Source organism: Pongo abelii, chromosome 16 (genome assembly GCF_028885655.2).
Source record: "Pongo abelii isolate AG06213 chromosome 16, NHGRI_mPonAbe1-v2.0_pri, whole genome shotgun sequence".
Lineage (NCBI taxonomy): Eukaryota > Metazoa > Chordata > Mammalia > Primates > Hominidae > Pongo > Pongo abelii.
The window spans coordinates 13805990-13925107 of NC_072001.2; the positions used below are offsets into that span (position 1 = coordinate 13805990).

Genomic DNA, 119118 nt, shown 5'->3' on the forward strand with positions numbered 1-119118 from the left:
CTCCCAAAGTGCTAGAATTACAGGCGTGAGCCACTGCGCCCGGCCTATTATTATTTTTTTTTGAGATAGAGTCTCACTCTGTCGCCCAGGCTGGAGTGCAGTGGCAGGATCTTGGCTCACTGCAACCTCCACCTCCTGGGTTCAAGCGATTCTTCTGCCTCAGCCTCCCAAGTAGCTGTTTGTTGATAGTAAGCATCCTAATGAGTGTGAAATGGAAAAACACAAGAACAAATCCTTTTGATTTGTTCTTTCCTTTTTATTGCTGAGTAATATTCCATTATATGAACAGTATTTGTTTATCCATTCTCCTATTTGTGCACTTTGGGTTGTTTCTAGTTTTTTGCGATTATAAATAAGCCGGTAAGAATATTCATTATACAGCCAGGTGCTGTGGCTCATGCCTGTAATCCTAGCACTTTGGGAGGCCGAGGTGGGCGGATCACCTGAGGTCGGGAGTTTGAGACCAGCCTGATCAACACGGAGAAACCCCATCTCTACTAAAAATACAAAATTAGCTGGGAGTGGTGGCGCATGCCTGTAATCCCAGCTACTCGGGAGGCTGAGGCAGGAGAATCGCTTTAACTCGGGAGGTGGAGGTTGTGGTGAGCAGAGATCACACCATTGTACTCCAGCCTGGGCAACAAGGGTGAAACTCCGTCTCAAAAAAAAACAAAAAAGAAAAAACAAAAAAAAGACTATTCATTATACAAGTTTTTGTGCAGAGATTAATTTGTATTTCTATTAGGTAAATACTTAGAAGTAGAATTACCGTCATAGGAGATATATATGTTGAATAAATATATGTTGAATTTTATAAAAGACTTCCAATGTGGTTTCTTTCTGAAGTGTGAGTTAAAGTCTTTTGCCCTATTTTTCCTGCATTGTCATTTTATTGTTGTCCGGGTTCTTTACATATTCTGGACACAAGCTGTCTGTCTGTTATATGTATTGCAGTATTGTCTTGCAATATTGTCTCTGTCTTTTCACTCTTTTAACATTCTTTTGATGAGAAGTTTTAAATTTCGATCAAATCAATTTATCTTTTTTTTCTAAAGGTACTAACCCTACATTTTTGAGAAATTTTGCCTACCTCTACTCTACAGTTATAAAATTATTTTCTTATGTTTTCTTCTAGAAGCTTTGTATCTTTAGCTTTCAAATTTAGGTCTATGATCCATACAAAGCCAGTTACTTTTTGTACATGGTGTTGGGGAGGAAGTTGAGTTTCAGTTTTTGCACATCGTTATGCAGTTATTCTAGCACCATTTTTAAAAAAAGTTTCTTTTATTTTATTATTTTTTTTAATACGGAGTCTCTCTCTGTTGCCAGGTTGGAGTGCAGTGGCGTGATCTCAGCTCACTGCAACCTCTGTCTCCTGGATTCAAGCAATTCTCCTGCCTCAGCCTCCTGGATAGCTGGGGTTACAGGCGCTCGCCACCACACCCAGCTAATTTTGGTATTTTCAGTAGAGACAGGGTTTCGCCATGTTGGCCAGGCTGGTCTCGAACTCCTGACCTCAGATGATCCGCCCGTCTTGGCCTCCCAAAGTGCTGGGATTACAGGTGTGAGCCACTGTGCCCAGCCAAAAAAGAGTTTTCTTTCTCTATGGAAGTCCTTTAGCATCTTAACTGAAAACCAACTGACCAAATAATGTGTACTTATTTTTCACTATTCTGTTCCATTGCTGTATAGTAGTCTCATTTCTATAGATAATTCTTCATTGGCTGTTTGCCCTTAGGCCCATTTCCAGAGGCTTTAAATGGTTATTTATTTTATTTTATTTTATTTCATTCTATTTTTTTGAGACAGGGTCATGCTCTTTCGCCCAGCCTGGAGTGCAGTGGCACGATGTTGGCTCACTACAACCTCCAACTCCCAGGTTCAAGCGATTCTCCTGCCTCAACCTCAGTGGTAGCTGGGACCACAGGCACCAGCTACTATGCCCAGCTAATTTTTGTATTTCGTAGAGAGGGGGTTTTGTCCTGTTGGCCAGGCTGGTCTCGAACCCCTGAGCTCAAGCAATCCATTGCCTCGGCCTCCCCAAGTGCTGGGATTACAGGCATGAGCCAACGCACCCGGCCTAATGGTTGTTTTTAAATAAGCACTGTACTATACTCGCCTATTTTCAGACCATGATTGACCACGAGTAACTGGAACTCAGAGGAGGGGGGACTACTAGTACAGTATAATGAGATATTTTGAGAGAGAGAGACGAACTACATCACTTTTATTATAGTATACCACTACAATTGTTCTATTTTTATTATTGTTAATCTCTTACTGTGTCTAATTTATGTATTTATTTATTTTTAGATGGAGTCTCACTCTGTGAGTCTCACTCTATCGCCCAGGCTGGAGTGCAGTGGCACAATCTCAGCTCACTGCAACCTCTGCCTCCAGAGCTCAAGCAATCCGCCCACCTTGGCCTCCCAAAATGCTGGGATTACAGACCTGTGTGTAATCTATAAATTAAACTTTATCATAGGCCTGCATATATAGAAAAATATATAGTCTATACAGTGTAGGGTTTGCTACTATCTGTCCTTTCAGACATCCACCAGGGGTCTTGAAGCTTATCCCCGGAAGATAAGGTAGGTACTACTGTAAATAATTTTGATCCTTTGAAAGCTAATGAGACTTGTTTTACTTCCTAACATATGGTATATTTTGTGAATGTTACGTGTGTATTTGAAAACTTTAATTCCTGTCAGTAACAGCTTGAAGTCTTCAGTACAAAGCGTCTGAACATCTTTCATTCCATGCAATGCATTCTGTATTCTGTTTTGTGGAGGTGCCATTTAGGTCTAATAGGTTAATTACTTAAAAAAATTTTTGTATCTTTACTTCTTTTTGTGTCTGCCTGTCCTATCAATTACTAATAGAGACAAGTTCAAATCTCTATGAGTGTGTATTCGCCTATTTCTTCTTTTGATTCTATCCATCTTTGTTTAAATATTTCAAAACTTATTTGATGTATATATGCACTAAAAGTTGTTATTTTTTCTTCCTTTTCTTTTGAGACGGAGTTTCACTCTTGTTGTCCAAGCCAGAGTGCAATGGCGTGACCTTGGCTCACTGCAGCCTCCGCCTCCTGGGTTCAAGTGATTCTCCTGTCTCCCAAGTAGCTGGGATTACTGCAACCTCTGCCTCCCAGGTTGAAGCTATTCTCCTGCCTCAGCCTCCTGAGTAGCTGGGATTACAGGCATGCGCCACCAGACCTGGCTAATTTTTTGTATTTTTGGTAGAAACAGGGTATGTTAGCCAGGCTGGTCTTGAACTCCCGACCTCAGATGACCCGCCCGCCTCAGCCTCCCAAAGTGTTGGGATTACAGGCGTGAGCCACCGTGCCCAGCCTATTTTTTCATACTTAATTGACCCATTTATTTTTATCAGATGTCCTTTTTATCACTGATAGTGCCCCTTGAGTTGAATTCTTCGATATTAATATAATCGCTCCACCTTTCTGATTAGTGTGTCCTTTTGCATCTTTTTAATTTCAGCCTCTTTGTGTCCTTATATTTAAATTATGTCCTTTTTTTTTTTTTTTTTTTTTTGAGACCAGGTTTCACTCTTGTTGCTTAGGCTGGAGTTCAATGGTGCAATCTCAGCTCACTGCAACCTCCGCCTCCCGGGTGCAAGCGATTCTCCTGCCTCAGTCTCCTGAGTAGCTGGGATTATAGGCATGCGCCACCATACCCAGCTAATTTTGTATTTTTAGTAAAGACGGGGTTTTGCCATGTTGGTCAGGCTCATCTCGAACTCCTGACCTCAGTTGATCCACCCGCCTTGGCCTCCGAAAGTGCTGGGATTACACGCATGAGTCACTGTGCCCGGCCAAAATTATGTCTTCTTAAAACAATATATTTGGGTCTCGTTTTTAATCCAATGTGACGATTTCTGTGTTTTAATCCATTTACAGTTAGTAAACGGATTACATGTTTAGTCCATTTACATTCAATGTGATTACTAATGTGGTTGAAGTCTAACTGCTTGCTCTTTGTCTCTTATGTGCTTTTAGCTCCTTCCTTCCTGCTTTCTTTTGGATCAAGTATATTTTTGTATTCTATTTTATCTCTTTTCTTGGATTTTTAGCTGTATTATTTTTTATTAATTGCTCTAGGGATTACAATATTTTATTATTTTAAGACGGAGTCTTGCTTTGTCGCCCAGGCCGGAGTACAGTGACATGATCTTGGCTCACTGCAACCTCCACTTCCTGGGTTCAAGCGATTCTCCTGCCTCAGGCTCCCGAGTAGCTGGGATTACAGGCACACACCACCATGCCCGGCTAATTTTTGTATTTTTAGTAGAGACAGGGTCTTCATCATGTTGGCCAGGGTGGTCTCGAACTCCTGACCTCAGGTGATCCGCCCGCCTCGGCCTCCCAAAGTGCTGCGATTACAGGCGTGAGCCACTGCGTCCGGCCGGGATTACAATATTTTAAATTATCAGAGTATAACTTGAATTTGGCTTCTATCATGTCATCTACAATGTAAAAACCTTTGGAATCTAATTTTGAGACTCCACCCTAGGCACAGAAAAGGAGTAATCTGCTGATTTGAAAGTGTGTGGACTGGGAACCAGAATGTTATCCAAAGCCCCTGTTTTGCAGGAATGTGAGAAAGTGATCTCCGAACATTGAGTCAACTGGTAGACTGTCTCAATCCGCTGGTCAGGATCCATTTGCTGCTTTTTGCCTTACCGCAGAGCACAGGCGGGGGTAACCAAACCTTCATAATCTAGAGACCAGACTAGAATATCTGATGCCCATCCTTCCGGTTCTCCCTAAGAACCAGGGGTCGCGGGTGAAGGAGGAGTGAGGTTGCTGGGGCTGAGCGGGGCGTTTAGGGCAGTTTTCCTAAACACGCCTGTGACCAGCTGACTCCACTCAGCGTTTCCGTGTGAGGTATGTTTCTTCACGGGCCTTTCAAGATTGTTTTCTGGCACGAGCTCAAATCAGGTTTTCCTCCGTCGGCCGTTCTCGCAGGTCTGCACACGGATTTGCCCCCTGGTTCCCGCAGGCGATGGGGCCGCAGGGGCCGGCCGGGGGGGTTTTCAGCGGGCTCTGCGCGCCGACCTGCCGCTGGGACCCGCGCCTGGAACCCTCCCGACGAGCGCAGGTGAGCGCCTCCTGCCAGGTGGGGCGGCGCCACACGGGCGCCCTGGGTGTCCCCCTGAGCTCCTTCCGCAGCTCAGGCCACCCCCCGCCCTGACCCGGTGGAGCCCCGGGACAGGGTGCGGACCCCGTTCCTTCGCGCTCCGAGCCAGACGGACCCGTGGGAGGACCCCACGCCCGCTCCGCCCCGACCCCGCCGTCCCGCGCAGGCTGAGGTGACCCAGAACGGCAGGTGACCAGGGGCTCTCCGCCTGGAAGGACACCTTCGGCGGCCGGCGTGGGGAAAGGGGCCGGCCGGCCGGGGACGCCCCGCCGGGAGGAGGGAGCGGCCGGGGCCGCGGCTGGGAGGGAGGAGCGCCGGGAGGAAGAGGCCGAGCCGGGAGAGCCCCCGCCCCGGGAGGAAGGGGAGGAGGCCGGGTGTTTCCTGGCGCATTCCCGGCCAGCCCGAGTGACTCACTCGGCCAAGGAAACTCCCAGGGCCCGCCCAGGACCCCCAAGCCGCCGCGGACGCAGGTGAGGAACCCCGCTCGCCCGCGCCTGCCCTGCGGCCTCCGCGGGGTCCGGGTCCCCCTCGGAACCTGGGCCGGCCAGGGCGGCGGCGGGGCCGGGACGGAGCCCCCCCCCCCCCCCCCCCCCCCCCGGCGGCGCGGCCTCCGGGATCGTCCTGGTCCCGGCGTCCCCCAGGTCCCGGCCCCGAGCTCCCGCGCCTCCCAGGCTCCAGGTCCCCGTATTCCCTGCACTGGCTTCCCGGGCCCTGCGCCCCCGGCCTTTCGGCCTCGGCCCCGAGCTCCCCGCCCCCGCGTTCCCCGCCTAGCGCCCCGGGATCCCGGATTCCGCGCCCCAGGATCCCGGATTCCGCGCCCCGGCACGTGGCACAGCTCCAGTGGGGAAGGAATACCTTAGTGTTTAACGTTTTTGTTGGAAAGTAAGGAGCAGGCAGATTGTTAATGTTGCACTAAGGTCGCGCAGCAAGATATGAACCCGTTTTTGTTTCGTGCCCCTGTGAGGACCGGAGGGAGCCTGGTCCGCGGAGCCATTCCGCGCATTCTTGGAGAGAGGAGTTTTGGGCTTTGTTAAGGAGGCGCGATTGTTACGGGGGCACCACTGTTTCGCACAAGCATCTGAATTGTGTATTTTAAGGCTGAAATGCGTGAGCTTAATTTGCAGCACATTGTGGGTGTGACAAGAAGGGTGCAAGAATAATTGGGAAACGGGGTTGATGGAGTGTATTTTAAGCTGAGAGGGGCGTCTGGACGGTGTCAGCTCCGCTGTTAAGTCCAGTCAGGGAGCGGCTGCTGATTGAGCCCAGCGCCGCGTGGTCGCCGCTGGGGACTGAGGCTCGGGAGCGTTTGTTTTCTGGCGGCGGAGGGCACCGTGGCCGCGCCGGGAGCGGCGGTGTTTCTTGGAGTCGTCCGCCGGACTCCGGAATGAGGCGTGGTCGGAGCCGCGGTGATGCCCGGTGCAGTGCGCACATTGCTATGCTTGACAGCTTGGTGGCTGCGACAGAGTCCCGGCCAGGCCGGGACCCTCGGGGGCCCCACGCATGCTGCCCTTTCCCTGCGGGTGGCCAGCGGCTTTCCAAGTGATGTCTAGATCTACAGGCACGGAGCCTGGAAGAACGAGTCACGTTGTGAGTGGGCGCGGGCCGTAGCAGGTGTGCACTCGTAGGGACAGTAGGGAGATAGTGCTGGTGCCCTCACTGCGACCGAGGCGCCCTGGAGTCGTGGCGGAGGACGTTTCCTGCGTTAAGACAGGTGTCAGTGCTGCGCTCAAGGAAAATGTATCCCCTAAGTTTGTGTGTGTGTTTTAAGTTTATTTTAAACTTTACGTATAGTAAGATTCACTTTTTGGTGTTCAGTTCAGTGAGCTTTAACAGGTGCGTGGACTGTAGTGACTTCCACTGCAGTCAGGATACTCAGGAAGGCAGCCTCTCTCCTCCCCGCTCTTGCAGCCACCTGTCTGTTCCTCAGTCCTCCTGCTTTGCCCATTCCAGAATGTCACATGTGGGCTTGGAGTCTGGCTTGTTTCGCTTAGCATAAGGCGTTGGAGATTCAGCTATGCTCTGGTTTGTCCCTGAAGAGTAAAGATACAAGGGTCTGAAAAGTGTGGCTCTCAGATACAGCCTGAGAGAGAGACTAAAATGATAAAGTGATGAGGAAAATTACAAAACTATAGTTCATTAAAAACATTAAACAGTATGGAACCGTGTATACTAAAAGTGAAATTCCCTCGGTACTTCTAAGTAGTATAATAGTCTTTTCTGTGCACAAGCAATTTTTTAAATAACATAGTGAGATCATATTGCATATATTATCATCATACATTTTTCACTTAATGATGTTTGGTTACTTAAAGATCTTAGTAATCTTTAGATGTTGATACATATAGTATATACACACAGATTTCCCTCAATCTTTTAAATAACCGTATAGTATTCTTTTTTTTTTTTTTTTTTTTGAGACGGAGTCTTGCTCCGTGGCCCAGACTGGAGTGCAGTGGTGCAAACTCGGCTCACAACAACCTCTGCCTCCTGGGTTCGGGTGGTTCTCCCACCTCAGCCTCCTGAGTAGCTGGGATTACAGGCACGCACCACCACACCCGGCTAATTTTTGTCTTTTTAGTAGAGACAGGGTTTTGCCATGTTGCCCAGGCTGGTCTTGAACTCCTGACCTCAAGTGATCTGCCCGCCTCAGCCTCCCAAAGTGCTGGTATTACAGGCATGAGCCACTGTGCCCGGCCAAATGACTATAGTATTCTGTAGTGTGGATGTTTCATAATTTTATCAGCCTCCTGTTGATTGACATTATAGTTATTTACTGTTTTTCACCACTACAGTCAATGCTTGTGTCTGTATCTTTGTGCACATACTCAAGTTTATAATGCTAAAGGTGACTTTGGGTTTAAATAATAGCTAACATCTCCTCCCTCTCTCCTTTCTTTTCTTTTCTTTTATGTTATTTTATGTTATTTTATTTTATTTTATTTTTTGTGAGACAGAGTTTTGCTCTTGTTGCCCAGGCTGGAGTGCAATGGTGTGATCTCGGCTCACTGCAACTTCCACCTCCTGGATTCAAGCAATTCTCCTGCCCCAGCCTCCCGAGTAGCTGGGATTACAGGCACCTGCCACCACACCCAGCTAATTTTTGTATTTTTAGTACATGTTGGTTTTGCCATGTTGGCCAGGCTGGTCGAAAACTCCTGACCTCAGGTGATCCACCCACCTCGGCCTCCCAACGTGCTGGGATTACAGGTGTGAGCCACCGCGCCCGGCCAAAACATATTTTATAGTGTGAGGTTTTAACTAACATGTCCAAGCTACTCTCATTGTTTTTCCTATTAAAATTTAGCCAGCCCTTAGAGGCCGTAGATAAAGCATGGATTAATTACATTGACATAATTTAAAAACCTTATTTTAGCCAGTGCAATAATATCAGACAAAGAAATAAAAGGCATACAAATTGGAAAGGAAAAATTGTCCCTTTTTGCTGACAACATGATTATCTACATAGAAAATCCAGGAAATCTATGAAAAAGCTACTAGAACTAATTAATGAGGTTAGCAAGGTCACAAGATACAAAGTCAACACACAGAAGGTGACCTTATTTTTCTTTTTTTTTTTTTTGAGACAGAGTTTCATTCTTGTTGCCCAGTCTAGAGTGCAATGGTGCGATCTCGATCTCGGCTCACCGCAACCTCTGCCTCCTGGGTTCAAGCGATTCTCCTGCCTCAGCCTCCCGAGTAGCTGGGATTATAGGCATGTGCCACCATGTCCGGCTAATTTTGTATTTTTAGTAGGGACGGTTTCTCCATGTTGGTCAGACTGGTCTGGAACTCCCAACCTCAGGTGATCCGCCCACCTCAGCCTCCCAAAGTGCTAGGATTATAGGCATGAACCACTGTGCCCGGCCTGGCGACCTTATTTCTACATACAGCAGTGCCCCTTATCCATGGGGAGATAAATGCAAACTCAACACTATACAAGCTGACCTTATTTCTGTTTACAACAGTCCTCGTTATCCATGGACAATATGTTCCAATGGATGCCTGAAACCTCAGATAAGACAGAACCCTTTGTGTACTGTGGTTTTTTTCCCTATACATCTATGCCTATGATAAAGCTTAATTTACAAATTAGGCACAGTAAGAGATTACCAACAATAACTGTTCATAATATAGAATAATTATATACTGAATAAAAGTTATATAAATGTGTTCTCTCTTTCAAAATATCTTTGTATGCACTCACCTATTTTTGGAGGGCAGTTGACTGCAGGCAGCTGTAACTGGGGAAACAGAAATTGCAGATAATGAAACTATAGGTGAGTGGGGACTACTGTACTAGCAATGTACAATTAGAAAGTTAAATTTATAATTGTATAAATAATATACCTACTTTGTAAAATTCACCTACTTTTAAGTATACAGTTGGCTGGCCTGTGAATGAGGGGGTTAGAGATGCCAACCCCCTGTGCAGTTGAAAATCCGAGTGTAACTTTTTTTGAGACGGAGTTTCGCTCTTATTGCCCAAGATGGAGTGCAATGGCACGATCTTGGCACACTGCAACCTCTGCCTCCTGGGTTTAAGCTATTCTCCTGCCTCGGCCTCCCAAGTAGCTGGGATTACAGGCATGCGCCACCACTCCCGGCTAATTTTGTATTTTTAGTAGAGAGGGGGTTTCACTGTGTTGGTCAGGCTGATCTCGACCTCCTGACCTCAGGTGATCCGCCCGCCTCTGCCTCCCAGAGTGCTGGGATTACAGGCGTTGGCCACCAAGCCCGGCCTGTAACTGTTTTCTTTTTGTTGGTTTTGTTTTTTTTTGAGATGGAGTCTCGCTCTGTCTCGGCTCACTGTAAGCTCTGCCTCCCAGGTTCAAGCGATTCTCTTGCTTTGGCCTCCTGAGTAGCTGGGATTACAGGCACCCGCCACCATGCCTGGCTAATTTTATGTTTTTAGTAGAGACAGGATTTCACCATGTTGTCCAGGCTGGACAAGTATAACTTTTGACTTCTCAAAAGTTAAAACTACGTGACTTCCCAAAAGTTAAAACTACGAATAGCCTGCTATTGACCAGAAACTTTACTGATAACATAAACAGTTGATTAACAGAGATTTTGTAAGTTATATGTATTACATACTGTGTTCTCATAATAAAGTAAGCTAGAGAAAAGCAAATGTTGTTAAGAAAATCATGAGGAAGAGAAAATAAACTGACTACTCATCACGTGGAAGTGGATCATCAGAAAGGTCTCCATCCTCAAAGAGCTCACAGTGAGCAGGCCAAGGAAGAGGAAGTGGATGGGTTGGTTTTGCTGTCTTGGGGGTGGCAGAGGCAGAAGTGGAGGAGGTGGAAGGAGGGGCTAGAGAGGCAGGCATACACCGTGTAACTTTTACTGGAAAAAGTCTGCAAATAAGTGGACCCGCATAGTTCAAACACGTGTTGTTTCAGGGACAACTGTACAGTAATTTTTAGAAGATTTCTGGAGCTGTGTAACCATCACCATAATCCAGTTTTTGTTTGTTTTGAGACAGGGTCTCACTCTGTCACCCAGGCTGGAGTGCAGTGGTGTGATCTCAGCTTACTGCAACCTCTGCCTCCTGGGTTCAAGTGATTCTCATGCCTCAGCTTCCCAAGTACCTGGGATTACAGGAGGTGCCATCAAGCCTGACTAATTTTTTTGCATTTTTAGTAGAGAAGGGGTTTCACCGTGTTGGCCAGGCTGGTCTCGAACTCCTGGCCTCAAGTGATTCATCTGCCTCGGCCTCCCAGTACTGGGATTACAGGCGTGAGCCATCGTGTCCGGCCTGTTTTTGTTTTTTTAATTTTAATTATTTTTTAAATGGAGATGGGGTATCACTGTGTTGCCCAGGCTGGTCTTGAACTCCTGGGCTGGAGCAATCCTTTCCTCCTGAAAGTGCTAGGATTACAGATGTGAGCCACCAGGCCCGGCCTTGCTCATCTGTTGATGGACAGTTAGGTTGATTCCATGTCTTGGCTGTTGTGAAAGGTGCTGCAATAAACATGGGGTACAGAGGTCTCTTGGACATATGGATTTCATTTCTTTTAGATATATACCCAATAGTGGTGTTGCTGGGTCATATGGTAGTTCTATTTTTAATATTTTGAGGAACCCCCGGCACTGTTTTCTACAATGGCTATACTGATTTATATCTCCACCAACAGTGTACAAGGGTTTCCTTTTCTCCACACCCTGGACAACACTTGTTATCTTTTGCCTTTTTGACAAGAGCCAGTCTGACAGGTGTGAGGTGATAGCTCATTGTGGTTTTGATTTGGATTCCCTGATGATTAGCGATGTTGAGCATTTTTTCATATACCTGTTGGCCACTTGTACACCTTCTTTTGAGAAATATCCATTCAGATCTTTTACTATTGAGTTGTTTGAATTCTTTGTATATTTTCATTATTAATCCCTTATTAGTTATGTGGTTTGCAGATATTTTCTTGCATTCTGTAGATTGTCACTTTGTTGATTGATTCCTTTGCTGTGCAGAACCTTTTTAGTTTGATGTAATCCCATTTGTCTATTTTTTCTTTTGTGGCCTTTGCTTTTGAGACTTTATTGCCTCAAAATAAGCCAGGCACAGAAAGACAAGTACTGCGCGATCTCACTCATATGTGGAATCTGAAAACGCTGATGCCACAGAAGGACAGAGCAGAATGGTGGTTACCAGAGGCTGGGGTGGCTGGCGGAAGGGGAGAGAGGAAGATGTTGGTCAAAGGATACACATTTACAGTTAGATACAAGAGGGAAAGTCCAGAATAGGCAAATACACAGAGACAGAAAGTAGACAGGTGATTGCCTGGGGCCAGAAAGCAGGGGAGAGAGGATCAGTGCAGAACAGATAGAAAAAGTGAGAATAACTGCTAATGGTTAGGGAGTTTCTTCTCCCCACCTTTTTTTTTTTTGGACAAGGTCTCGTTCTGTCACGCAGGCTGGAATGCGGTGGGGCAATCATGGCTTACTGCATCCTTGACCTTTTGGGCTTAAGCGATTCTCCCACCTCAGCCTCTCCAGTACCTGGCACTACAGGTGTGCACCATCATGCCTGGCTAAATTTTGGTTGTTTGTTGTTTTGTTTTTTTTTTGAGATGGAGTCTCACTCTGTCGCCCAGGTTAGAGAGCAGTGGCGCGATCTTGGCTCACCGCAACCTCTGCCTCCCAGGTTCGAACGATTCTCCTGTCTCAGCCTCTTGAGTAGCTGGGATTACAGGTGTGCACCACCATGCCCGGCTAATTTTTGTATTTTTAGTAGAGGCAGGGTTTCACCATGTTGGCCAGACTAGTCTCAAACTCCTTACCTCAAGTGATCCTCCTGCCTCAGCCTCCCAAAGTGTTGGGATTACAGGCGTGAGCCACCGCCTAATTTTTGTGTTTTTTTATAGAAATGAGGTTTCACCTTGTTGCCCAGACTGGTCTCAAACTCCTGAGCTCAGGTGATCCCCCTGCCTGGGCTTCTCAGGGATTATAGGCTGAGCCACCACACCTGGCCACATTTAACTCTTTAATTCATTTCGGGTTGATTTTTGTCTTATGTTGAGAAGCCAGGTCTGATATTATTCTTCTGTATGTGTGTATCTAGTTTTCTCAACACCGTTTATTGAAGAACCTATCCTTTTCTCATTGTGTGTTCTTGGCACCTTTGTTAAAAATCAGTGGGCTGTAAATGCATGCGTTTATTTCCAGGCTCTATTCTGTTCCATTGGTTTATGTGTCTGTGTTTATGCCAATAGTGTGCTGTTTGGGTTACTATATCTCTGTAGTTTTTTTTTTTTGTTTTTTGTTTTTGAGACGGAGTCTCACTCTGTCACCCAGGCTGGAGTGCAATGGCGCAATCTTGGATCACTGCAACCTCCGCCTCCTGGGTTCAAGCGATTCTCCTGCCTCAGCCTCTTGAGTAGCTGGGGATTACAGGTGTGCGCCACCACACCCAGCTAATTTTTGTGTTTTTAGCAGAGACGGTGTTTCACCATGTTGGCCAGGCTGGTCTCGAACTCCTGCCCTCAGGTGATCCGCCCACCTCAGCCTCCCAAAGTGCTGGGATTACAGGCGGGAGCCACCATGCCCAGCCTCTGTAGTATATTCTGAAGTCAGGTAGTGTGATGCCTCCAGCCTTGTTCTTTTGCTCAGGATAGCGTTTGCTATTCCAAGTCTTTTGTGGTTCCACACGAATTTTAGGATTTCTTTTTCTGTTTGTATGAAGAATATGGTAGGTATTTTGATAAGAGATTGCATTGAATCTGTAGATTGCATTGAATCTGTAGATTGCTTTGAATCTGTAGATTGCATTGAACTTGTAGATTGCATTGAATCTGTAGATTGCTTTGGGTACTATCTATTGTTTATTTATTTTTTGAGATGAGTTACCCAGGCTGTTACCCAGGCTGGAGTTCAGTGGTGCAGTCATGGCTCACTGCAGCTTTGATATCCTGGGCTCAAGTGATCCTCCCACTTCAGCCTCCTGAGTGTCTGGGACTACAGGTGTGAGCCACCGTGTGCAGCTACTTTTTATTTTATTTATTTTCTTTTTCTTTTTACTTTTTTTTTTTTGAGACAGAGTTTTGGTCTTTTTGCTCAGGCTAGAGTGCAGTGGCGCAATCTTGGCTCACCGCAACCTCTGCCTCCCTGTTCAAGCGGTTCTCCTGCCTCAGCCTCCTGAGTAGCTGGGATTACAGGCGCCCACTACCACGCCCGGCTAATTTTGTATTTTTAGCAGAGATAGGGTTTCTGCATGGTGGTCAGGCTGGTCTGGAACTCCTGACCTCAAGAGATCTGCCTGCCTTGGCCTCCCAAAGTGCTGGGATTACAGGCGTGAGCCATCACGCCCAGCCTTATTTTATTTTTTAGTAGAGATGAGGTCTAGCTGTGTTGCCCAGGCTAGTCTTGAACTCTTGAGCTCAAGTGATCCTCCCACCTCATCCTCACAAAGTGTTGGGATTACACATGTGAGCAACAGCACCTGGTCTATTAATTCTGTTGTTGCCAGTGTTTTGGTGTCATATCCAAGAAATCATTGCCAAATCTGATGTCATGAAGCATTTCTCCTGTTTTCTTCTAAGAGTTTTATAGTTTTAGATCCGATGTTTAGGCTGTTGATCTGTTTTGAATTAACTTTTCTTTTTTTTTGTCTGTTTGGTTTTTTTTTGAGACAGAGTCTTGCTCTGTCGCCTAGGCTGGAGTGCGGTGGCGCAATCTTGGCTCACTGCAAGCTCCGCCTCCTGGGTTCAAGCCATTCTCCTGCCTCAGCATCTCTAGGAGCTGGGATTACAGGCCCCCGCCACCACACCCAGCTAATTTTTTGTATTTTTAGTACAGACGGGATTTCACCATGTTAGCCAGGATGGTCTCAATCTCTTGACCTCGTGATCTGCCTGACTCGGCCTCCCAAAATGCTGGGATTACAGGAGTGAGCCACCACACCCGGCCAAATTAACTTTTCTGTATATTATATAAGGTAATGGTCCAACATAATTCATGTATGTGTGGATATTCAGTTTTCCTAACACAATTTGTTGAAAAGACTATTCTTTTTCCATTGAATGATCTTGACATCATTGTTGAAAATCATTTGACCACATATGTGAAGGTTTATGTCTGGGTTCTTTATTCTGTTTAATTGGCCAGTATGCCTTTCTTTATGCCAGTGCCACACTGTTTCAATTACTGTAGCTTTATGGTAAGTTTTGAAATAAAAAGGAGTGAAGTCTCCAACTTTGTTCATCTTTTTCAAGATTGCTTTGGCTATTTTGGGTTCTCGGAGATTCCTATGAATTTTAAAATGGGTTATTTTTGCAAAAACAAAGTGCTGTTGGAATTTTTAAAGGGACTGCATTGAGTCTTTAGAAGGCTTTGGATTGTATTGTCATCTTAACTATATTATGTCTTCCAATCCATTAACAAAGGTGTCTTTCTGTTTGTTTGTATTTAATTTCAGCAGTGTTTTATATTTTTTAGTGTGTAAGTCTTTCACCTCCTTGGTTATATTTTTTTAAATTGAAACTTGTATTTAGCCATTTTGAGATTAATATCTTGAATAAGTAAAATTCATTAACACTACATTTATTCTTCATCTTTTGGATGCTGTTGTACATGGAATTAATTTCCTTTTAGGATTGTTCATTGCTAAAATATGGAAATGCAACTGATTTTGACATGTTGCTTTTGTATCCTGCAACTTCCCTGAATTCGTTTATTAGCTCTAATTAATAATTATTATGGAATCTTTGGGATTTACTACATATAAGATCATGTCATCCAGAGTTTCATGTGTTATGAGGCACAGAGGGACTGACCTTTTTATCATAATGTTTGTAGTAATTTTTGTCCGCAGGTCCGTTTTGTCTAATACTTGTCTAATGTTAGTATTGCCACTTCTCTCTCTTTTGGTTACTCTTTGCATAGTATGTCCTTTTGCATTCTTTTAGTTTCAGCGTACTTGTATTTTTATATTTAAAATGTGTTTCTAGTGGATAGCATATAGTTGGTTCATGTTTTCTGTTTACTCTGTAAATCTCTGCCTTTTGATTTGAGTATCTTGTTCATTTACATTTAATGCAAATATGTATGTAGTGGGATTTACATCTGTCATTGTGTTATTTGTTCTCTTTATGTCTTATATCCAGAGAGCTGATGGCCACAGCAGCTCCGGCCTGATTTCTAATAGGAGGGTTATCTAATAGAAGGATTTCAGAGTATTCCAGGGACAAGATTTGCATTTGTATGAATTTTTTTGTGTTAAAAGCCTCCTAGAATATGGTCTCAAGAAATTAGCAATGTGTTTTTCACCATTGTGTTGGTTTAAGCCTGATGTGCATCTGTGCTATTCAGCACAAGCTCACTGGGCATTTGTTTTCCTGGTCGCTCCCCCTCCAACTTTCTTACGACTGTATTTCCTTCACTCACAGCCCATGCCGTGGGCTGTGGCTTGGCCTTCCATGGGGGCAGAGGTGATGTCTGTTGAACTGTGGCTCCCAGCTTTTTTAGATGGGAATAAGACAGATGTACAGTGATAGCCGCTGTGACCTTGTCATGCCCTGTTCTTTGCTTTCCCCTTCACATTCAGAGATTTTGCATCACAGGGGAGGGGGAAAAAACCCCAGAACACTCTGAAAGCAGTGGGTTTCATCTTGAAACCTGATTCTATAGCCAAAATTTGATGCTCAGAGCCTGTGTGGTCACTCTTTGCAGTCATGTTTTCCTGGCCAGGACAGTGGGGATGAGTGTTGATTTGTCCTTGAAGATACTCACAGAAGGAGGTGTGCTTGCTCTGAAGAACCACATAGCCCCACAGCTGAAGTGGTGAAGTTCTGCATTACATTTGAATCTCTGTCCAAAGCTCAACTTCTTAAGCTGTTCCTAGAAGGAACAGTCTCCATGAAACCAGTGAGCCTTAACACCACCTGGACTCATGGCTCACTGGGGCCAGCTGCCCCCAGAGATCATTGAATAACTGTGTGTGTTAAATTGAGCAGACTTGTGCATATGTACAAAAACTTCACAGACTCTCGAGAGGTAGCCTTGTTCCTGTCAAGGAGACCACAGGGATAAGGTTTTCATATGCACAAGTTGTGTTTTCTTGTTTGTCGTGATGACAGGGTGTGGAGGTGGTAGAGGTGATGTATTAGTCAGGGTTCTCCAGAGAAACAGAAGCAGCAGGATACGTGTGGATGTGCATCTAGAGAGATTTACTTTAAGGACCTGACTCACAATGGTAGAGGCTGGCAAGTCCAACGTTTGCAAGGCAGGCCAATAGGCTAAAGACCCGGGGAAGAGTTGATGTTGAAGGCAGCCTGGAGGCAAGATTCCCTCTTTCTTAGGAGAGGTCAGTCTTTTTTCTTTCAAGGCCTTCAACTGGTTGGATGAGGCCCACCCAAATTATGGAGGGTAATTTGTTTCATTCAGAGTCTACTGGTATAGATGTTAATCTCACCTAAAAAGTACTTTCATAGCAACATTTAGATTGGAGTTGGACCAAAAACTGGGTACCATGGCCTGGCCAAGTTGACACACAAAAGCAACCATCACAGGGATTGATTTTTATTTTGTATTTAAGTAATTTGCGGTTTATTTATTTATTTATTTATTTATTTTTTGAGATGGAGTCTCACTCTGTCGCCCAAGCTGGAGTGCAGTGGCGCTATCTTGGCTCACTGCAACCTCCACCTCCCTGGTTCAAGCGATTCTCCTGCCTCAGCCTCTTGAGTAGCTGGGATTACAGGCATGTGCCACCACGCCTGGCTAATTTTTGTGTTTTTAGTAGAGACGGGGTTTCACCATATTGGTCAGGCTGTTCTCAAACTCCTGACCTCAAGTGATCTGCCTATGTCAGCCTCCCAGAGTGCTGAGTTCTTTTCTTTTTGAGATGGGGTCTCACTATGTAGCCCAGGCTGGTCGTGAACTCCTGGGCTCAAGTGATCCTCCCACCTCAACCTCCCAAAGTGCTGGGATTACAGGAGCCACCATGCCCGGCCTTCTTATATTTCAGTCACACATTTCAGGCCGACCTCACTGGTCACGTGGAATTGACTGTGACCTGTGACGGGCACCTGAGAAGCCTCTGGAGCTCTTGGTTGCCCTGATTCTATCCCAGGCCCAGATGGAGGGCAGACGTGCTATGTTGTAGCTGCAGGCTGTGGCCCTGGAAGTGTGTGTGAAGACGCAGGCCGGCACATGTCTTCCCACACACTGTGCGCAGGAAAGGTTCAGGTGCCCTGAGTTCTTCCTCTTCACATATGTCGGCCGCACGCCTGCAGACTTAGCCAAGACTGCATGGTGGAAAGTACGATAGGAACTCTGTGATTTCATTTAGTGAGATCTGGGAGCGTGCTCTGAAGTCACCTGTCCTGAGCCCCTCAGCCAGCAGGGCTTAGTCGGGCCCTGTCCAGGCCATTGTCACTTTTCAGGAAGACTCTCCAAGATTTATAAACAGGTGGTGGGTGACCTGTGCATTGTAGTCCATAGCCTGTTGCTGCCAGCAGCTCCTGGGAAGGGGCGATAGGAGAGCACTGCCTCCTTGTCCCATGTCCCAACCGAATGGTAGAGCCAGTGCTTCAGGTATCCAGGTACCTCAGCTTGCTTGGAAAAGTTTAAATAAATTATGCATACTTATTAAGTATTCTCTTTTCATTTTTATCAGCTTTTTTTATTGGCTCCCCTGCAGAAAAAAAAAAAAGGCAGAGGTGATTTTGGGAACCGCGGCGTCCCCTCGGCGTCTCTGAACATGCGCCGCTGTCTGTCTGTGTGTTCATAAACGTAAAGCTGTCTATTCTGGCTGCTGCTGTCTCATAAAGTGTGTGCACCAGATGCTAGCGAGTCTTACATGGATGCTGTCGAGATGTGGGAGGCAGCGTTGCTGTGTCTGCTGCTCATCGTGGGGTCTTTCCACATGCTGCCAAGTGGGTTCCCTTTCTCCACAAACTCGGAGCGAGGGTCTCGGTGGGCTGTCATGGGTGCAGACTCTTAGTTGAGAAATCTTCAGGATGGCATTGCCTTTCTGCAGCCTGTTGTTGGCCACAACTCAGGTCCTTCTTTATCCCCGGCAGGAACAAACCCCTCCTAAGCCTTTGTGTATTTATCTGCTAAGGCTGCCAAAACACAGTACCAGCGACTGGGTGGCCTCACCACAGACATAGTATTTGCTCACAGTTCTGGAGGCTGGACATCCAAGATCACAGTGTGGGCAGGTTGGTTCCCTCTGTGGCCTGTCTCCTTGGCTTGCAGATGGCCGTCCTCTCCCTGCTTCCTTGCGTGGTCTTCTCTCTGTGTGCATCCGTGTCCTAATCTCCTTGTCTTTTTTTTTTTTTTGAAACGGAGTTTTGCTTTTGTTGCCCAGGCTGGAGTGCAGTGGCACAATCTGGGCTCACTGCAACCTCCGCCTCCCGGGTTCAAGTGATTCTCCTGCCTCAGCCTCCCGAGTAGCTGGGATTACAGGCCCACATCACCACGCCCTGCTAATTTTGTATTTTTTTTTTAGTAGAGACGGGGTTTCTCCATGTTGGTCAGGCTGGTCTCGAACTCCTGACCTCAGGTGATCCACCTGCCTCGGCCTCCCAAAGTGTTGGGATTACAGGCGTGATCCACTGCACCCAACCTAATCTCCTTGTCTTATAAGGACCCAGCCCTATTGGATGAGGGCCCACCCTGATGGATTCATTTTAACTTAATTATCTCTGTAAAGAATGGAGGCATTCTGAGGTCCTGGGGGTTAAGGCTTCAACACATGAATTTTGAGGGGACACAGTTCAGCCCATAACAGTTTGTTTCGTTGAAACGTGGGCTCTTCATTATCGCCTTTGATCCGCTGGGCCAAGCCCTTGTTGATGGGGCACCTCTGAACTCTCAGAGCCATGGGCTCCTGCTGCTCTGGGGACACCAGGGCAGAGGGAAGAGGCTGGGGCCTGGTGTGTCCACTACTAGGGAAGCCTAATTCCTTATCCCTGTTAGATAAAAATACAGGTGGTCTAGTATTTGCTTCTCTCATTCCAAGGAATCACAGTCATGCATCACTTACCAACAAGGATATGTTCTGAGAAATGCATCGTTAGGCACTTCTGTCGTTGTGTGGGCATCATAAAGGGCATTTACACACACCCAGATGGTACTGCCTGCTGCACAGCAGGCTGCACGGTAGAGCCTGTTGCTCCCAGGCCACATGCCTGTGCAATGTGTTACTGCGGTGAACTCTGTGGTTAAGAGTATTTGTGTATCCAAGCTTACGTAAACATAGAAATGGTACAGTGACACCATCTCAGCCCACCACAACCTCCGCCTTCCAGGTTCAAGCGAATCTCCTGCCTCAGCCTCCCAAGTAGCTGGGATTACAGGCGTATGCCACCACACCTGGCTAATTTTTGTATTTTTAGTAGAGATGAGGTCTCGCCATGCTGGCCGGGTTGGTCTGGAACTCCTGACCTCAGGTGATGTGCCTGCCTTGGCCTCTCAAAGTGTTGGGATTACAGGCGTGAGCCACCGCACCCAGCCAGTAATTTAGGGTATTTTTAAGTAATTTTAAGTTTAGAGTATTTTTAAGTAAAATCTAGCCCTTTTTGCGTTACCTATATGTTGATATGTTTATTAATATATGTGTATATACACACACACACACAATGGAATACTATTCAGCCTTTAAAAAGAAGGAAATTCTGTCATTTGTGACAAGGATAAACCTGGAAGACATTACGCTTAGTAAAATAAGCCAGGCCCAGAAAGACAGATACTGCATGACCTGATTTCTGTGTGGAATCGAGAAAATTTGAGCTCATAGAAGCAGAGAGTGGAATGGGGGTCGCTGCAGATAACCCATCCGGGCAGGCAGACGGGGCTGGGCTTGGAATCCGTCTCCTGGGCTCTGTGAATTTGGACAAATCACTTTCTCTGGACCTCAATTTCGCCATCTCTAAAGAAGGGGTTGAATGAGCTCAGACACTCCAAGGCTTCACGAAGTGCAGGCGGCTGAGATGTGCTGGTGTTAAAGGTGATTGAGGACAGGGTGGGGTCCCTTTTTCCTGGAGGGAACATGGAGCCCTGTGTCTCCGGTGCTCATGGCATCTTTGCCGGCTGCACTTGGTTCCCGACTCCCCGCGGAGCTGCCAGGCAGGGGAAACTGCCCTCCTGGCTTGGGGCATCGTGGCCGAGGTCAGCCAAAGGCCGAGACCTGCCTTCTTGCTGGGGCTGGAGGCTGCTTCCTGCCTTCCAGGCTGTGGAGTCTGCTGGCTGGGCTGCCGGGTGTGGGTGTGTGTGTGGGTGTGTGGGTGTGTGTGTGTGTGTTGAGGAGGCTGGTGTGTGTGTGTGTGTGTGTGTGTGTGATGAGGAGGCTGTGGAGTCTGCTGGCAGGGCTGCCGGGGGTGTGTGTGTGTGTGAGTGTGTGTGAGTGATGAGGTTGCGGAGTCTGCTGGTGGGGCCGCCAGTTGTGTGTGTGTGTGGGGGGTGGGGGATGAGGAGGAGTGGACTCACTCTGCATGGGGGTGGGGTAGGGTTCACATATTTTAAGCTCATCACCTGGCTGGGAAAGTAGCTGTTCTTGCTCCAGAAAGGAAAAAAAAAAAAAAAAGTATGTGAAGTGATAGATATGCATAATAGCTCGATTTAACCATTCCACAAGGTATGCATATATGTAAACCTCTCATTGTATGTGGTAAATATATACAATTTTTATTTGTCAACAATACCTTAATTTATATAAAAACATTCCAATCCATAGTTTCTGTCTCATAATAAATTAGTTTGGCCCATCCACAAAAAACAAAACCCAGCTCTTTTGCAATGATCTGGAGCATTCTCATTATAACACTGATGTTTACTCCCGGGGCTGACTGGGCCTGGAAGGTCCTTTCTACAAGCCGTCCTTACAAAGGCATGGTGTCCAGGCACCTCTCACAACTGGGGGTTAGAAGCTTTCTGCCCAGGAGTGCGTGACTCTGGGCAAAACCTTCCTCTGGGCAGACGCGGGCATGTTGCGGCTGTGCTCTGGCTGGTGAGATGGGTTCAGCCTGCGATATGTGCCAGCGTCTAGCCTGCCCGGGGCCATAGGAGTGAGGGGCGACCAAAACACACTTCCGCTCGAAGAGTCGGGGCAAGTCTGTTTGAGATGTTTCCCATTCCTTTCCCTTATGTTCACAAAAAGTTTTCAGGGGGATATTTCATTTTTTCTTATGTTATGTTATGTTATGTTATGTTATGTTATGTTATGTTATTTTTGAGACAGAGTTTTGCTCTTGTTGCCCAGGCTGGAGTACAATGGCACGATCTTGGCTCACTGCAACCTCCACCTCCTGGATTCAAGCGATTCTCCTGCCTCAGCCTCTTGAGTAGCTGGGACTACAGGCATCTCCCACCATGCCCGGCTAATTTTGTGTTTTTAGTAGGGACGGGGTTGCTCCATATTGGTCAGGCTGGTCTCAAATGCCCGACCTCAGGTGATCGCCCGCCTCTGCCTCCCAAAGTGCTGAGATTACAGGCGTGAGCCACCGCGTCCGGCCTTTCTTACTCATTTTAAATAACTTCAAACTTACAAAACATTGCAAAAATAAAAATAAGACAAAGAACACAATTCAAACACTTCTCTCTCCACTTGAGGCCCTTTACCTCTAGACACATCAGTGACTGTTTCCTAAGAATGAGGATGTTCTCTTGTGTGCCACAGGATACTTGTCCACTGCTGGCCCTGTTTAGAAAACACTTGCCGAGCCTTGTGCTGGAGCATGTGTTGCCCAGTTATTCATGTGTAAGAATGTTCCTCACAGGTCATGACAGCCAAGTGTCTGCAAACGGCATTGGTTCTGAGCAGCAGGAGACAGGACATGTAGCCTGGTTTGTTGGTTAGGTGTTATAGCACGCACACGTCAACATGGTGCTTCAGGAGCACCGCCTGGCAGTGTGCATGCGTCTCGTAATAGCAGTGGGCCCAGTATGAATAGGTCAGGTGACGATATATAGATGATATCCTTTTTGTAACAACTCAACTAAAAGGTGCTTTTTAAGAATATAGATGAGCTATGGCCGGGTGCAGTGGCTCACGTCTGTAATCTCAGCACTTTGGGAAGCCGAGGCAGGTGGATCACCTGAGGTTGAGAGTTCGAGACCAGCTTGACCAACATGGAGAAACCCCGTCTGTACTAAAAAAAAAATAACAAAATTTAGCCGGGCATGGTGGCGCACGCCTGTAATCCCAGCTACTCGGGAGGCTTAGGCATGAGAATAGCTTGAACTAGGGAGGCGGAGGTGGCGGTGAGCTGAGATTGCACCAGTGTACTCCAGCATGGGCAACAAGAGCAAAACTCTGTCTCAAAAAAAAAAAAAAAAAAGAATATAGATGAGATACAGTTTATGCAGAAGAAAGCAGGGGATCGATGCCTGGGGGTGTAGACCAAGGGCTCACTGTGGATCACAAGCAGAACTCTGCCTTTTGGTGTGGGCAGTGGGTTCGCACGTCTTTGATGTCATTAAACATTACTAATTATGGTGAGAGCAAGTCAGAGTCCAAGAATTATTATGTATCTGAGTCCCAGTTTTAAAAATCCTACTACCAGTCAGTTTGCTGAAATTTTTATTGATCTCAAGATTACTTTTAAATTAATTCTCTGAGATTACCTATAGTAGTGCTGCCTTGACACTGTTTCTCACCTGACCAGCTGTTTGGCTTCCCATAGTGGCCGCAGCAATTTGCAGAAACTGGGGCTATGATTAGAAACTGCTTCTTTCCCTGGGCCTGGGCTGGCAGAGTTCTTCCTCCTTGGTAAATTTAGAAGTGAAACAGGAAATTCCAAAGGGAAAGGCTAATATGATAAAAAGTTAGAACTTAGTTTCGAAGAAAATAGTAAGTGAAATGAAAAAGAAAGTAGCTTGACCTGGAAAAAGTTTTGTAGCAATTCTCACAAAGCTTTAATATCTTTAACGTTGTTAGTATAGTAAGTCCATCTGTCAGTTGCTGGAGAAAATACCAAGATTCCAAGGATTTTAAAAAAACAAACAGGCAAACAACCCAAGCTGGCAAGTTACAAATGAAGAAAGACAGGCAGGGGGAAGTGGCTCGTGCCTGTAATTTCAGCATCTTTGGGAGGCCGAGGCTGGAGGATCACTTGAGCTCAGGAGTTCAAGACCAGCCTGTGCAACAAGGCAAGACTCTGTCTCTACAAAAATTCAAAAAAATTAGCCAGACATGGTGGTGCACACCTGTAGTCCCAGCTACTTGGGGGGCTGAAGTGGGAGGATCACTTGAGCCTGAGAAGTCGAGGCTGCAGTAAGCCGTGATCACATCACTGCACTTTGGCCTGGTTGACAGTGAGACCCTGTCTCAAAAAAGAAGAAAAACAAGCTGGTTAATGCATAAAAATATGTTTCATCTCAGTGATAATAAAAGAAATGAAAATTAAGGCCAGGCGCAGTGGCTCATGCCTGCAATCTCAGCACTTTGGAAGGCCAAAGCCGGCGGATCACTTGAGGTCAGGAGTTCGAGACCAGCCTGGCCAACATGGTGAAACCCCGTCTCTACGAAAAATACAAACATTAGCCCGGCATGGTGGCGAGCGCCTGTAATCCCAGCTTCTCGGGAGGCTGAGGCAGGAGAATCACTTGAACACAGGAGGCGGAGGTTGCAGCGAGTCAAGATCATGCCACTTGCACTCCAGCCTGGGTGACAGTGAGACTCCATCTTAAAAATAAATAAAATATAAATAAATAAAAGAAATACAAATTAAAAGAACATTCAGATTAAATTATAAAAACAGAAGTGACCTCTGGATTCTGTTGGGAAGTGCCATGCTGCTGTCTGGCTCCACCTTGTTCGTGGGCCCCTGTAGGAGGGCACCTGGCCCAAAGCCACCTGCAGCTTTAGAGACATTGTGTGACCTAAGAAACTTCCTGGGATGTGCTGCTAGGAAAGTCATCTGCAAACACACTCCAGGCTTTTCTGCCCAGATGTGGTACTGTCAGGCTTGTCTCATGCCTAAGCAGGAGGAGGGCGGGCCGCCCCGAAGCAGGCTGTGGTTCATGCATGGGCCGGTGGTGTTTCCTTCACATGTTCTGGATGTGCAGGTGTTGCTGTAATGATGGAAGAGATTTGTATGACCTCAGTGAAAGAGCTGCTCTCTGCTTTTGTTCCTTTGATGGACAGCTAAATGGCCTGGATGCCTTTCCCACAGTTTTCGTGAAGACCCGGAGGGAGCTGGCTTTAAGATCAGGATTCTGATTTACCTGAGAAGCTCCCCCTTAGGTCCCTGTCGGTTCACAGTCACTGGGGATGTTCTGTGGCACCGCCTGCTTATGGAGCTCCTGCCTCTGCAGGACGTCTCCAGCAAGGTGCCTGGGACATCCCAGAACACGAGCCCGCTGAAATGGGGCACCCAAAGGCACGGACCACCCTGCTGCGTGGGACCTGTGAGGTGTCTTGGTGCCTGTGGAGGAAGCTGGTGAGGTTGATGCTGGTGTTTCCAGCCCAAGTGTCTTGACAGCGGGACCCTTGATAGAGATTGGGGAGTGAGGTGTAGTGTAGGTGGTAGCTAAGGTCATGGGCTTGACCTCAGGCTGGAGGCAGTAGGGGATCCCGGGAGACACTCTGCCCACAGGCCGGGCGCAGTGGGGGAACCTGGGAGACACTCGGCCCACAGGCCAGGCGCAGTGGGGGAGCCTGCAGCTCCTTGTGGGTGCACTTGGTGCAGGAGAAGGGCTGAGCTGCTACTGGGCTATGCCAGACCCTGGCAGGGCCAGGCCACAGCCAGGCCAGCCAGGTGGGGATTCGGGGGTTCAGGTCCTTACTGGGGGAGGGAGAGACAGGGAAAGAAGAACAGGCACATCAGGAGGTGTGGATGCTGGGTGAAGATGATCTGGTGGCTGCCGTGTAGCCTTTGGTCATCAACCTGCACCCTCCTGGGCCCTGAGAGGAGAACCTGAGAGGCTGGTGGGGAGGGGGAACACGGGGCTCGATCGCCCGTGGCGCCTGTTCCTCAGCCATGCGCCGCAGGACCCAGCAGATACACGGTCTGTCGGACACAGTGATAAGGTGGGTGGCAGCCAGTTCCCTTTCCTTCAAGACGCAGGAATCAGAGCAGGCTGAGAACCCCCAGCCAGAATGGCGAGCAGTGGAATTGCTTTGTCAAGTGCCCGAGGTCATGCCTGGTGCCCAGCTGAGCCCATGGCCTCCTGAGCAGGCGGGACTGCCCGGCCATGCAGGCCACGCTACTGAGGCACGTGAGGCAAGCCACGGGGCTGCGGCAGCCTCCCTGCCCCTCTGGGCTCAGTGTCAGCATCTGTGAATGGGGACCCCCACTCTTCTCCTGAGCGTGGGAGCACCCCCTCTGTGGTGTGACTGTCCTCCCGGAGGCCACCATGGGTGGGTCTGCTCTAACAGAAAGAGTAGGTCGAGCGGGAAACGCTGTCTTCTTCCCTTTGTGCCTTTTAAACATGCACTAGATCCGGGTGAAAGATGAAGGAATGGCCGTCGTCGAGGAGCATTCCTTAATTGTTTATGCTGTGTGTTGCCCAGGTGCACACAGGTGGGAGAGAAACAGCCCCTCCCACCAGCCAGATCCCTACCCAACCCAGGCATCTGCCAGGTGGGCTGGTGGGGCTTCCCCGAGCTCGTCTGTGTGCCTGGCAGCCCAGCCCTGGGCTGAGGTGCGTGTTCTCATTGTCCTGAGAGCCCCACCTGGGGCAGTGGGAATGGTGGACGGCACAGCAGGTCCTCCATGGCCCAGGGGTGTGGGAGACGGAGGGAGGCCCTTGGGTGTTCTGTGAGCGATTGAGACTTTATTCTGTGGAATACTGGATCCCATCTCTGCCTTTTATTAATTATTTTAGCATCCAAATAGTTTTTTTCATACACATTTGACAGATAAAGACAGAACTGCTCTCCCTTGCTCTCCTGGGGCACTCTGGGGTTTCATGGCGCGTGGTTTGAAAACCACAGCTGTAGGCAGAGAGAACCAGTGAAAGCGTGAGCAGGAGAGTGACAGGAAGAGAAGCAGAGGTGAGTGCAGGTTTGGCGGCGCCTGGGGGATCAGAGCGAAGCTTGGGGGAGGGCGATGTCAGGAGGTTGTGAGACCACTCGGTCTTAGGAGACCCCTCCCAGAGGCAGCCTGACCTTGGCCGAAGGGGCTGCAGCCCCAGGGTGGGGGGTGGAGGCCGTGTGGCGTGGGGACGTGCTCTTTCTCAGGGTTCCTTGGCACACTCTTGTTTTAGACGTCAGCACCTCATTGTGATTTTCAAACTTGATTCCTGTTTCTCTGTTGATGAGGCCGGTCTTTTGAGCTGGTTTTGAGTGGCCGCTTTTGAGGATGGAATTTGAAGTTATGTGCATTAAAAAAAGCAGATTACCTCACACCTGTAATCCCAGCACTTGGAGAGGCTGAGGCAGGCAGATCACCTGAGGTCAGGAGTTCGAGACCAGCCTGACCAACATGGTGAAACCCCGTCTCTATTAGAAATTCAAAAATTAGCCAGGCGTGGTGGCGTGTGCCTGTAATCCCAGCTACTTGAGAGGCTGAGGCAGGAAAATTGCTTGAACCTGGGAGGCAGAGGTTGCAGTGAGCCGAGATTACGCCAGCCCGGGTGACAAGAACGAGACTCCATCTCAAAAAAAAAAAAAAAAAAGCAAATTACTTCAGTAATAAAGCTAGGCTAGAAGATGTTATATTGGTTTTTAACTATGCACTTTTTGCCTTGCTGGTCATGACAGCCTGTTTCTATGCTGCAGCCGTGCGGTCAGGCCGTTTAACCTGGGGAAAACCAGCTGCAGCCATGCTGGCACGGTCCCCTGCTTCCAAATACAGAAGAGCACATTCTTTCTACACCTGGGAGAGAAAGGGACAAAGCATGCTTTTCTTCTTCAGATGATTTATTTTATGCCTATTTTACATGAACAGATTGCACAAAAATACTGGAAGTTTCTACTTTTCTGGAAAGTGCCATCATTTTGCATATAGAAGAGGAAGAAAATCAGCTCATGCCTTGTGCACATTTGCAGAAACATTTCATAGTTTGTCTTTGTTTGATTATGCTGTTTAGTTGGACAAGTGGAATGCTTACAAGTTGTAACATTTTTTTTTTTTTTTTTGAGATGGAGTCTTGCTCTGTTGTCCAGGCTGGAGTGCAGTGGCACGATCTCGGCTCACTGCAAGCTGCGCCTCCTGGGTTCATGCCATTCTCCTGCCTCAGCCTCCCTAGTAGCTGGGACTACAGGCGCCTGCCACCATGCCCGGCTAATTTTTTGTATTTTTAGTAGAGACGGGGTTTCACCGTGTTAGCCAGGATGGTCTCGATCTCCTGACCTCGTGATCCTCCTGCCTCGGCCTCCCAAAGTGCTGGGATTACAGGCGTGAGGCACCGTGCCTGGCCAATTTTTTGTATTTTTAGTAGAGATGAGGTTTCACTGTGTTAGCCAGGATTGTCTAGATCTCCTGACCTCGTGATCCACCTGCCTCGGCCTCCCAGAGTGCTGGGATTACAGGCGTGAGCCACCGTGCCCGGCCACAAGTTGTAAAATTTTTACATGACTGGTTTGGAAATGCTGGAAAGACCCTCTTTCTAGCAAAGCATCCCTCCACCTCTCTCAGCGCAGGCCGCAGTGGCGGGAGTTAGTGTCGGCGTGCCGCCTGCCACAGCACTGCTGCCTGCATGGCACCGACGCCTTCGCTTCTGTATTTTCTGGATTGTGGCTTCTCCACGTTTTGCAACCTTGGTGTTGAGCTGTCTTGGCAGTTTCTATTTTAACACCTAGAGAGATGACTGTTCGGTCCCTGTGAAAAGCTCCCTCTTGACCTAGGGTGGAAAGAGAAGTAAATACGTCTCAAAAGTTTATCCTCTAATGTGGTAAAATACAAGGTCCCTCCGTGGCCAGGGGCTGGCTGGAGTGGGCAGTGCACGTTGTCCCTGTGTGTGCAGCCACCATTCTGCTGTGCGTTCGCTGGCATCTTGGGAGCCTGGGCCCGGCCACAGTGGCCGCATGCACAGTGCTGTCTCGGGGCGGCAGTGGGGCCGTGGGGCCATCTGGGTGGTGTGGCCACCCGTTCCCCCTTTACCAGCCCCCACCCTTCCTGGCCACCTGCCCCGAGCCTCCCCTGAGATGCCCGTCTCCAGAGCCCTTGACTTGTTTGACTCCTTTGTTTTGTCTGGTGTCCAAGGCCGGTTTCCCACGGGGCCTGTGTTCTCCCAGGGATGCTAGCTTATTGGAAGACACACACTCTCACACACATACACACTCACACATACAAACTTTTTTTTTCCTTTTCCCTTTTAATCTCTTGGCACCACCTCTGCTTCCAGGTTAAAGTTAGTCTTGGCTGCTTTAATTTCCATTTGTTTTTGCAGCCTAATAGTGTCTTTTTTCATTTTCAAGACTGTTGAATTATGCCAGGACTCAGGGTTATGACCTACTGACTGAGCTGCCTGCTGAGCACGAGAGACATCTCTTTCTTCCCAGCCACCTGCCCTCATGCTGCTCAGACACAGGGAAAAGGACCAGATCACATTTATTTATTTTTTTTGAGACAGAGTCTCACTCTGTCGCCCAGGCTGGGGGCAGTGGTGCAATCTCAGCTCACTACAACCTCCGCCTCCTGGGTTCAAGTGATTCTCGTGCCTCAGTTTCCCAAGTAGCTGGGATTACAGGCACCTACCACCATGCCCAGCTGATTTTTGTATTTTTAGTAGAGACAATGTTTCGCCATGTTAGCCAGGCTGGTCTCAAACTCCTGACCTCAAGCCTTGGTCTCCCACAGTGCTGGGGTTAGAGATGTGGGCCACTGTGCCCAGCCCCAAATCACATTTAAAAAACATTCTGTGATTCACTGTTCTTTGTTTTGAAGCATGTGATGGCTGTGGGGTTTTACAAAAATCACCCTCCCATCTTCTGGGATGTCTGCTGTGTGCAGAAGTGAGGCCCAGGGCCTCTCTGGGAACTGGGCTCCCCAAGGGCAGCATGGGGAGGCACTGGCTGATGCCCTGAGCCCGTGAGCTTGCAGGGGGAGTGTGGCGAGGGCTGGCCACATCTGGATGGGTTAAGGACCAGGAGCCTGGGCGGATCTGCCCGTTTTCTAGTTGGTGGAAGCACTGGTGCATGCCTCCTTTGCCTTTGCCCCTTGGCCTGCTGTCCCCAACTTTCTCCAGCATCTTCAGGGCTTTGCTGGGGCCAGCAGGGCAGGAGAGGGGTTGGGTCCTTGACCCTGCTCCCCTGCCTCCCCAGCCCCTGCTGCCTGCCCACACCAGGGCAACTCTGTCTGTGGCTCCAGCTCCGTGCTGCCTCTGTCCTGCCCCTCAGGCCTGAATCGGTCTCCAGCACCTCACTCGCACTTGGAAAGTGGCCATCTGTACCTCTGTGCCTCTGGCCTTGACCCCCTGGGTGGGCACCCGGCACTGGGTCAGGGCAGTTCTCAGCCTTACTCTGCGGCTGTGGGCCCCGGGGCAGCTGGCGACGCCATCCAGCCTCCCTCCACTCATTTGCCATTGTGTCAGGGTGGCCTCCACCTTAAGGCAGCTGTGAGGACCACTTCTTGAGACTGCATCTGTGTGGATCTGAGGCTGAGGGGCAGCCAGTGACATGTGGAAGGAAGGAGGTGGACCCATGGAGCCCCCAGCATGCCCTGTGGGCACTGCCCTTCAAGTGGGTGGCACTGGGAACCTTTGCCTGCTGCCCACCGTGGGTCACTTGAAGCCCATCTGGGGTTCCATGATCGAGCAGGTGAGTGAGGTGTGCAGCATGATGTGAGCTCAGACGCGCAGCCCGTCTGCCACCGCCCGGTGGATGTTGCTCACTCTGCAAACTGCCCTGCAGCTGCCTAGAGCAGAGGTGCATCCTGACCCACGAGACACTCAGAGATTGACCCGGACGAGACACTCAGAGATTGACCCGGGACTCTGAGGACATCACTGGAAGAGCAGCCAAGTATGATGAGTATGTCCTCCTTTGAAATCTTTATTTTTAAAAACTCTTAAATTTACAAAATAAACGAACTGATGGCTTGTTAAAACAGCAGTTCCCCTACCATATTTAAATTCATTTTTATATCTTGACGAACTATAGGATTTGGAATCAAACTTGAGGGTTGAGAACTGCTGCTGATAGAAAATCAGTCAAGGAAGGAAAAAACATCTCTTTATGTTGTTCAATGACATAAACTGAGGGTGGGCATGTTCATTTTGGGTCGGTTCGCCGCCTGGGGAGGCAACTGGAACTGTGGCACGGTAGCGCCTTGTGACCGAGCTTGTGCAGGTCTGGCTGGCCTGTTTTGCTCCCAGCAGTGTGCCCTTTCTGCATGGAGCACGTATTAGTTTCGTGATCGGCAAAATACCAGCTCATGTGGGTTCCTACCCGGCAGACAGCGCAGGGAATCTGCGTCCCGCCTGGGTGACTCTGTCCTACCTGTTCTTGGCTCTGTGTTCATTTGCCAGGGCTACCATTAACAAAACACCACAGATCAGGCAGGAATTTCTTTCTCTCAGTTCTGGAGCTGGGAGTCTGAGATCAGGGGGCCAGCAGGGTTGGCCTCTCTTGTGAATGGCCACCTTCTCTCTGTGTTCTCTTGTGGTCTTCCCTCTGTGCATGGTCACGCATTGCCCTGCTCTGATCAGGCCCCAAGCAGTGGACATCAATGTACCTGTCCACGCGAGCTGAATTAGCAGAGACAGAAATGCGATCCTATTGTTTTGTTTTGTTTTTGTTTTTGTTTTTTTGAGACAGTCTTTGCTCTGTCACCCAGGCTGGAGTGCAGTGGTGCAATCTCGGCTCACTGTAAGCTCCGCCTCCCGGATTCACACCATTCTCCTGCCTCAGCCTCCCGAGTATCTGGGACTACAGGCGCCCGCCACCGCGCCTGGCTAATTTTTTTGTATTTTTAGTAGAGATGGGGTTTCACTGTGTTAGCCAGGATGGTCTCGATCTCCTGACTTCGTGATCCACCCGCCTCGGCCTCCCAAAGTGCTGGGATTACAGGCGTGAGCCACCGCACCCGGCCCTGATCCTATTGTTAAACTCTAAAGTGCTGGCTGGTAGCACCGGCAGAACAGTTTGTATGCCGTTCCAAATACGTGACTTTAATTACGCTGTTGGATATTTGCACTGTGGCAGCCACTTATAAAGGCTGGTCAGATACAACTGAGGCTCCATTCCAGGGGCAGTGGACACTGGCTTTGCAGTGACCCGGCCAGACCTGGTGCTCCTGCCTGGGAATGGGGGCTTCTTAGACACAGAAGGAGACTAGAGGCTGTGCTGGATGCCGGTGCTGGGGGAAAATCCCCGTGGGACGTGGCATTCATGGGAGGACAAAAGGAGGGCCAAAAAAATCCCAGGGTGCAGGCGGCTGGAGTCAGGCATTGCCTTTGTTCTCTAGCAGTGGGATGCAGGGTCCGCTGGCGGCAGTTAGAGACGGAGCAAAGTAAATGGACTTGAAAGAGCTTTGGGAGGTGGAACTGTGAGGAGTCAGAGAACAAGATGGGATGAGACATGAGCTCTGATGTGTCTGTGTGGAGTGGACACCGCCAGGGCCCCCACACTGGCTCTGCAGGCGGCACCCAGGCCAGACCCTGCACCCACGCTGCCAGGGCTGAGACCTTGGAGACTTGGATTTAGAGCTGATTACTCCAAGTCCGCCTAACAGGGTGAGGCAGAGGCTGTGCAGATTCGCATCTATGGAAGATGCACGGACGGAGAGCCCTTGGAAGCGGGCCGGGCCCAGGCCGTGTGCATGCGGTGACAGCTGCTTGGCATCACACACCAAGGCAGATGTGGGAGGGCTGCCTATGATCATGAAAAACCTGAAATATGAAAATGTGAAGAATAGGAGAGAACAGCAGTTTGCCACAGCAGGGCCCCGGCCAGCACTCCGCACGGTGCACTGATGACTTGAGAAATTTTACGGAAGCTGGGAGAAAGAAAGAGCTTACAAAGCAGTTTGTATGATAGTATCTTGTTTTTGTAAGGGACAGTGGGATGATTGATGATAGGTTTTCTTTTTCCTTTTCCATGTTTTCTGATTAATCAGCATCAAACATTGCTATTTTTTTTCAAAATAAATAAGTTATATTATATCATATTTATTTGGGAATGGGCATTGCAATGGGAATACACATGCCATAGTAAACGTGCATATTCAGGGAGGTAAAGGAAGATAAAGATTTTTAAAGGATAAAAGAGGGGGATTACATAATTGTTTTGAATCAATTATCCTTGGCTACAAGGATCAATAACACTAGTGGCACCAGTCCCAAGTTGGACAGGCAGTTGCTGGCAGATGTCCTCACAAAAGTATTTTTTTGTGTAAGTTTGCGATGGCCTTTGTAAAAGATTGTGGTTTTTGCAGATTCTTTTCTAATAGTTCTCGTTATCAGGCATTTGTGCATGAGAACCTTCCCCAGCTTCATTTGTGAGAATTTTTAACACAAGTGATTCAATTTTGATTCTTTTTTTTTTTTTGAGACAGAGTCTCACTCTGTAACCCAGGCTGGAGTGCAGTGGTGTGATCTCGGCTCACCACAACCGCCGCCTCCCAGGCTCAAGCAGTTCTCCCGCCTCAGCCCCCCGAGTAGCTGGGACCACAGGCAGGCACCATCACGTCCACCTAATCTTTTGTATTTTTAGTAGAGACAGGGTTCCACCATGCTAGCCAGGATGGTCTCGATCTCCTGACCTCGTGAGCTGCCCGCCTCGGCCTCCCAAAGCGCTGGGATTACAGGTGTGAGCCACCACGCCCGGCCTCAATTTTGATTCTTTTTTTTTTAAAATTAATTATTTATTGATGATTCTTGGGTGTTTCTCGGAGAGGGGGATGTGGCAGGGTCATAGGATAATAGTGGAGAGAAGGTCAGGAGATAAACACATGAACAAAGGTCTCTGGTTTTCCTAGGCAGAGGACCCTGCGGCCTTCTGCAGTGTTTGTGTCCCTGGGTACTTGAGATTAGGGAGTGGTGATGACTCTTAAAGAGCATGCTGCCTTCAAGCATCTGTTTAACAAAGCACATCTTGCACCGCCCTTAATCCATTTAACCCTGAGTTGACACAGCACATGTTTCAGAGAGCACGGGGCTGGGGGAAAGGCCATAGATCAACAGCATCCCAAGGCAGAAGAATTTCTCCTAGTCAGAACAAAATGGAGTCTCCTATGCCCACCTCTTTCTACACAGACACAGCAACAATCTGATCTCTCCTTCCTTTCCCCACACTTCCCCCCCTTCTCTTCAACAAAACCGCCATCGTCCTCATGGCCCGCTCCCGATGGTCGCTGTCTCTTCGGAGCTGTTGCGTACACCTCCCAGACAGGGTGGCCGGGCAAAGGCGCTCCTCACCCCCCAGACGGGGCGGCCGGGCAGAGGCGCTCCTCACCCCCCAGACGGGGCGGCCGGGCAGAGGCGCTCCTCACCTCCCAGACGGGGCGGCCGGGCAGAGGCGCTCCTCACCCCCCAGACGGGGCGGCCGGGCAGAGGCGCTCCTCACCTCCAAGACGGGGCGGCCGGGCAGAGGCGCTCCTCACCTCCCAGACGGGGCGGCCGGGCAGAGGCGCTCCTCACCTCCCAGACGGGGCGGCCGGGCAGAGGCGCTCCTCACCTCCCAGACAGGGCGGCCACCTCCCAGACGGGGCGGCCGGGCAGAGGCGCTCCTCACTTCCTGGACGGGGTGGCGGGGCAGAGGCGCTCCTCACTTCCCAGAGAGGGTGGCCGGGCAGAAGCGCTCCTCACCTCCCAGACGGGGCGGCCGGGCAGAGGCGCTCCTCACTTCCTCCCAGACGGGGTGGTGGCTGGGCAGAGGCGCTCCTCACCTCCCAGACGGGGTGGTGGCCGGGCAGAGGCGCTCCTCACCTCTCAGACGGGGTGGTGGCCGGGCAGAGGCGCTCCTCACCTCCCAGACGGGGCGGCCGGGCAGAGGCACTCCTCACCTCCTCCCAGACGGGGCGGCCGGGCAGAGGCGCTCCTCACCTCCTCCCAGACGGGGCGGCCGGGCAGAGGCGCTCCTCACTTCCTAGATGGGGTGGCGGCGGGGCAGAGGCTGTAATCTTAGCACTTTAGGAGGCCAAGGCAGGCGGCTGGGAGGTGGAGGTTGCAGCCAGCCGAGATCACGCCACTGCACTCCAGCCTGAGCAACATTGAGCATTGAGTGAGCGAGACTCCGTCTGCAATCCCAGCACCTCGGGAGGCCAAGGCGGGCAGATCACTCGAGGCCAGGAGCTGGAGACCAGCCCGGTCAACACGGCGAAACCCCGTCTCCACCAAAAACACAAAAACCAGTCAGGCGTGGCGGTGCGCGCCTGCAATCCCAGGCACTCGGCAGGCCGAGGCAGGAGAATCACAGGAGCCCGAGGCAGGGAGGTTGCAGCGAGCCGAGATCACGGCAGTACAGTCCAGCTTTGGCAACAGACGGAGACCGAAAAAAGAAGGAGAGGGAGACCGAAGAAAGGGGAGAGGGAGAGAGGGAGAGAGGGAGAGGGAGCCTATTTTTGATTGTAGTAAAATATGCGTAACATAAACTTTAGCCCATGTTCACCTTTTTTTTTTTTTTTTTTTTTTTTTTGAGATGGAGTCTCACCTCACTCTGTCACCGGGGTTGGAGTGTAGCGGCGTGATCTCAGCTCACTGCAACCTCCGCCTCCTGGGTTCAAGTAATTCTCCTGCCTCAGCCTCCTGACTAGCTGGGATTATAGGCGCCTGTCACTATGCCCAGCTAATTTTTTTGTATTTTTAGTAGAGATGGCGTTTCACCATGTTGGCCAGGCTGGTCTCGAACTCCTGACCTCGTGATTCACCCGCCTCGGCCTCCCGAAGTGCCAGGATTATAGGCTGGAGCCACCGCGTCCTTCCGCATCTTCACCATTTTAAGTGTACAGCTCAGTGGCGTTAAGTACATTTCGCCTTATTCTGCAACCACCACCACTGTCCAGCTAGAGCGTTTCATCTTTCCAAGCCGAAACTCTGTATCCACTAAACACCAACTCCCCAGCCCCGCAGGCAGCCCCGTCACCACTGTTCTCCTTTCTGTCTCTGAGTTTGACTGCTTTAGGTAATTCATATGAGTGGAATCATGCGGCGTTTTTTCCTTTGTGACTGGCTTATTTCACTTAGCCTAAGGTCCTTAAGGTTCAACCATGTTGTAACTTGTCAGAATTTCCTTTCTTTTAAGGCTAACATTCCATTGACCGCATAAATACTGTTATTTTTATACAAAGAAAGAAGTCTGCAAGCACTGGCTTGGAAGGAGCTGCGCATCTGGTGTTTTTCCGTGGGTTCGACATCAGTGGTCCCTGCTGTGGATCACAGCTGACGCACGAGCAGTTCTCCCCTGAGCCTGTCTGGGGCGCTCCTCCCCACCTTCCTCCACCATGGGGTCATCTTGGCCTCTCCTGGGCAGAGGCCGGGGAGGAAGGCGAATGCCTGTGGGTGCTGCGTGGGGTCAGGGGCTGTTGCCATGTGGGCTCTGTGGCCTCCCAGGGTGCTCGGTCCGACCTGTCTTCTCGTTGACCCGCGTGGGGCCCGGGCATGACTGGACACGCCCCCAGGCCTCTCCTGGCACTATCTGGGTTCAGGTCGCAGAAAGGGCAGACTGCGGGACTCTGGACTGGAGCCGCAGGACACGGGCAGCCCCTATGGGGCCGAGGCATGTCCTCAGGCAGCCTGGCCCCTCCGAGCGGCATCACCCTGAGGTGCCTGCGTGGACACTGAGGGCAGGCCCCCCACGCTGGCTCTGCAGGCGGCGCTGGGGCTGGACCCTGCACCTACCCGGCCGGGGCTGCCCTGCACTGCTCCTTTCTGAGGTGTGTGGAACAGGAAGCTGTGATGTAGAGGGAAGTGGACGAGAGTTTCTGCTACACGTAGATTTCTAGTGAGGAACATGCAGCAGTGACCCGCTGCGGTCAGGGGCGTTCCCTTACGTGTTGGGGAGGTCCAGGTGGCTGGCGGTGCGGCCGGTGCCTCTGTTCTCCCTGATTTCCAGTCAGTTCCTGAGAAAATGGGTGGCGTCTCCAGCCGCCATTGGGGATTGGCCTGCAATGGTTTCCATGTATCTGTGGAACCGGCCCAGCACCCCGCGTGGATGCCTGAGCCTGGAGACTGTACTGAACCCTGCGTAGTCTATGTTTTTCCGTACTTGCATACCAGTGACAAACTTTAATTGGTAAATTAGGCACGGTAAGAGATTACGATAATAATAGAACGGTTGTAACAATATACTGTCATAAAAGTTATGTGAACGTGGTCTCCTCTCTCTCTCTCTCGCCCTTTGGTGCCCGCCGTGAGATGGCGGTGAGGTGGGCGGCGGAGGCATTGCAATGCAGCCTTAGGCTGCTGCTGACCTGGACCATCAGCCTGGCCATACCGCTGCAGTCCCATGCTGGCCACCCAGCTGGCTACTGCGTGGCTCACAGGCGGGTCGCACATACAGCGTGGACACACTGGACAAGGGGATGGTTTGTGTCCTGGGTGGGCGGAGCAGGACGGCCTGAGAGTTTATCACCCTACTCAGAACAGCGCACAGTTTAAAACTTATGGAGTGTTTGTGAATGGAGTTTTCCGTTTAATATTTTTGGAGTGCAGTTGACCTCTGGTCATTGAAATCGCGGAAAGGGAAACAGATTCAGGGGTGGCTATGGCATTTCTCCTTCCAGCTCTGTCAGTTTTTGCCTGGTGTAACGTGAAGGAAGCTTTTTGGCCGGGTGCATTCACATTGAGGGTTGTTCTGGCTCCTTGGAGAGCTGACCCCTTCCTTCTCTCTCTCTGATGAGTTCCTTGCTTGGAGGCTGGCTGGATCTAGAGCTGACCCCTTCCTTCTCTCTGATGAGTTCCTTGCTCGGAGGCTGGCTGGGTCTGGTGCTGACATAGCCACCCCAGCTTCCTTTTGGCCAGCGCTTGCCTGGTTCACCTTTTTCCCCTTTTGCTTTCGACTTACCTACCTGTATCAGTATATTTGAAGTCAGTTCTTGTAGATGGCATATGGTTGGGTTAGGATTTTATTTATCTATTCTGACAACCTCTTCTAATTGGTGTTTTTAGATTATTATGATAGTGTAATTATCAATGTGTTTCGATTCAGGTCAACCGTTTTATTATCTGACTTCTGTTAGATCACTATCTTTATCATTGCTCTATTTCCTTTTAGGTTTTTTTAAAACATATTGTAGTATTCTGTTTTAATTTATTCTAAATTATATGTTATCTATTTTGCTTTGGATAGCTTTTTTAAAAAGTATTTTAATTTTTCTTTTTTTAAAAGAGACAGGATTTCACTGTGTTGCCCAGGCAGGCCTTGAACTCCTGGACTCAAGCGATCCTCCCTTCTCAGCCTCCCAAGTAGCTGGGACTGCAGCGCCTGGCTGTACAGCTTTCTTCGGTGGTTGCTCTAAGGATTTCGAAGTCCATGCTTATTAACATTTCACATTCTGCTGAGGATCTGAAAAGTCTGCTTTTTACTACTTCTAGTGGGACATAGCAATCTTACCCCATCCAGGTTTCCCCTCTCCCTTTTATATTACAGTTGTCTTGTTTATATGATTTATACAATTATATATCTAGAAATATTTTATAATTTACATGTTATGTATTTGTGTAATTTACATTTATGTATACTGAAAGGCCCATCAGACAGTACTTTGATTTTTGCTTTTAACCGCCAAGCACTTTGGAAGAGCTGTGGGGTCGTTGTGTGTCCTGCGCCCTCGCCACTCACCCTGCCTACTGCCTCTGCTTCATGGTTCGTGGCCCACGCCTCCTGCCACTTCCCTTCCTGTCAGCCTGAACCGCTGGCCAGCATGCTCTTTATTTTCCTCCTCTGCCCACGTCCTGGCTTCACCTTCCTTCCTGGAAGACATATTCCCCTTGAGGGAGGTTCCCAAGTTGGCACCTCCCCGCTTTAGGCTTAGGCACATTGTGCCCGCCCTCCGGCCTGCCTGGTCCCCGCTTTAGGCTTAGGCACGTTGTGCCCGCCCTCTGGCCTGCCTGGTCCCTGGGGGGAATCCACGACCCTCCCACTGTTACTCTGTGCTCTGCTAGGCATCGTTTCTCCCGCTGTTTTCAAGATCCGTTTTCCTTTATCTTTAGTGTTCAGCAGTTTGACCGTGATGTGTCTGGGTGTGGATTTCTTGTTTGTCTTGTTTGGGATCCATAGAGCTTCTTGAATCTGTAGACAAAAGACTTTCTCCAAATTTAGGGTGTTTTCTGTCATTTTTTTTCAGCTGTTTTTCATCACTGCTTCGTTTCCCCTTTTCCTTTTGCACTCTCATGACACAGATGTTAGACCTCTCTTGTCCCGAAGATCCCCAAAATTTTTTCAATCTTTTTTCTCGCTGGTATTCAGATTAGAAAACTTACATTGCTCTATTTTCAAGTTCACTGACTCTTTCCTGAGTTTTTTTTTTTTTTTTTTTTTTTTTTTTTTTTTAACATTTCAGTAGTGTGTCTTTTAGTTTTGAAATTTCCATTTGGTTCTTCTTTACATCTTGTTTTGTTTGCCTTTTGCTGATTTCCATTTTTTCATTCAGTTTGGGAGTGTTACGATCGTTAGAGCATTTCATAGCACAGTAGTTGCTTTAAAGTCGGGTGGATAATTGCAACACCTGTGTTATTTTGGCATCTGTTGACTGTCTTTTCCTGTAGGAGCTCATACATTCCTCGTTCTTTGTGTGCTGAGTAATCTGGGCTGTAAGTGGATGGTTGGATGTTACGATATGAGATCTGGGTCTTGTTAAAATCCTAGGAGGATGTTGACATTTTTATTTTAGAAAGCAAACACCCTGAGGAGACTTGGGCTGTGGTTCTGACTTGCCTTCAGTGGGTGGCAGCTCCATGTCAATTCTGGCTTCACAGCCCCCTGCACTGCCACTTGGACCTGCCCCCTGTGTGCCGCTGGTGTCTGGCTGTGGTCTCAGGGTTTGGGGTGTGAAGAGGATCAGATCCACACCCCTGCAACTTGAGGATGGGCTTGAAGCTCGTGAGCAATTTTGTCGGCTGGCTCTTCTGAGCTGCTTCCTCTCCACACTGCCACTGGGGCTTCCTGGGTCCCTGGAGCTTCCCTTCTCCAGTGCACTGGGTCCGGCTACCCGTTCCACTGTGCACCTCCATGCCTGCGCCAGTGCTGGAGGAGGGATTTGGGGCTCCTTCTGTTCATTGTCTCCTCCAGGCCACCTACTGCTCTTTCCTTCATAGAATGTGGCTCAGCTGCCCCTGGTCCCATCCTAGGGCAGAGCTGCTCCTGAGTACCCTTGAGACTGGAGCACATTCAGCAGAAGGCAGATTGCCCCCTCTCCCTGGAGCTGGCACTGAAGGTGTGTTTAGACGATGTCTGCCTTCATTTCTGCACCTCTGCTCCAGCTGCGGTGTGGCACTTTCTGTCCCCTGCGGCAGCCCCATACTCCTTGCAATCTCAGCCTGTCTGTGCAGCTAGACAGCTGGTGTTGGGTGGCAGGGCGCTCATCTTTTCCATGTCAGGCCCTAGCGTGTTTGGAGGCACCACCTGGGAGGTGGCTGCATTTAGGGAGGCTCTGCTGGGCGGATGTGACGTTGGAGAGGCGCTGCCCCTTCAGCACTTTGAGGGGATTGTCAGACCCTCCAGAGAGTCCTCAGCACCAGCAACTCAGGACGGCGGCCCCCATGGTGGGAAGGATGGCGGGAACCATGTCCCCCACACTGTGACCCTCCTGGAGGCCAGGAGAGTCTGCTGTCAGTGAGTGTGGAAGGATAAGCTGCACAGGGCCTCCCAGCCTGCTGGCCCGCGTGCCCTGAGAGAGACGCGCGACTCCCAAGGACTGATCATGCCCGCATCAGCCATGTCCAGTGCCCTCGGGAGAGCGGGAAGGGGTTAGAGGCCTGGGTACCCAACCTCGAAGCTTGTCGGGTGTCCCCTCCTTCTCCTCACAAAACAGGGGTCCTTATGTGTTGTTCCAGCCCAGGATGGCGGCCCAGGTGACGCTGGAGGATGCGCTGTCCAACGTGGACCTCCTGGAGGAGCTGCCTCTGCCTGACCAGCAGCCCTGCATCGAGCCCCCGCCATCCTCGCTGCTCTACCAGGTGGGTGCCCAGCAGCTGCGGGGCGTACAGCCTGTGCTCCGACCCCACATGATGTTTTTCTCTTCCTTTCCTTCAGCCAAATTTCAACACTAACTTTGAAGACAGAAATGCATTTGTTACTGGCATCGCAAGATACATTGAACAAGCCACCGTCCACTCTAGCATGGTAATGTTGCGGTGTGTCTTTGTTTCTCTCTGCAGAGAAGGGCGTGTTTGAAGGGCAGATGTATACTTTTTGGTATTATCCCAATAGACTATGCAGTGAGGAAAAAGAGAAGAAAATGAATGAAATGCCTTGTATTTTTAAGACAGTCTTTGCTTTTCTTAGTATAAAAACAATACATGCTGTTTCTGAAAATTCAGTGTCTCTGGCCCAGAGAAAACCTTTGTCAGCGTTTCGAGGGTGTGCCTGCCCTATTAATGCTCATTCCCTCTCCATATCTGCACCCACACACACCAGGTATATGCCCATATGAGATTTAGATTTATAAATGAATTGCATTGTTATTATAGTTCTGCTTTTTTTTTGAGACAGAGTCTTGCTCTGCCACCCAGGCTGGAGTGCAGTGGCACGATCTTGGTTCACTGCAACCTCCACCTCCCAGGTTCAAGCAGTTCTTGTGCCTCAGCCTCCCGAGTAGCTGGGACTACTGGCGCCCACCACTACGCCCAGCTAATTTTTGTATTTTTAGTAGAGACAGGGTTTCACCATGTTGGCCGGGCTGGTGTCGAACTCCTGACCTCAGGTGATCTGCCCACCTCAGCCTCCCAAAGTGCTGGGATTACAGGCAGGAGCCACCACGCCTAGCTAGTTCTGCATTTTAATGATCTCATGAACATGTTTTCTTTTTTTTTTGAGATAGTCTCACTCAGGTTGCCCAGGCTAGAGTGCAGTGGTGTGATTAGGGCTCACTGCAGCCTCAACCTCCTGGGCTCAAGCAGTCCTCCCACCTCTGCCTCCTGAGTAGCTGGGACTACAGGCACACACCACCATGCCCATCTACTTTTTTGGATTTTTTGTAGAGGCGAGGTCTCACCATGTTGCCCAGGTTGGTCTCGAATTCCTGGACTCAAGGAATCCGCCCGCCCAGCCTCCCAAAGTACTGAGATTACAGCCTGAGCCACTGCACCTGGACAAGAATATTTTCATGCCATGAAAATATGCTAGAGAAAGCAATCCTTAATGGCTACGTAAACCATTTTGTAAATGTCCACAATTCAACTATTTTTGTGCATTTACTTCATTTCCTCTTTTATGTCATATAATAAAAAAATGCTGTAGGCCGGGCACAGTGGCCCACGCCTGTAATCCCAGCATTTTGGGAGGCCAAAGTGGGCAGATCACCTAAGGTCAGGAGTTCGAGACCAGCCTGGCCAACATGGTGAAACCCTGTCTCTACTAAAAAAAAAAAAAAAATACAAAAATTAACCAGGCATGGTGGTGCACATCTGTAATCCCAGCTACTCGGGAGGCTGAGGCAAGAGAATCACTTGAACCCGGGAGGCAGAGGTTGCAGTGAGCTGAGACCGGGCCACTGCACTCCAGCCTGGGGGACAGAGCAAGACTCGTCTCAAAAAAAAAAAAAAAAAAAAAAATACTGTGATGAACATCTCACTAAATAAAGGCTAGATTTAAGAGCATCTATTTGATTTTTACCAAAGGAAACGATGTTAAAGAGTGGAAAGCAAAAGCAGTTTTACAGCAGTGATGACAGTCCTCTTCCCATGGACTCTCTACCTAGATTTTAAGTGCCGTGGGCGTGCTCCTAACTTTTCCTCCTGCACACCTGGGGCTGGCAGCCCTGCCTCTAGTCCCTCTCTGGGACTGGGAGGCCCTGTGAGCTGGTGAGGACGCCATGGGGATCCTGTGTGTGCTCACACTGGGCAGGGCGTCTGCCCTGAGCCCTTCCTCTGTGTTCCCAACTGCAGGTCTCATGGCCAGCAGGTTGTTGAGGGCTGGGTGGAGCCAAGGTGTAACGCCTGTGGCACCCCTCAGAGATGCCTGCTTGTCACTGACACCCCTCTCGCCTGCAGAAGCCATGGGGTGTTTTGGGTGGTCATTGTGGCCCCTAGCGCCGCACCTCAGCGTCACTAGCTTCTGGCAGCTGTCTCTTGGCACACAGGCCACGGTGCTTAGGATAGTTCGTGGCGTTTTGTCTGGATTTTAGCAACTGGCATTTGCTTTTCATGCTAGTTCCCCTGCCTGCCTTTGATTTGCCCTGTGTTCCATTGCAGAACGAGATGCTGGAGGAGGGCCAAGAATATGCTGTCATGCTGTACACCTGGAGGAGCTGCTCCCGGGCCATCCCACAGGTGCCACGCTCGCCTGGCTCTTCCCCTCCAGCCACACCCTGCCAGGCCCCTGCCACACCACACCCCTGCCCCTGCCATGCCTGGCCCACTCTCCTCCCAGTTCTCACCCCACAGCAGGGTGGGATCACTAGCTCTAGAAGCCCAGCGGCTGCTTCTGGCTGGATCAAAGCCTCTTATGTCATCCTTGTTTCTTTATTCCCAGGTGAAATGTAACGAGCAGCCTAACAGAGTGGAAATCTATGAGAAAACCGTGGAGGTTCTGGAGCCTGAGGTCACAAAACTGATGAATTTCATGTACTTCCAGGTAAAATGGCAAATAATCTGGGGGGTGTGACACCGAGGGGTGGGTTGCTGACCCCTTCCTACCCATCGCTGTCACTGTGAACACCCTGAACAGAGTGCCTGCAAATTAAAGCAACCAGTTTCTGAGACAAAAGGGACCAAGCCTTTGACAGTCTAAAGTTCGTCATGCCCTTTCGGAATCAATGCTCCTTTTGTGGTTCACTTCTCTTCTCTGAGAGCGATTTTGTGTTTCCTTCATGGAGCCTGCTTTCTGTCAGTTTCAAGTACAATGCTTTGACTTTCTGCCAGTTTGTACTTTTTTTTTTTTTTTTTTGAGATAGAGTCTTGCTCTTTCGCCCTGGCTGGAGTGCAGTGGAGTGATATCGGCTCACTGCAACCTCCGCCTCCCAGGTTCAAGCAATTCTCCTGCCTCAGCCTCCTGAGTAGCTGGGATTACAGGTGCCTGCCACCACGCCCAGCTAATTTTTGTATTTTTAGTGGAGACGGGGTTTCACCATGTTGGCCAGGCTGCTTTTGAACTCCTGACCTCAGGTGATCTGCCCATCTTGGCCTCCCAAAATGCTGGGATTACAGGTGTGAGCCACTACGCCTGGCCAGTTTGTACTTTTGATTCGTCTGCTCTTTCAGGTATTTTCTTGCCGTTAGCCTCACCCTTGACTGTCCATTCCTGGTGGTCCTCGCCCCGGCCTTGGTTAGGCAAGAAGTAGCCACATGGAAGGGGCCTGCTGCTTTTTAAAGAAGTATTTTGGAAACATCCAGATTTTTTATGATGGTGTCCTTCAGCAAAGGGAGGAGATGGAACTAACTAGGAGATGAATTTTTGTTTTACCTTGAAAGTTACCAAGAGGAAAAAAATCTCTCCCACTTTTCACTTCTGAAAGTTAGAGCATCTGAATTTTACAGGCGTTTTATTGGAGCATTTTGCTCAGTAATTTTGCTGGAATAATCAGCAAGATTTTGTTACTTCAGTGATGTAGTTGGTAAAGTGCAAGTCAAGTAATGATGGTGCAGAGCAGGCCGTGGGAGCTGCTTTCAGGAAGGGGTCTAGTTGCCCACATTGTAAACACTTGGGCCTGGAGCCTCACTGGGCAGATCGTTTCTCATCGAGGAGCAGTGACTGCAGGTGCTTGAAGCAGGGACATGGGCTTGGCTCCTCACTGACCTGCAGCTTTCTGCCCTCCTGCTTCCTCTGCACAGAGAAACGCCATTGAGCGTTTCTGCGGGGAGGTGAGGCGCCTGTGCCACGCCGAGAGGAGGAAGGACTTCGTGTCAGAAGCCTACCTGATCACACTGGGCAAGTTCATCAACATGTTCGCTGTGCTGGATGAGCTGAAGAACATGAAGTGCAGTGTGAAGAACGACCACTCAGCGTACAAGAGGTGAGCGCTGGCCTCGCGCACCGCGGGCCCTCCCAAGAGCACCCAGCTCAGTGGCCTGCTTTGTGCACAGCAGGTGTGCGTCTTTGTGTGCTGAAGTCGTCACTTCTGATAGGCAGCAGCTATGTCTCAGTGTCAGGGCTGTGTGAGCACCTGCTCCAAGGGATAAGGTGAGGGGAGCCAGCAGATAAGTTCATATCGTGGCTTTGCACAGCTAGAGTAGGCTCTTCTTGCCCTGGCTGTCCTCAAATGTCACGGAGGACCTTCGAGCCCCTGGGAAGACAGACATGCACAAGATGTAGTCCTAGCTCACAGAACACAGGCATCTGGCTCAGGGAGCATCTTGGCAAGGGGGCAGGTGGCCTCTGCAGCCCACCTTGGGCGTTGGGGCTGCAGTCCTCAGTGCCGGTCACTCGCCAGCAGGGGTCCCCGGCACATGAGCACCATCCCAGCAACATGCAGACGTGGCCTATGCACAGTCACAGGGTGTCTCGGGGTCACACGGTGCTTCCAGGTCCTCTCCCTGGTTTTCTTTCTGGATGTAGAGAGCTTCTGGAGAAGCTAGCCTCTGGAGAGGCTGGCAAGACGAGCGGAAGAGGCAGGCATGGCCCAGTGTGCGCTTCTGGAGCAGTGTGGGGCAGTGGGTGGCCGACGGGCATTCGGTGACACTCGGCGCGCTGCCGACCGGCATTCAGTGACACTCGGCGCGCTGTCTGCTAATGCTCTTGCTCTGCTTCGTCTGTGCTCAGTGCTTTTGAAGACATGTTTTGCTGGAATGAGATGCTAATTTCAATTTCCTCTGCTAACTAAGGCATCTTAGCTCTAAAATTAAATTCGAAGAGACCTTACTTTGCATCTGAATATGCTCTAGTTATGTTGCATTTTAAATCATACAACTGTTGCTATGTCTTTATTTAAAAAACCCACTTGGGACAAAATGAGGCAGCAGTAGGAGTCAAGCTAGGTCAGGCAGAATTTTAAGCCTCATTCATGTGAAATAATGCAGTGTTCCATTGATCACCTAAAAATCAGCTCTGCACAGAAGTCTAGATCTTCAGAACTAGAGAAAGGTCTCTGGAGTTGACCTGTGAGCCCCTGTTGGGGCGGAAGTCTGAAGGGTCCCTGTTTGATAACAGCATCTATGGGATTCTAGCATCGAGACTCACTGGTTGGAGTGGGCTCCTGGTCCCAGCCGCCCAACCCAGTCGCTGTGTGATTTTAAGCAGCCTTCTCAGCTGCCGTTTTGGCTTTGTCAGGGAAATGGGGGAGGTGGTTTTCAATATTTAAAAGTATTTAAAAGTTGTGTGTGTGTGTGTGTGTTTTTTTTTTTTTCCGTTTAGCATTAGCACCTTTATTCTAAAGCCTAGTCTGTAAAACAGTTTACAGATGGGGCTGCTGTGTGCAAAGCTGGGGGAAGGAGGGTTTCCCCTCCAGCAGCCCCCTTCCCCAGTGTCTTCACCACCTCCAGGTTCCCCTGAGCACCAAAGAGTGGGCCTGGGGCAGCTCCGTAGCTCTTACTGCTGCCTCTTCCTCTGACCTCTGTCTGGGACCCCTGTTGGTTCACCTTTCCAGACCATCATCCCCACCCCTCCCAAGACCCCCACCACACACACATGCACCTAGCTCTTTTGGCACCTGCTGGTAGTTACTAGTATAACCTTTTCTAAGTGTCAATGCCAAGATAACTCATATGGTTATGGTTAGGCTTGAAGAAAATAGAAAACAGTATCCTTGACCCTTTCCTTAGTCTCCCCACCCATCACCTCAGCAACTACTCAAATCAATAAAGCAAACATGGCCAGGTGCGATGGCTCACACCTGTAATCCCAGCACCTTGAGAGGCTGAGGCAGAAGGATCACTTGAGCCCAGGAATTTGAGACCAGCCTGGGTAACATAGCAAGACCCCATCTCTAAAAAAACAAGAGCAAAAAAAACTAGCCGGGTGTGGTGGCATGCACCTGTGGTCCCAGCTACTCGGGACACTGAGGTTGGAGAATCACATGAGCCCAGGAGGTAGAGGCTGCAGTGAGCTGTGATTGTACCACTGCACTCCAGCCTGGGTGACAGACTGAGACCCTGTATCTATTTTAAAAAAAAGGAAACACGGTTTTTTCTTTTTGAGACAGAGTCTCACTGGTCCAGTCTGGAGTGTGGTGGCACGATCTTGGCTCACTGCAACCTCTGCGTCTCCTGGATTCAAGCAGTTCTCCTGCCTCAGCCTCCCGAGTAGTTGGGATTACAGGTGTGAGCCACCACACCGGGCTAATTTTTGTATTTTTAGTAGAGATGGGGTTTCACCATGTTGGCCAGGGTGGTGTTGAACTCCTGACCTCAAGTGATTTGCCTGCCTCCTTCTCCCAAAATGCTGGGATTACTGGCATGAGCCACCATGCCCCGCCCTGGAAACGTTTAAAAAGGCAAGGAATGTTACTCTATCAGTTAATATTAGGTTTAACTGTATGCAATTGTTTAAAGCCCAGGGAAATAACAGTGGCTTTAAAAAGATTGCAGTCTATTTCTCTGTCTCCTGAAAAGTCCTGAATTGGGTGATCTGCAGCTGATCGAGGCTCTGCGGGACCCAAGGCTCCTGTGGTCCTGTGGTTCCGCTTCAGGTGTTGCCTCCTGGTCCTAGATGGTTGCTTAAGCTCCAGCTGTCATTTCTCCATTCCAGTCAGCAGGCAGAAAGGGGGAAAGATGGGCTCCATGCTTCCTTATGAGTAAACTTTGAGTGCTTGTCAGTATCTTGCATTATATCTCATGGCCTAGTCCTTGGTCACATGGCCACAGCTGGCTGCAGGGTGGGCGAGGCACACGGAATGTGTGGGGCTCCCTGGAATGTGTGTTCCACAGAAATGCAGGGCTCGTTCCTAAGGAGGAAGGGGAGAAAGTGAATGTTGGTGTAGGTTATCAGCCTTTGCCTTGGTAACTTTTAAAACTAAACCCCCAAGGTTCTGGGTTGCACAGACCTATCCTTATGTGGGCGGTATTGTATTGTTGGGCCTTACTGTACGGGTGTAGCTACAAATTGGTGGCAGGCTAGGGCTCTGTCTCAGGACCTTTGGCACCAGTGGTCCCTGAGGTGGCCTGGGGAGGTGTGGTCCAGAGGGTTCCCAGCAGAGAACCTCAGCAGTGCGGGCCAGCTTCATGGCAGGGCTTGTGGGAGTCACGGAGATGGCGGTGGCCCTTCTCAGACTCGGGGTCCAGGAGCCCTGTGCCCCCTAGATGAGGTGGGTGTCCACCAGTGTAGGGCAGAGGCCAGTGTGCAGGGACCCTGCAGGAAGCCCGTCAGCTGTGACCAGCAGGGTGGAGAGCTGTCCCGGGCTGTGCAAGACACGTCTAAGTTGGCAGAAGACTGACCTGGAGTTCAGGGCCAGAGACACCTGAAAAGGCTGAAATCATAGCTGGCTTCTGAGATTGACCCACATTTCTGCAGATGACTGTAGGGGAAAGGGATCCCACTCAAACCAGCCTTTTTTTTTTTTTTTTTTCAATGTGGCACGTTGGTGCATTTTGGGATGAACTCTTTTTGTTTTCAAAGGGCCGCTCAGTTTTTACGTAAAATGGCAGATCCACAGTCCATCCAGGAGTCACAGAATCTGTCCATGTTCCTGGCCAATCATAACAAGATCACACAGGTAAGGCTGGTGTTTGCACACTCAGGTTGATGGGCCAAGCAGCCAGCCGGGCACCGGACCCATGCATGAATCTCTTGCTCTGTGTTTCAGTCTCTGCAGCAGCAGCTCGAAGTGATTTCTGGCTACGAAGAGCTTCTGGCAGACATCGTGAATCTGTGTGTGGATTACTACGAGAACAGGATGTATTTGACGCCCAGTGAGAAACACATGCTTCTCAAAGTACGTGTGTGGGGACACCAGCCCGTGGCACTGCCGAGGGACAGCCTTACTCTCATCAATAGGCTGTGCTTTATCTAGAATCCTTTTGACAGCTGTGTCTTACTTGCACGCTGTCATGTGTGTGAACAGCGTCCTGCCCTTGCACACAGCCTGCACAACAGGCTCTCAACACACCCCACGAGTGTGTCACACACACAACCTGGGAGAAGATGCTGGCCAGGAGGTCCGGGTCAAGGATTCTCAGCTTTTTTTTTTTTTTTAAAGCTGCTTTTCGTTTTATTCTCGAGGCAGGGTGTTGCTCTTGCCCAGGCTGGAGTGCGGTGGCACGATCACAGCTCACTATAGCCTCAACCTCCTGGGCTCAAGTGATCCTTCCACCTCAGCCTCCTAAGTAGCTGGCACTACAGGTGCACGCCACCACGCCTGGCTAATTTTTAAAATTTTTGTAGAGAGAGAATCTTGCCATGTTGTACAGGCTGTTCTCAAACTCCTGGGCTCAAGGGACCCTCCTGCCTCAGCCTCCCAAAGCTCTGTGAATACAAGCTTGAGCCACTGTACCCAGCCTCTTTTTTGTTTTTGAGACAGGGTCTTGCTCTTTCACCCAGGCTGGAGTGCAGTGGTGCGGACACAGCTCACTGTAGCCTTGACCTCCTTGGCTCAAGTGATTTTTCTGCCTTAGGCTCCTAAGTAACTGGGACCACAGGCACTTGCACCAATGCCCAGCTAAGTTTTTGAATTTTTGTGGATATGAGATCTCACTTTGTTGCCCTGGCTGGCCTTGAACTCCTGGGCTCAAGCAATCTTCTTGCCTTGTCCCCCACAAAATGCTGGGATTACAGGCATAAGCCACCACGCCCAGCCTTTAAGCTGCTTTGTGACAGAAGTTATCCAAGATTCTACTTGTCAAGCATGTGATTCCTAGGACTTTGATACCTTGTGTCACATAATTAAAGTAGCCTTTTGTTGGTTCACCATATTCTTTATTATTCTGTTCAAATTAGGAAGGTTTCCATCTGCGTTTCTCACGGGAAAGATGGGCGGCAGCTCCGCTGTTCCCTTTGCTCTGTTCTCCACCTCTGCACGGTGGCCTTGGGGGACCCTTTGCTGGGTGTCCCGCCAGCCCAGCCCCCAGACTCCTCCTGAGCAGGGGAGCACTGTCCACGGAGTGCTTTGTGACAGCAGAAACGTTGTGTCTGCACCAGCTGGTGTGGGAGCCCTGGCCAATGAGCCCCTGTGGAGCACTGGAGCATGCAGGTGGCTAGTCCACGTTGAGAATTTTTAGTTTGTGACTGGGCACGGTGGTTCATGCCTGTAATCCCAGCACTTTGGGAGTTGAGGTGGGTGGATCACTTGAGGTCAGGAGTTTTACACCAGCCTGACCAACATGGTGAAACCCCATCTCTACTAAAAATACAAAAAAAATTAGCCAGGCGTGGTGGGCATGGGCGCCCGTAATCCCAGCTACTCGGGAGGCTGAGGCAGGAGAATCGCTTGAACCTGGGAGGCAGAGGTTGCAGTGAGCTGAGATGGCACCACAGCACTCCAGGCTGGGTGACAGAGCAAGACTCCCATTTCAAAAAAAAATTTTTTAGTTTGCATACACCGAAACTTAACTGGTTACATGTGGCTGCATATTGGACATTACTTTTAATGGCAAAAAAAACCACAATTACTTTTGCACCAACCTAGTAGCTCTAGAATAGCCCTACCGCTTGGGTTAGGCTAGGGTAGAGGATTTGTTTTTTCCGCTTTTAGCAACTGACCTGGAAGCCCAGCCCCGCTTTGTATCCCAGCTTCACTGAGGATAAAATGATGCATTTCACCAGACAAGCAGTCTAAAGATAGATCTTTGTGATCTATTTCAAATTGTGCCTTCAAAGTCGTCAGCTGCAACAGCGTAGGTCCTTATGGATAGTGAAATTCGCAGTTCTGAGCTTTGTTGCATCATTCATTTTGTGGCTTTTCAGGTCATGGGATTTGGTCTGTACCTGATGGATGGGAGTGTCAGTAACATCTATAAGTTAGATGCCAAGAAAAGAATAAACTTATCCAAAATTGACAAGTACTTCAAGGTGAGTTACATGTTTTTAGATCAATGTTTTTATTGATTTGTGTGCACTTTGAATTTTGGGGAAGTGAGCCCCTGTGTGACCGTGATCTATATCAGGAAACGCTGGGGCTGGGTGGAGTCTGGGGCACGCACGTTCTCCCGTCTGCAGAGGTGACCGCGCTTTCTCTTTCCTTTTGCCCTGTGCTGGTTTTGCCTGGGCGGAGCTTTATACAGATGTAATTGTGCTATTTGTACTCTTCTGCGTCCAGCTGCTGTCACCAGCCTCTTGTTTGTGAGGTGCATCCTGGAGGAAGCCCGTAGCTACACTTTGTAGCTTTCGGTTGTGGTGTAGTTTTCTATCTGATGACTACACCGTAACTTATCCGTTCCGATGCTGGCGGGCTCTCGGATGTTCCCAAGTTTTGGCACGTCCAAACAGTGCAGCTCTGGTCGACTGTCCTCTGTTGGGTGCATACCCAGGAGAGGGACTGGGGGTCGCAGGGCGGATCTGTTTTCAGTGTTAGTAGTTACCTGCAGCCTGATGACGTTCCAGCACAGCTGTCCTGATCTGTGTTCCCATCAGCAGTGAGAGAACGCGCCGCTGGTGCCACATCAGTACTTAGCACTGTCTTTTTTGGGGTGGGGGGACATCCTGAGGATGTGTACAGCATTGAGATTTTATTGGCTAGTGTTTCGTTCATGTTTCCCTAATGGCTTTCCATGTTATTAGCATGTTCCCTGTATGATGTGCCACTTCAAGTCTTTTGCTCTTTTTTCCCTATTGATTTATAGTTCTTTATGTATTCTGGATACATGTCCTTTGTTGGACACAAGTGAGTTTTTTTGTTTGTTTTGTTTTGTTTTTGAGAGAGGCTCTCGCTCTGTCATCCAGGCTGGAGTGTAGCAGGCCTTGATGATTCCTCCCACCCCAGCCTCTCAAGTAGCTGGGACTACAGGTGCTTGCCATCACGCTTGGCTAGTTTTTAAACTTTTAGTAGCAATGAGATCTCCCTATGTTGCCCAGGCTGGTCTCGAACTCCTGGCCTCAAGCAGTCCTCTAGCCCTGGCCTCTCAAAGTGCCAAGATTACAGGCCTGAGCCACTGCACCTGGCCTTACGTTTTAATATACATGTATTCTCCCCTAAGAGGCTTACTCTTTCACTTTTTCCCAGCTTTATCAAGGTGTAATTGACAAGTAAAAATTGTATGTTTATGGTATACGGTGTGATGTTTTGATACACATACACATTGTGAAAGGATGAATTCAAGCTAATTTAACATGTCCATTACCTAACACACCATTTTTTTTATTTTGTGATGAGAACACTTAAGATCTACTCTTTCAGCATATTTTAAGCATTCAATGCATTGTTATTAACCATAGCTACTGTGCCATAGATGAGGTCTTCAGAACTTACCTGTGCTGCGGAATTGAAACTTTGTATGCTTTGACCAGTATATTCCCTTCCTCCTCCTTTCTCCAGTAGCCTTTTCACATTCTCGATGGTGTCATTTGCTGAACAGAAGTTCGTTATTTTAGTATAGTCTCATATATGAATCTTTTCATTAGTGTCCACCTAAATAAATCTTTGCAGCCATCCAGCTCATGAAACATTTCTGCTGTGTTAGCTTCTAGAAGCATTCTGTCTCCTTTTTCACCTAGATCTAATCCCCCTGGAAATGACTTCTGTGCGTGGTAGGTGGTAAGGGGTTTCGCGTCCTTGAATCTTTCCCAGTATGGCTCCCCAGTTGGGCCTGCCCATTTATTGCAAAGCCCATTGTTCTGCAGTGCTGCTCAGGTCATGAATCTGTCTGTGGCTCTGTCCACGTTCTCTGTCCTGTCCACAAGCCTGCATCCCTGCTCCAGGGCCACACTGCCTTAATTGTTAGAGCTTTCTAACAGGACTCCTAATCTGGAAGGGTGTGTCTTCCAGTTTTGTCTTTCAGGATAGTCTCAGACATCATCCCTTCACCTTTGGAAATCATGTTAGAATTGATTTCCTGATTTACACACACTATCCCCCAAAACCATTGTTTTTTCTTCTGGAATATTGACTGGGATTGATTATAGATCCATTTTGAGAGAATGGACATTTAAAAAATTTGAAGCCTTCCTAGGCACAAACATGATCTATTTCTCCATTTATCAAGAACTTTTTGTAGAATTTTTGGGGTACTACTTTTGTTTAGAGGTCTTGCACATTTTTTGTTAGATTTACTCATGCATATTTTTTTGGATGCTGTTGCAAAGTATTTCTCTTTAAGTTTTTGTATTCTGATTGTTGCTAGTATATAGAAATGCAGTTGGCTGGGCACAGTGGCTTATGCCTGTAATCCCAGCACTTTGGGAGGCCGAGGCGGGTGGATCATGAGGTCAGGAGATCAAGACCATCCTGGCTAACACGGTGAAACCCCGTCTCTACTAAAAATACAAAAAAATTAGCTGGGCATGGTGGCACTTGCCTATAGTCCCAGCTCCTCGGGAGGCTGAGGCAGGAGAATCTCTTGAACCCTGGAGGTGGAAGTTGCAGTGACCCGAGATCACACCACTGCATTGCAGCCTGGTGACAGAGTGAGACTCTGTCTCAAAAAAAAAAAAAAAAAAAAAAAAGGCTGAGCGCAGTGGCTCACGCCTGTAATCCCAGCACTTTGGGAGGCCGAGGTGGGTGGATCACGAGGTCAGGAGATCAAGACCATCCTGGCTAATACAGTGAAATCCCATCTCTACTAAAAATACAAAAAATTAGCCGGGTGTGGTGGCAGGCGCCTGTACTCCCAGCTACTCGGGAGGCTGAGGCAGGAGAATGACATGAACCTGGGAGGCGGAGCTTGCAGTGAGCCAAGATCACGCCACTGCACTCCAGCCTGGGCGACAGAGAGAGACTCTGTCTCAAAAAAAAAGAAAGAAATGCAGTTGATTTTTTTTTTTTTTATGACTGTGGATCTAGCAACATGGTAGGTTAATTTTAACATTTGAATAGTTTTTATAGATGTTGGTTTTTAAATTGTATTTTGTTTCTGTCAAAGCGAATGTAGAAGTTACTTAGTTTTTTTTGTAGTGAATCATTTGCAGAGGTAGCATTCAAACCAAAGTAATTATTAGCATTAGTCAGTTTCCTTGTGCTTATGTATTTGGTGACTAAATATACATAATGACTCTATTTTTTTGTTCTTTGAATACAGCAGCTCCAGGTGGTTCCGCTATTTGGGGACATGCAAATAGAACTGGCAAGATACATCAAGACCAGCGCCCACTACGAGGAAAATAAATCTCGGTAGGAGGAGAGGAAAGCTGCCTGGTTTGAGCTTTCGGCAGTGTCCTCATTGTGTGGTGTTCAAACATCCTGCTTATTTGTCTAGAGATAACACTGTTAACATTCTCAGCCTGGAACTAAATGTCCAGTATTGTAGCCTTTGCCTCATGTGGCTATTTACATTTAAGTTTATTGAAAAATACAATTGAAATTTTAATTTCCTTATGACAGCCATGTTTGAAATGTTCGATAGTTAGTGGCTACTGTGTTGGACAGCGCAGATAAAGAACACTTTCATCATCCTAGGGATGCCTATTGGACAGTGCTGGGTGATAGTCTTTATGTTTAAAAAGGTTGTCTTAAAAAAAAGAAGAGGGTGGGGCGTGGTGGCTCACGCCTGTAATCCCAGCACTTTGGGAGGCCAAGGTGGATGGATCAGTTGAACTCAGGAGTTTGAGACTAGCCTGGGCAACACAGTGAGACCTTGACTTTATGAAAAAATACAAAAATTAGCCGGGCATGGTGGCACACGCCTGAAGTCCCAGCTACTGAGGTGGGCGGATCTCTTGAGTAGTTTAGGAGGTGGAGGTTGCAGTGAACCGAGATTGTACCACTGCAGTCCAGCCTGGGCAAGAGAGCAAGACCCTGCCTCAAAGAAAAAAAAAAAGAGACTGACGGTGTGTCAGATGTGACATCTGCAGACCATGTGGCCCTAAATTCTAAACTGTGTACTATCTTAGTCTGTGAAGAACTATAAAGATCCTCAGCACAGTTCCAGATGCTGGCAGGCACTCCTCCCCACTGCAGACTCTACAGAGCCATCTGAGCCCCAGGGGAGGCTTTCATTGACTTTTGCCAAGCACTGTGCCCGTAGCCAACCTGCGGTCACCATTCAGCCATGATTTTGACAAACGAAGTTGCACCTCAGTCTCAGGGGTCAAGAAACCTTTTCAGTAAAAGACAGACAACAAATATTTTAGGCTTTACAGGCCACAGGTAGTCTCCATCGGATATGCTTCTGTGTTGTTTTTTTAAACAACCCTTTAAAAACGTAAAAGCCGTTTATGTGGCTCTGGCGCCAAACAGGCGTCCTGAGCTGCCCCAGTGCCGTAGCCTGCCGGCGCCTCCACAGGTAACGCGGGTGCTTTCTCTCTGCACAGATGGACGTGCACATCCTCCGGCAGCAGCCCTCAGTACAACATCTGCGAGCAGATGATCCAGATCCGCGAGGACCACATGCGCTTCATTTCGGAGCTGGCGCGCTACAGCAACAGCGAGGTGCGCCCCGCGACCTGGAGCCGCACAGGCACCCGAGGGTCGCCTGTGTGTGTTTGCACCAAAATCTTAGTTTTAATTGCTTTGAAAAACAGTTTACTACCAGATACAATCATATGTCACATAATGACAGGGACAGGTTCTGACAATTGTGTCATTAGGCAGTTTCATCATTGTGGGAACGTCATCGTGTCCTCATGCTAGCCTGGATGGTACAGCCTGCGGCACAGCTAGGCTGCAGAGTACAGCTGATGGCTCCTAGGCCACACACCTATGGAGCACGTTGCTGTGCTGAAGACTGGATAGTTGTAACACAATGGTATGTATTTGTGTATCTAAACATATCTAAACATAGAAAAGGTCCAGTGAAAAGACAGTATTATAATCTTATGGGACCACCATTCTATATGCTTGTCATTGACCAAATGTGGTGCATGACTGTACTTCAGAAGCACCCATTATAATTGACAAGGCAGTGAAATTAGTGTTCTCTCTGTTCAGCTGTACAAAAAGCTTTTTTTTTTTTTCCCCAGAAAAACATTATAGGGATCCCAAGAGAAAGGACAGAGACGAGATAATTAATTGATTAAGTGGCATTTCCTAGTCTAGTGCTGTGATTCCAAGCAACTCGAAAGATGGTTGGAGAAGGGAGGACACTGGGAAAAGAAAGAGTGATTCTGACCTGGGGCCCCTGTAAGCCTAGAAAGGAAGAAGTCCTGAGGCCAGAGGTGAGCAGGAGCCTCTGGGTGACTGTCAGGAGACATCCCAGGGGCATTGGGTCCATGTATCCAGGAGGTGGGCCTAGAGTTGGGTGCAGAGAACAGGTGCTTTCTCTTCAGTTCCTTCCAGCTTTGCAGCTGGGTTTGCCATGTCAGCATTTTGGTCACTCCCATTCTCCTCACTCACCCAGGTTGACTCTGAGCCAGCACTGCTGGCATGTCTGTGCTGCAAATTGCTGGCAGGGACTGCGGGTTTTAGGGCATATACGCAGGCTGCTTTGCTGGACTGGTTAGTCCGTCAAGGGTCTCAGGAGGACCATTAACCTTAGCGGGGACAACTCTGTGGATGTTGGCCCCACCCACTGCAGGACGATGAGCACCCCGTCCCCCACCCTCCATGGTTACCAGTCATCATGTAACCAAACTAACTGACAACCCAGTAGTCCAGGTATCTTGGGGCACCTGCTGCTTCTAACACAGACCCCTGGCAAGTGTTTGGGCATGTCAGACAAGGAGGCTGTCCCGGGTGAGTCAGTGAGTGAGTGGCGAGCCAGTGGGAGGCCTAGGACATTACTGTGCACTGCTATGGCCTTTATGAACACTGTGTGCTTAGGCTGTGCTAAATTTTTTAAAAGGCTTTTTCTTTCTTTAATAATGAATTAGCCTTAGCTTACTGTAACTTTTTACTTTATAAACTTTTTACTTTTAAAAAGAGCTTTTTGGCTTTTGTAATTAACACTTTGTTTAAAACACAAACACATTGTATACCTGTACAAAAATATTTTCTTTCTTTATATCCTTATTCTATAAATTATTTTTCTACTAAAAAGTTTTTGTTTTTTTCCTTTTGAGCTTTTTCGTTAAAAATGAAGACCCAAACACACACATTAGCCTAGGCCTACACAGGGTCAGGATCATCAAAACATCACTAGGCAGTAGGAATTTTTCCACTGCATTAAGATTTTATGGGACCACCATCATGTATGTGGTCTTGTTGACTGGAGCATCCTTAGGTGGCATCTGACTGTAATTGGTTCTCTGGCATCGTCTAAGGTAACAAATCAGTTTTTTTCTGAGTACAGTTTTTTTTTTTTTTTTTTTTTTTGGGTGAGACGGAGTCTTGCTGTGTTGCCCAGGCTGGAGTGCATTGGCGCAATCTCGGCTCACTGCAAGCTCTGCCTCCCGGGTTCACACCATTCTCCTGCCTCAGCCTCCCGAGTAGCTGGGGCTACAGGCGCCCACCACCACGCCCGACTAATTTTTTTTTGTATTTTTTTAGTAGAGATGGGGTTTCACTGTTTTAGCCAGGATGGTCTCAATCTCCTGACCGGTGATCCACCCGTTTCGGCCTCCGAAAATGCTGGGATTACAGGCATGAGCCACCGCACCCGGCCTCTGAGTACAATTTTAAAGTGATTCCACTTTAGGTTTGTTGATTTTCTTTTTTCTGAAAGCTGAACATCCTGGTGAATGACGCCAGCATAATTTGATTTATGTCATTATGTCATAATCTAGTCTTTTTTTTTTTTTTTTTGAGGCGGAGTCTTGCTCTGTTGCCCAGGCTGGAGTGCAGTGGTGCGATATCGGCTCACTGCAAGCTCTGCCTCCCGGGTTCATGCCATTCTCCTGCCTCAGCCTCCTGAGTAGCTGGGACTACAGGCGCCCGCCACCATGCCCAGCTAATTTTTTTGTATTTTTAGTAGAGACGGGGTTTCACCGTGTTAGCCAGGATGGTCTCGATCTCCTGACCTCGTGATCTGCCCGTCTCGGCCTCCCAAAGTGCTGGGATTACAGGCGTGAGCCACCGTGCCTGGCCTTTTTTTTTTTTTTTTTTTTTTTTCCTGAGACAGAGTCTCTGTCTGTCACCCAGGCTGGAGTGCAATGGTGTGATCTTAGCTCATTGCAACTTCCACCTCCTGGATTCAAGCGATTCTCCTGCCTCAGCCTCCCAAGTAGCTGGGACTACAGGCGCACGACACCATGCTTAACTAATTTTTGTATTTTTAGTAGAGACGGGGTTTCACCATGTTGGCCAGGATGATCTCCATCTCTTGACCTTGTGATTTGCCCGCCTCAACCTCCCAGAGTTCTGGGATTACAGGCATGAGCCATCGCGCCCAGCCATAATCTAGTCTTAAAAGAGCAATGCCAGCACTACTAATTACAGTGACTAGAAATTGTTTTACGATTTGTTTTGCAGGTGATTTTGCCCTTGAACTTGTCACTCAGAGTATTTTTTTTTGAGATGGAGTTTTGCTCTTGTTGCCCAGGCTGGATGGCATGCGATGGCGGGATCTCGGCTCACTGCAATCTCTGCCTCCTGGGTTCTAGCAATTCTCCTGCCTCAGTCTCCTGAGTAGCTGAGATTACAGGCATGCACCACCACGCCCAGCTACTTTTTTATATTTTTGGTAGAGATGGGGTTTCACTATGTTGGCCAGTCTGATCTCGAACTCCTGACCTCAGGCAATCCACCTGCCCGGGCCTCCCAAAGTACTGGGATTACAGGCATGAGCCATCGCACCGGGCCCCTCACTCAGGATTTTAAGTCACACCATGGTGTTTAGAGCTGCTCAGGGTCCTCTCAGTGGTCATGCTGTGAACTCCATGCAGGTTCCCGCCATTGTTTCATTTTGCTTTTGACTTTTAGGGATTGCATTTCCGATCTCATTTAATTCTGTGTCCTAATTATATAAAATATTTGTGTGGTTCTAATATCACATCTATAAAAAGGTATATTAAAACAAGCCTGCCTTCTCCATGGTGTCCCTTCCTCCCCATAGGTCACGTGTTTAAATTTAGGGAGTGATTATTTGATAGAAGCAAACCCACGTGACTTGTGTGTTGCCCTTCCCCAGCCTAGTGGAAGTGCGCCAAGCCCACGCGTGTTACAGCCCCGCGCCCGGCCTGCGGTCCCCCAGGCGGTGGCGGTGGCAGCGGCCTGTCCCTTGCTCTGTGCTCAGCAGCACGCCCTTGGCCGCCATTTTCCCGGGAGAAGGGTCCAGCACCCACAGCATTTATTTTCTATTTATTTATTTATTATTATTTTTTGAGACGGAGTCTCGCTCTGTCGCCCAGGCTGGAGTGCAGTGGCGCCATCTCGGCTCACTGCAAGCTCCGCCTCCCGGGCTCAAGCCATTCTCCTGCCTCAGCCTCCGAAGTAGCTGGGACTACAGGCGCCCGCCATCACGCCCGGCTAATTTTTTTTTTGTATTTCTCAGTAGAGACGGGGTTTCACCGTTTTAGGATGGTCTGGATCTCCTGACCTCGTAATCCGCCCGCCTTGGCCTCCTGCATTTCTTATTTTGACGCGTGCGACTTCGGGGTGGATTCTCAGGGTGGATCCCGGGGTGGGGGCGCTGGTTTCTCAAGGGCCTGTGCCCGCCTTGTGCAGGTGGTCACGGGCTCGGGCCGCCAGGAGGCCCAGAAGACGGACGCGGAGTACCGCAAGCTCTTCGACCTGGCGCTGCAGGGCCTGCAGCTGCTGTCGCAGTGGAGCGCGCACGTGATGGAAGTGGTAGGCCCCGTCCCCGACCCCAGCCCCCTCCATAGCTGCCTCGGGCACTTTATTCACATTGACTTTTGGTCTTTGGGCTTTTTATCTTTGGCCCTAGAAAGACGAGAACATCTATCAGTAGAAATGTTTCCAAGGTGATTTTAAGTACATTTCATTTATGTGTGTAATAAATGAAGGGCCTCGTTTAAAAAAAAAAAAAACTTGATAGAATTAAATTTGTACCATTGTGATTTTCTTTAAGTCTCTCTTTTTATGAGATGGTCTCATCCTGTCGCTTAGGCTGGAGTGCGGTGGTGCAAACATAAGTCCCTACAGCCTTGACCCCCCCACCCCAAGCGTTCCTTCTACCTCAGCCTCCCAAGTAGCTGGGACCACAGGTGTGCACCACGGCGCCCGGCTACTTTTTTTTTTTTTTTTTTTTTTTTCTGAGACAGAGTTTCGCTCTTGTTGCCCAGGCTGGAGTGCAATGGCGTGATCTCGGCTCCCTGCAACCTCTGCCTCCCGGGTTCAAGCGATTCTCCTGTCTCAGCCTCCTGAGTAACTGGGATTGCAGGCGCCCACCACCCCTTCTGGCTAATTTTTTTGTATTTTTAGTAGAGACGGTATTTCACCATGTTGGCCACACTGGTCTTGAACTCCTGACCTCAGGTGAACTACCCGCCTCAGTCTCCTAAAGTGCTAGGATTACAGGCTTGAGCCACCACGCCTGGCCTAGTTTTTTGTTTTTTGTTTTTTTTTTTTATGCAGACAGAGTCTCACCGTGTGGGCCAGGCTGATCTCATCTCAAACTCTTGGCCTCAAGCCATCTGCCTGCCTGAGCCTTCCAAAGTGCTGGGATTACAGGCGTGAGCCACTGTACCTGGCCAAGTCTCATTTTTTCATTTAAATTTTATTTTGCTTTAAATATTTACTTGTATTGATGCATAATAGGGTTACATAGTTTCAGGATACATGTGATAATTTAATACAGTCATGCAGTTTGCAAAGATCTAATTGGTGTGCTTGGGATGTCCATCGCCATAAATATTTGTCCTTACGCCAGAAAAATTCGAGTTCTTCCCTATCTATTCTGAAATGTACCATAAATAATTTTAATTAATAGTCACCCTAACTGATCTAACACTAGGTCTTATTTCTAATATCAAACTGTACATTTGTACCCATTAATGTCGCTTCATGCCCCGCATTTTTAAGATAACAGTTTCTCTTTGGAGCTCCAGCCATCAATGTCTCAATATCTTTTGTTGAACATTAGTAAATTATTTCTGGTGCCATATAAAGATTTGGATACCTGTAAGTAATGAAAGAGTTTCCCTTTTGTGATTTATTTTGATCACATAAAAATTATCAAATTGGAAGAGTACATGGTCATTTGAAAGGCAAAATCTTTATTTACTTATTTATTATTTTACTTTTTGTAGAGATGAGGCCCCACTATATTGCTCAGGCTGATCTTGAACTCCTGGGCTCAAGTGATCCTCCTACCTCGGCCTCCCAAGTGCTGGGGTCATAGGCATGAGCCACCGTGCCTGGCCCAGAATCCTTTTTAAAATGATATGAAATGCCTAGAGTCTTAGATACTCAGCACTCACTATCCAGGCCATTTTGCCGGGTAGGTTTTTTAAACGAGAGGTTACAGGGCCAGGTCCATCTGTGGAGATGGATGGTATGTGCGCCCTCATGTGTGACTTTCAGAATGCAGCAAAGGTTTGAAGGCTGGCCTGGCTTTGGCCACCATCGTGTGAGTCAGACCAGAAGCCAGGCTTTTTGCATGCAATATGGAACACCTCTGCTCTTTCGGCCACCACAGTATTCCTGGAAGCTTGTGCACCCCACCGACAAGTACTCCAACAAGGACTGCCCCGACAGTGCCGAAGAGTATGAGCGCGCCACGCGCTACAACTACACCAGCGAGGAGAAGTTTGCCCTAGTGGAGGTGAGGATGCTTGGCCGCTCGCTCTTCCTCATGTTGCTCTGGCCTCACACTGTCTTCTCTGTCAAAAACAAAAACATGAACAAAACTGCCTGTTTACTCATTGCTTCTGTGTGGGCACCCCTTTCCATCTGGCAGAGTAGTCAGAGTAGAACGCGTTAGAGAAACAGTGGTTGTCGGTCCTGGGTCTGCACTGAAGCTCCCTGTGTGCGAATCTGGACTCCTGGATCTGCCTCTGGATGGAGAGCAGTGTCGGGTGCAGGGACGGGAGGTGAAAGAGATGTGGCCCCTGCTGAGAGAGAAGAGCTGTCTTGCTCTCCTGTGAGGCAGGCGCTGCACTCCCCTCGTGAGCCTTTCCATGGGCAGCTCTTCATTCCAGCATCAACCGGTATCTTTTCTTTCATTAGCTGTGCTTTTCCTGTGCTGTTTGAGAAATCTTTGCATACTCTCAGGTCATGAAGGTATTCTGCATTGCTTTCTGGATACTTCACTCTGCTTTCACACTGAGATGCGAAATGCACCTGAAGTTCATTTTTGAAACAATTCCGTCCAGCCCTCATGCTGCCACCTTTGTAGCCGGTCACGTGACAACGCATGTGTGGCTGTTTCTGCTCTGCTCTAACCCAGTGTCAGTTGCTGTCTGTATCCCAGCACCACTCTGTAGCTTTGTAGTCATCTACCGTGTCCGGCAAAGCTCGTCTTTCTGTCTTCTAGACTTCCTTGGCTATTCTTCCCCACTGTAGTTTCATATTCATTTTAGAAACAGCTTTTCGCATCCCACAGTGAGGATTTTAATCAGGATATGAACAATCCTATGGATCATGACGGGAGAATTGACAGACGTCTCATACAATTGGCCCTCAGTGTTCTTGGGTTCCACCTCTGTGAACCAACCTTGGGTCAAAAATATTCAGAAAGAAAAAATAACACTACAACAGCTTTAAAAAGTAATAAAAATGTTAAAAAGTACAGTATAATAACTACATAGCATTACATTGTGTTAGGGATTTAGGTAATCTAGAGATGATTTAAAGCATACTAGAGGATGTGCATAGGTTACGTGTAAATACTACACTATTTTATTGAGTTGTTTTTGGGGGATTTTTTTTTTTTTTTTGAGACAGGGTTTTGCTCTGTCTCCCAGACTGGAGTGGAGTGGCATGATCTTAGCTCACTGTTTTGGCCTCAGCCTCCTGGAATCAAGCAATCCTCCCACCTCAGCCTTTCCATTAGCTGAAACTATAGGTGCATGCCACCACACCTGGCTAATTTTTATATTTTTGGTAGAGACGGGGTGTCACCAAGTTGCCCAGGCTCGTCTCAAACTCCTGAGCTCAGGCAATCCACCTGCCTCAGCCTCCCAAAGTGCTGGGATTGCAGGTGTGAGCCACTGCACCCAGCCAAAATTTTCTAATTTTTTGACATAAGATTTTTCATAGTAAATTCTCATCTTATTTTGGTAGAAGCTTTTCTTTTTTCACGTAACCATACAGTTCACCCATTTGAAGTGTAAAATTCAGTGCTTTCAGCACATTCACAGAGTTGTACAATCACAGTCAAATTTAGAACAAAAAGAAATGCCAGCCCATTATCAGTCACCCTTCATTCTTCCCTCCCTCAACCCTATGCAGCTACCACCCTGCTTTCTGACCCTATAGATTTGCCTATTCTGGGCATTTCATATGAGTAGATCATACCATATGTGGCCCTTTGTGACTGGCTTTCACAAAACATAATTTTCACTTAGCATAATTTTCCTTTTTTTTTTATCTTAAGATGGAGCCTTGCTCTGTCACCCAGGCTAGAGGACAGTGGCGCGATCTCAGCTTACTGCAACTTCTTCCTCCCGGGTTCAAGCGATTCTTGTGCCTCAGTCTCCAGAGTAGCTGGGATTACAGGCACCCACCACCACGCCTGGCTAATTTTTGTATTTATAGTAGAGACAAGGTTTCACCCTGTTGGCCAGGCTGGTCTCAAACTCCTGACCTCAGGTGATCTGCCTGCCTTGGCCTCCCAAAGTGCCGGGATTACAGGCGTGAGCTACCGTGCCAGGCCACTTAGCATAATTTTCAAGGTTCACACAGGTATCACTGTTTTGTTCTGTTTATTGCTGAATAATATTGCATTACATGGATATATTACATTGTATTTATCCATCCATCAGATGAGACATTTGGGTTATTTCTACCTTTTCACTATTATGAATAAAGTTGTTGAGAACTTCTTTTTCTTGTTTTTTTTTTTTTTGAGACAAGGTCTCACTCTGTCACCCAGCTGGAGTGCATGGAGTGCAGTGGCAGGATTATGGCTTATTGCAGCCTCAGTCTCCTGGGCTCAGACAATCCTCCCTCCCTAGCCTCCCAAGTAGCTGGGACCACAGGCACATACCACCATGCCCGACTAATTTTTAAATTTTTTGTAGAGATGGGGTCTTACTATGTTGCCTAGTCTGGTCTTGAACTCCTGAGCTCAAGTGATCCTCCTGCTTTGACTTCCCAAAGCACTGGGATTAGAGGTGAGCACCATGCCCAGCCTCTGTGACCTTTCATGTGCGGGTTTTTGTGAAGATGCTGGTTTTCATTTCTTTTGATTGTATAGCTAGAAATGCAATTACTGGATCATAACGGCACATTTAGCTTTTGAGGAACTACCAGATAGTGGCAGCACCATTTCTCCTTCTTACCAGCAGTAAGTGAGGGCTCCAGTTTCCCCACATCCACACCAAACTTGTTATTGTATGTCTTTTTGATTCTAGCCATCCTAGTGGGTGTGAGGTGGTATCTCATTTCATTGCGCTTTTGATTTGCGTTTTTCTAACAACTAAGCATGTTAAACGTCTTCTTATGTGCTTGTTGGCCATTAGTGTGCATTATTTGGAGAAATGTCACTTCAGATCCTTTGCCCATTTTTAATTAGGTTATCGCTTTTATTATTGAGTTGTAAGAGTTCCTTATACATTCTAAATATCAGTTCCTTACAGCCATAGGATTTTCAGTATCTTCTCCCATTCTATGATTGTCCTTTTAGCTTCTTAATGGAGTCTTTTGAGACACAAAGGGTTTTAATTTTGATTATGTTTGATTTATCTGTTTTTCTTTCGTTGCTTATGCTTTTGGCGTCATATCTAAGAAATCATTGTGTAACCTAGGTCATGATGATTTACTCCTGTGTTTCCTTCTAAAAGCCTTTTTTTTTTTTTTTGAGACAGAGTCTTGCTCTGTCACCCAGGCTGGAGTGCAGTGGCATGATCTCGGCTCACTGCAACTTCTGCCTCCCAGGTTCAAACAATTCTCCTGCTTCAGCCTCCCAAGTAGCTGGGATTACAGGCATGCGCCACCATACCCAGCTAACTTTTGCATTTTTAGTAGAGACAGGGTTTCACCGTGTTGGTCAGGCTGGTCCTGAACCCCTCACCTCAGGTGATCTGCCCGCCTTTGCCTCCCAAAGTGGTAGGATTACAGGCATGAGCCGCCACGCCTAGCCTCTTCTAAAAGTTTTATAGTTTTAGCTCCTAACTTAAACCTAATTTAAATATATGATCCATTCTGAGTGGATTTTTATACAGTGTGTGACAAGGTTGTGTCAGGGGCCCTCCAGACCACCCTCCATCCCCCTGACTGGCTGGGAGGACTCACAGGGCTTGGTAGTTGTTGCACTGAAGGTTATGACTCCTTGCAGCCGAAAGACAGAGTCAGATCAGCAAAGGGAAAAGGCACAAGAGTGGAGTCCAGAGAAGACAGGTGTAAACTTCCAGCTGTGCCTGCTAGTGGAATTGCACGGGACATGCTTATTTCTCCCAGCGATGATGTGTGACAGCACACGCAAAGTGTGGCTCACCAGGGCAGATCCCCAGAGCCTTGGGGTCCTGGATTTTTACTGGGGGCCAGTCACGTGGCTGACCTTGGCTACTCAGACTCTAGGTCCTCAAAACACATACAAGAGGTCACTATTAATCATCTTGTTAGCAGAGATTGGTCAGACTGGTACAGCAGTAGGCCCTGGGCCCCAGGCACACAAAAACATACTCTCTAGGCAGGACACTCCCAAGGTTCAGAGCTGGTTCCTGGGATGACCTCAGCCAGTCCTGAAGATGGGCCTTTCTTGGGGATGTGTGGAGTTTCATTCTCCCCAGCCTGCTGAGTTAACCCTTTCCTGCACAAGGGTCCACCTTGATTCTCTCGCATGTGCATATACAGTTGTCAGTACTGTTTGTTGAAAAGATGATCTTTCCCCATCAAATTGTTTTGGTACCCTGTTGAAAATCAATTGTTAAGTTAACTTCTGGACTCTTAATCCTATCCCATTGACCTCTGTCTATCCTATGACAGTATTTTTTCATAATCTCTTAATCTGTCTATAAACTGCTAATGTCCCCTTTTTCATTCTTAATGCTGGTAATTCGTGCTTCTGTCTTTTTTTTTTTTTTTTTTTTGAGACAGAGTCTCGCTGTGTTGCCCAGGCTAGAGTGCAGTGGCACAATCTCAGCTTACTGCAACCTTCACCTCCCGGGTTCAAGTTACTTCTGGCTAATTTTTGTATTTTTAGTAGATACAGGGTTTCACCAATGTTGGCCTGGTTGGTCTTGAACTCCTGACCTCAAGTGATCCACCCTCCTTGACTTCCCAAACTTGTATTACAGGCGTGAGCTACCGTGCCTGGCCTGCTTCTCTTTTTTTTCTTTGTTATTCTTGCTGAGCATTTGTCAGTTTTATTATTTATTTACTGAACAGCTTTGTCTTTGTTGATCACCCTTGATTATACACTTGTTTTCTGTTTCATTAATTGTTGCATGCATTTATTTATTTATTTATTTATTTATTTTTGAGACAGAGTCTCGCTGTGTCACCCAAGCTGGAGTGTAGTGACGCCATCTCAGCTCACTGCAACCTCCACCTCCCAGTTTCAAGCAGTTCTCCTGCCTCAGCCTCCCAAGTAGCTGGGACTACAGGTGTGCACCACCACACCAGGCTAATTTTTGTATTTTTAGTAGAGACGGGGTTTCACCATATTGGTCAGGCTAGTCTCGAACTCCTGACCTCGTGATCCGCCCGCCTCGGCCTCCCAAAATGCTGGGATTACAGGCATGAGCCACTGCGCCCGGGTGCTTTTAGTTATTTTTCTTCTATTTTGGGGGGGTTTATTTTGCTGTTTTCTATAAATTAGTGATGAATGTTTGATAAGTATTATGATTTTTATCCTTTTTAGTTTTCTAATGCATGCATCTAAAGCTCTCAGTTTGCTGTTAACTTGCCTTTTCCTTCTTCCTGTAAGTGTGAATATGTAGGATTGTTATGTTCACTTAAATGGGTTTTTCCTCATTTGGTTTTTTTAAATAGAACTTTTCTTTTTTGTTGATTGGAAAAACAATATAAAATCATCAAACAATTTTCCAAAGTAAGCGTGCTGAAAACACAAGCATGGCATTAGGAAGGCACAGTGCCTGCGGCACCATCACAGAGACGGCGCTGAGCAGCTGAGTGCGTTTTCTTCCAGACTGTTTCCTTTCTAAAATTTTCATTATTTTAATTGCATATAGACCATGAGTCTTACATGAAAACAGTCTATTTGGAAATTCTTTACATTATAGAAGGATGAATTAAAAGCAGACTGTCAACTTTTCCACCTGAAAATTTCATGAAAAAGAAAAGCACCAAAATCATATAAGCCGTGTTTCAAGTACTTGTCAGACACATCTACATTTACCCATGAATCAGGCTGTTTATAAAGCCATAATGAGGAACTCAAAAGGTGTGAATAAAACCAGAAAGTGATAGAGGGAGACTGTGTGAAGTCTTGGGGAAACACATTTGTGTTCTTGCTAAGCAAACTTCAAACCAACAGATTTAATAAGAGTAGCAAGATGCTTAGCCAAGCATGGTGGTGCATGCTTGTAGAACTAGTTACCCAGGAGGCAAAGGCAGGAGGATCGATTGAGCCTGGGAGTTCAAGGCTGCAGTGAGCTATGATCATGCCACTGCACTCCAGTCTGGGCAACAGAGTGAGACCCTGTATCAAAAAAAAAAAAAAAAAGAGCTGCCTTAATTTTGAATCTGTCAAATACTTAATTTCAAAAGGTTTTTTTTTTGTTTTTTGTTTTTTTATTACTGTGGACTGAAGACCATTTTCAGATGTTGAAGTAGGGTTTTTGTTTTGTTTTGAGACAGGGTCTCGCTCTGTCACCCAGGCTGGAGAGCAGTGGCATAGTCATGGCTCACTGCAGCCTTGAACTCCTAGGCTCAAGTGATCCTCCTGGCTTAGCCTCCTGAGTAGCTGGGACTATAGGCTCATGCCACCACACCTGGCTAATTTTTAAATTTTTTGTAGAGATGGGGTCTGGCCATTTTGTTCAGGCTGAACTTGGACTCTGGTCTCAAGTGATTCTCCCGCCTCAGCCTCCCAAAGTGCCAGGATTATAGGTGTGAACCACCGTGCCTGGCCAAAGAAGGGTTGTTAAGATTTTCCCAAATGTATTAGTCTTAGCTACAGCATTCTAGTTAAAAAATAAAAAGAAGTGAATTATGTTTCACTGGTGCTATTAAATGTTCCGCTTTGGTGTCTTATATGTCAGACGTCCACACGGCAGGGTGGACTTGGGGTAAGTGTGTCTTGCTCTGCCTCACTTGCTGCTTTCGGAGAGGTTTCTAGGTCTCACATAGCTATCGTGAAGTTGGCTGTAGAAATATTTATAAACTGCAAAAGCAGTAAGAAAGCTCAGGCAATTGTAAAGGTCATGCTTGGTTTGTGCCCTTCAATTGTTTATTCAGAAAGTAATAAAGCACACTGTCATGACAAAATTACTGGCTGGAAACAGGGAAATAATGAGCCCTGGCACCATTTTTCTGTCCCAGGAATTCCTTTGGAAGCTCTTTGTCATGTAATTATGTTCCATCAGAGTCTTCCAGGCTTTTTCTGTGAATGGTAATTTAGTGCGCCTTTGTTGTGAACAATATGGGATTTGGACTACAACCTCTTGTAACTTCTTTTTCTAGTAATATCATGCCTGCTTTCCTGAGTCTTTTTCTTCTTTCCCATTTGAATTCCATCACAGGAGGGTGTGCTGGGGTGGATGCGTGTGTGTTTCAAGTTAGATGCATCCCTGTCCTCCAGGTGCTCATGGTCTGATGGGGAGTCAGATGCGGGCACAGTTCCATTGACTGCGGCTTTGGAGAAGACGTTTTGGGGCAGGGCAGCTGCAGGGCACGAACGCGGGAGGGTGTAAGAGAGGTGCCGTGGGCGAGGAGGAGCAGCCCCCGGCATGTGCGAGGCAGAGGAGGCTTGGTGCCGCCCCTAAGAAGGGCCGTCCCTGTTGCCGTGTCCCCCGCAGGTGATCGCCATGATCAAAGGCCTGCAGGTGCTGATGGGCAGGATGGAGAGCGTGTTCAACCACGCCATTCGGCACACCGTCTATGCCGCACTGCAGGACTTCTCCCAGGTGACCCTCAGGGAGCCGCTGCGGCAGGCCATCAAGAAGAAGAAGAACGTCATCCAGAGGTCAGCCTTCCCCATGCCCTGTGCCCGCTGTGCCCACATGTTCTCGGATGAACTTGGATTCAAACAACAGGAGCATTAAATTCTCAAAAATGATTTCAATATATTTATCTTCAACCTTCAGATGCCCTCTTGGTGAATTACCTCTAAAAGTAATGCATGGGTCCAATTATTAATCCAAACAATGGACAGTAAGTCAGCTGCCGAGTGTCTAGGGAGTCTGAGGACCCCGGGACAAGGTGCATTTATCCCAGGCTTGCAGTGCCTGTGGTTCATGCATGGTGCCCATGGGGGCCTCTGCATGGTGGAGCCCTGTTGGTGATGAGGCTGTGTTCCAAACCCGTCGAGAGACATGTCCAGGCTCTGGTCATGTGGGTGACTTCACGTCCCTGTTGGTTATTGGGGACAGCCAGCTTCAGGCAGGTGGGGCCCAGCTCTGCTCCGGGCGGAGGCTGTGTTCTGCCGTCTCCCTGCCCACAGCATGACTCAGAGCCACCTCACTGCTGCCCTGGGCTAACAGATGCGAACTGGAGCTCAGGGCAGTCTTCTGGGAGTAGTAACACTCTCCAGAAGGCAGGCTCCTTTTAAACTTTCCTGTTGAGCTGGTCCATTACCACATCCCTCCACGGCCCCCAGAGGAATTTGTATTTTCATGGGGGCTGTTCTGAGAGCCCGGTAGCTGGGCGAGGAGATGGTGTGATTGTGAGGCTGGAGGTCTCGGCCTCTGGGCCTTGCTGGTCACTTGGTGGGGTGTTCAGTGTCCTGCAGGCTATCAGGAAGACCGTGTGTGACTGGGAGACGGGGCACGAGCCCTTCAATGACCCAGCCTTGCGGGGCGAGAAGGACCCCAAGAGCGGCTTCGACATAAAAGTGCCACGCCGCGCCGTGGGACCCTCCAGCACTCAGGTTCTCGTCCCTTGAGCCCCGCCTGCACCCTCTCCCTGGGGGGGACCCACCCTGAGCTGCGAGCGGGTGGGGCTGGTGAGGCCCGGGTTAAATGAAGTCCCCGCTGCCTGCTCAGGCAGAGAAAGCGGTGCCTGTGGTTTCTGCTGCTCCTCTGTTTCCCGCCCAAGTGAGTTGGGAGCGTGAGCGAGTCGTGCCTTGATTGTCAGATGTGTCATGTGCACTAAGAAGGAGTCTGACTCCATTTCAACTCCCATCCCAAAAATGTGGGCACAAGTCCACGTGTCCTGTATTCATTCTGTGTTTCTTGATGGGTGTTTGAATGTCTGTATAATTTTTACCTTGGGTTTGCAAATGACCGTAGATGGGGTGTGGGAAACTGTGAGGTGCTGCTTGCGTGTGTCATGGTCCTAAGCTGCCCACTGTCCTCTCTCCTGGTGTGTTCAGGCCTCCCTGAGGTGCTTCTCACGACTTTCACACCCGGTTTAATCCACACCTCTGCGTCTGTCCTCCGTCCTGGGGCTGGTCTTCTCCCTCATCTCTGCTGGAGGCTTTTAATCTCTTCTGCCACTGTTCTGGAAAGTCACCAGCAATGCATGCTGCTGGCTCTGCAGGAGGGTCAGGGGGACGGCCCTCGGCCTGTGTGTGGTGCCGGCCACCCTCCCCGCCTCCCTCTGCGTGCGTCCCGTGTCCCTGCCTGGGGTGTGTGTGTTGAGTGACTAACGTCTCTCTCCTGCCTCTCCCTCCTGTCTGTCCATGTCTAGCTCTACCTGGTGCGCACCATGGCCGAGTCCTTGGGCTCTGCCGAGCTGCTCAGGCAGCTCAAGTCTCTGGGCATGGAGAGGCTCTTGCATGCGGTTAACACGTTTCTGAGGCAGTCGTGCACCTACCTACCCCTTTTAACCTTTGGTGGTAAGACATCATTTGTTTCTCTTGATGTTTATGGCACGGAGGCGAACTGCTCCGCTACAAGTTGTTCTTTCCCTGAAGCAGCAGCAACATGGCCGCATAGACAGGCACCTGGACCCCTCGGGGAGCTGGTGCGGGGCCCTCCTGGCCAGGGCGTAGCGGAGCAGTCCTTCTCTCATGGGCTTTTTGAGTTTGGCATAACTAATGTACCATGTATATTTTCTCCCCGACAAATGTTTCCTTGGATAATCCAGCTTTACATGGTGAGAACCATGCTAGAGTCCCTCATTGCAGACAAAAGTGGTTCCAAGAAAACCTTGAGAAGTAGCCTTGAGGGGCCCACCATATTGGACATAGAAAAATTTCATCGAGAGTCATTCTTCTACACTCACTTGATAAATTTCAGTGGTAAGAGATACTGCTGAGCAGCATCTGGCCTGGCATGTGCTAACACCACTAACACCGTCTAGAATGCTTCCGCCTGCCTGACCACCCCTGCCCCGTCCCTTGGTGCACCCAGACGGTGACTCGTCCTGCCCTCTGTGGCGGTGGCTGTACGTCCCTGGCCTGAGCTCGCTCCACAGGGCGTGGCCCCTACAAGGGTATAAGCTGAGGAGCTCGGGCCGGCCCTGCGACATGAACAGAAAATCTTTTCAACCCATGCGGGGTCGGAAACAGGCGAATGTAATCTGGTGCCTGAGTTGAGACATAGGCATTGTTAAATACCAGAAATGGCCCCTGCAGACCATGACGTGGGGGGAAGATAGCGGGTGCCCTGTGCCAGGCAAGCCTATCCTGGGTGACGCCCGGCCACCTTGACCTGCCACCGGTGGGTGCGCTCTCTGCCCTCCGTGTGTCTGCCCCGTGTTCTCATCGAGTCGTCCGTGTCCACCTCTTGCTCAGAACAGGATCCCTGCTGTCTTGGCTGGGGTGCTGCAGGTATTGGAGGAAATAGTACCACTTTTGCTGTTAACTCCATGGAAGGATGGAGTTCGAGTGTGGGCTCTTTTAATCTGTCTCATTTTTGCGTTAGCCAGACCTCCCTGAGTGTGCCTCTAATGCTGCGGCCTGGACATTGGTTTTTATTCTAAGTGAAAGTAAAGAAGTCTTGTTTTTTTGTTTTGTTTTTTTGTTGAGTTGAAGTCTTGCTCTGTCACCCAGGCTAGAGTACAGTGGGGTGATCTCAGCTCATTGCAAGCTCCGCTTCCCCGGTTCAAGAGATTCTCCTCCCTCAGCCTCCCTAGTAGCTGGGATTACAGGCGCTCACCACTGCACCTGGCTAATTTTTGTATTTTTAGTAGAGATGGGGTTTTACCATGTTGGCCAGGCTGGTCTCAAACTCCTGACCTTGTGATCCACCCTCCTTGGCCTCCCAAAGTGCTAGGCGTGAGCCACTGCGCCCAGCCAGAAGTCCTGTTTTTATGTCTCCTTTTGAAAAGAACATTTTTAGGTAAAACACAGTGGCTCATACCTGTTAATCCTAACATTTTGGGAAGCCAAGGCAGGAGAATCACTTGAAGCCGGGAGTTTGGGACCAGCCTGGGCAACATGGCGAGACCCCCATCTCTATAAAAAATACAAAATCAGTTGGTGGCACGTGCCTGTGTTCTCAGCTACTTGAGAGGCTGAGGCAGGAGGATAGCTTGAGCCCAGCAGTTGAAGGATGCAGTGAGCTATGATCGTGCCACTGCCCTCCAGCCTGGGTGACAGAGTGAGAGAGACTCTGTCTCAAAAAAAAAAAAGACACTTTCCCCTTGGATCCCACTGAAGGGCTCACAGGGTTGATGAGGTGACTTTACCTGCAGCCATGCCTAGCTGGTCCTGTCCCTAGCGCAAGGCCCCGGTGACCCCTCCCCACTCATGTCCATGCTGCATGGCTTGGGGCTGAGCGAGGAGGAGCAGGCACCCGGCACACGGCCCTTGTGTCATCTCTGCTAAAGGGTGTTTTTGCTTGCGGGAGGTAACGTGGTGTTGTTTGAACCCTCCCAGAAACGCTGCAGCAGTGCTGCGACCTGTCGCAGCTGTGGTTCCGAGAGTTCTTCCTGGAGCTGACCATGGGCAGGAGGATCCAGTTCCCCATTGAGATGTCCATGCCCTGGATCCTGACGGACCACATCCTGGAGACGAAGGAGGCGTCCATGATGGAGTGCGTGTCCTGTGGGCCTGTCTCCAGCCTTTGCGTGTGGTGACCAGGGGTCCTCAGAGGAGGTGGCGGAGAGGCCGGGACTGTTTTTAGTATTGTATTTGAAATCATGTTTCTGGGCCTGGGCAAAATAGCAAGACCCCAGTCTCTACAAAAATGAGAAAACAGCCTGGTGTGGTGGCTGATGCAGGAGGATTGCTTTACCACAGAAGTTTGTGGCTGCATCGAGCTATGGATTGCACCACTGCATGCCAGCCTGGCCACGTAGCAAGACCCTGTCTCCAAAAAAAAAAAAAAAAAAAGAAATCATGTTTCCTGGGGTAAAGCTTTAAAGGTTGATACAAGTAACTAACCAGTTTCTTGGTGTCAGACTGGAATTGAGAGCTCAGGCACTAGAACCAGTCACGTTCCTACTTTGCATGGGTGCTGGCTGGGGCCCGGGGACTCAGCCTGGACCAGGGAGATGGATGAACCTGGACCTTCCCCAGGCCTTCCTAGTGCAGGCCCTGTGAGGTGGCCATGCCCGGGAGCTGCCTTGCAGGAGCCCTGTGGCCTGGCCTTTTGTGTGACGCAGCCTCTGACCCAGATGAAGTGGGGAAAGGAAGTATTGATTGAACAGCTTTGTTTTGGGGATCAGGACTGTGGAGCTAGATGGAAGGGTCAGTCTTTCAAAATACGAAGTTCGTGGAAGGGAAAGTGTTTGGAAAAGGGTGTGTCTCATGGTGAGCGACTGGGGAGCCGCCCAACCGGTCTGTCTTCTGAGCACCATGAGTGGGAAGCCCCTGAGTTCCTTGTGTGTCAGTCCTCACACATCCCTCGTGGTGCCCAGGAGATGGTAAGGACAGTCATCTTCCACTCTCTGTGGCTGTGGCATGGCCGTGCCATCTGTGTGGGCAGAGCCTCCGATGGCTGGTTCCACAGCATTAGGGTGGCATGAGGAGCTGGAACCACCTTGGAGGCCTCCTTCAGGCATGGGCCTCCTTGCCCCTGTCCATGGCCTTTGTCCAGACATGAGGCAGTGGGAGACGGGCCTTCAACCATGGGCCCATGCTGGACATGCTCCTGCTCAGCTGTGGGATCCAGGACCTTCCCCTTTGTTCTTTTTTTTTTTTTTTTTCATGTTTAATGCTGTCTATGTACTTCCATTGGTGTAATTTTTTCTTTTTTTTCTTTTTTTTTTTTTTGAGACAGAGCCTTGCTCTGTTACCCAGGCTGGAGTGCAGTGGCACAATCTCAGCTCACTGCAGCCTCCGCCTCCCGGGTTCAAGCAATTCTCCGGCCTCAGCATCCCAAGTAGCTGGGACTACAGGCACCCACCACCACGCCCGGCTAATTTTTGTATTTTTAGTAGAGATGAATTTCATCATGTTAGCCAGGCTGGTCTCGAACTCCTGACTTCAAGTGATCCGCCCGACTCGGCCTCCCAAAGTGCTGAGATTACAGGCATGAGTCACCGCACCCAGCCCACCTTTGTTCTTTTCCAGTCAGTTCATTCTTTTTTTTTTTTTTTCCCAACAGAGACAAGGTCTTGCTCTGTTGCCCAGGCTGGAGTGCAGTGGTGCAAACACAGCTCACTGCAGCTTCAACCTCCCAGGCTCAGGTGATCCTCCTGCCTCAGCCTTCTGAGTAGCTGGGACTACAGGCATGCGCCACCACACCTGGCTAATTGTTTTGTGTTTCATGGAGATGGGGTCTTGCTATGTTGTCCAACCTGGTCTCAAACTCCTGGCCTCGTGTTATCTTCCTGCCTCATCCACCTAAAGTGCTGGAGTTCATTCTCTATCATTTTTTTTGGACAGGATCTCACTCTGTCACACAGGCTAGAGTGTAGTGGCACGATCTCGGCTCACTGCAGCCTCGACCTCTCAGGCTCAAGTGATCCTTCTACCTCAGCCTCCCAAGTAGCTGGGACTACAAGCGTGCACCACTACGCCCAGATAGTTTTTTGTAGTTTTGTTAGAGACAGTGTCTTGCCGTATTGCCCAGGCTGGTCTTGAACTCCTGACCTCAAGTGATCTGCCCACCTCAGCCTCACAAAGTGCTGGGATTACAGGCGTGAGCCACCAAGCCTGGCCCTTGGAGTTCATTCTTGAAATAAGAAAATAACCCAATTTTCTTGTTGTTAAAAAAAAAAATCCTATGTACTTGTAGTGAAATATTTTAAAGCCTGCTAAGTGAGAAGATGCAGGCAGGTGGAGGCCCTTGTCTGTGTGTGGCCTTGAGTGAGCGTCTGCTGTCCCCAAGCGTCCTCGCAGCCTGGTGGGTGTGGCGGCCACCTCAGGCGCAGCCACCACGGGCTTTCTCAGGAGGACTGTGTGGTGTTTGAAGTGAAAATGGTTTTTCCTTACGTGAGAGGTGAAAAATGGAGTTGAGTTTCTGAGGTGGGGGGAGGCCGTCAGAGCTGCGAGTGCATGGTGGAGGCTGCTGGTGACACTGCTGCTGTCCTCTGCAGGTACGTGCTCTACTCCCTGGACCTGTACAATGACAGCGCCCACTACGCGCTCACCAGGTTCAACAAGCAGTTCCTCTACGACGAAATCGAGGCCGAGGTGAGGCCCCTGCAGCTCCATTTCTGTTCATTTCCTTCAATTAAATCTCCTTTCTCATTTTGTTTTCTTCCAAGTATTAAACTTTCTTTAAAATATAAGACAGTATAAACCACGAAGCAAGCATGTGGGAGCGAGCCCTTCCTCTGTGGATATGCTCCCGTGATGAGTGCAGGATGCGCTTTTTCACTTGACCATGTGTCACTGCGGTGTCTGCGTCCTCATCTATTTCTGGTTATGAACATGATCTTTGATGTTCAACTGATGCAACTCCTGTTTTATTTCTCTATTTTTTTGGTTTTGGATTTTATAAATAGCACTCTGCTGCACTCCCTGGCATGTTTTTTATTTGCATCGCGTGACTTCTATAGGACAAATTCCCACAGGTGGAATTCTCAGGTTAGTGTATGCACATTTAAGGAGATGAACCTTATTCTACACATCTCTCCTCTGCCTTCTCACAAAGACCACCTGAAAATGGTGCTTCAGGGAGATGTCACAGGTCCCTGGCCCTGCAGGATGGGAGGAGGGCAGAGACGCCCTTCTTGGCCCTGTCTGCCGGGCACATGGGTCCTGGGTCCCGCTTGCCACCAATTACAGGTATTCTCCTCACAGTTCCAGGAGATAGTGCGAGTCCCATCTGCAAGTAAGGGTCTTTTGAGGGTGCCTCCTGACCAATCTCACACCCAGAACAGCCACTTTGCTCCGTGGTGCCTCCTGGAGTGCACAGTAGGCGGAGCTGCCCCAGGGCGGGAACCTACCTGCAATGCACAGTAGCTCCTCGTGGTCACTGCACACAGTGAAGAGAGCCTTGTTGATTCTCTTGCATTTCAGAGAATAGGAATATTTTTCTCCCTCAGTAAGATTGGTTCTAGCCTAGTTTTCTGTGGCAGTGTGGTAGTCACTCCTGGCCACACTGCAGTTTATTTAGTGTGCTGTTGTTGGACAGTAAGATTATTGCTAGTTTCTTTAGTTTATTTTTCTTTTTTGAGGTGGAGTCTTGCTCTATTGCCAAGGCTGGAGTGCAGTGGTGTGATCTTGGTCACTGTAACCTCCACTTCCCGAGTTCAAGCGATTCTCGTGCTTAGCCTCCCAAGTAGCCGGGACCACAGGCACATGCTACCACACCAGGCTAATTTTTTGTATTTTTAGTAGAGATGGGGTTTCACCATGTTGGCCAGGCTGGTCTTGAACTCCTGACCTCAAGTGATTTGCCCACCTCGGCCTTGCAAAGTGCTGGGATTACAGGCGTGAGCCATTACGCCTGGCCTAGTTTTTTTTCCTAATAAGAGCCTCAGTCCGGGTGCGGTGGCTTATGCCTGCAATCATGGCACTTTGGGAAGCCTAGGCAGGCAGATCACCTGAGGTCACGAGTTCAAGACCAGCCTGACCAACGTGGTAAAACCTCGTCTCTACTAAAAATACAAAAATTAGCCTGGCATGGTGGCGGGCACCTATAATCCCAGCTACTCAGGAGGCTGAGGCAGGAGAATCACTTGAAGCTGGGAGGCAGAGGTTGCAGTGAGCCAAGATCGCACCACTGCACTCCAGCCTGGGCAACAGAGCAAGACTCCGTCTCAAAAAAATAAAAGGGCCTCAGTTAGTTGCCTTAACGAAACATTTTGTTTTTCACCTTGTTATTTGATCTTGCTTTAGGGAATCAAACTGTAACGTGTGCTTTCTTTTTCTTCAGGTGAATCTATGTTTTGACCAATTTGTTTACAAGCTAGCAGACCAGATATTTGCCTATTATAAGGTTATGGCAGGAAGGTGAGTATCTGGTGTGTGATTTTGATACAAAATGTTTCATAATTTGATCTGACATTCCCATTACAATTTATGGTGCATGAAAAACTTTCTGTCTTCCTTCTACACTAGTTTGCTTCTTGATAAACGGTTACGATCAGAATGCAAGAATCAGGGAGCCACGATCCACCTCCCACCGTCTAACCGCTACGAAACGCTGCTGAAGCAGAGGCACGTGCAGGTGAGCTGGGGCCGGGCTGTGGTGGGGACGTAGAGCGTGCATTGAAAAGACTGGGTTTTCGCCTGGGTGCGGTGGCTCACACCTGTAATCCCAACACTGGGAGGCCAAGGTGGGCGGATCACCTGAGTTTAGGAGTTCGAAACCAGCCTGGCCAACATAGCAAAACCCCATCTCTACTAAAAATACAAAAATTAGCTGGGTGTGGTGGTGGGTTCCTGTAGTCCCAGCTGCTCTGGGATGCTGAGGCAAGAGAATCTCCTGAACCTGGGAGGTGGAGGTTGCAGCGAGCTGAGATTGCACCACTGCACTCCAGCCTGGGTGACAGAGTGAGTGAGACTCCGTCTCAAAACAAAGAAAAAAAAAAAGATTGAGATTTCTTATAGCTAGCTAGGTTTTACTAGCTAGCTAGGTTTAGATATCAGCATGCCTTGTGACTGTGAACGTCCTTATAAATTATTAGGCATTGAAAGACACACCGTTTCTATTGGGTAACCTCACACACAGGGAACACCTGCAGCATTCTGTATCTGCCCTGAGGCTCCTGGGGGCAGGCATAGCCCGGAGGGGTTAACCCTTCTCCAGGAGCCCAAAAGCCAGAGCTTAAAAAGAATGAAGGTGAGAAGCACTCACCAGCTCAGAGCATCAGAGAAAACTTTCTCCTGGCCAGCAGGAAGAATTTAAAGATATACAGTGCTTATTTTTTACAGCTTTTAAAAAAATGATACACATTGCATGCCTGTATCAGAACATCTCATGTGCTCCATAAATATGTACACTTACTGCGTACCCACAAACATTAAAGAAAGAAGTTAAAAATTAAAAGTGATGTTACATTACACACACAAAACTAGTAAAATATGGAAAACTGTAAAAAAAATTGCATTTAATTCTACTCTCTGTACACCAATAATCACCATGCACATTTTTTGGACATTTTTCACCAGGACTTTGTCATATTTTTATGTTGTTAGAACAACACTGAAGTATGGATATGTTCCTAGTATGCTGAAATAGAGATGGAGTAATTTTCTCTTATTTATCATCGTACGCCTGTAAAAAGACACACACAGACTGCCATGTATGCGGGGAGATGGGTCTTGAACATGGTTGTAAAGGGTGTCGTTATTGACAGACCAGCTTCTCCAGGGTCTCTGGTGAGGCATTTGTTGTTTTCGAGCTGCTCATGTCCACTCTTTCCCTGCCATCCTTCCCTGTGTACGCCAGCTCCTCGGCAGGTCAATAGACCTCAATCGTCTGATCACCCAGCGCGTCTCAGCAGCCATGTATAAGTCCCTGGAACTGGCGATTGGACGATTTGAAAGTGAAGATTTGACTTCCATAGTTGTAAGTAATTTCACTTTGCCTTGTTGATAAATTGGACTAAGGGTAGGTCCAGTTCTTATATAGATGGTAAAAGAGATGCACTCACTGGGCATGGCCTATACCAAGCCTCTTGTATAGATAATAAAAGAGATGCACTCATCGGGCATGGCCTATACCAAGCCTACACTCAGTGTTCACAATGCTAAATTGACTTAACGAACACATAACCCCAATCTTGAGAAAATCGCCAACTATGGCAAAAGGTAGCACACCACTTAATAACATGTTTACATTTTAGTATTAACAAGCTAGGAGATAAAAACGTTTAACTTTGGCTGGCACGGTGGCTCATGCCTGTAATCCCAGCACTTTGGGAGGCCGAGGTGGATGGATCATTTGAGGTCAGGAGTTTGAGACCAGCCTGGCCAACATAGTGAAACCCCATCTCCACTAAAACTACAAAAATTAGCCAGCTGTGGTGGCAGGCACCTGTAGTCCCAGCTACTCCGGAAGCTGAGGCAGGAGAATCACTTGAATCCAGGAGGCGGGGGTTGCAGTGAGCCCAGATCGTGCCACTGCACTCCAGCCTGGGCGACAGAGCAAGACTCCGTCTCAAAAAAAAAAAGACATATCTTCTTTAGGGACCAAGAGAGCCCACAAGGGTCTTCCTGCTAATTCCTCTACCCCTACATTTCGCCTGGCTGTCTGAATTCATCTCATCTCCAGGTAAGGTCTAATCCTTCTCCTGTTATCTGGACCTTCAGGTTTCCCAGTGAGGATGTGTGTTCGGGGCCAACGTTCCCCGCTCACCCTCTTTGGGCGCTCACCCATTTTTCGGCTGTCTCACGGAGCCTACAGAGGCAAGCCGCTTCCTTCAGAGGGTCTTTGGATTCTCTTGGCTTTCCTGGTATGTTCCTGTGGTATTTCTTGAAGCAAAAGTTTGCAGTGTGAGTCTTCACACACTGCTATGTTCGTCTGAATGGGAGCTGCCAGTTAGTCCCACCTTCTGTCTGCCATTTTTCCCTGTGTCTCTATCACAATTTGAACACAGGAAGAGGCAAGACTAAGGAACAGGAAAACAGACGTTAAAAACATCTGAACTGGGGAACAGAGAAAAATAAAAATGAATGAGACAGAAAAGAGCATAGGAAATGTGGAAAAAAAATGAATGAGACAGAAAAGAGCATAGGAAATGTGGAAAACAGTGGAAAGACCTAACGTGTAACTGGAGTGTTAGAGGAGATGAGAGAGAGAGTGGCGTCATGGAAGACTTGTCTGAAGAGAAGATGGCAGAAAGACCTTAACGTGGACAGAAGACACCGGCCTGCCACTCAGGTGTGCCACCCAACTACACATGCTGGAGCCAGGGCCAGAGCCACAGGGGGACCTCAGTGAGCAGGCCCCCGAGCCACAGCTCTGTGGATCACCTGACCACCCCCCAACTCTGACCCTCGGCCTGTGGTGCCTTTGAATCTTTAGGATTTAATCAGAGCTAGCATGCAGTAAGCCTGAACTGGCTGGTTGTCTTCCCTTCTCCAGTGCATGGTCATTGGTGCATGGCCACACGTCCGTTTCCACTGGGGGAGCAGGGGGAGGGTTTACAGTGTGCATTTTCAAACAAAATGCACAAGGTCCTTTCTCTCCTTCACCCAAGGAGCTCTGGGTCCGAGAACTGGTTGAGGAGCTGTGAATTTCTTTCATGATGATTCAAGTTAGGCTGGTATTGGGTCGGCCTAGGGCTTTTCCCTTTATGCAGATCAATGAGACTTCCGAAGGCTGATCGTTTGTGCCAGCCCTGGGGATACCACAGTCCTTTAGTCAACACTGGCACCCCTGTGAGTCAGGCCATTTGAGTACACATGGGTTGTGCTGCCCGCCACCTGACACCATTGGAGTCAAGGAGCCCAAGCTGATGGCCTACAGAGAATAATTTAGACAGAGCTCTTCAAAGATGGCTGAGATGAGATCAGGTTTCAGGCAGCTGAAACAGTAGGCCCTGCTGACTCTGGAATTGAATAAATCAAAATTCCTTCCTAAGACAAAGCTGTCCATGGGAGAAGCTGCTGGGAATAGCATGTAAGCTGGTAAGGGTTAGGATCGTGGCAGAGGGGAGCATGAGAGACAGGTCTCAGAAGGCTTGAGCCAGTGCTGTTACTCTTGGCCCTGACCAACTCCTCTTCCTCTTCAGAAGCATGAGAGAGCTTATTTCACTTCCAGTCGAGCCACAGGTAAAGATCATGGTCTAATCCCCTTTAGACATATTACACTAAAAAAGAAAATGTAAGTGCACAGCAGTGTCCCTACAGACAGCGGAGGCACGTCAGACAGACACCCACGGACCATGGAAACTGTAACCTCATCTTTCACAGTGAGCTAAAAGAAATTAAGAAAGTAGTAGTTGCTGGCCGGGCGCTGTGGCTCACGCCTGTAATCCCAGCACTTTGGGAGGCCGAGGCGGGCGGATCACGAGGTCAGGAGATCAAGACCGTCCTGGCTAACACAGTGAAACCCTGTCTCTACTAAAAATACAAAAAATTAGCCAGGCTTGATGGCGGGCGCCTGTAGTCCCAGCTACTCGGGAGGCTGAGGCAGGAGAATGGCGTGAACCCGGGAGGCGGAGGTTGCAGTGAGCCGAGATTGCGCCACTGCACTCTAGCCTGGGCGACAGAGCGAGGCTCCATCACAAAAAAAAAAAAAAAAAAAAGTAGTAGTTGCTGTCAAAGAATAATATAAATCAGAATTTTTAGAAATCCAGAAATAGTCTGGGCACAGTGGCTCACACCTGTAATCCCAGCACTTTTGGAGGCTGAGGTGGGTGGATTGCATGAGGTCAGGAGTTCAAGACCAGGCTGGCCAACATGGTGAAACCCCATCTCTACTAAAAATACAAAAAATTGGCCGGGCGTGGTACACACCTGTAATCCCAGCTACTTGGGAGGCTGAGGCAGGAGAATTGCTTGAGGCAGGAGAATTGCTTGACCCAGGAGGCAGAGGTTGCTGTGAGCCAAGATTGTGCCATTGCACTCCAGCCTAGGCAACAGAGCAAGACTCTGTCTCAAAGAAAAAAAAAAAAAAAAAGAAATCCAGAAATAAGGTTATTGGAAAAAAGAAAGTTTTGAAAAGAGAAAAGGCTGAGCACAGTGGCTCATGCCTGTAATCCCAGCACTATGGGAGGCTGAGGCAGGCAGATCACGAGGTCAGGAGATCGAGACCATCCTGGCTAACATGGTGAAACCCCGACTCTACTAAAAATTAAAAAAATTAGCCGGGCGTGGTGGAGGGCACCTGTAGTCCCTGCTACTCGGGAGGCTGAGGCAGGAGAATGGCGTGAATCCGGGAGGCAGAGGTTGCAGCAAGCCGAGATCGCGCCACTGTATTGCAGCCTGGGCGACAGAGTGAGACTCTGTCTCAAAAAACAAAAAACAAACAAACAAAAAACAGAAATAAGAATGAAGATTGGGTACTCGGTGGCTCACTCCTATAATCCCAGCACTTTGGGAGGCCAAGGTGGATGGATCACGAGGTCAGGAGAGCGAGACCATCCTGGCCACCATGGTAAACCCCGTCTCTACTAAAAAGTACAATAAATTAACCAGGCATGGTGGCACATGCCTGTAGTCCCAGCTACTCGGGATGCTGAGGCAGGGGAATCACTTGAACCCAGGAGGCAGAGGTTGCATTGAGCCGAGATTGCACCACCGCACACCAGCCTGGGTGACAGAGCAAGACTCTGTCTCCAAAAAAAAAGAACAAAAAGAGGGAACATTTTTAAAATCAAAAAGAAATTAAAGCAGAAAAAGGATTTGAGAGGAAATGATGCTCTCAGATGATCATCATCATGGATGATGAAGATTCAGTGTACCTGTCATACAGCTTCCTCAAGAAGAAAACCAAAGCAACGGAGCAGGGCCGACTGGCATTTATTTCAAGGAAATATTGATAAAATAGAAGACACCTTGAAAGTGTCTATTAAAAGCATACATCATATATTTGGTAAAACCGACCCAAGCTTGTCAACACTTAGAAATACTGCATCTTAGGCTGGTTGAAGATTAGAAAAAATAATACTAATACATGTAAAAACGGTATTGCAGTGAACGTTTTGGATTTCCCAGGTGAGGAAGAAGTCCTTGGGCTGTCTGAGCAGGGCAGGTAAGGAAGGAAAATCCGATTGTCCTCAGACCTTCACCAGAGCCAAGGAAAGGAACTGTGAATCGAGGGTTTGGTCGCCAGCCAAATCGATCTTCTGAGAATAAAGGCTGCAGTCAGATGGTAATGAACGTGCCAGGGCTCGAGAGGATTGTTCATTCCTGGAGAACAGACCTTGGCTGGCAGGCACTGGGTGCTGGCGGGCACAGTGCATGTCCCTGTGAGCATCTCTGCACTTCAGAGCAGGGCCCTGTGTATTCATCCTTAGAGTCAAATAGGCTGGGACTCAGAGACCTGTGGCGGCCTTTTTCTATGAGCATAATTTGGTACCGGCCGTGGTGTTTCTGTTGGCATTGGCCAAATATGATTTTGAGTAAAATCGTTGGTCGAGGCTTTGATCGAGGCCATTACTGTCCAACAGAAATAGAATGCAAGTCAGATCCGTAATTTGAAATTTTCCCATAGTCACATTAGAAAAGGAAATAGGTGAAGTTATTTTTAATGACATACTTAATCCACTGTATCCCCATATTAATTCACCACGTCATTCCTATGGCAATATAATTGAGGTGGGTATTTGCTAGTCTGTTTCGTCCTACTCAGTCTTTGAAATCTGGTGTCTCATGTAGCGTGCCTCAGGTGGGAGCAGCTGTGCTCCGGCCCCGGCTGCCATATTGGACAGTGCGGCCTGGGCGAGCTCCAGAGCAGCGCATGTGAGGGTTTGCAAGGCCTGTGGGAACGAATGCACCTGCCCTGCCACCCACGCATGCCTTTCAGTGACTCCAGGCACCTCAGAGAAAGCTGGCTCAGCTGCAACACCCAGGGAGATGCAGCCGCCGGCTGGGTTATACTGCAGGGCAGGGCCGGGGCTTAGCGGGCACATGGGGGGAAGGGTGGCAGTAGCAGGCTACACGTGCACTCTGCCCCACAGGGTGCTGGACAGCAGGGGTAGGTGGCGTGGAGGTGACTGCAGTGGAGAAAGGCATGGCCCAGTGGGGGTGACTGTGAAAAGGTGGGGTGCCAAGAAGCAAGCTCATGTCACCTGTCAGAGCCTACGCTTGCTGGGGGCTGCCTCCGTGCAGCCCTGCCAGGGACCGTGAGGCTGGGGTGGGATCAGAGGCCACTCGGTGCCTCCTTCCTGCCTGGACCAGCTCTGTCACCAACCCCTGTCTTTGGTCGCACAGGAGCTGGACGGCCTGTTGGAAATCAACCGCATGACCCACAAGCTGCTGAGCCGGTACCTGACGCTGGACAGCTTTGACGCCATGTTCCGGGAGGCCAACCACAACGTGTCAGCACCCTATGGGAGGATCACCCTGCACGTCTTCTGGGAGCTCAACTATGACTTCCTGCCCAACTACTGCTACAACGGCTCTACCAACCGGTGAGCGTGCCTGCCACATGGGCGCCCACAGGCGAGGAGCTCAGGGACCCATGTCCCTGCAGGCTTCCTCCATGTCACCAGGTCCCTGTCTCCCTGCTCTTCCTGCTCCCCAACACTTCTCACATGAAGAGCACGCAGGCAGCCTCGGGCCTACCCTCGCGTGGACGGTCATGGCTTTGCACTTGGGGCTTGCGTGGGGCTGCATCTCCTGGCTTTCTGTCTGCCTGATGGTGGAAGTGGAGTGACTCTGTTTCTCATGCTTCCGTGCTGGCATGTTGGAGTGTGGGGGAGCCACCCTCCCACCCACCGCCCATGGACAGCATGAAGTGATGTGATTGGTGGTGAAATGGTGGATGCTGGCAGTATCCTGAGCTTCAGCCTCATAGTAGGGCCTGAGTCCTGGGACAGCCCTGCCCTGGGCTCCGCACACTGGGTGGCGGTCATTCTGGCTGAGGTTCCTTCTCTGCTCACTGAGCTCAGCTCCTACACAGTGTCAGCGCGTGCCAGGGACATGTGTGTGTCACCCACCGTGCCTTCCCATAGACACCAACAGCCTAGGGGGATGACCAGGGCACCAAGCAAGGTGCCTGGCCACTGAGCTCCATCCAGAGGTAGAGGAGTGCAGGTGTGTGCACACGCGAGTGTTAGGAGCACTTTTACAAATAAGTGCTTGTGCTTGCCCCCAATCTCCGCATCCCACCCACATGTGGCTGAATTCTTACTGACTTGTAGGCCCAGAGTTTTGTGTCTCAGGAGACAGGATGCCGAGCTCTGATGACAGAGGAGAGGAGCGGCTGTCTCGCAGCCCAGTCCTGCCTGCTGTGACTGTCGTCTGTTCAGGACCCCTGGGTGCAGGGCCGCGTTTCCTGTGGGGCCGTGGGTCAGGCCCAGGTGTGTCACGTCACTGAGGCCATTCTCTAGGGTCGTGGCCACGCACTCTGGGCTGCAGGTGGCGGCACCTGGCTTGGCTTTTCAGCTCAGGGGGCCTCCAGGCCGGGCTGGGAGTTGTCCATGGAGGGGGCCTCCGGGCCGGGCTGGGAGTGGTCCATGGAGGGGGCCTCCGGGCCGGGCTGGGAGTGGTCCATGGAGGGGGCCTCCGGGCCGGGCTGGGAGTGGTCCATGGAGGGGGCCTCCGGGCCGGGCTGGGAGTGGTCCATGGAGGGGGCCTCCGGGCCGGGCTGGGAGTGGTCCATGGAGGGGGCCTCTGGGCTGGGCTGGGAGTGGTCCATGGAAACCAAACCGTGAAGACCACCGTCTCTGTTTAACTCACCTTTACGGTGTCCATTTTCCTCAACATTTTTTAAAGATGTTTATGCTTGGAATTAATTGCAAAAATATTCTTACACAAGTAATATATCAAAATTATAGAAAACTGAGAAATCATGGATACATAGGACAGAAAAATGAGTGAACTCCCCAGAGGTTTCCTTGGTAGAAATGTATTTGTCCTCTAAAGTGAGGCATGGGTGGCCATCGGCCCCTCCATCCCGAGTCTGCACCCCTGCAGTACCACATACATCACAGCAGCAGGGAGGGATAGCCAGGCGCCTCCTTCCCCACACCCTGGGAGGTGACGTGAACACTCCTGTGTGCAGATCAGCACGGTGCACCCAGTGCCATGCGTGCAGCTGCTCAGAGCCATCTGCTGGGGCCTTACACCCAGGCAGCCGCACTTGTCCCCACTGTGGGTGGCAGGAGGCCCCTGGACCCATGGGGGCCCCTGGACACAAGCAGGCTGGTTCCGTCTTATCTGGAAACCAATTTCATGTGTGTCACCCATTTCCCCAAGAGACCCAGAGCTGCTGCCTCGGGCCACACCTGTTGGGCAGAGGTCAGCATGTAGTGACCTGAGCCTCCTGGCGCCCTGGTGTCTGGGGACACTTGAGGTGCGATTCACAGGGAACCCTAGCATGTCACAGGGGCATTTTCTGCAGAAGAGCTCCTGTTCACTCAGCAACCTCCACCTTCCATGAGTGTTGATAGAAGCCATTGTGTCTGCGTTTCCCACAAGTCTTTGGTGGAATCAGGAGAGCTGTGTTATCTGGGAAAGGCATTTTAAAACAGGATTTTGTGTATCCAAGTTCTATGTCGAATCCTGAGAAGACACAAAACCATGCTACCCGGAATTTTAGTCCCATGCCTGAGGGTTTTCTGAGAGCTGCGTGACGCAAGCCAGGACTTTGCTCGTTGCCTGGCCTAACTTCCGGTTAGTGAGCTATGCGTGGCGGCTCTGGGAGGTGACCTAGGTGGTCTGCGACTGGAATTTAACCTGTACAGTGGGTAAATGTGTGACAGTGCTGCAGCTCTGGAAAGAAGCTGGCAGAAGGGTATTTCCTCGGGTCCAGAGTTAGGCCTCTTTTCCAGAAGACCATAGATGGAGGGCGTGTCCTCAGTGGGGCGCACCTGGAGCCCAAGGCGGCAACTGTCCCCTCACTGCTTATGGTGACTTCTGTCCCTGGGGTGAGGTGGTGGCTGCCAGGTGTCCCCACTGTCATGTTACCATTTTTCTGTTTAAAAGTTATAAATAATTTGTAGGGAGATAATTTGAGATGATGTAAACAAACTCCCTCATTAAAATTTGACCCAGTCGTTTTAACGTCTGTCGACGATTCCTGCCTGAATCAGTTATCTTCACGCTGGTGGTTGAACAGCACCGAGTTGTTTTTTTGTTTTTTTTTTTTTTGGTGACAGAGTCTTACTCTGTCGCCCAGGCTGGAGTGCAGTGGTGTGATCTCGGCTCATTGCAGCATCTGCCTCCCGAGTTCAAGCGATTCTCCTGCCTCAGCCTCCTTCGTAGCTGGGATTACAGGTGCATGCCACCATGCCTGGCTAATTTTTGTAATTTCAATAGAGACAGGGTTTCACTGTGTTGGCCAGGCTGATCTCAAACTCCTGACCTGAGGTGATCCACCCACCTCGGCTTCCCAAAGTGCTGGGATTACAGGTATGAGCCACCGTGCCCAGCTGAGTTTTAACTCCTTCATTCCCTCTGCAGGTACTAGCTGGAATTCTGCTGTATGTGGTAGCATTTGTTTATTATTTGCTTATTTGTACTAACTCAGGATTATCCATTACTGTGGAGTTTTGAGGCTGGGGTGGGTGCGGTTTGGGCAGTGGGAGCTGCCTGCTTGGTTTCGGTCTCCTGGGGCCGTCTCCACCATTCTTTCTGCGCCGCCAACCTTCTGCACCACAAGATGTTCTAGGCTCGGCCGGGCGTGGTGGCTCATGACTGTAATCCCAACACTTTGGGAGGCCGAGGTGGGCAGATCATGAAGTAGAAGATCGAGACCATCCTGGCTAACACGGTGAAACCCTGTCTCTACTAAAAAAACACAAAAAAATTAGCTGGGTGCGGTGGCGAGCACCTGTAGTCCCAGCTACTCGGGAGGTTGAGGCAGGAGAATGGCGTGAACCCGGGAGGTGGAGGTTGCAGTGAGCCGGGATTGCACCACTGCACTCAAGCCTGGGCGACAGAGTGAGACTCTGTCTCAAAAAAAAAAAAAAGAACAGAAATTTATTTATTCTCTTACGATTCTGGAGTCCAGAAGTCTGGAATGAAGGTGTCAGCAGGACCACGCCCCCTCTGAGATGCTTGGTAGAGCCGTTACTTCTGGCGGTGACCTCAGTTCTGGGTGTTCTTGGCTTGCAGTGGCATCACTCCAGTCTCCTCTCTGTCTTCACGTGCCACTGTCCCTGTGTGTGTCTGTCTCCTCTTCTCACAAGGACTTCAGTCATATTGGGTCAAGGACCTACCCTGCTACTCCAGTATGACCTTGTCTTAGCCAGACACATATGTGGTGACCGTCTTTCCAGCAAACTTCACATTCTGAGGTACTAGGAGTGAGGACTGAACATATCTTTTTCGACAGAGTCTCACTCTGCTGCCCAGGCTGGAGTGCAGTGGTACAATCTCGGCTCACTGCAACCTCCAATAGGTTCAAGCGATTCTCCTGCCGCAGCCTCCTGAGTAGCTGGGATTACAGGCGTGAGCCACCACGCCCGGCTAATTTTTGTATTTTTAGTAGAGATGGGGTTTCACCATGTTAGCCAGGCTGGTCTCGAATTCCCGACCTCAGGTGATCCGCCTGCCTCAGCCTTCCAAAGTGCTGGGATTACACGCGTGAGCCACTGCACCTGGATGAACATATTGTTTTCAGAGACACAATACAACCCATAGCCCATGTGTACATGTGTATTAGTCCATTTTCACACTGCCGATAAAGACATACCTGAGACTGGGCGATTTACAAAAGAAAGAGGTTTAATGGACTTATGGTTCTACATGGCTGGTGAGGCCTCACAATCATGGTGGAAGGTGAGAGGGACGTCTCACATGGCAGCAGACAAGAGAAGAGAGAGAGCTCCTGCAGGGAAACTCCCCTTTTAAAACCATGAGATGTCGTGAGACTCACTCACGATCATGAGAAAAGCATGGGAAAGACCTGCCTCCATTATTCAGTTACCTCCTAACAAGTCCCACTCATGAGACGTGGGAATTGTGGGAGTTACAATTCAAGATGAGATTTGGGTGGGGACACAGCCAAACCATATCAATGTGCATGTTTATTTCTATATAGTTACCTACGTATTAAAACTATGAGTTTATACTGATATTTCCAATTCCATTTCAGCACTGCAGAGTTCATTCTAGTCTTCTCTCTTTCCCTTTTTCTGACTTCATTAAACACTGAGAATCCTTGCTTCATTATTCTTAGTATATTACTCATTTGCTCATTTCCAAAAAAACACAGAAAGTAGTTTCAGAATTGCTAATCCTGGCTGGGTGCAGTGGCTCACACCTGTAATCCTAGCACTTTGAGAGCCCAAGGCAGGAAGATCTCTTGAGTCCAGGAGTTCAAAACCAGCCTAGGCAACATAAGGAGACCTCGTCTCTACAAATTTTTTTTTTTTTTTTTTTGACAGAGTCTCACGCTGTCGCCCAGGCTGGAGTGCAGTGGCACAGTCTCGGCTCAATGCAACCTCTGCCTCCCGGATTCAAGCAATTCTTCTGCCTTAGCCTCCCGATTAGCTGGACTACAGGCGCCTGCCACCATGCCCGGCTAATTTTTTGTATTTTTAGTAGAGACGGAGTTTCACCATTTTAGCCAGGATGGTCTTGATCTCCTGACCTCGTAATCCGCCTGCCTCAGCCTCCCAAAGTGCTGGGATTACAGGCATGAGCCACCGTGCCTGGCCTGCAAAAAGGTTTTTAAAATTAGCTGGGTGTGGTAGCACACCCCTGTAGTCTCAGCTACTTGGAAGGCTGACATGGGAGGATCACTTGAGCCTGGGGAGGTCTAGGCTGTAGTGAGCTGTGATCATGCCACTGCACTCCCGCCTGAGTGACAAAGCAAGACCTTGTCTCAAAATAAGAAAGAATTGCTCATTTTTACCACCATAAAACACAAACCTACCAACTCTAGTTCAGTATTTGTTATCAAATTTTTGTCTTTAGATTGAGAATATATAGTAAAATATTGTGTTTAAAATTCATCAGCCGAGCATGATGGCACACACCTGTAGTCCCAGCTACTCAGGGGGCCCAGGCAGGAGAATCGCTTGAACCCGGGACGTGGAGGTTGCAGTGAGCTGAGATTGTGCCACTGCACTCCCCTGGGTGACAGAGTGAGACTCTGTCTCAAAATAAATAAATTAATTAAATTAAATTATTTGGAATGATAGAGTAACAGGGTTTAGATTTATTCTTACTCCTTAAGTGAAAAACTGGACAGGACGTATGGATCAACTGTTTTCAGACTCGGACCTTTTGCTAAGGGGACGGAAGCAAATGAGGTGAACCCTGTGAATCTCCCTGACTTTCCATCCGGAAGCACTTTCTGGACCAAGTTCAGAGAGGAACAGTCCAAGTACAGCTTGGAATTTCCTGCTTGGTAGAGGGGACAGACTGGAACTGGGGAAGCTGAGGCCGCTGGAATTTGCAGGGTGGCGTATGAGAGAGCAGGGACCTTAACAGAAACAGCTCCTGAAACCACATGGGCGTGCCAGGGAGCTGTTAGCTGAATGATTCTCAACATTCACACAAGGCCAGGAGGCTTCTGAGTTCCTACTAGCAAGAAGAATGGAACTCTGTTGAGGCTGGGCACAGTGGCTCACGCCTGTAATCCCAGCCCTTTGGGAGGCCAAGACAGACAAATCACTTGAGGTCAGGAGTTCGAGACCAGCCTGGCCAACATGGTGAAACCCCACCTCTACTAAAAATACAAAAATTAGCCAGGCGTGTGGCAGGCGACTGTAGTCCCAGCTACTCAGGAGGCTGAGGCGGGAGGATCACTTGAACCTGGGACATCAAGGCTGCAGTGAGCTGAGAATGTGCAACTGCACTCCAGCCTGGGTGACAGAGACTATCTTTAAAAAAAAAAAAAAAAAAAAAAAAACAACCCTCTTGAACACCCAGATGTTCACTAGAGGTGCCAGAGGTACTGAATTATGCCCACCCCTAGAAGTGCCAAAAATTCATCATGACAAGATCCAGCAGATTGACAGGTAAGTCAACTGCCTGCCCCCCAAGACATTCAACACTCTCTCTTTGTTTTTTCTCCCTGTTCTTGCCATTCTAGATTTCAGTTAGATATATGTTAGTTAGACCTTCTCATTCTATTCTCCACATCCCTTTGTTTTCCTTTTTTTTTTGGAGACAGAGTTTTGCTCTTGTTGCCCAGGTTAGAGTGTAATGGTGTGATCTCGGCTCACTGCAACCTCTGCCTCCTGGGTTCAAGTGATTCTCCTGCCTCAGCCTCCCAAGTACCTGAGATTACAGGCATGTGCCACCATGCCTGGCTAATTTTTGTATTTTTAGTAGAGACGGGGTTTCACCATGTTGGCCAGGCTGGTCTCGAACTCCTGACCTCAGGTGATCTGCCTACCTCGGCCTCCCAAAGTGCTGGGATTATAGCTGTGAGCCACCTCGCCCGGCCAACACGCTCTAAAAGACAGTAACAAAGTCAAGACATGCAACATGGCACTGAAATGCCCAGTGCCCAATCAAGAATTACTAGATATGCCCAGAACCAGGAAAATGTGACCCATAGCCCAGAGAAAAATCACTCTGTACAAAACAGACTCAGAAATGACAGAGATGATGGAATTCGCAGACAAGGATGTTAAGGCAGCGACTATGCATGTGCTCAAGGATTCAGGAAAAACAATGCAGAGATAAATGGGTGTTATGTAAAAGAATCCAGTGAATTAAAGCTGAAATGCAGTATCTAGAATGAAAAAGTACTTGTTGGGCCGAATATCAGAGTAGACTTTGCAGGAGTTGAGTGAGTTTGAGATTATAACAGTGGAAAGTAGCTGAACTGAAGCACCAAAAGAAAAAAATGATGAAAAAAACGAGAAGGGCCTCAGCAAACTGAGAGACAAACATCAGCGATTCTAATATGCCTGTGATTGGAATCCTAGTAAGAGGTTGTGGGTGGGTAGAAAAGATTTCAAAATTAATGCCCTTGAATTTCCCAGATTTGATGAAAACGATAAACCTACAGATACAAGAAGCTCAATAAACCTCAAGCAGGATCGACACAAAGGAAAAGAGCCACTGTTGGGCCCAGCACTGACAGGTCAAAATAAGGCTGAAGCTGAACCTCAATGTACCCGGGACATGTGCAGTGGGGGCTTAGGATATTGGTGCTGAAACTTAGTTTTCCTCTTAGGGGATTGCAGTGACATTGTCAAACTGCAGAGTCTGAGGGCACAGTCCTCCACAAGACTGCCTTTGCTGCAGACACCAGCCACACATTTGGGGTCCCCAGGGCCACCCTCACTTCTAACCAGCAGGTTACAGTTCAGGATCCACCATCCCCAGCTCCTCAGGTGACACATTCGCAGTACTCACTGAGCGTGCCCTAATACGATTACAGTCAATTGGAGGAAAGGATGCATGTTGCAAGGATGTGCAGGGCAAAGTCTGGGAGGTTTCCATGTGCAAAGCTTTCCCTGTCCTCAGGGACGCATCACCCTCCGAGCCCTGAGGTGTGACGCTCCTCAGGGTACTGCCAGCCAGGGGCGCTCACTTGGGCTGTGGTGTTCAGTTTTTGTTGGGGCTTCGTTGCATGGGCACAGTTGACTGAATCACTGGCCACATGGCTGAGCTCAGCCTCCAGCCCTTCACCTCTCAGGAAGTCGGCTGAGTTCACCAGGCACACAGCCCCAGGCCTCTAACCCCATGCTGTCTTTCTGGTGTGGCCAGCCCCATGTTGAGTCATCTTGCTAGCATAAAGTCAGGTGTGGCCCTGTGATACCAGTCATTCCCGTCACTCAGAAATGAGGGTGTAGAGACTGCCTCCTAGAACTGGGCCAGAGGCCACCAAATCCTACCCAGGAGTCAATCAGTATCTAAATGTGATAAATCAAGAAGAAGTTGTAGAAATGTATTATTTAGAAATATAGAGGCCGAGCATAGTGGCTCACACCTGTAATTCCGGCACTTTGGGAGGCCAAGGCAGGCAGATTGTTTGAGCCCAAGAGTTCGAGACCAGCCTGGCCAACATGGCAAGACCCTGTCTCTACAAAAAATACAAAAATTAAGGCCAGGCATGATGGCTTACGCCTGTAATCCCAACACTTTGGGAGGCCGAGGCGGGCGGATCACGAGGTCAGGAGATCGAGACCATCCTGGCTAACACAGTGAAACCCTGTCTCTACTAAAAATACAAAAAGTTAGCCGGGCGTGGTGGCGGGCGCCTGTAGTCCCAGCTACTTGGAAGGCTGAGGCAGGAGAATGGCGTGATCCTGGGAGGCAGAGCTTACAGTGAGCCAAGATTGCGCCACTGCACTCCAGCCTGGCAACAGAGCGAGACTCTGTCTTAAAAAAAAAAAAAAAAGGCCAGGCATGGTGGCCTGTAGTCCCACATACTCATGAGGCTGAGGTGGGCGGATGACTTGAGTCCAGGAGGTTGAGGCTGCAGTTAGTCAAGATCACACCACTGCACTCCAGTGTGGGTGACAAAAAAAAATATATATATATATATGTACATGTATATATATATATATGTATATGTGTATATATATGTATATGTGTATATATATGCATATGTATATATGTGTATATATGTATATGTATATATGTATATGTGTATATATATACGTATATATGTGTGCGTATATATATAATCTATACATATAGATTATAAATGTATATATAGTTATCTATAGAATAAATACATGTATTATATCATGTATCATATACATGTATTTTGATTAAAATTTTAAATAATATTATAGAGAGTAATTGCATTACTTCTAGAGTTCTGTATCTGAGTTATATCATAGACAAAATAAATTAAGGCCTGCTTTCTAAATTTAACCATCATTTTAAACATTCTAAGCAGGGAAAACATTGTGTTCTAAGCAGACGTAGTAAAGCCTCCTCTAGGTCGGGCGTGGTGGCTCACGCCTGTAATCCCAGCACTTTGGGAGGCCGAGGTGGGCAGATCACCTGAAGTCAGGAGTTCAAGACCAGCCTGACCAAAATGGAGAAAGTCTGTCTCTACTAAAAATACAAAATTAGCCAAGCATGGTGGGACATGCCTGTAATCCCAGCTACTCGGGAGGCTGAGGCAGGAGAATCATTTGAATCCAGAAGGCGGAGGTTGTGGTGAGCTGAGATCATACCACTGCACTCCCGCCTGGGCATCAAGAGCGAAACTCCATCTCAGAAAAAAAAAAGAAAGAAAAAAGAAAAGCCTGCTGTAATATAAGTGGCATCATATCCTGGCGCTTGGCTCCCTGCATGGATTTGTACTCTGATTTTCCATTTGCTGTCCTCTCCCGCACCCCCCCGTCACCATCGTAGGTGGACGGAGGCTGATGTGTGTGCCGTAGCTTTGCAGGTGTGTCACCATCGGAGGTGGACAGGCTGATGGCTTTGCAGGTGTGCTGCTGTCAGGGGCGTGAGCAGTGCCCAGGAATCTCTGGGAAATGGGGTTCCCTTTTCTGAGCATCACCCTGACCATGGTGCCTCTTGATGGAATGTACTTCCTGGAACGAGTGTAAGAACACAGGCGCAGGGACACACAGACATGCACACATCCTCTTGCAAACACACCTGCAGATAACACATCTCCATACATGGACTCACGCAGATGCAGGTGTGCAGAGCCATGCAGACAGACATGCATGCCAAGCACTGAGGACTGTGGCACCCAGGGATATTGGCATACTGACAGCACAGGGATTTAGGATCCATTTGGAAAGGCATACCCAGAAGTACCGCGGTAGGTGGTCAGGGGACCTAGCAGCTGCTCCTCTATGCAGCACGTCCTCTCAGATGCACACATTGTGTGGGACAGCAGTATTTTCACAATTACGTCTGTTTCCATTTCCTGAAGTGGAATATGAGTTAATCAAGTGCTTGGAATTACATAATTAGCAAATCCACAAAATTGTCTTTCTTATACTTCTTTGCAAAAGTTTTATGTGTTTAAACGAACCCTTCCAATTTGAAAGGCTTAGCTGAGTTTGATGTTTCTGCATGAAAATGGACACATTGGATTTTAAGTGTCCCCTAATCCATTATCAAGACACAATCTCTTGACTAATCAAGCGGGTTACAAATACCTAAGTGTCCCTGTCCTTCCCTGCTGGTGTGTAACTTGTGATCTGAACCACTGGGGCGTCGCCGTTCTCGTCACGGGCAGCTGCCCCACCGTCCTCACCGTGTCTGGAAGCGCAGCAGAGCCCACAAGCTACCTGAGGATTGCGTTGGGCTGGAGGCGGCGTTGGGCTGGAGGCGGCTCTGGTACAGCAGACCAGGCCCCAAGCGTTCCTGCTGTGGCCCCTGAGCTTTGGGTGCATTTATCATATTTGAGTATTGAGATCTCATTCGTTCTATGGTTTTGGATTCACTAGAATTTTCCTATTTGATGATTGTATCAGTTGACTGGGAGGAAGATTTAGTAGATGGGTTATGGAGGACTTCTGAATTTTAAAGAACTATTGTTAAATTTGGTTTCTTTTTCTTTTTTAAATCTTTCTTGTTTAGGTTTGTTCGGACAGTGTTACCATTTTCTCAGGAATTTCAAAGAGATAAGCAGCCTAATGCACAGCCTCAGTATCTGCATGGATCCAAGGTAGGCTCCGACGTGTTTCGTGTTACGAGCTTCAAGCTCATAATGAAGCATGTTTTGAAGTGTAGTTTAATTGGTTTGGTTGCAGTGACCTAAATGTATCGCGCTGTGTATAAAATGTTATTTTTTTTTTCCATTCTGTTAGCATCTTCCTGAAAAGTAGCAGTAATTTAAAACAAAAACTAGCCAACCAACCCAAAACAGTGCTTATCTAGAACTAGCGCGTACGTAGTGTTGGGACAGCTCTGGCCTTGTGATAGGTGTCAGGCTGGGCCTGGCCTCATTCCCGGCACAAACACAAGTGAGATTGTTGGAAGATTACAGGTTTAAAAACATCAAGCTGAGAAGACAAGTGGAAGAGGCTCAGGTGCATTCCTGAGACAAGGAGGCCCAGGGTGGCTATAAGGCCTGACCAGAGGAGCTGAGCTGGAAAGGTGAGCCCAGGGAAGGTCTGACATCCAGAAACAAGAATGTCAGCCTGTGCCTGGAGGGTGGAAACCCGGAGCACCCGGGTCTACCATGTGTGAGATAGGGTGATGTCCACGCGGAGGGTGGCTGGGCTTGTCAAGTCTGAGTATTATTAAGGGCTAGTTTCTTCACGTTTCAAGCACCCGTATGATTTAGTAAGGAAAATATAAACACTGTAGCAAAGAAGAGAGATGAAATGAGCAGACACCCCACAAAAATAGAGCAGAGCAAATACAAGCAGATCCCCAGCCTCAGCGGAGCTGGGGAAGGAACAATGATGGTGGCAAGAGCCAGCGGGCCCCAGGATGAGGGCAGAGGACCCGGCTCCCCTGTGAAGAGCGAAACCGTCTTCCCCCTGCGAGCCGCGGTGTCCCTGGGCTCTGCGGTGGGGGCAGGCTGCCAGCACTCATCAATATTTAAGTGTCCTCACCCGTAGGAAGCGGGGACAATCACAGGACATTGTCTACCCCATCTGCCCAGTGCCTGGAGCCGGGATGGGGAGGGCCCAGGCCCTGCCGCTCACACGCAGCCTGCACCTGGACGCTTTCTAAAGCACCAGCCGGCTCTGAGTGGCGGAAACAATGTTTTCCACTCATTCCTTTCTAACCCTCTGTTCTTCAGAGCGAGATCTTCTCACTCCAGTCCTCTGGTCGTCTTCCTTCTCCTTACAGGGCAGTGCCTTGGACCTGGCAGGAGCTCAAGTGTTTGCACCTGGGAAATGGCAAACACCCGAATCAGGGCATTGGTTTTTGGATGGCCCAAGCCTCAGCATATGCTGCCCGTCTCTCCCGCCTCTGAAAAGAGCGAGTGTGGGCCGGGGGCGGCCTTTTCACGGCACTCAGAGCATCTCTGAACAGGAGAGACAGGTTGTCTGAACTGTGTGCAGTGATATGATGAAGGGGATGTGAGACTCCTCTTCGGGAAACAGGGCCCACGTGGACCAAGGGTGACTGTGTAAACGTTATGTCGTCCTTGAAAATATGTTCTTTTTTTTTTTTTTTTTTTTTTTTTTTTTTTTTTTTTTTTTTGAGATGGAGTCTCGCTTTGTCGCCCAGGCTGGAGTGCAGTGGCACGATCTTGGCTCACTGCAGCCTCCGCCTCCTGGGTTCAAGTGATTCTCCTGCCTCAGCCTCCCGAGTAGCTGGGATTACAGGTGTGCACCACCATGCCTGGCTAATTGTTGTATTTTTGGTAGAGACGGGGTTTCACCATGTTGGCCAGGCTGGTCTCCAACTCCTGACCTCAGGTGATCTGCCGGCCCCAGCCTCCCAAAGTGCTCGGATTACAGGTGTGAGCCACCGCACCTGGCCATCTTTAGTGTTTTAGGGGTTATTTTTTAGCAATGTTATGATGGCAATTGAAAAAAATACAATTCAGATCCTCCCTAGGGTGCAGATGTTTGAAGGAAGTGGGTTCTCGCCTTTCACAAAGACAAGATTAAAGGCGGGGGTGGGGGTGGCCTTACCTGCCCTGGGGAGAAAAATGTCAAGGCTGGGAGCCTCACTGACACATGGTGGGCTAGGGTCGCCAATGCCTGGAGAACATGGGACAGGCTCATTCCATCATTCCACACTCCTCGTTCTCGAGGCTGTTGGCAGGTGCAGCCTCCGCAGTGCCCCTCCACCCTGTCTCTGTCCTTAGCGCCTCCTAATGGCTGTGGAACTGTGAGTGGACACACAGTTTGTGTGATTCTGGGCTTCATGCAGCTGTGTTGGTGCCCCAGGAGGGCATCCAGACAGGTACCCGGGCGCCAAGAATGCAATGACCGGGCCTCTCCTCTGTGGGGCAGGGTGGGGTGCACGCCTGGGCAGGGGTACGCCACAGGTGTTACGGGGCTCCCCCTCACTTCCCGAAGCCCTGTGGGTGGTTAAGAACTCATCTCCATTCTGCTCCACATGGAACTCCCATGTTCTTTCTAGCAAGGATTGAAGTTGACTTTTTTCCTTTTTTTTTTTTTTTTTTTTTGAGATGGAGTCTCTATCACCCAGGTTGGAGTGCAGGGCGCAATCTCGGCTTACTGCAACCTCCACCTCCTGGGTTCAAATAATTCTCCTGCCTCAGCCTCCCAAATAGCTGGGATTAAAGGTGCCTGCCACCATGCCTGGACAATTTTTTGTATTTTTTTTTAGTAGAGATGGGGTTTCACCATGTTGGCCAGGTTGGTCTTGAACTCCTGACCTCAAATGATCCACCCATCTTGGCCTCCGAAAGTGTTGGGATTACAGGCATGAGCCACTGGTGGCGCCCGGTTGAAGCTGACTTTTATGCAATAATTAGTTATACTCAAAAGGATGTTTCTTTAAAGGATTAGAGTAAGTGTTCTGATGCCTCTGCTTCTGAAAGTAAAATGTAGTGTTTTACCTTTAGAACTGAAGGAAACGTTATTTTAGAAGATAGGACTAGAAAGTTTGGTGAGTAAGAATAATTTCTTGGGTCTCTGTGAACTAAAAGATTTGCTCTGGGCTTCTCTTGACTTTGAAATTTTTAATCCCTGTTTTAGGCATAACAATAAAATAAGTTTCTGTCACTCCCTGATAAAGAGAGAAGCGTTTGTGCGCAGAGGGCACTGGGCAGAGAGGCTCCTCTGTCACCCCCATCTGGAGAGGACGGCTGTGGAAGCGAGGGAGGCGGGCCAAGGGTAGGCAGGTGACCCGACTGCGTGGGGCCGTGCACCTGCGGTTCTGATGGATCGAGTCCTGGAAGGGGCCTCGTGGGGTTGGTTTTTGAGATCCCAGGATAGCACTGTGGTGACATCTTTGCTGCCCAGTGTATCTGTGTGCCCTTCGTGGTGTTAAAGGCTCTTGACACACGTTTTTATTCTCCAGGATTTTCCTCCAGGAGTGCAGGGAGGCACTGTTGCTTCCATTAAGACGCCAACATGAGCCCGCTGTTCCAGGGTGGTGGTGCGGGGTGCACATTTGCCTTGAGTCAGCCCCTGCACCGCCAGAGCACCCTGCTGCCCTGTGTGCATGGGCACCACCTCAGGGATGGCTCCAGGGAATGGGCACTTGGAGGCGTTTGCAAAGCTGATGCTCTTTTGGAGGGAAAGAAAGATTTGATGATGTGAATTTGATTTTTTTTTTAATTCACCTATTTGCAACTGAACTTGAACCTCACTGTAAGAGATTTCTGCCTCTGTTTCAGAAACTGTGTTTGTGTCATTTTTGTTAAAACCTAAACTAGTACATGTTTTTTTGGGGGGGGGGGTTTTGTTTCTTTTTTTGTTTTTTTTTTTTTTTTTGAGACAGAGTCTGTCCCCCAGGCTGGAGTACAGTGGTGTGATCTTGCCTCACTGCAACCTCCAGTGATTCTTGTGATTCCAGTGATTTTTGTGCCTCAGCCTCCCGAGTAACTGGGATTACAGGCGTGTGCCACCATGCCTGGCCAATTTTTGTGTTTTTAGTCGAGACAGGGTTTCACCATGTTGGCCAGGCTGGTCTCGAACTCCTAAACTCAAATGATCCACCCGCCCCAGCCTCCCAAAGTGCTGGGATAAAGGCGTGAGCCACTGTGCCTGGCCATAAACCAGTAATTTTTTTTTTTTTTTTTTGAGACAGGGTTTTTGCTTTGTCACCCATGCTGGATTGCAGTGGCGCAATCACAGTTCACTGAAACCTCCGCCTCCCAGGCTCAAGCAATCCTCCTGCCTCAGCCTCCCAAGTGGCTGGGACTACAGGCATGCACCGCCACATCTGGCTAATTTTTGTGTTTTTTGTAGAGATGGGATTTCACCATGTTGCACAGGCTGGTCGCGAACTCCTGAGCTCAAGCAGATCTCCTGCCTCGGCCTCCCAAAGTGCTGGGATGTAGGCATGAGCCACCGTGCCCAGCCCTAAACCAGTAATTTTCTATTAGATTATTTAGACATATACAAGGACACTGATGTTGACCACCACCCACTCAAAAAAAGGCTGGGTACTAAAAGAGATGATGTCTGAGCTGAGTCATGTGCTCACAGCAGACAGCCTTTGTATTCACAAGCACTCACGTATGCCACGTGCACTTGCTTCTGCTGCAGTATGAGTCACAGTGTATATCTGTGTGATTATGGAATACACAGGAATCCACTCAAAAAACAGATTAGTGCTTTTTTTATGAATAGTGAATTAGGGCTAGTATCTTGCAGGAATAAAATAAACTTAGATGAGGGACCCATTTATGCAGTGTTATCTTTTTGGTTCTTGGTCATGTCACCACTTACAGCATGCCTGCTTCTCAGTAAGACACCCTTTTGAGCACATTAACTAGTATTCTTTATCTCATAAGTAAGATTGTCCCCAATTCACAGATGAAGGCTCAGAGTGTTGTGAAAGTTAGAGAACCCAAGTCGCATGACTGGCGAGTCCAGAGCCGGCTCTGTGTGCCGTGACCCACCTCCTCTGCTTGTCGAACGAGGCTGGAGACTCTGTATCACGCATGGGCAGCAGAGTCTGTCTTGAACCGAGCTGTGTGACTGGACGTCCAGAGTGCTTCCTCTTCTGAGCTTAAGTCTTTTACAGCCCGGTGTTTGTGACAGTGCCCTTCCCCAGAAGTAGTGCCTCCTCCCACTCCCCTGAGTAGTTAAGTCACATCTGCTGTTTGTTACCCTAGCTGTGTTGTCTCTCGGATGTGTCATCTTTGGGGTGAGCTTAGTCTACTGGGAAACTGGATACTGGGCAGGGGGCCAGAGGCCGGGACCATGTGTTCATTGAGTGATGCCTCCTCTGACAGCTGTCATCCTGAGCCAGTCAGGGCGGGTCTGAGAATGAACTCTCTCACTTGTAACATGAGGTCATTAGATTTCACTGATGACTTTTGTGTTCTTCTTTTCAAACATTGAACCTGTTATCAACCAAAAATATTACACAGAATCCCAGCACATAAAGTCCAGGGTGCTGCTCTGAGGAGAGGCTGGGAGGAGGGTGTGTGGGCGAAGATCTGTAGATGGTTTCTTCAAGGTTGCAAGGGGCCACAGGGCTTGGGCCTGGGACGGACACTGGGTGGGGTTTCTGTCCTTCAGTGTTGTCTAATCTGGTCACTGTAGTATTTTATAATCAGTTTTGGCTCTTTGTTTTGGGGGATCTCATGACCCTCTACACATCTGATGATTCACTAGAAGGAGTCTTACAGCTGCAGTTTATTCCAGCAAAGGGTACAAAGCAGGATCAGTAACGGAAGCAGATCAGGTGGAGGCTGAAGAAAGCAGGAGTGGCTGTATGAATATAAGATAAAATCAACTTCAGAGCAAAGAATATTGCCAGGGAGATTACATAATAATAAGAGTCAAACCACCACCAAGAAAACTTAGCAATGCTAAATGTTTATGCATCAAACAACAAGGCTTCTGTACTTGAAGGAAAGACTAATAGAAGTAAAGGAGAAGTGAACAATTCTATAGTTACAGTTGGGGACTTCAACTCTCATTTTAGTAATTGACAGAACAAGTAGACACAAAATCAGCAACGGTAGAAAAGAACTGAACACCACCATCGACCAACAGGATCTAAGTGACGTGTGTAGAATACTCTACCCCACAACAGCAGAATATATACGTTTTTCAGATTCCCATGAAACATTCACCAAGGTAGACCATACCCTGGGCCATAAAACTCACCCCAACAAAATTTAAAGAACTGAAATCCTATGGAGAGTGTTCTCCAAACACAATGAACTCAAACCAGAAGCCAATAATAAAAAGATAACCAGGAAATCTCTATATGCTTGGAAATTAGCACACTTTTAAATAATCCTTGAGTTGAAGAGGAAATCTCAAGAGAAATTTAAAAATACATTGAATTGAATGAAATGCAAATATATCAAGATTTATTTGATATATACAGCTAAAGAAGTGATTGATTTGATTATTTGATTTATTTATTTGATTTATTTGGTATGCAGCTAAAGAAGTGCTGAGAGGGAAATTTATGGCACTGAATACTCACAGTAGGGGGTCTCCTGCTATCTGTACTCGTGTCCTTAGACAAGCTGAGGGGTGTCCTTCTGCAGGAACCACCTTGATATGTTTTGGCTCTATGTCCCCACCCAAATCTCATCTGAAATTGTAATCCTCATAACCCCCATGAGTCAAGGGAGGGACCTGGTGGGAGGTGATTGGATCGTGGGGGTGATGGTGTTCTCATGATAGTGAGAGAGTTCTCATGAGATCTGATGGTTTTATAAGGGGTTCTTCCCCCTTGCTCTCTCTTCTCATTCCTGCCACCTTGTGAAGAAGGTGCTGCTCCCCCTTTATCTTCTGCCATGATTGAAGTTTTCTGAGGCCTCCTCAACCATGTGGAACTATGAGTCAATTAAACCTCTTTCCTTTATAAATTACCCAGTCTCAGGTATTTCTTTATAGCAGGGTGAAAATGGACTAATGCAGTAAATTGGTTCTGGTAGAGTGGAGTACTGCTATAAAGATACCCGAAAATGTGGAAGTGACTTTGGAACTGGGTAACAGGCAGAGGTTGGAACAGTTTGGAGGGCTCCAAAGAAGGCGGGAAGATGTGGGAAAGTTTGGAACTCTAGAGACTTGTTGAATGTTTTTTGTTTGTTTGTTTTTTGAGATGGAGTCTCACCCTGTTGCCCAGGCTGGAGTGCAATGGTGCAATCTCAGCTCACTGCAACCTCCGCCTTCCGGGTTCAAATAATTCTCCTGCCTCAGCCTCCCGAGTAGCTGGGATTACAGGTGCCCACCACCACGCCCAGCTGATTTTTTTGTATTTTTGGTAGAGACAAGAGTTTCACCATGTTGGCCAGGCTGTTCTCAAACTCCTGACCTTGTGATCCGCCCACCTTGGCCTCCCAAAGTGCTAGGATTACAGGTGTGAGCCACTGCTCCCAGCCTGTTAAATGGTTTTGACCAAAATGCTGATGGTGCTATGGACAATAAAGTGCAGGGTAAGGTGGTCTCAGATGGAATCGAGGAGCTTGTTGGGAACTGGAGCAAAGGTCACTTTTACTATACTTTAGCAAAGAGACTAGCAGCATTTTGCCCTGCCCTAGAGATATGTGGTACATTGAACTTGAGAGAGATCTGAAATTGGAGTTTATGTTTAAAAGGGAAGCAGAGTATAAAAGTTCGGAAAATTTGCAGCCTGAGGATGTGATGGAAAAGAAAAACCCATTTTCTGAGGAGGAATTCAAGCTGGCTGCAGAAATTTTGAATGTCAATCACCAAGACAATGGGGAAAATGTCTCCAGGACGTGTACGAGGCAGCCCCTCCCATCACAAACCCAGAGGCCTAGGAGGGAAAAATGGTTTCTTTGGCTGGGCCCAGCGCCTGCCCTGCCCCCGTGGCTCTCCCTCCCCCACCTCCCCGCCCCACCCCCCACCCCCGTGCAGCTTCAGGACTTGGTGCCCTGCATCCCTGCTACCCAGTTGCTAAAAGGGGCTAACATACAGCTCAGGCTGTTGCTTCAGAGGGTGTAAGCCCCAAGCCTTGGTGGCTTCCCTGTGGTGTTGGACCACCTAGATTTCAAAGGATATGTGGAAATGCCTGAATGTCCAGGCAGAAGTTTGCTGTGGGGGTGGAGCCATCATGGAGAACCTCTGCTAGGGCAGTGAAGAAGGGAAATGTGGGGTTGGAGCCCCACACACGGAGTCCCCACTGGAATACTGCGTAGTGGAGCTGTAAAAAGAGGGCCACCCTCCTCCAGACCCCAGTCAGCTTGCACTGTGTACCTGGAAAAGCCGCAGACACTCAATGCCAGCCCGTGAAAACAGCCGGAAGGGGGACTGTACCCTGCAAAGCCACAGGGTGGAACTGCCCAAGACTGTGGGAGCCCACATCTTGCATCAGTGTGACCTGGATGTGAGACACGGAGTCAAAGGAGATTATTTTAAAGCTTTAAGATTTTAATGACTGCCTCACTGGACTTTGGACTTGCGTGGGGCCTGGAGCCCCTTTGTTTTGGCCAGTTTCTCCCATTTGCAATGGGAGCATTTATCCAATGCCTGTACCCCTATTGCATCTAGAAAGTAACTAACTTGTTTTTGATTATATAGGCTCATAGGTGGAAGGGACTTGACTTGTCTCAGATGAGACTTTGGACTTGGACTTTTGAGTTGATGCTGGAATGAGTCAAGACTTTGGGAGACTGTTGGGAAAGCATGATTGTATTTTGAAATGTGAGAACCCATGAGATTTGGGAGGGGCCAGGGGCAGAATGATAAGGTTGGGCTGTGTCCCCACCCAAATCTCATCTCAACTTGTAACCCCCGTTATCCCCACATGTCAAGGGCGGGACCTGGTGGGAGTTGATTGGTTCATGGGGGCAGTTTTCCACATGCTGTTCTTGTGATAGTGAGTGAGTGCTCACGAGATCTGATGCTTTTATAAGGGGCTTCGCCTTTTGTTCTCTTATCTTTCCTGCCTTCTTGTGAAGAAGGTGCTTGCTTCCCCTTTACCTTCTGCATAACTAAGTTTCGTGAGGCCTCCCCAGCTATGTGGAACTGTGAGTCAGTTAAACCTGCCTTTTTTTTTTTTTGAGATGGAGTCTTGCTCTGTCGCCCAGGCTGGAGTGCAGTGGTGCGATCTCCGCTCACTGCAAGCTCCACCTCCCGGGTTCATGCCATTCTCCTGCCTCAGCCTCCCGAGTAGCTGGGACTACAGACGCCCGCCACCACACCCGGCTAATTTTTTGTATATTTAGTAGAGACGGGGTTTCACCGTGTTAGCCAGTATGGTCTTGACCATCTGACCTCGTGATCTGCCCGCCTCGGCCTCCCAGAGTGCTGGGATTACAGGAGTGAGTCGCTGCGCCTGGCCTAAACCTGCTTTTTTTAAAATAAATTATGCAGTTTTGGGTATTTCTCTATAGCAGTGTGAAAACTGACTAATACATACCCTAACTACCTTCCTCACCCTCCCACCCCACAGAGGTCTCTCTCCCAGCTCCGGGGGTGCCCTGTGCATCCTGAGAAGGCAGCTCCCCCAGCCCCTTCAGGGTCCGACTTTGGGCTTCCTGCTGGAAGACTGGGAGGCAGGGGGAGACTCTGAGTGGTATTCATTTCTCATTCTAGACTTCAAAATGGCTTCTGGTGAGTCGGCTATTCAACAGATGTTGAAACACCAAATGGGTTTGTTTTCTTTTCTATTTTAGCAGGTTTCTTTTTGGTGGCAGGCTAAGTAGGTTTTGTAACTGTACCAGTTAAGGGCAGTAGATTGTACAAGTCAGTAGACTCAGACCCGTTCACCCGAGCCTGTGTGTGTTGAGTGATCTTCTCATGCAGTTCTTCATCTGCACATGTGTGCGGGGACCATGCTGAGAGCTCTGTGCCCTGTTTTCCAGGCTTTGAACTTGGCCTACTCCAGCATTTACGGCAGCTACCGGAACTTCGTGGGACCTCCACACTTTCAAGTCATCTGCCGGCTCCTCGGCTACCAGGGTATCGCCGTGGTCATGGAGGAGCTGCTGAAGGTCGTCAAGAGCCTGGTGAGTGTTCCCTGGACATGCTTCTTTCACACAGCCTGGATTCCCTGGGGCACCCACGCCAGAGGGTCTTCTCTGCCTGGACTGTGATTCTCCAACAGCTGGATTTGTTCAATTAGGCTTCAAACGTTTCTGACCATATATAGTTTGATACTTCCCTCATCTTTTCAAACTCAAGAGAATGGGTCCAGGTTATTTTAACTGATACGCAGAGTTTTTATTTGTATGTATAGAGAGGGGGTCTTGCTATGTTGCCCAGGCTGGCCTTGAACTCCTGGGCTCCAGAGATCTGCCCATCTTGGCCTCCCAAAGTGCTGGGGTTACAGACGTGAGCCACCTTGGCCAGCCTGGATTTAGTTTTCTAGACATAACTTACTTTTTATAATTTTTCATCCTTTTTATTATTTTAATCTTCTGTGACTGAGACCATCTAAGAGTTTGGTCACTTGGCACAGCCATCACCCCGTGACCCAAACAGATCCTTCCAGGACCCGCTGGGGACTCTGCCCCAAAACATGTGGCAATTTGGAGGGTGTTAGGATTGCTGACCTCACCACAGCTGAGCCTGGGGCCGCACCCAGGAGCACTGACAGCGTCCTGGGGGACCCTGGAGCTGGCAGTGCTCACGATGCTGGGGTGCATCCCCATAGGAGACACCTGGCAACAAAGCTCTCCCCTCACTGTGGCATCCCGGGACCACTTTCATCTTGAAAGAGGAGTCCGGTTTCAGAACATGAATTCAGTCATGGGAAGCCACCTGGTGATGGTTGCTCTCTCTCCAGGGGTGGATTTTATTCCCCAGCCAGATGATCCTGCAGCCTTGCTCATTACCGAGCTCTTTGCTAACAGACTTGTTTCAGGGTGTGCGCCGGCCACAGGCGTTAGCAGAGCAGAGCAGGGTGGCTGATGCAGTCTGTCTCATCTGCCCCGCAGCTGCAAGGCACAATCCTGCAGTACGTGAAGACGCTGATGGAGGTGATGCCCAAGATCTGCCGCCTGCCCCGGCACGAGTACGGCTCTCCCGGTGAGTGCGGGCGTGTGGAGCTCACAGTGCTGTCCGTGGAGAGGTCAGAAAGGAATTCAAGTCCGAAATTCTTGAGAAGGATTAGATCTGCCACGTGGGAGGAGGCAGTCGACAGACAAATGCACCTGACAGCCAGGAAGAGGTGTGTTGGGGTCACTGTCTGCAGGCGAGGAAGCTGAGGTCAGCCTGCAAGAGTTGGGACGACAGAGCCCTGAACACCACGCTCTCCCGCGCCCCTATGAAAGAACCACCGGCCTGTTGAGGCGAGAGAGCCGACTGCCGGGGTCCTGCTTCCCTGCTGGGCCTACAGGGACTTGAGGCTCAGAGACAGGCCCACTGAGGTGGTGCAAGGCCTGCCCCTGCCCCCAGGCCATCCCATCCATCTGCAGGTCTGGCTGTGGGGCCCTCAGGCAGGTGTGCTCTTAGGGACAGGCCCGCGTGACTTGCCGTGGGCTGGTTTGGGGCCATGCACATAAAGAGCTTTAGTGATCTCAAAAAGCATTGTCTCATAAAATTGTATGACAGGGACCTTTGTCACGTAACAAAACTGCTTTTAGTCTCTTACCTGGCCAAGTTTTCTTGAAAGCTGGACAGTTGAACACTAGCCTTGTGTTGTAAAGTGACTTGAGCCTGCACGTGGGTGACCAGCGAGGCACTGTCCTGATGGGCAGTCAGTCAGCGTGGCTGAGCTCTTGAACACGTGCTCAGGACTTTTTGCTTTTTGGCACCTCCCCAGGGCTGTTGCTGGTGTTTGAGGAGACGATAAGGTGTCCCCCTCAGCCACCATGGGGAAGTAGCCATTGGCACGGCCCTGGCTCAAGAGAATCTGATTTCAGTTTATTGTTAGAAAGTAGATGAGGAATGCCGGGATGATTAAAACCGATGCTTATGTCGTGACTAGAGATGGAAATTTCAGATGTCGAGGAGGGAGCCATTTCCGTGTGGTACAGGGAAAGCTTGTTGGGAATGACACAGGTGCAGGAGTGTCCCCGCCCCCGCCAAGTGGGGCTGAGTCCCCCCAGCGGTGCTGAGAGCTGGGAGAAGCAGAGGGGCCGTGTCAGGCCGCTCGTCCTTGGGGAAGGGGCACTCGGGCAAGACCTGCTGGGACAAGGGTTTAAGGTCTGCTGAGCCTCCCACTTTGCTCTTCCCAGGGTAGTTTCGGCCCCTCCAGATGCCACGTTCATTGTGCGGTCAGCTGCCGGTTTCTGTCTGGGCTGGAGTTCAAGCTGTAGATTGGCTGGGAAACGTTGGCCTTCTGTCCCATATTTGCACCTTGCGTCTTTTTGTGCCTTATTCCGCTGTCCAGGATGCCGCTGAGACACCTGCCTTGCTCTGGAGCTGGCCTGGTGTGCGGCCTCCCGTTGGGCGTGCTGTTAGTTAAGCTGCAGGCTTCCTAGATGCCCTTTCTCAGATTAGGTGCGGCCCCTTCCATGCCTGCGAAGAGAGATTGCATTTTGTCAAATACCTTGTCTGCCCCCACTGGGGATGTGGTGCAGTCTTTATTCTTGTCATGTGGTGATGTTTCCTATCATCATAGCCTTCCCTAAAGATATGGGGTTGAGTTGAAAAGAGGCCTCAGAGCCAAGGCCCAGGGTCACATGGTGTGTGGAGAACGTGCCCAGGTGGCAAATAAACCACCGCTGCGGGGAAGATGCTGGGGATGGGACGCTGTGGCTGTCCTTATAGCCAGGCTTGATGACAGTGTCAGAACGGCAGGTGCTCCTGGCTGTGGACCCAGGCTGCTAGGGCCCGGCCCCCTCCAGTCTCCCAACCCCACCTCACTCCCGCCACCATAGGTATCCTGGAGTTCTTCCACCACCAGCTGAAGGACATCGTGGAGTACGCAGAGCTGAAGACAGTGTGCTTCCAGAACCTGCGGGAGGTGGGGAACGCCATCCTCTTCTGCCTGCTCATCGAGCAGAGCCTGGTGAGTGCCCCCCTACCCCGCCCTTCCCACCCCTCCCCCCTTCCCTCCCCCCCTCCCCACCTGCCCCTCCCCCCTCCACACCCCACCGGCCAGGGAGGGCTTTCTTTGGCGGGTTCTTTAGTGGGGGTGTGGCAACAGCAGTGCGGTAAAGCATCATTTTTTTTTCGTGGCTATTGAGACTTTAGTTTGAATTTGTTCCCTTCAATGGAAAAACAACAATGTACTGTAGTTCACTGTCTCAAGAATGTTTTTCTGTGTTAACATCATAAAACTGTTTTATTATGTGATATTTTCAACATCTAAATGAACATATTTGGCATGCCCGTAAGGTATAAGGCATTGCTGTGCAGGAGGGCTCTCTGCATGCCTGAGACCGCTGAGCAGTTGCAGTGTGGCTCAGTGTGACTGAGGAACTGAGTGCTAAATGTTACTGAATTATCACTGATTTAAATGTGAATGGCTACACGTGCCCCATGGCGGACAGCACGAGTGGCCAGCATGAAAGAGGAGCCTCCGGGAGCCCACCCCTCTTAGGACGTGGCACAGTGGACGCCTCGCGTTTTCGACTGGCCGCCTTTTTGCGGTGCTGTCTGGCTGTCCCTCTGTCCTGTACATCACAGCAGCTCAGTTTATAACCACCTGGGCTGGGAAAGCCAGTGGGAAATGGAATCTCAGGTGGCCTTCACCTGCCTTCCGTTGTGACTAACGAGGTGGGCATCTCTGTTCATTCGTTGGGTCTTGTTTCTTTTCCTGTGAAATGCCCCATTGAGTTCTTTTGCCTATGTTTTTTTTTTTGAGACGGAGTCTTGCTCTGTCTCCCAGGCTGGAGTGCAGTGGCGCCATCTTGGCTCACTGCAAGCTCCACCTCCCGGGTTCACGCCATTCTCCTGCCTCAGCCTCCGAAGTAGCTGGGACTCCAGGCGCCCGCCACCACACCCGGCTAATTTTTTGTATTTTTAGTAGAGACGGGATTTCACCATGTTAGCCAGGCTGGCCTCCAACTCCTGACTTAGTGATCCACTCGCCTTGGCCTCCCAAAGTGCTGGGATTACAGGCGTGAGCCACCGCGCCTGGCCTCTTTTGCCTATTTTTCTACAGCTCATTCTGTGTAGACTCTTTATGTGCTGCACATATTGTAAATTCTTCTCCCATTTGTGGCTTACCTTTTCACTCTGATAGGGGTGATTTTTGATAAAATGCTCTTAATTTGGATGTAGCCTTTTCTTTAAATGATGAGCACTTATTTTTTTTTTAATCTACCATCTGCACATGGAACTTTCAGTGTCTTTTTAAAGATGTCTTCCCTGCCTTGGAGTCATGAAGACATTCCTTTACATTCTCATCTAAAGATTTTTAAGCTGTGCCTTCTGCATGGAAGTTTGTAATCCTTCTGGAGTTGGTCTTTGTGTATAATGTGAGAGGCAGAGGAAGCTTCTTTCTCTCTGTGGAGACTCAGTTGTCCCTCCTTTAGTGGCTGAAAGGCTCCTCCTCCCGTTGCTGACCGGTGGTGTCCCCTGCCGTCTGCCAGCTTTTCATGGGCACACTGGCCTGTCTCCTGGCTTTCTGCCACATCCCGCTGGTCCAGGTGTCTGTCTCTGACATCATAGCACGTTGTCTTGCTCATCGTTGCTCTTAACATGACTCTCGAGTCCCCACTTGCCGCGTTCCCTGACTTGCTCCTTCTTCTTCAGCATGTTCCCTCCTCAGGGCTCTTTGCTCTGCCCTGTTTTGGGATTGGTTCACCACATGCCCTGGCGAAGCGTATTGGCTTGTGCATGGGAACGGCACTGCGTCTCCAGAGCTGCCTGGGGAGGCCTTTCCTATGTTGTTTCCCAAAGCAATCTCTCGTCTTTAGGTCTCTGGTAGCTTTGCAAAGGCAGAGTTGTGTTTGGGAAGAACAGGGAGAGGGTGGTCTGTACACAGCTTAGGGCATTGCTGTCAGACTGTCAGGCCTCTGGGGACTGAGCAGCCACCTCACACCAGCCTGTGCAGTGAAAGAGAATGTGTTGGCTCACATGTCAGGGGAGTCCCAGGTGAGGGGTGACACGCCTGGGAGCTGACAGCCTCCATCAGACCTGCATCTTCAGCTCCCTCTATGCCTGCACTCCTAGGCAGACCCTCTCCAGGTGGTTTCAAAGAGAGACTGCAGCAGCCCCAGGCCTTCATTGTCCCAGCCACCCACAGGCTCAGCAGGGACCCCAAGTAGCATCTTCTCCCATGCTCCCTTCACCACTGTGAGTGTGAGTGGCACAAGATGGAGAACCCACCAGTGTCTCAGGCCAGCAAGAAGCCAGTGTCCAGGGTGGCCCTGCTCTAAGGACATGTTCCCCAAATAATTGTGAATTGTTAAAAACCAGATATGTTAGGAAGCATCTCTTTAAGTATAATCTCTCGTTATGAATTTAAATATTTAATACAGGAATATTCCTTTTATGGGCGACTTTTCCTGAACTTACAGCATAAGGTGCGCCCTATCTCATCTGCTATCTTAGTCCGTTTTGTGTTGCTGTGGCAGTGCTTGAGACTGAGTAATTTATAAAGAAAAGGAGTTTATTTGGCTCATGACTCTGGAGGCTAGGAAGTCCAAGATGAGGCAGCCCATCTGTCAGGGTCTCATGCTACTTCAGCTCCCAGGGAACAGAGAAGGGGAAGCGGGTGTTGCCAAGAGAACAAACATGAGAGGCAGCCTTGCTTACAACAACCTGCTCTCGCAGGAACTCATCCATTCCCACAAAAACTAACCCAGTTGTGGGAGAACTGACCCAGTCCTGTAAGAAATCCATCACCTCTCAAACAGACCACCTTCCAACACTGCTACATTGGCAATTAAATTTCATCATGAGTTTTGGCAAGGACAAACCACATCCAAACCATAGCCTCCGTATATATATGTCCAAGGCTGAGGATACCTGTCTGGTCATTGGCCTCAGGTCAGGGAGGTGAGACCCAAGCTTTCCTAATGGGGAGACAGCCTTGTGGAATTGATTGAGATAGTGTCAGGGACCCCTTAGGGCTGGTTTCTCTTCTGTCCAGCTGCCCTTTTTGGAAATAAGATAGTGTCAAAAGCTTTTCTTTATATCATTTTCTTTTTTTTTTTAAGACTGGAGTTTCGCTCTTGTTGCCCAGGCTGGAGTGCAGTGGCACAATCTCGACTCACCACAACCTCTACCTCCTGGGTTCAAGTGATTCTCCTGCCTCAGTCTCCCGAGTAGCTGGGATTACAGGCATGCACCACCATCCGGCTAATTTTGTATTTTTAGTGGAGATGAGGTTTCTCCATGTTGGTCAGGCTGGTCTCGAACTCCTGACCTCAGGTGATCTGCCCGCCTCGCCCTCCCAAAGTGCTGGGATTACACACATGAGCCACTGCCCCGACCTGACATTCTTTACATAAACAAACTCTTGTGGTTCTGTAATTATTTATGTCCGTGCCAGGACTCATGGACATAAATAATTATAGAACCACAAGAGTTTGAAGCAGGCAGGACAGAATTTACTGGGACAATCTCTTAGCTTAAAGGCATGGTTTCTGTGCATTGTCATGGCAACAGTTGGCCCTCTGTTGGCTTCTGGATGGAGTGCGATGCTGCATTAGAAACAGGGAAAGAGAAGCGGAGCAGATGGTGTCTGGCCGGCGTCTGGCACTGGATTGACGTTGATGAGTATGGAAAAGTCTGCTTTTCTTCCTCTTGGTCTTAGTTTTGCCATCATCTCTGGGAGGTCCTCAGAAGTTTAAATCTCATTGTCAGTATTTCTTGATTTTCTGATAGCTGTTTGTTTAATCATTTCTTTTACTCCTATGGGACTTTAAGATTTCAGCATGGCTGTGGGGTAGGAGGCACTGAAGGCTCCCTCATCTTCTGCCTGCTCCGTGGGGGTGGTGAGCGCACTGTGGTCTGAAGAGGCCCTTCCTGGTGGCCTAAGAGCCCTTACCTCTAAAGATGAACAGCAGTTGCTCAATTTTTGACCATCTTTGGGTTGTTGGTGGATTTGGGGGGTTCTGCTGTCCTCATCATCCTGGAGGTACATTTTCTCTCTATATATACATTATTCTGGAGAATGGACCTTGTGTCGTTTTTATTACCTCTGTAAAGGAGCCTGTGACCCAAGAGTAGTTCGGCATGATGGCCCAGAACTTTGTTTTGGGCTCTGTAGGGAATGAGTGGATGTGGACACCAGGGTAGGCCACCCCTACTCCTTCCATTTCCCATGTTGTTTGCAGGAGACACCCCTTCCTTCTGTCAGTGTGGTGGGATCTTGTCATAAACTGTGGTTCTTAAGAGCCTGGTAGCAAATTAGCAGGGAAGGATGGGGCGAGAGCTTTTAGACTGGTAAATCCTGGAAAACAGAGCACACATTCAACACTGGGTCTTACCTGTGTCTATATTTACATTAATTAAATGTAACTAAAAATAAAATTCAGTTCCTCAAGTGCCAAGCCACATTCCAAGTACTTAACAGGCATGCATGGCTGGCAGCTGCCGGAATGGACAGGACAGACAGAAGCATTTCCATCATCCCAGAAATCTCTTGACAGGCTACTTAGAGTTTATTTTATGCTAAAAGGCAAAGAGGTTCTTTGTTTTCAGCACCAGATCACTCTCTGTGGCGAGATACCCTTCCTAGCGTGACCTTCTCTTTCTCTGCTCCAGTCTTTGGAAGAAGTGTGTGACCTGCTGCACGCGGCTCCCTTCCAGAACATCTTGCCGCGAGTCCACGTGAAAGGTGAGCCTGCTGACCCCTACCAGGGAGTCCAGACTGCCCTCTGTGGGGGTGGTGCCCACTCTGTGCAGCCGGAGAGCTAAGGACCAGTGCAGACTGTGGGTTTGGCGCCTGTTCAGTCATACCCAGGGGTAATGAGGAGTGTACAGAACCTAGTTAAATGAAGATTGAGAAATAGAGCTGCGATGATATGATGTCTTAGAATTGCTTCCAAATATCAATAGCATGGGAGCAGGGGGAGTTGGGTATATAACAAGCAGAGTGGCCATGAGTTGATAATTGTAGCGGATGATGGGTACAGGCTCACTGTGCCATTTTCTGCTTTCGATTACATTTGGAATATTCAATAAATGAAAAGTGAATATTGAGCAGAAAATCGGTTCTGCCGGTTTGAATTAAAATATTAAATTTTACAGAACTGTAAAATAATTTTCTGTAAAATAATTTTCAAAGAGAATCTGTATCCATAATGTTAACTTAAAAATCTTTTGTTTTTTAAACAAATGTAAACCTTTGCCATTACCATTTCATACAAAGGAGCAGAATATAGTAAAATATTTTTTCTACTGCAGAGGGGGAGAGACTTGATGCCAAAATGAAAAGACTAGAATCAAAGTACGCTCCGCTGCATCTTGTCCCACTGATTGAAAGACTGGGGACCCCTCAGGTAACGTGTGCCGTGATGGCTGTGGCTGTTGCAAGCTGGGCATCCATGCCAGGCCAGGTGGCCTGGTTGGGAGCCAGACTGGAAGGCATCGTGAAGTCCAGCGGCTACGCGGCCGCTCAGGCCTCAGTGTTGCAAGTGGGGTGTGCACCAGGACTGCTTCCCGGGGTGGTGGGGGGATTCAGATGAGCTCACGCCTGGAAAGGGCTTAGCACCTCACCTGGCACATAAGACTTACACAGAAGACATCACTTTCACTGTCCAGCCCTTCATGAAGAAGGCTGTTTAAGAACAGAAGAATAGGTGTTTAAGAACAGAAGAAATTAGGCCAGGAGGCAAGGTGTCAGGGTAGAGTTCTACAGTGATCCAGCTGCTTATGCTAAGTCAGGGTTTCTTAGCCATTTTGGACCAGATAACTCTATGGTGGGGGCTGGGGTGCCCTGTGCATTGTAGGATGGTTAGCAGCATCCCTGGCCTCCACAGTAGCTGCCAGTAGACCCACTTCACCCAAAACATTTTTCCAGGGCTGGGCACCGTGGTTCATTCCTGTCATCCCAGCATTTTGGGAGGCCAAGACAGGAGTTCAAGACCAGCCTGGGCAACATGGCGAAACCCCATCTCTACAAAAAATACAAAAATTATCCAGGTGTGGTGGCATGCACCTGGTTGCTTGAGCCCGGGAAGTCAAGGCTGTAGCGAGCTGTGATTGTGCCACTGCACTCCAGCCTAGGCAGCAGAGCAAGACCCTGTCTCAAGAGAAAAGAGACATAGAGGATGTGGAGTAACTGGATGCCTGGAGGCCCACAGCATTCCACTGCTTGTCCTTTCTGCAGCAAATTGCCATCGCAAGAGAGGGGGACCTGCTGACAAAGGAGCGCCTCTGCTGCGGCCTGTCCATGTTTGAGGTCATCCTGACACGGATCCGGAGCTTTCTGGATGACCCCATCTGGCGCGGGCCTCTGCCCAGCAATGGGGTCATGCACGTGGACGAGTGTGTGGAGTTTCACAGACTGTGGAGTGCCATGCAGTTTGTCTACTGCATTCCCGTGGGGACACACGAGTTCACAGTCGAGTAAGTGTGTCCTGAGAGCAGGACAAAGCCCCAGGGGAGGGGAGGAGCTGTGGGGCAGGAGAGGGGTGTTAGGCTAACAAGCAGCCAGCCCTGCTCAGGAAGTGGACCAGAAATTCACTGAGCGGCTTTGAAGCCTCCTATAGTGGGGATTCTTACTTGATGCCGAAGAGCTGACTCAGGACTCTAGTATTCAGGGAGTCTCTGAACCCACGGCAATTGTATGCACGTTAGGCGTGCATTTTTCTAGGTGGGAGGTCCGTAGGGTCATTCATCACAGAGGGGTATGATCTAAAAAGGGATAGGAAGCAGCACACCAGAAGAGCCCAAAAAAGGTATTTACCAAAACCAGGGAACAGCCACCTGCTGCCCGGCATTCTCTTCCTGGCTGTGGAAGGTGACTGTGTAGGCACAGACAGTAATGCAGATGGCTTGGTCACTGACATCTGGAGACAGACTGAGAAAAGACTTCATAACGTATCACTCGTCTCCCATTCTGTTTCTGCTTCTTGTTTCTAGGCAGTGCTTTGGTGATGGGCTACACTGGGCTGGCTGTATGATCATCGTACTTCTTGGGCAGCAGCGGCGTTTTGCTGTGCTGGATTTCTGCTACCATCTACTTAAAGTCCAGAAACATGATGGCAAAGATGAGATTATTAAAAATGTGGTATGTGGATGAAAATCTCGCACCATCTGTGGACCTTTTGCAAAAGCATACTTTCTCTGTGTTACAAGTTCTTGTTTCTGGGAATGTTTTTCATCCTAGTACGTAAGGTGCCACCAACAGAAACTTTCTTTTTGTTCCCAAAATGAATCTAAATATAATTGGCCAGTAAAGCAGTCTGGCAGAGAAAATACTCATTGTTCCATTTTCCTTCTCAAGGTACTTAGATTTACTTCCAGTCTTAGAGGATCTGCATTGTCAGAATATTGGCAACTATTCCAGTCTTTGGGCCCCTGGAAGTCTGTGCTTTCTTGGCTGCTTTAAAGGCCTTTTGTCTTTGTTGCTTTATGGATCCCTCATAGTTGAATTCTGGAAAATACTCAGCCATTATCTTTGAAATATTTCAGCCTCCTTTCCGTTCTCCCTATTCTTGCCATTCAGGACTTCTGTTAGACCTTCTCATTCTATTCTCCACATCCCTTTGTTGTATCAGTTTTCTTTTTTCTTTTTTTTGAGACAGTTTCACTCTTGTTGCCCAGGTTGGGGTGCAATGGCACGATCTTGGCTCACTGCAATCTCTGCTGCCCGGGTTCAAGCGATTCTTCTGCCTCAGCCTCCCGAGTAGCTGGGATTACAGGTGCCTGCCACCACGCCCGGCTAATTTTTGTATTTTGTAATTTTGTATTTTTAGTAGAGACGGGGTTTCACCATGTTGGCCAGGCTGATCTTGAACTCCTGGCATAAGGTGATCCGCCCACCTCCTAAAGTGCTAGGATTACAGGTGCGCCCAGCCCTGTTGTATGAGTTTTCTATTGCTTCCATGACAACAAATCACCACAGGCTTGGCAGTTTAAATACCATTGATTATCTCACAATTCTCTAAGTCAGATGCCTGAGTTCAGCCAGGCAGAGCTGGGTCCTCTGCTCAATCTCACGGAGCCAGTGTCCGAGGTGCTGTGTTCACCCTGGAGGCCTTCAAGCTTATGCACAGTTGCCTGAATTACTCCTTGCAGCTGTAGGACTGGGTCCCCCTTCCTTCTCATGCTTTCCAAGTGGCCCCCTCCGGCAATGGTGGGTTGGGCAGTCCCAGCCTCTAGTCTTCTGCCATGTCTCCTGCCTCCGGCCAGAGAACATTCCCTGACCGTGACTATATTGAGCCCACTGGACAACCCCGATTCTCTCCCTGTCCTACAGTCCACAGTCTTAGCCACACCTGCCCAGGCCCCGTCGGTTGGAGGCAATGCAGTCACAGGCTCCAGGTCATGGGCCTCTCTCAGGGGCCCTTCTACCTCCCACTCCTCCATTTCCAGGGCTCCCAGAGCTGTATCCAGATACGGTCTTCATGTGTCTTAGTTAACTTGTTTACTTCAGCTCTAATCTGCTGAGCTTTTACTCTGAAAATATTATTAGTGCACTTTATTTAAAGTTCAGTTAGCTTCTTCAGATCTTCTTGGTAACTGACAGTTTTGTCTTAACTGAACTTTTTCCATCTCTTATTTCTTTATCCAATTCATGTATTCTATATTCTGTATGTTTTCCTTCTAGTATCTGAAGGCCTTGGAGGTATTTAAAACTTTGCTGTTTCCTTGGGCATTTGGGAGTCTTTATTTAATTGGAGTTAATTTAGATTGCTTTCCCCCAAGATGTGAATTTGTATTTGCCCATCTCTAGGGGGTGCTACCAACTCAGGGCACTTTAGCCGAATTGGAGGTTCCTGGCTCCATTGGGGGAGTCTTCGGTGTGGTCCTGCTTGCTTATGCCCGGGCTGCTCCTCACCCCACTGCTGCCGTTGACATCTGCCCCTGAGGAGGCCCTGGCTTCCCCCTTACCACCTGCATAGGCAGAACCAGCTTTTCAAAGCGTTTTGTTTGTGTGTATGTTCTTTATTCGTGTTCTTTATTCCTGTGGTAGCAGGAGGGTCTGTCAGAGTATCCCGTCATAGTATTTCCAAACTGGAAGTCTAAAACTTGTGTTAGTTGACTGGCCTTTCTCCACTGACTGCATCATCTTCATCTGGAGATCCCCAGCTTTGAGCAGACAGTAGGTTCTTAATTGCCGATGTGGAAGGAATAGGCCTATCAATTGTGCGCATGAATGAATCTACAGCAGCATGAAGCCAACAGAGGGATTCTAAATTCAAGATATATTCATGCTTCCAACTGTTGCATTAAAGAGATGGTATGTGGCTGAGAGTTCTGGCTCATACCTGTAATCCCAACAGTTTGGGAGGCTGAGGCAGAGGAGGATTGCTTGAGCTCAGGAGTTCAAGACCATCCTGGACAACATAATAAGACCTTGTCTTTACAAAAATAAATTTAAAAATTAGCTGCGTGTGGTGGTGCACGCCTGTGGTCGCAGCTACTCGGGAGGCTGAGGTGGGAGGATCTCTTGAGGCTACAGTGAGCCATTATCATGCCACTGCACTCCAGCCTGGGCGTCAGAGTGAGACCCTATCTTAAAAAAAGAAAACGAACAGTATGTGTGTCAATTCCGTTTGCTATTATTTTTCTGAGAAAATATAAGAATCCTGACATTTTGAAACATGAAGAATAAAATGTTCAAGTGTTAATAGTAAAACATCCTAACTTTCATGGTTGTAGCCTTTGAAGAAGATGGTGGAGAGAATTCGCAAGTTCCAGATTCTCAATGATGAGATCATCACCATCCTGGATAAGTACCTGAAGTCGGGCGACGGGGAGGGCACGCCAGTGGAGCACGTGCGCTGCTTCCAGCCGCCCATCCACCAGTCCCTCGCCAGCAGCTGAGGGCACGCGCTACACTCCGTAACTCAACATGGCATGCCTTTCTCTCCATAAACTATTTAGTGAGATTTTTAGGGACTATTTTTCAGTATCTCTGTACCTGTTAAAGGGGGTGCTTTTCAATCTAAAAGCTTAATTTTATAAAATTGACTTATTTTTCTAGAACTAAAATTGTATATGCTTTTGGTAATTAGGAACTCTTGAGAATACTGGCTGCTGATTGTTGCCATCACGTTCTTACAAAATTGTTTTTCTATGGGATGTTCTGGCAGCTGTGTCATAAAATGCTGCTGGGTTTATTCATTCATTCCATAAGAAACTTAATACCAGCAAATGCATTAAATCCCTTGCCAGTTACCATTAACTGTAACTATTTAGCTTTTGTTTAGGGATCTTTCTGATGGTCTTTTATGAGCAATCTTAGTTCTAAGTCATTGTTCCCATCCCTTTTTTGTGTGTTTCAGAAAATAGTGAACTTGATTCCCCTGCTTCCACTAAATCCAGTTGTGACAAAATCTAACGTGACATCAGATCAAAAGGTTATAGAAATAAAACTAATGAAGATCTATTTGTGTTCATTTATTTACTATAACCCTGTGCTGCTTGGCTTGGCAAGGAACTCTAATTAACCTGAGCTCACATACCAGGCCAGCTCAGATGTAGGTCACCTCTAAGGCTGAGGTGGGATGGAAGCATGACACCATCCCATATACCGCTCACCTCACCAGCACAGGTTTAACTTTATATTTAGGGTTCTGCAGGCAAATGAGGTATGAAACGGCCATGCTGGCTGCTCCAATCTGGATATAAAGAGGCCACTCAGTGCCTCTCTGTTACCTGTGCCCATGACCTGGAGGAGGCCAGCAATGTGGGAAGAGGATATCAGCCAGGCCCAGTGGGTGCTGCACAAAGGGACCAGGAGCACCGAGTCCAGGCTTCAGCTGTCCCTGATCCACAGGGCTCACATGGCTGGAGCTGGTCCACATGATCTGTCAGAATGAAAAACAATCGGTCTAGACTACCAATAGAGTCATGAACATGTTTGAGGAACTAAAGCCATATTTTAAAAAGTATTAAGGCAATGAGGTTCTGAAAATCCTAACTGAATGGAAAAAAATGTTATGCCTGTTTATTGTAAATGAATACTACAGATAAACACAAGTCCAGCATAATTAACTGAACTCACTTTATGTTGTAGCCTGGCAGTCATTTAACATTATTTGGAGTAGTGCAACCTTCACCAATTTTAAAATTTTCTATGGATGCCAAGTTGCCATAAAAAGCGG

General features: G+C 48.9%; 1 protein-coding gene and 1 long non-coding RNA gene across 6 annotated transcripts; one reads left to right on the top strand and one right to left on the bottom strand.

Moving 5' to 3' along the window:
• The first annotated feature begins 5487 nt into the window (after positions 1-5487).
• On the top strand, positions 5488-118400 carry CYFIP1 (cytoplasmic FMR1 interacting protein 1). 5 transcript variants are annotated; one of them, XM_024232941.3, is made up of 31 exons: positions 5488-5629; positions 40482-40604; positions 40681-40770; positions 42840-42917; positions 43120-43221; positions 44418-44599; positions 48136-48232; positions 48323-48451; positions 50419-50523; positions 53685-53776; positions 54916-55033; positions 59144-59266; positions 61077-61202; positions 68524-68690; positions 69446-69593; positions 70754-70907; positions 72489-72645; positions 75095-75191; positions 76882-76958; positions 77067-77175; positions 78400-78519; positions 83832-84031; positions 95034-95121; positions 104860-105003; positions 105934-106024; positions 107821-107951; positions 112604-112676; positions 113246-113340; positions 114171-114409; positions 114926-115073; positions 117671-118400. In XM_024232941.3, the coding sequence occupies exons 2-31, from the start codon at positions 40488-40490 to the stop codon at positions 117833-117835; spliced, it is 3762 nt and encodes a 1253-aa protein (XP_024088709.1). In that variant the 5' UTR covers positions 5488-5629; positions 40482-40487; the 3' UTR covers positions 117836-118400. The 5 variants fall into 5 exon arrangements, with proteins under 5 accessions (XP_024088709.1, XP_054387932.1, XP_054387935.1 ...); XM_054531957.1 differs by having other exon boundaries at positions 5491-5629; positions 70355-70907; XM_054531960.1 differs by lacking the exon at positions 70754-70907 and adding an exon at positions 70355-70502 and having other exon boundaries at positions 5491-5629.
• Positions 97518-104864, bottom strand: LOC134760237 (uncharacterized). The gene is made up of 2 exons (XR_010137274.1): positions 103250-104864; positions 97518-100777 (listed from the first exon to the last, which is right to left on the bottom strand). It is a non-coding gene; the product is annotated as an uncharacterized LOC134760237 (long non-coding RNA).
• Positions 118401-119118: the final 718 nt, after the last annotated feature.

What these genes read in the sequence shown, in the direction of transcription:
- CYFIP1 (XM_054531957.1), top strand. Translation starts at nt 40,488, where the DNA reads ATGGCGGCCCAGGTGACGCTGGAGGATGCGCTGTCCAACGTGGACCTC. An exon ending in AGTATCTGCATGGATCCAAG is followed by an intron (nt 95,122 to 104,859) that starts GTAGGCTCCGAC and finishes CCTGTTTTCCAG; the next exon opens with GCTTTGAACTTGGCCTACTC. An exon ending in TGAAGGTCGTCAAGAGCCTG is followed by an intron (nt 105,004 to 105,933) that starts GTGAGTGTTCCC and finishes TCTGCCCCGCAG; the next exon opens with CTGCAAGGCACAATCCTGCA.